Source organism: Vitis riparia, chromosome 11 (assembly GCF_004353265.1).
Source record: "Vitis riparia cultivar Riparia Gloire de Montpellier isolate 1030 chromosome 11, EGFV_Vit.rip_1.0, whole genome shotgun sequence".
NCBI classification, from domain to species: domain Eukaryota; kingdom Viridiplantae; phylum Streptophyta; class Magnoliopsida; order Vitales; family Vitaceae; genus Vitis; species Vitis riparia.
In genome coordinates, this window is record NC_048441.1 from 2,023,694 (window position 1) to 2,147,181 (window position 123,488).

The 123,488-nt window shown below is 31.9% G+C and overlaps 8 protein-coding genes across 12 annotated transcripts; 4 read left to right on the top strand and 4 right to left on the bottom strand.

Annotated features, from left to right (window-relative positions):
• Positions 1-1,285: 1,285 nt before the first annotated feature.
• Positions 1,286-5,211, top strand: LOC117925463 (2-alkenal reductase (NADP(+)-dependent)-like). Its single transcript, XM_034844474.1, has 5 exons — positions 1,286-1,583; positions 2,605-2,782; positions 2,910-3,076; positions 3,154-3,236; positions 4,552-5,211. Exons 1-5 carry the CDS (start codon positions 1,347-1,349, stop codon positions 4,928-4,930), a joined length of 1,044 nt encoding a protein of 347 aa, XP_034700365.1. The 5' UTR covers positions 1,286-1,346; the 3' UTR covers positions 4,931-5,211.
• Positions 5,212-15,508: 10,297 nt separating this feature from the next.
• On the top strand, positions 15,509-19,199 carry LOC117925624 (2-alkenal reductase (NADP(+)-dependent)-like). The gene is made up of 5 exons (XM_034844690.1): positions 15,509-15,753; positions 16,804-16,981; positions 17,765-17,931; positions 18,009-18,091; positions 18,749-19,199. Exons 1-5 carry the CDS (start codon positions 15,517-15,519, stop codon positions 19,125-19,127), a joined length of 1,044 nt encoding a protein of 347 aa, XP_034700581.1. The 5' UTR covers positions 15,509-15,516; the 3' UTR covers positions 19,128-19,199.
• A 4,014-nt stretch (positions 19,200-23,213) lies between these two features.
• Positions 23,214-23,953, top strand: LOC117925273 (oligosaccharyltransferase complex subunit ostc). Its single transcript, XM_034844244.1, has one exon. It carries the CDS (start codon positions 23,251-23,253, stop codon positions 23,761-23,763), a length of 513 nt encoding a protein of 170 aa, XP_034700135.1. The 5' UTR covers positions 23,214-23,250; the 3' UTR covers positions 23,764-23,953.
• Positions 23,954-32,838: 8,885 nt separating this feature from the next.
• LOC117924874 (plant intracellular Ras-group-related LRR protein 6-like) lies at positions 32,839-36,273 on the bottom strand. Its single transcript, XM_034843603.1, has 3 exons — positions 35,812-36,273; positions 35,031-35,200; positions 32,839-33,662 (listed from the first exon to the last, which is right to left on the bottom strand). Exons 1-3 carry the CDS (start codon positions 36,013-36,015, stop codon positions 32,987-32,989), a joined length of 1,050 nt encoding a protein of 349 aa, XP_034699494.1. The 5' UTR covers positions 36,016-36,273; the 3' UTR covers positions 32,839-32,986.
• Positions 36,274-42,467: 6,194 nt separating this feature from the next.
• Positions 42,468-69,749, bottom strand: LOC117925595 (protein MANNAN SYNTHESIS-RELATED 2-like). 3 transcript variants are annotated; one of them, XM_034844656.1, is made up of 13 exons: positions 69,185-69,748; positions 67,868-68,254; positions 67,340-67,426; positions 66,634-67,276; positions 65,465-65,656; positions 55,504-56,028; positions 54,251-54,395; positions 54,070-54,140; positions 53,315-53,400; positions 52,582-53,158; positions 51,436-51,627; positions 42,750-42,825; positions 42,468-42,571 (listed from the first exon to the last, which is right to left on the bottom strand). In XM_034844656.1, exons 6-12 carry the CDS (start codon positions 55,603-55,605, stop codon positions 42,814-42,816), a joined length of 1,185 nt encoding a protein of 394 aa, XP_034700547.1. In that variant the 5' UTR covers positions 55,606-56,028; positions 65,465-65,656; positions 66,634-67,276; positions 67,340-67,426; positions 67,868-68,254; positions 69,185-69,748; the 3' UTR covers positions 42,468-42,571; positions 42,750-42,813. The 3 variants fall into 3 exon arrangements, with proteins under 3 accessions (XP_034700547.1, XP_034700546.1, XP_034700545.1); XM_034844655.1 differs by lacking the exons at positions 42,468-42,571; positions 42,750-42,825; positions 65,465-65,656; positions 66,634-67,276; positions 67,340-67,426 and having other exon boundaries at positions 49,936-51,627; positions 55,504-55,937; positions 69,185-69,749; XM_034844654.1 differs by lacking the exons at positions 42,468-42,571; positions 42,750-42,825; positions 65,465-65,656; ... (2 more) ...; positions 67,868-68,254; positions 69,185-69,748 and having other exon boundaries at positions 49,936-51,627; positions 55,504-56,242.
• A 33,987-nt stretch (positions 69,750-103,736) lies between these two features.
• On the top strand, positions 103,737-108,677 carry LOC117924556 (probable LRR receptor-like serine/threonine-protein kinase At3g47570). Of its 3 annotated transcripts, XM_034843206.1 has the most exons (3): positions 103,740-106,451; positions 106,599-106,940; positions 107,330-108,677. In XM_034843206.1, exons 1-2 carry the CDS (start codon positions 104,006-104,008, stop codon positions 106,937-106,939), a joined length of 2,787 nt encoding a protein of 928 aa, XP_034699097.1. In that variant the 5' UTR covers positions 103,740-104,005; the 3' UTR covers position 106,940; positions 107,330-108,677. The 3 variants fall into 3 exon arrangements, with proteins under 3 accessions (XP_034699099.1, XP_034699097.1, XP_034699096.1); XM_034843208.1 differs by lacking the exon at positions 107,330-108,677 and having other exon boundaries at positions 103,737-106,451; positions 106,582-106,652; XM_034843205.1 differs by lacking the exon at positions 107,330-108,677 and having other exon boundaries at positions 106,599-107,057.
• On the bottom strand, positions 107,317-108,299 carry LOC117925354 (probable E3 ubiquitin-protein ligase ZFP1). The gene is made up of 2 exons (XM_034844353.1): positions 107,865-108,299; positions 107,317-107,787 (listed from the first exon to the last, which is right to left on the bottom strand). The coding sequence occupies exons 1-2, from the start codon at positions 108,297-108,299 to the stop codon at positions 107,317-107,319; spliced, it is 906 nt and encodes a 301-aa protein (XP_034700244.1).
• On the bottom strand, positions 108,299-115,326 carry LOC117925355 (probable LRR receptor-like serine/threonine-protein kinase At3g47570). The gene is made up of 7 exons (XM_034844354.1): positions 115,114-115,326; positions 114,319-114,431; positions 110,645-113,202; positions 110,441-110,473; positions 110,146-110,365; positions 108,770-108,814; positions 108,299-108,647 (listed from the first exon to the last, which is right to left on the bottom strand). The coding sequence occupies exons 1-7, from the start codon at positions 115,324-115,326 to the stop codon at positions 108,299-108,301; spliced, it is 3,531 nt and encodes a 1,176-aa protein (XP_034700245.1).
• Positions 115,327-123,488: the final 8,162 nt, after the last annotated feature.

The following is a 123,488-nucleotide window of genomic DNA, read 5'->3' on the forward strand; positions in this document are numbered from 1 at the left end:
AAAATTTGTCAAACACTTAATTTTTTTTTTTAAAATATTTTTTAAATTAAAAATACTTTCTAGAATCATTGTTAAATTACCTCTTGACCCAACATGTTTAAGACTAAATTAACTTATTTATTTAAAATTAAATTTTAAATAAATCATATGTATGTTAAATATGTTATAAGTTAGCTTTAGGTTAACCAACATGATTACTTAAATTGGTTAATTAGGAAAATGTAAGTAGACTAAAAAACAACATGTTTATTAAACAAGTCATCCAAATTGATACAAATTTGACTCAAATATCAATATATTTAATCTAACTCTACAAAAATTGTGTTAGAATTGAGTTTTGTTGACAAATCACGTCAAACTTTACCACCTTGCTCTTACATAAAAAAGAATACTTCTCAAATTATAATCAATGTATTTTTACTTTTTCAAATAATTAAAAGAAAATTAATATTTATTCATAATTTTCATTATATAAATATTTCTCCTTCCTTTTTTTATTTATTTATGAAAATAATACTAATTATCGCGACGGGGATACCGCCAATCAACGCTCCACATTGATGGAGTCAAAGCTCAATAATGGGTTATCCATTTACCATTAGCCAATATATATATATATATATAAGTTTTCATATAAACAAAATATTAAAACAATTCTTTAAACAACAAATTAATTATAATTATTTTATAAATAAATAAAAATTTTCATTTAATTAAGTAGCAAAATTTTTTATTATCATTAATATATTAATTAAATATTAAAAAATTATACATTTATTATCATTTAATACAATTAAATTAAATATATTATAATTTTAATATTAAATATATTTTAAAATTAAACATATTATAATCAAATATCACAATATTATTATTGAATAATATTTTATGTAATTTAATAATCAATGTACACTTATATATATATATATATATTAATTTCTTCAACAAAATAAATTTAAAATGTCTATTATACTTCTAATTTCATTTATAATAATTTTGTTTTATATTTTCATAAGTTTTGATCAATTTTAGGTCAATTGATATTTTGTGTCAAAATATCGATATATTTCCGATATATTCAATATATTCGTAAAATCGAAATACCGATATATCCATGATTATTAATATTTTTATCTTTGATTAAGACTACCAATTTTGCTTACTAAGGACGTCATTAGTGATGACCACAGAAAATATATGGACCAAAAGAGATCTAAAATTATCATTCGTTCAAAATATCCAAACATGCAAATACACTTCATCAGTCTCAAATCTCAATCATTCTGCCCTATCCTCTTCTTTCATCGAGTGAGCTTCCGTCAACAAACCAGAAAGGGTAGACAACAATGGAGGTCACCAATAAATATGTAACAGTGAAGACCCACATCGATGGATCATCGCCTCAGGAATCCGACTTTGAGCTCAAGACTGCGGCTTTAAATCTATCTGTGGAGCCGGGTTCGAAAGATGTGATAGTGAAAAATCTCTATGTTTCCATCGATCCGTACCAGATCAATCGAATGAAGAGAGTTTGCTCTTCTCAGAAACTTGTTAGTACTGCAGATGGCATAACTCCTGGTCAGGTGAGCTCGTCACGGTGTAAATCTTTTTTAGATTTTTCTTTGGGATTTGGTTTCACATGGTTGACTAATTATTTCAGATCAAGGTTAGACAAAATTAGTCTATGATTTTATTCTTTGAATATTTCATACTATTTTAGTATAAAGGCAAAGAAGACAAACTTTTATTTTTCTATGATGTAGAAGAGTTTGGATATCACTTTATAGGTAAAATCATCTTAAAAAATTTTAAAAATAAACTAAAAAAATAAATTTTTGATGAACTTTCACTTGCGTCTCAATTTATCTTTCAAATAATATTTCAAACAATATTAATCCTCAAATTATGCTTAAGTATCAAATAAGTCATTGGAATAAGAATTTTCATAAAAAAAAATGGATGAAAAATTCTGTGTTAAACACCGAAATAAATTGAATATATTCAAATATATAGTATAAAACTTCTTGTAATCATATACGTGTTCTTCACATTAGGATTTGTTTGGCAACTATTTTAAAAAAGACAAAAAATCTACTTGAAGACCTGAAATGTTTTTAACATATTTTTAATATTTTAGAAATAAATTTTATGAATGGTGTTTTATTTTTAATCAGCATTTGTATAATTACTTTTTAAAACAGTTCTCACAAAACAACTGAAATGAAAAGATATTTTCTATAAATATCCTATTTTTTATTCTTAAAAATAGAAAATAGAAAACAAAAAATAATTTTTGGTCGTTAAATGTATTTTCCTTATTTTTTGTTTTGAAAAACAGAAAACTGTTCACGAAAATAGTTATCAAACGAATGTTTAATTTTTTATTTTTTTTTGCAAAAATAATTTTTGTTTAAAAAGGTTTTAGGAACTAAATTGAAACACCCTCCGTCTTGAAAAAATGGGTAGAGCTTTACATAAAATTTATAAATATAAAAGATATGTATTTTCTTGAAGTCTCTAAAAATCCCAACAATTGTGGAGTTCCTGCTTGATGTTCTTCAGTTGGCCAACATAGTCTAAGAAGTAACTAATAAAAATGTACAGGCCATTAGTGCTCATGGTCTTGGGAGAGTTGTGGCTTCTGGAAACCCTGAGTTTGAGAAGGATGATTTAGTTGTGGGGCTTATCAATTGGGAAGAGTATACCATCGTCAAAGGAGGTAACATCTTGAGGAAGTTGGACCCCATGGGATTTCCTCTCTCTTACCACCTTGGAGTTCTCGGTGAGTTTGCTTTTTTATTCTTGCAAAAATTTATCATGGCATCATTCTTAGGCAAGTGTTTGAATGGTTTGGACAATCATTTTAAATTTTCGAACTTAGTGGAATTGAAAACTAGTGTTGATTGCAGGACTTAGTGGGCTATCAGCGTATGCCGGTTTCGTCGAAGTATGTAAACCTAAGAAGGGGGAGAAAGTGTTTGTATCAGCTGCTTGTGGATCGGTTGGAAATTTGGTGGGACAATATGCCAAGCTCTTCGGCTGTCATGTTGTGGGCTGTGCTGGAACAAAACAAAAGGCTAGCTTCTTCCACTTCTCCTTTACTATATATCAAACCATATTCTTATACAATTTTGTCAAAAAATTGAATTATAGGTTGAGTTGCTAAAAGGGAAGCTTGGTTTTGATGACGCATTCAACTACAAGGAGGAAACCGATCTAAAGTCTACTCTCAAAAGGTAATTATAGTAACATTGTTAGGTTGTAATAATCATGCTCTTAAATTTGAGGATGGGTCATCCAAATGATAGTTATTAAAACAAGTTTAGAAGGTATGATATTATTTCGGGATTTATCGGTATTTTTACCATTATACCAAGTTTACTTTTGTAAATAAGTGTTCACACTAAATATGTTAAAACTTCATTATTAAAAAATAAAAGAATAATTAATTCTAATTATTTTATTTTAAATTATATTTAATTGATTAATAAAAGTATAAAAACCAAAATTATAATTTTCTTAACAAGACTTTTTATATCATTTATAGGATAATTAAATATAAAAATATGAATATTAAAATATCATAAGCATCATTATTTATTTTACATTATTGAATGCATTTAAATTAAATAAATTATAGTTTTAATATTAAATATATCATTATTTATCTCATTAATCCTATTTTTAAAAATTACTATCACTTTACTTTTAAATTTTTTATATTTATCCTTCTAATTTTGAATGTTTTTATTTTAAAATATTAAAAATATAAATTTATTCAAAAAAAATTAAAATATATAAAAAATAATAATGAAGTTCTAATATTTTATAAATTCAAATTAATTTGATAAAATAAATAATAAATTATATATTAAGACTGATATATCTTTACTTACCTATATTTTTTCTCCTTAACCATACTTATGTCAATTACACTTATAAAATAATTTTAATATATGCATTCTTACTTATTTTATTATTTTTTGGAGTTTTTCCAAATATTTTGCATGAATTTTGAATAATTTTCTTCTTATAGATATTTTTGTCAAAATATCCACCGATATTTCCAATATATCCATAAAATCTAAATACTGATATATCTATATTTATCAATATTTCAAATCTTGGCTATGTGGATAGGTCACCAAATATTATCTCTTAAAATGGGTTAGCAAAGTCTAATATTAAATGTCATAAAATGTTTGAATGCCAATTGATTTTCAAATAAGATATCAAGTTTCATAAAAGGTTCGACTTACTCTCATTGAATATTAATTGGTTTTCAGATGAGATAGTCAAAACCCAATCCAAAAATTGGTACTAGAGTAAGAGTCATGAGTTCAAGTAACTAGAGTGTCATATTAGGCCTCTCTTGAACTAAACTACCGGTCACTAAATGTCATCTCTTAGGATAGACTTACGGTGTATATATGATATCATTGATTTTCAAATAAAATGGTTAAAACCTTATAAATGAAACCATGTGTTCAAAAACTTCATCATAGGAATGGTCATTTGGAAGGTGATTCATTGGTTAATTTGTTCCTATAGGTACTTCCCTGATGGGATGGATATATATTTTGATAACGTGGGAGGCAAGATGTTGGAAGCATCGGTGGCTAACATGAATCCCTTTGGTAGAATTGCTGTTTGTGGAATAATCTCGGAATATACAGGGATTGGAGAGCGAGCTGCACCAGATATGATTGATATTGTGTACAAGAGACTCAAGATCCAAGGGTTCTTGGTGATTGATTACTTGAAGGGGATGGATGATTTCATTTCAACAATGTCGAACCACCTCAGCACTGGCAAAATTCATGTACTTGAAGATATCTCCCAGGGTGTGGAGAGTATTTCATCTGCTTTCGTAGGACTCTTTCAGGGAAATAATGTTGGGAAAAAGGTGGTGAAAGTTGCTGATGAATGAATGCCGACAGAAGACTATTGGATTTTGCTTAAAAAAGGTAAAAAAGTTAAGACAATATATATTCCTACTTTAATTTTCTTTTCTCAACTTTTTCATAGATAAACCAAATAAAAGGATCGACACACTTTTGATTCTCATATTCACACAAACTTTGCCTTAATCCACTTTGTAAAATAATTAGTTGCTACCAAGAGAAAATATTTTTGGCCTAGGGCTTGAGGCAATGGCCATATTATGTTGATTGCCCATCAGGCAAAAGGCCAGGGGCTAGTTATTCGGCATTGATAGTAGTGTACATCTTTGATAGGAGACACAACTCTTAACAAACTAGTGTGTCTCTTGCTACATATGCATACAAAAGTAACCTTTTAATAATTGTTTTATGTGCTAGTGTAATAACTCATATCCAACTATATAGATATTGCTTGCTTTGGGTCCAAAGACACCATCATGGCTTCAAAACACATTTATATGGTTAAAAGGAAATTATACTTATATAACTCCAAGAACTTTCTCCTTCATCCAATGTGAAATATCATAATCAACCTCCTTCTCTTCCATGTAAATACAACGTCTTCGTTGTGTTCTATAGGATTAACGGGCAAAATAAATTCTCCAATCGATATACTTTTTGTTTTTTGTTTTTAAAATAGAAATTTTTATATAAGAAGTAACAACTTTTATGCAAAAAAGTTTTGACTTACCTTATCTATTCTTGAAAATTACTTTCAAAAATTTTAAAATTTGAGATAGTAAAATTTTTTTAACACCTCAATATTTTTTTATTTAGCTTTTAAAAACTACTAAATTTTCACTATGAACTTCCAAAAGTTTTTATATTAAAAGTTACTACTATTTTTTGTTTTAAAAAATAGAAAATTGGAACTACATCCAAATAGACACTAAATTAAATAATTTTATGCCTTCAATATTAAATAAAAGAAAAATATACACTTTATCAAATCATTCAATTAAGACATGAAAACTTAAGTAAAAAAGGTTCAAAATTTTATAAAAACATTTAAAAAAAATTAAAGGAATTAGAAAAAGAATTAGAAAAACAACAAGAATTTTCTTTGAAAAATTTCAAGAATTTCCATAAATTTTATAGAAAAAAATCTTGAATTTCCTCAAACAATTAAATAATTATTTTAATATTTTTCTTTAAATAATAATATAAATAAATTAAGAGTGATGAAATTTTTTTTGGAAGAATTATCTATAACATGGTAATTAAGTGTCATTGTAGATTCACTTTTATTTAATTAAATATCAAATCCAAAATGTTTAAACATCTAAAAATTGATGAGAAACCATCATTTAAAAAAAATTATTTAATAGAACATCAAACACAAATTTGTTTTTTGTTTTTAAAATAGAAATTTTTATATAAGGATGAGGATCCCAAACAACAATGATAATGATGAGTGATGAGTGATTATATTTAGAACTCCCATGGAGTCCAACTTCCTCAACATGTTACCTCCTTTTACTGAACCATACTCTTCCCAATGACCAAGTCATCTTTTCTCCAACAGAAACGACAATTCTCGAAATACCAAGAGCATACCAATGGCTTTACAAGTCCATATAAATTTGTTCAACTACCAATTTCCCTAAAATTTTGAACTCACAGGATTTGAACTCAGCACCTTTTGAGATTTTGAAAAACACAATATGATAAAAGTTGTAAGTTGTGTTCGAGAGAGAGTTATTGTCTATTGTTAGACTCTATGGTAGAATTAGGGGGCCTAGGAAGTGGTGGTTTACCCTATGGTAAATGTTTCCAACTCATGGACTTAGTTGATATAAAGTTACATGATAATACCCAATTTTTCTAATTCAATTGTTCGATCCATGATTTATCATTTATGGACGTTGTTAAAATCCTTTCATTTAGCAGTACCTTAGGATGATATAACCTTAAATTAAAGTTAGGCAAGGTTTAAACGAGGTGTAGTAAGAAACAAAATGCTTAGGGAGTTGAAAATAAGTATAGAGACAAAGACAAACAAGAAGTGGATTGAAAGACCTTCCATCAAATCAGGTTTTGATACCATATTGAATTACTAATTTTCCTAAAAGTTTACACTAACTGGATTTGAGCTTATATATACATATCATGCTCCTCAACAAAATTAACTTCAATATTGTAGACCATCAAGAAAACCTATATAAAATGTGCTTCCCTTTCAAGCATCGGAGATATAAGCCTAAAAAGGAATGGTGATAGAATGCATCTTATATTAAAGCATATTAGATATACTTTATCTTTAGTTTTTGTGCCACTAACTTGTTAGAGGGAGAGTACCATCTTTTAAAATATAGATTATAGGTATACTCCTCCCATTGAAGTCACTTGTTACATATGCTTCTACCAACATTGTTTCATTATCAAACTTATAACTCGATCAAGTAATGTAAGGTAGTGAAAGATGATGTATACATCAAGTTATGACAAAAGCAAACTAAGCTAGTGAATTGACATCTTGGTTATTTTCTTGGGGCATTGTTGTATTTCTATCTTGAAAATTTTCTACATGATTTCCTTTGGCTTCCATTGGTACTTCAATATCCTAGAATCTTTGACTTCAAATTAGTTTTACACCTACTCAATGACAAGCTTAAAGTCACTCTAAATCTCAATGTTTTTTACTTGCAACTTGAGAGTCATTTGTCATTCCATGATAAATGATTTATACCTTACTTCATCAAACTCTATTTTCAGTGTTCATTCTAGAATTATCTTATTGGGAATCATTAAAACAATCACCATGCCTAATCTTTTATGCAAAGTGGATCCATTATTCGGGAGGTTCCAAAATCACTCACCAATTTAGAGTCCACCCACTTCAATTTTCACCTATCTCCAATGTAAAGTTAATCAACACCTAACTTTTTATTGCACATTTATGCTTATAGAGAACCTCGAATTCTCCAAGCTCAATTAACCACCTTATCCATTTTCTTAACATGTTAAGATTCTATAGTACTATTCTGAATGGATATTCCATTAAGATTGCCATTGTATAAGTTTGGAAATAAGGATGTAGTTTTCTTACATGAGCAAATGTTTATTTTCTCCAAGGGTGAGTACATTGTCTTTACATCACTAAGAACCTTGTTCATATGATAAATTGACAAATGTAACTGGTTATCTTTCCTAGTAAGAACAATGGTTGTGCTAGATGCCACCAAGTATAAAGGGAGCTTCTCCTCAACCATAGGAAAGGAATAAATTAACAACGTTATGACGATGTCTTTAGTTGTTAAGAGGTTTCATCATATCCAAGCATCCACTCCAGACTCCACTTCTTACTAATCAACTTTGTAGAATGAAGAACAACTATATGAACACTTTGAGATAAATTTGCTCAAGGTTGTTATTCGATCAATTAAGCATTAAAAGCCCTTGACTTTCATGGGAAAGGACTACATTAATCCCTCTTTAGCTTACTATGTAACAAAAATTTTTTGACTCTCAGACCCTAAGAATGTAGTTACTAAGGTTGAGTTTCACTTAAAATTTCATCATAATGTTAAAACTTGCCTTTTAAGTCCTACTAATGAGGCCCACTCCTAATATGTTTATTTATTTCTATGTTAATATTAAGGATTTTTATGAGAGTCTAAGTGAAAACTAAAAAACTAATAAAAATCGATTGAAGCTAACAAAAAACATAAAAACAATTTGATTTTCAACAATCATGAAGCTCAATTCAGTTTAGGAGCCGTGAAAACTGACTTGGTTAATTTGATTTTCAACAATTATAAAGCTTGGGCAATTTTAGCATTATTGAAACTGATTTGGTTGATTTGTTTAAAAGTTTGATTAACCAACACAATTGAATTAAAATGATATTTTAAAACTTACATTTTTATGATTTATAATTACTTAATGATTTATTTAAATACGTTGATCATATTTTGGACTCAATATTTTAAATATGTTTCAGACTTAAAATCCAGATGAATTTTAAATAACCTTTAAAAATCAATTGGGTTGAAGACTTAAATTTGACTTGTATTTGATGGACCGTGTAAATTAATCTTAATTTGATTTAAATTTAAGTTTTAAATTAATCTAAATTTGATGGACCGTGTAAATACTTTTTCCACTGATGTTTTTGTCATTTCTTATTCAAAATTTCAGCAAAAAATTTTTAAGCAGAAAGTTAAATTGCTTTATTTTCATGTTTTTGGCTTCATTATCATTTTCAATGGACACTCAATATTCCCTCTTCAATACAAGCCTTCATCATAATCAATTTCTCACCCTTCAATTGTTTTAGCTCATTGTTTGACCCTTTGATTCACTTTCTTGCAAAACCACTATTTCCTTTACGATTAGATTCAAAATGGTGCTCTTTGTGTTGTTCATGTGTCGTTAAAAGATTAACTAATGGATGCTTTGCCAAAACCATTACATTGTAGTCGTTTTTTTTTTCTCTCAAGACTAAGATTGGAATCTCCAATCGAAACTCCACCTTTAGGGGGCATGTTAGAAAAAGTTAATGTTTATTCTTAATTTAAATATTAATATTTATCTATTATTAGTTTAAATTATAGTAGAAGATAGAGTTTGAACTAAAATAGAAGATAAACTCAAACAGTTTTAAATTAGAATAAATGATAGAGTTTGAATCAGTATAAAAAATATACTCAAATTATTTGTATATAAATATCCATCCTTCATAAGGGTATACTATAATTTCTCAATCTTCTTCTTTCACTATATGAAGATGGCACTATTCTTGATGAGGTGACTCCATCTAGCTTATGTGTTGAAGATAACTATTTTCATGGTTTTTATATAGGTTTTCTTGATGGTCTACAATATTGAAGTTAATTTTGTTAAGGAGCATGATATGTATATATAAGCTCAAATCTAGTTAGTGTAAATTTTTAGGAAAATTAGTAATTCAATATGGTATCAAAACTTGATTTGATGGAAGGTATTTCAATCCTCTTCTTGTTTGTCTTTGTCTCTATACTTATTTTCCACTCCCTGAAGCATTTTGTTGCTTACTACACCTCATTTAAACCTTGCCTAACTTTAATTTAAGGTTATATCATCCTAAGGTACTGCTAAATGAAAGGATTTTATCAACGTCCATAAATGATAAATCGTGGATCGAACAGTTGAATTAGAAAAATTGGGTACTATCATATAACTTTATATCAACTAAGTTCATAAGTTGGAAACATTTACCATAGGGTAAACCACCGCTTCTTAGGCCCCCTGATTCTACCATAGAGTCTAACAATAGATAATAACTTTCTCTCGAACACAAATTACAACTTTTATCATATTGTGTTTTTCAAAATCTCAAAAGGTGCTGAGTTCAAATCTTGTGAGTTCAAACTTTTAGGGAAATTGGTAGTTGAACAAACTTATATGGACTTGTAAAGCCATTGATATGCTCTTGGTATTTCGAGAATTGTCGTTTATGTTGGAGAAAAGATGACTTGGTCATCAAGAAGAGTATGGTTCAATAAAAGGAGGTAACATGTTGAAGAAGTTGGACTCCATGGGAGTTCTAAATATAATAACTCATCACTCATCATTACCATTGTTGTTTGGGATCCTCATTCTTATATAAAAATTTCTATTTTAAAAACAAAAAACAAATTTGTGTTTGATGTTCTATTAAATAATTTTTTTAAATGATGGTTTCTCATCAATTTTTAGATGTTTAAACATTTTGGATTTGATATTTAATTAAATAAAAGTGAATCTACAATGACACTTAAGTTGTAGATAATTCTTCCAAAAAAAATGTCATCACTCTTAATTTATTTATATTAGTTATTTAAAGAAAAATATTAAAAGAATTATTTAATTGTTTGAGGAAATTCAAGATTTTTTTCTATAAAATTTATGGAAATTCTTGTTGTTTTCCAAAGAAAATTCTTGTTGTTTTTCTAATTCTTTTTCTAATTCCTTTAATTTTTTTTAAATGTTTTTATAAAATTTTGAACCTTTTTTACTTATGTTTTCATGTCTTAATTGAATGATTTGATAAAGTGTATATTTTTCTTTTATTTAATATTGAAGGCATAAAATTATTTAATTTAGTGTCTATTTGGATGTAGTTCCTATTTTCTATTTTTTAAAAAATAAAAAATAGTAATAACTTTTAATATAAAAACTTTTGGAAGTTCATAGTGAAAATTCAGTAGTTTTTAAAAGCTGAATAAAAAATATTGAGGTATTAAAAAAAATTTTACTATCTCAAATTTTAAAATTTTGAAAGTAATTTTCAAGAATAGATAAGGTAAGTCAAAACTTTTTTGCATAAAAGTTTTTACTTCTTGTATAAAAATTTCTATTTTAAAAAACAAAAAACAAAAAGTATATCTGAATGAAGTCTTAACTATTTTTATAACTTTGGTTATTGTAGAACGGTGAGCACCCCGAGGTTTGGGTCCTCACAGAGAGGACTAAAGGCTTAATCATGGAAGGTTGCTCGGCTACCAAAACCCATTTATATTATTATTATTGTCTAAAAAATAAATCCTAAAAATAAGGAAACAAAAAAATCACATTGTGATGCATTCAACATTTTTCACTTTCAAATAGAAAGGCATATTTATTCCCTTTTTTTTTTCCCACTATTTTTACTTTTTCTATAAGTTTGAAATGTGTTCACATCTCATAGTGGGAATAAAAGCATTGTTCTTTCTATAAAAATAAATTAGACATACATGGATGGTCAGGAGGAAATTAGAAACAAGCATTTTTTATCGAGCTATTACTTCCACATAGGCATTCTATTTATTTTATTTTTGTTTTAGTATTGAGTCTTTAGGAAACATCACATCTACTAAAAACTCATTTAACAGTAATTTTAGGAAGTATTTTTAATTTTTTTAACATTTAAAATTTTTTATGATTCAAATGTTAAAAAGATTAAAAATGTTCTAATTTTCCAAAAGTCAAATACAACTATATCCTTTTCAAATATTTTCGGGTTTATTGATGTCTCTAACACCTTCCCACTAAGTAAATCCCATCTCGGAATCCATTATTATTTTATGAACTTTATTTTTCTATTTTTTAGAATAAATGAATAAATAAAATAAGAAACAATTTTAAATAAAATAATCAATAAAAAAGAATTTTCAAAAAATAAACCACTAAACTGGTTTGCAAACCAAAAGGATTCAGTCCATAAAATGATGACTCCACAAATTGTGAGTCAATAAATCAGTTCATCAATGGCTATTCTCACTTCTGTAATTTCATCATTGAAGGACAAGATGTACATAAAAAGTGTTTGATTTTTATTTTTTTCTAAATAATGAAAATATTAAAAAATAATCCACTCAACAAAATTCTTCAAAAATGGTATGGTTGGTCATCACTATGGTATGGGATACCATTTAAGTATTTGAATGGGATGATTCATGCATGTAATTTTTAATCTCAACCAATTTGAAATTTACCCAAATAACTTTCCAATTTGCAGCTCATTTTCAATTTTGTATGCATATCCAAATTGGTGATGTATCCTCTACAAGAAAAACATTATGTCACCACTCTAATTCCTCAAATAGTGTGCTTCATAGAATCTTGATTAATTGCATGGTACCTAGTTGATGCTTACTCCCCAACTACCATTAAATTTTGGCTTTGTGAAAACCATACCAAATTGAGAATTTTCCTTCACTTCTACTCCTTTTATTCTGTTTTTTGATAATGCAACTAATGATCAATTCTTAAACCAAACTAGCTCAAGCTTGTACATAAGATTCCACCATAAGTGGCGAAAAAAAGGGTCCATTTACGTGGAATGTGTAGATTAGAAAAGGTTTGATTTTAACTTGAAACAAGTATTTTTCACTTTTCTTGTATGTTATTCTTTCTTACATTTTTTCTCAAAATTTCTGGAACCAAACATAGTCATAAGAAATTTTTTTGGATTAATTGTATTAATTGATTTGTTAGTTAGCAAAAAAAAACAATAGCAACATTAATTAACATATGATTCATGATCTAGGATTGTTTCTGTTCCAAGTATAGTGACTAGTGCAGGTAAAATTATGCAAGTTTTTTTCCAAATATATGCAAGAAAGCAACAGAAAAAGAAATAGAGTGAAGATTAGGAAAGTAAGAAAAATCAATCAAATTTTTTAAAAAAATTTATTGGTCATATTTTATCCTCTATATAAAATGACCAATATTTTCAAAACCGACTAGTCATTATTAAATCCAAACAGTTGTCAATTCACAGTTCAATTGTCATAACAATCAACCACGGTCCAACTAATAAGGTTATAAATATATAATTTATGTATTATTAAAATTAAAATTACTTATAAAAATTTAAGTATATAATATAAAAAAATAAAAATCAATAATATTTAGTTTTTTATTTTTTAATATTATCAAATAAATATATACATATATTAATATTTTAACATTTTATTAAATAAAACATATATAATATTTAAATGTGAAGATATTTATTAAAATTTAATTAATTTTACCTACATATTAAAATTTATATGGCTATTATTTTATTATTTTAAAAAATATTATATTATTTTACTTCTATTATTTACACTTTCATTGTTATAAATATTTTGAAAAGAATTATGTTGTATTATTTTTTGGTTTGCAATACTAAATACAAGTTAAAAAGTAGCCCAGTGGAATTGCAAACATTGCAAGAAGCATGAGGTCCAACAGATAGTTGGGCTTCTAAGATTGAGGCCCATTAAGCTGGGCCCGTTTTGACAAAAATTAAAGGGGATCCAAGGTAGAACCAGCAAACTAGTTCATCGGGTCAACGGTTCAACCACTGGTTTGTCAATTCAATGATGGTTTGATAACTATCCTGGCTTAGATGGTGACCCGGATCGGACTCTACCTATCTATGAAAGAAAATGGTGAAAATTGCAGATGGATGAATATTAAGGATATCGATTCCTCTTCAATAAGAATTTTGAGTAGTAGCACTAAGACTATGTGGTGTAGTTGGTTTATTTATTTATTTTATTTTTTTGTTGTGATTGAAATTTTTAAAATTTGATTGTTGTTGTGAGTGTTTTACATATGTTGGTAATTTAGGGTCAAAAATTCCCAAGTGTACATTTAGCTCGGGTCTTTCGAATCCTCTTTTGGATTACTTGTATAATGAAGTACGATGTGTTGAAAATGTTTAAGAGACTAGGGTATGTAGTTGAGGTGATGGGTAAAGAGATGAAATTTAATCAATATAAAATTTTCAAAATAAGGATTATCTTGATAAAGTTTTTAAAGAATTTTTGGAAGTCTTGGGCAACTTGTTTTTAGCTAAGTATTTTTAATGCTCTATTTCAAGATTGATCCAACTTTTAGAGAGTTGAGAGAAACTTTCATCAATTGGATTGAGGTTTTCATTGGAAGTATTTGATAGTGTTGTTATTCGAAGTGTTTTCTTTAAAAACGTTTTTAGAAAAATCATTTATGAAGTGTTTCTCTAAAAAATATTATAAATGATTTTTCAATACTACAAATGATTTTTCATATTTGTGAAAGTATTTCTTAAAATTTGTCAAATACCTAATTTTTTTTCAAAAACACTTTTTAAGCTAACAACGTTTTACGTAAATCAATGTCAAATGAATTCTTAATTATATTAGGTCATTCATCAACACCTATCAATTAAGGATTGGATAAGAATAGACTAATGTTAATTTACCTTCTTCCAGTTATGAAGTATAATGATCTTATCGGATTATGGATGGCAAAAAAAGTCTTATCAAGTAACAAGACTTTTAAGATAGAAGTGAAAATTCACGTCCTCAATTAAATAACTTCATTTAAATACAATAAGATTTATAATTTAGTTAAAAGAAGTATTAAAACATGACCTAATTATTGAACATATATTCATATATTTATTTAATAATCAAGTCAAGTTCACTCTCGTTTGAATCAACATGAATTACCTTTCGACGTAATATGTTCATGACTCAATTAACTTATTTATTTAAAATTAAATTTAAAATAGATCAAATGTAGGTTAAATATGTTATAAGTTAGATTTAGGCTAACCAATAAATTTATTTAAACTAGATAATTCAGGAAATGTAAGTAGATTGAAAAATAACGTGTTTATTAAATAGATCATATAAGTCGGTACTTAACTTAAATTTATAAAAATTGTGTTAGACTCGAATTTTATTGATGGGGTGTGGAAAACTTCTCAAATTATAAGTAAAACTTGTTCAACGACAATGATGACTTCCTGGTAATATACATGAAATATATGCTTGCAAGACGTTGTTAGAGATTAATAATTGTATTTTTTTCTTTTTCAAATAATTTAAAAAAAATTAATATTTTTCATAATTTTCATTATATAAATGTTTCTTCATTTTTTAATTGAAAATAATACTTATTCAGACTACCCATTTTGGCCCGGCATACCAAGGACAACCACAGAAAATATATGGACCACAGAGATCTAAAATGGTCTTACATTCAAAATATCCAAACATACAAGGACACTTCATCAGTCTCAATCATTCTGCCCTACGCTTCTTTCATCGAGTGAGCGAGCTTCTGTCTAACAAACCTGAAAGGCTAGACAACAATGGAGGTCACCAACAAATATGTAACAGTTAAGACCCACATTGATGGATCAGCACCTCAGGAATCCGACTTTGAGCTCAAGACTGCGGCTTTAAATCTATCAGTGGAGCCGGGTTCGAAAGATGTGATAGTGAAAAATCTCTATGTTTCCATCGATCCGTACCAGATCAATCGAATGAAGAGAGTTTGCTCTTCGCAGAAACTTGTTAGTATTGCAGATGGCATAACTCCTGGCCAGGTGAGCTCGTCAGGGTGTAAATCTTTTTTAGATTTTTCTTTGGGATTTGGTCTCACATGGTTGACTAATTATTTCAGATCAAGGTTAGACTAAAATAGTCTATGATTTTATTCTTTGAACATTTCATACTATTTTAGTATAAAGGCAAAGAAGACAAAACTTTTATTTTCTATGATGTAGAAGAGTTTGGATATATGCTCACACTTTATAGGTAAAATCATCTTAAATTTTTTTTAAAATAAACTACAAAAATAAATTTTTTATGAACTTTGACTAGCGGCTCAATTTACTTTCAAATAATATTTCAAACAATATTAATCCTCAATTATGCTTAAGTATCAAATAAGTCATTAGAATAAGATTTTAGTAAAAAAATGGATGAAAAAATCTATGTGATAAACACGAAAATAAATTGAATATATTCAAATATGTGGTATAAAACTTCTAAACATGTATGTGCTTGTAACATTAGGGTCTGTTTGGTGTTTTTGAAAATTGTTTTATGATATTTTATAAAATAAAAATTTGTTTGAAACTTGAAATGTTTTTAATATTTTAAAAATAAATTTTATATATTATATTTTATTTTTAATCATTCTAACTTTCTGTATAATTATTTTTTAAAATAACTCTCACAGAATAAGTGAAATGAAATGAAAATAGTTAAAAAATATTCAACTATTAATTAACACCATATTTTATATTCTTAAGAAAAAAAATAGAAAGCAATTTTTGGTTGTTTAACATGTTTTTCTTGTTTTTTTGTTGTTTTTTTTTTTTTTTTTTTGTTTTTTTGTTTTAAATAATAGAAAATTGTTCTCGAAAATTATCTTAAACATATCCTTAGTTTTTTTTTTTTTCCTACCAAAATATGTCTATTCTTAAAAAAGTTTTAGGAACTAAATTGAATGCTCTCACCTTGAAAAAACGGGTAGACCTTTACATAATTTGATGCTTGAAGTCTCCAAACATTCCAACATTGTGGAGTTCCTGTTTGATGTTCTTCAATTGGCTAGCATAGTCTAAGAGGCAACTAATAAAAATGTGCAGGCCATTAGTGCTAATGGTATTGGGAGAGTTATGGCTTCTGGAAACCCTGAGTTTGAGAAGGATGATTTAGTTGTGGGGCTTATCAATTGGGAAGAGTATACCATCGTCAAAGGAGGTAACACCTTCAGGAAGTTGGATCCCATGGGATTTCCTCTCTCTTACCACCTTGGAGTTCTCGGTATGTTTGCTCCTCTATTCTTGCAAAAATCTCTCATCACATCATTCTTAGGCAAAGAGTTTGAATGGTTTGTGATGAACCTCGTAGCAATCTCAAAACTAATTACCAAACTACATCAGAACATCAAATGTGTTGTTATCGCTTAACTAACATACTTATAAACTGTTAATTATCTTTTCTTCAAAAAATATATAAATAGGTTGTAATAGTGTAGAAAGATATAGAATAATGAAAAGAAAGCTTACTGCAAATCCAATTTCTTATAGTTTGGACAATCATTTTAAATATTCGGGTTCAACTGGGTCAGGAATTTAGGTACTTTCAACTTAGCCCGAGTCTAATTTAATACTTTTTAAAAATACTTATTATAATCTATAGCAATATTCATTTTATATGTGCCTTTTTAGTTAATTTAAAAAAAATATTAAATTAATTTAATTATATAAAACACTATCTCATTTTCTTGTTAAAAAAATCATTACTAAGAGTTTCAATTCAACCAAATTCGAAGACTGACTATGAAAATTCAATAAATTTAAAAAAATTCTAGACTAATTTGATTAATACAATAAATTTGAGTCTTAACTCAAGTGGTCAATTGAGTTTAGTTCAAATTTGACGTGAAGTTAACTTGATTAAGTACCATTCATTAGAGATCGGGTTCAATTCAAATTAAACTTGAGTTAGTCACAAATCCAATATGATTTAGACAACTTACAACCCTAATTATTATTCTTATCCTTCGTATTTTCAAGTAGAATTGAAAACTAGTGTTGATTGCAGGGCTTAGTGGGCTAACAGCGTATGGCGGTTTCTTCGAAGTATGTAAACCTAAGAAGGGGGAGAAAGTATTTGTATCAGCTGCTTGTGGATCAGTTGGAAATTTGGTGGGACAATATGCCAAGCTCTTCGGCTGCCATGTTGTGGGCTGTGCTGGAACAAAACAAAAGGCTAGCTTCTTCCACTCCTCCTTCACTATATATCAAACCATATTCTTAAACAATTCTGTCAAAAAATTGAATTATAGGTTGAGTTGCTAAAAGGGAAGCTCGGTTTTGATGACGCATTCAACTACAAGGAGGAAGCCGATCTGAAGTCCACTCTCAAAAGGTAATTACAGTAACATTATTATGGTATAATAATGATGCTCTTAAATTCGAGGATCATCCAAATGATAGCTATTAGAACAAGTTTAGAAGGTGTGATATCGAATTTCATTAAATGTTTTATTTACCCTTATCGGATACGGTTTTCAGATGAGATGGTGAAAGTTTGATAAAAAAAATTCGATAATAGAGTTAGGATCATGGGTTCAAGTCATTGGAGTTTCATCTTGGGTCGCTCTTAAGTTTTGGGATAGGTCACCAAATATTATTTTTTTAAACAAGTTTGCAAAGTCTAATATTGAATGTCATAAAATGTCTGAATACCAATTGATTTTCAAATAAGATATCAAATTTCATAAAAGGTTCGACCTATTCTCATTGAATATTAATTGGTTTTCAGATGAGATAGTCAAAACTCAATCCAAAAATTGGTACTAGAGTAATAGTCATGAGTTCAAGTAACAAAAGTGTCATATTAGGCCTCTCTTGAACTAGACGACCGGTTACTAAATGTCATCTTTTAGGATAGACTTATGGTGTATGATATCATTGATTTTCAAATGAAATGGTTAAAACCTTATAAAAGAAACCATGTGTTCAAAAACTTCATCATAGGAATGGTCATTTGGAAGGTGATTCATTGGTTAATTTGTTCCTATAGGTACTTCCCTGATGGGATTGATATATATTTTGATAACGTGGGAGGCAAGATATTGGAAGCATCGGTGGCTAACATGAATCCCTTTGGTAGAATTGCTGTTTGTGGAATAATCTCGGAATATACAGGGATTGGAGAGCGAGCTGCACCAGATATGATTGATATTGTGTACAAGAGACTCAAGGTCCAAGGGTTCTTGGTGATTGATTACTTGAAAGAGATGGATGATTTCATTTCAACAACGTCGAATCACCTCAACACTAACAAAATTCATGTACTTGAAGATATCTCCCAAGGTGTGGAGAGTATTCCATCTGCTTTCATAGGACTCTTTCGTGGAGATAACGTTGGGAAAAAGGTGGTGAAAGTTGCTGATGAATGAATGCCGAGAGAAGACTATTGGATTTTGCTTAAGAATTTCGAATGTAGTGCTATGTTTCGTCTTTGAATCTTGTGTTTGGTATCAGGAAAATAAAAAAGAAATGAAAGATAATAATTTTTTTTGAATATTTAAAGTAGAATACAAAAATAATTTATTGATTTAAAATATTTTTTTTTTCTTTTACTTTTTCTCCCTTATAATTTTTGTTAAGAAATTAAACATGACCTAAAAAATATATTAAGAAAAACTCATTTTCTTATATTTAGATAATATAAAAAAATTTTAAAAAATGTTAAGAAAAATAAGATGATCCATAGGAGTTTGGAACATAAGACTATGTTTGGTCTTTTAAAAAAGATGTTAACAAAAATCATTTTCTCATATATGATTGGATACTATAGAAAAAGATAAAAACCAAAATGTTAATGAAAAGATGGTGAATGATATTAAAAGGTTTTCTTCCTTCTTTTCATAAAGAAAGGTAGAAAAGTTTGGATAAGATATATTCCTACTTCAATTTTTTTTTTTCTCAACTTTTTCATAGATAAACCAAATAAAAGTATTTTTGACCTAGGGCTTGAGGCAATGACCATATTATGTTGATTACCCATCGGGCAAAAGGCCAAGGGCTAGTTATTTGACCATTGATGTATTAGTAGTGTATATCTTTGATAGGAGACACAACTCTTTAACAAACTAGTGTGTCTCACACTGCATATGCATCCAAAAGTAACCTTTTAATAATTGCTTTATGTGCCAGTGTAATGAATCGCATCCAATTGTATAGGTATTATTTGCTCTTAACTCAAATGCATCATCACAACTTCAAAACGCATCTATATGGTTAAGAGAGCTTATACTTATATAACCCCAAGAATTTTCTCCTTCATCCAATGTGAAATATCACAATCAACCTCATCCACTCTTCATACAAACACAACGTCCTCGTTGTGTCTCATAGGATTGTTAGGCCAAACAAACTCTCACACCGGGGTCGTGAATAAGTTTTGATACTATTTGTATTGACCCACATCCAATCATGTAGATATTATCTGCTCTGAGCCCAAAAGGGGCCCTCATGGCTTTAAAATATGCTCATATGATTAAGAGAAACTCATATTTATATAATCTTAAGAACTTTCTTTTCTATCCAATATGAAATTACAGATAGCTAGACATTGCCTTTTAGTACTAGCAAAGCCAAAAATTGTCAAGTAGGGTGAGGGGTTAATTAGGAATAATTGTATCCTTGAAAATTATTTCAATTTTTTTTTAAATATGAGATAGTAAAATTTTTTTAATACTTCAACATTTTTTAATTAATTTTTAAAAACTATTAAATTCTCAATATGAACCTCCAAAAGTCTTATATTAGAAGTTATTGCTATTTTTTGTTTTAAAAAATAGAAAATAAGAACTACATCCGAACATACACTAAATTAAATAATTCGATGTCTTCGATATTAAATAAAAGAAAAATATGCATTATATCAAATCATTCAATTAAGACATGAAAACATAAATAAATAAAAAGTTCAAAATTTTATAAAAACATTTAAAACTTTTGAAGGAATTAGAAAAACAACAAGAATTTTCATCATAAAATTTTCAAGAATTTTCGTAAATTTTATAGGAAAAAATCTTGAATTTTCTTAATCAATTAAATGATTCCTTTAAATAACTAATATAAATCAATTAAGAGTGATGAAATTTTTGTTGAAAAATTATCTATAATATGGTAATTAAGTGTCATTGTAGATTAACTGTTATTGAATTAAATATTAAATCCAAAATGTTTAAACATCTCAAAATTGATGAGAAACCATCATTTAAAAAAACAAATTATTTAATAGAACATCCAACACAAATTTTAAAAAATTACAGAAAATAAAAAAATTAAATAAATAAATAATAAAAAATTAAATTAAATTTATCAAAAAAATGAAAAATAAATTAGGATGTGAGAGAGGAAGAGAGAGAGAGAGAGAGAGAGAGAGAGAGAGAGAGAGAAGGGGGTATTGGCTATGTGTCGCCAACATGGGTCTTGTAAACACTTGAATTTATCTTAACATAACATATGCTTTTCTCTCAAACATTGGAGATACGAGCCTAAAAAGGAACGGTGATACAATGTATTTTATATTAAAGCATATCAGATATACTTTATCTTTAGTTTATGTGCTTTTAATTTGTTAGGGGGAGTACCATCTTTTAAAATATAGATTATAGGTATACACTTCTCATTCAAGTCATTTGTCACATATGCTTCTACTAATATTGTTTCATTATCAAACTTATAACTTGATCAACTGATGTAAGGTAGTGGAAGATGATGTGTACATCAATCTTGGTTATCTTCTAAGGGCATTGTTGTATTTCTATCTTGAAAAATTTCTACATGACTTCCTTTGGTTTCCATTGGTACTTCAATATCCTAGAATCTTTAACTTAAAATTAGTTTAACACCTGCTCAATGACAAGCTTTAAAGTCACTCTAAACCTTAATGTTTTTTTGCTTGCAACTTGAGTGTCATTTGTTATTCCATGATAAATGATTTATACTTTACTTCATCAAACTTTATTTTCAATGTTCATTCTAGAATTATCTTATTGGGACTCATTAAAACAATCACCATGCCTAATCTTTTATGCAAAGTGGATTCATCATTTAGGAGGTTCCAAAATCACTCACCGATTTAGAGTCCACCCATTTCAGTCTTCACCTATCTCTACCGCAAAATCAATCAACACCTAACTCTTTATTGCACATTTATGCTTATAGAGAACCTCGAATTCTCCAAGCTCAATTAACCACCTTATTCGTTTGCTTAACATGTCAAGATTCTATAGTACTATTCTCAATGGATGCTCCATTAAGATTGTCATTGTATAAGTTTGGAAATAAGGACGTAGTTTTCTTACATGGGCAAATGTTTATTTTCTCCAAGGGTGAGTACATTGTCTCTACATCACTCAGAACCTTGCTCATATGATAAATTGGCAAATGTAACTAGTTATCTTCCTTAGTAAGAACAATGGTTGTGCTAGATGCCACCAAGTATAAAGAGAGCTTCTCTCCAACCATAGAAAATGACAAAATTAACAATGTTATGATGATGTCTTTAGTTGTTAAGAGGCTTTGTCACATCCAAACGTCCATTCTAGACTACACTTCTTACTAAGCAATTTTGTAGAATGGAGAACAACTATATGAGCACTTTGAGATAAATTTGCTAAAGGTTGTTATTCGATCAATTAAGCATTAAAGGCCCTTGACTTTCATGGGAAAGGACATTCCTAATATTATTTGTATTTGCTCTAGATTTACATTAATCCCCTTTAGCTTACTATGTAACAAAAAAATTTTGACTCTCGACCCTAAAAATGTAGTTACCAGTTTAGTTTCACTCCAAATTTCATCATAATGTTAAAACTTGCCTTTCAAGTCCTACTAATGAGGCCCGGTCCTAATATGTTTATTAAATGTTATTTCTATGTTAATATTAAGAATTTTTATGAGTGTAAGTGAAAACTAAAAAATTAGTAAAAATCGATAGAAGTTAACAAGAAACATAAAAACAATTCTATTTTCAACAATCATAAAGGTCGGTTCAATTTGGGAACCATGAAAACTGACTTGGTTAATTTGATTTTCAACAATTATAAAGCTTGGACAATTTTAACATTATTGAAACCGATTTGGTTAGTCTATTTAAAAATTTCATTAACCAACACAATTGAACTAAATCGATATTTTAAAACTTATATTTTTATGACTTATAATTATTTAATGATTTATTTAAATAGGTTGATCCTATTTTGGACTAAATATTTTAAATATATTCCAGACTTAAAAATCTGGATGAGTTTTAAATAACTTCTAAAAATCAATTAGGTTGAAGACTTAAATTTGACTTGTATTCGGTGTACCGTGTAAATTAATCTTAATTTGATTTAAATTTAAGTTTTAATTAATTATCCTGGAAAATGATATTTTATTGTAATTTTCGTCTTTTTTTTTTTTTTTTTTTTGTTTATTTGTTTATTTTTTTTTATTTTTAATGTCATCTTCTGTAAAAGACCACGAAGGAGAGAGAGATCCATTTTCTAACACAGAGCGCCAATGGCTCCCAAATCAGAAACCCTAGCAGCCGACTCCACCACCGTTGCTACATCCATGGATCCAATCTTCCACATCCTCAAGGTCCTCCCATTCAGCTTCCTCCACCCGCCGCGGCTCCGCCTGAAGCTGCCGTCGCTCTCCCTCCCCTCCCCCATGACCGTCTACGCCCTCCTCCTCCTCACTTACTTCATGGTGGTCTCCGGAATCGTCTACGACGTCATCGTCGAGCCTCCCGGCATCGGCTCATCCCAGGACCGCCACACCGGTGCCGTCCGTCCCGTCGTCTTCCTTCCCGGCCGTGTCAACGGCCAGTACATCATCGAGGGCCTCTCCTCCGGCTTCATGTTCGTCCTCGGTGGCATTGGCATCGTCCTGATGGACCTCGCTCTGGATCGAAACAGGGCGAAGAGCGTGAAGGTGTCGTTCGCCTCCGCCGGCGTGGCGTCGGTGGTGATCGCGTATGTTATGAGTATGCTCTTCATTCGCATTAAGATCCCAGCTTATCTTCATTGATTTGGTTGGTGATTGTGGGTTTAATCTTATGATTAGATTTGTGAAATCAGGAGTTTTTTTTTTATATGTTATTGGATGTTTTCCGATTTAGTAGCAGTTACAGTGAGATTGTGGATTTTGTGATTTGGATCTTCGTATGAGTATATATAAATAGGAAAACGCCATATGGTTGCTGATTAACTGATGGAAAGTAAAATGAATTAACAATTGAAATGTGGGTGAATCTTCTCAGAACACCAAACAGTGGCTAAGTGGTTTTTAATGAGAATTTTGATAGTGATCACTGATAGACATGCATTAAAACATGTAGTCATTCATTATGTTCTTCATTGGCATTAAGATCGCTGCCTATTTCATTGATGATTCTTTTGTTGTTAGGATTGAATTTAGGGAATTATGGGCTTTGACTTTTGTCTGGAATGTGACCTTTTTCTATATATAAATTTAGTAGAACACCGAATGGTTGGTGGGAACCTCTGGAAAGTAAGACAGAGTTAACAAATGAAATGTGGGTGGAATTTAGTTGACACATTTTTAGTTTTATTTTAGTTTTTGGATTTTTAATCTTATGAAAGAATTTCTAGAATGAGATTTTTATTTTTATTTTTTATGAAATTGAATATGAGGTGATGGATTTTGTGATTGTGAGATCTGCTTATGGGTACTGGACATTAGAGTATGTGATGCAAGAAGCATGAACTCACTGCCTTAGATTTTGTTACATAGGAAATGCTCCTATTCTTCTGCTTGCGGGGGTTTTCCTTCCTCTGTTTTGAGAGCTCAATCTCTGTTTGGATTTTTGAGTTGGGCCTCTTTGGCAGCTTTTGGGGTGTTGGTGGGATCCTAGTTTTGTTGGATAGAAGAGGTCTGTAGAATTTGGAAGGGGATACTGTGGCTTATTTGATGTCTTGCACATTTAAAAATGTAGAGACTAGTTTTATTTGGGTTTTGTGGACCTTGATAGGGAAGGGATGGGGGTTCTGAGACAAACTGGAAGCCATTAGAGGCGTTTGGGAGACCCTTGGTTTCAGGGAAGGGAGGACAACATCACATGAGAAGAGAAATTGTTCTTGCATTTCTCCATCTAAGAGAATATTTTCAGGTTTCATTTGTTTCTTTGGTTTGCTGGATTTGCCATCAGTTTGAGGGAGCTCTACAGGGTCAACCCATCTAGATCTACCTTGAATGTTCCAAATTGATCAATGTAATTTTTTATTTTATTTTAATCTATTGAGAAGGATCACTTCTGTATGTTAGTCAGTGTATATTGCCTAGGCCAGTTTCAGATCATGTATTTTCCCTCCTTGGTAGTGATGGTTTAAGATGAGGCAAAAGATTCCATTTAAATTGAAAAGGTGTAGGTGAAAGTAGAGGATGGAAAATGTGGAGCGGTTCTGCAAGGAAAGAGAGCATATAGGGAAGAGGAAGATAGAGTAATTTGGACATAGTCAAAGAGTGACAGGTTTTGGGGAGTTCGTTATCTTTCTTGGTGGGCATTATATGGAACTCATGGGTGCCGCCAAAAGTGGGTTTTGTTGCTTGGGAGGCCATGTGAGGGAAGATATTGATCAATTACAAAGGAGGGAGTTGAATTAGGTGCTATGGACTTCTTTGTTAGCAGCCTTTGGCTTGAATTGGGTGTTCTAGTTTCAATTAGAAATCTCCCTCTTAAATGGAAATTTGAGAGGCTAGATAAGAAGAGCAAAGCAGTTTGGCATATGGCTTTGATTTGCTTATTTTCATGTATTTAGAAAGAGCACAATCGAAGGACTTTCAATGATGAAGAGCTTTCAAATAAAAGATCGAAGGATTTCTTTATTAAATCACTATTTGAATGGTCTCATGCTTCATTGGAAATGGAGAAACCCTCTGTTTTGGATTTCTTAGATGCTCTTCCTTGTGGTTAGCTTGCCTTGTTTTTGTAGGCTAACTTTGTATATGTTTGGGATGTTTTGTGCATACTTCTTGTATACATAAGGTGCACCCTCTGTATTTGGCGTTTCTTAATATATGTTTTTGTTAAAAAAAAAGAGGAGACAGTTTTTGACAAATGGATGTTTCCTTTGTTATAACAAGGAAAAATCCATTAATCATATCCTTATTCACTGTGTCAAGATGAGGGTTTTATGGCAGATGCTGTTTTCTCTTTTCGATGTGTCATGGGTGCTATTCTCATTAGTTAAAGAGATCCTCTTAGGATGACATGACCCTTTCATGGGTTAAAAAAAAAAAAGGACACGTCAAGCAGCTCCCATATGCTTTTTTTTTTTTTGGACAGTTTGGAAGAGGAACTAAAGATTGTTTGAATTCAAGCAGCAATCTAACCAAAGGCTGAAAGCATTCTTTGTAATTTTTGGTTATGGACTAAGATGTTTATGAATGATGGTCCTTTGTCTTTGATTAACTTTGTCGATTGGTTGGATTCTTATTGAGGGTGGGGATGGTTTTTTGTAACCCCTCTATTCTTTTGGTTGTGCCTTTAGGTGATCATTGTATACTTCCTATGTTTCTTTGGAGTGCCTTGACGGCTTTTCTATTTTATAATACTCTCCTACTTTACCTATCCAAAGAAAAGCATAGGGATTTGAAGAAAGAGTGAACTAGTATTGGGGAGCCATGAGGTGCAATGATCCTAGTTTCTGGATTGCTTGAAAGTTAAAAAGTCTTTGAAGAAGGATCTGAACAAGTGGAATAAGGTAGACTCCAGAAAAGTTTCTGTTCAAAAATCTTGAGTGCTTGAGAATATCAGGCAATGGGATTAAATGATTGAGAGTTGAGTCTTTCTGAGGTTGATCTGGGATGCAAGTTGCTGGAAAAAGATGAACCTAGGAAGTCAGAGTCGGAAGAGATTAGTTGGCATTAGAAGCCTAGAGCCCTTTGGTTTAGAGACAAAGATTGAAAATACCAGATTCCTTCATGGGCTAGCTAAGGGCATAGAAGATTTAATTGTATTTGAAATAATCATTTCCAATGAGGATGAGATTGATTTAGAGATCCCTCAGCATTTTTCGAGGCTCTTTAAGGGGGGCAGGGATGGAGACTGAGGTTTGATGGGTTAAGCTTCAGATTCACTGTCAGAGGTAGACTTCATAAAGGACGAGCTAGTGGCAGTCCTTAGTGAGTTGAATGGAGATTGGGCTCCCAATCCAAACACTTTAATTATTGCCTTTGGCAGCATATTTGGGAAGCTCTGAAGGGGGATTTGATGGCAGTGTTCTATGTTTCAGAGAGGTTTCACAGCTGTAAGTGGTTATGGCAAGGGATCGACTTTCTGCTTGCTTGTTCCTTTTTGTGATGGAAGCTCTCAGCAGACTGGTTGAGAGGGCTGTGGGAGGTCATTTGTTCCAAGTGTTTCAGTGGGGGCTGAGGAAGGCTTACCATTTCTCACCTGTTATTTAGGCTAATGACTCCTTCCATTTTTGTGAATCAGACTTAGGCCAACTGGGATACCATAGATGTGGATTACTTTGTTTTGAGACTCTTTCTGAACCGAAGGTTAATGAAGATAAGACTGAGCTTACTCTTGTGGGTCATGGCAAATGTAGACCCTATGGCTGTAACCTTGGAATTGCAGGTTTGTAGGTGTCTACTTCTTACCTTATCCTTTCTGTGGGAGCTTCGTTCAGGGCCATGTTGGTGTGATATACCCATGTAGAGAGACTCAAGCAAAGATTAGCCATGTGGCAGTATTCCTTCTCTAAAGGAGGTAAATTACTTTGATTCAAAGAATGTTTTATAGCTTACCAATGTACTTCTTGTCTACTCTCATCATGCCAACTTTGGTGTCATCATTTGGAGAAACTTCAAGATGTTCGCACACTTTCTTTTGAACAGACAAAAGTTGAATTTTGGTATGACCTGTGGTATGGCAACTTTCTGCTTAAAGTGAGGTTTCCAGAGTTGTTTTCTATTCCTGGATATAATGAGGCCTCAATAGCTACTTTTCATGGTCACCCAAAGGTCGTTATGTTTGGGACCATTGTGAGGGATTTTTTAGGATCGAGGAGCACATAATTCTAATCACCATTTTAGGGTGAGAGGTTGCAGGCTTGCAGCATACCTGCTAGGTCTTGCTTGTGCAATAGGAAGGCGGAATCAGTTGATCATTTATTCATTGCCTAGTTTCCTGGAGGCTTTAGACCATGGTGTTTGCTGTATTTCAGATTGATTGGGTTCTCACTGGTTGGAATGAAGAATACCTGTTAGAAGAGGAAAGCATGAGAAAGGTGTGAAGGACTGTTCCTCCAAGTTTGGATATTTTAAAGGAAGTAATAGAAGGACCTTTGAGGGGATGGAATGCACAGTTTACAAATTAAAGAACCAATTGCTGTTCTTTCTACTGGCTTAGAGAGAGGGTGGTTCTACTTGAAGGAGATGATCACTCATGGATTTCATTAGTAGCTTTGGGTAGCATTAATGGATAAGGACATCTATCATCTCTTCTTTTTTTCCTTGAATGTTTTGTCTGATTAGGTGCCATCCAAGTATATTTCATGTGTACCTAGGTTACTCCCTGTCATTATTTAATCTAATTCCATTGTCCATAAAAGAAAGACTAACAGGCAGTTTTCTGTGGTTTTTGGGTTTATGTGTCTCTTGGGCCACTTCATTTTTCTTGTGTCCTTGAATTTGAAGCTTATTATGTGGATGGTAAACTGATATTATGAGAATGGAAGGAATTGAAGACTTTGAAGGCTGTCTTGGATTGCACATACTCAAAAAAGCCTTTGTGCCAACTATTTGCTGTCAGTTGCGCACCATTTCTTGTCTTTCCACACTTTGTAGGACCATTCTTTTTGTTAAATCGTCCAAGTGCCCACATTTTTCTTTTAAAATTACATATGACAAGTGCCAAATGCTGCTTATTCTGTGTTATTCTTGTCAATTTAAGAGGAAAATGTGCTCCCATGGTCTTTGTCTAGTAGAATTTGTGCTTAGGCACGTGTTGGTCTGTGGACTGAGTTGAAATCTACATTATGGAATGAAACAATTTCCTTTCTTTATTTGCTTCTTTTGGCCAAGGTACATGCTTCTTATTTGTCAATGGCAGGTAGCATTTTGTATGAGAAACTGCATCTATTTTTGGCATATGATGCATTTTTCATTCTCCATGATTCTTTTGTTTTTAATTGTGTTGGAAAAATCCAGAGAATAAAATGGTCTCAAGTGCTGTGTTTTGTGGTCCAGAATCTGAATCTTTATCCGGGAGAGATTTGGATTCCTGTGCACAGGATGCCTGGGCAAAGGCAGGTAAAGTTGAATTTGACCAGGGGTTCTAATATAATTTTGCAATTTCAGACTTCATTTCAGAGTCTGAATACATGCGTTCACATGGAACATGAATTAACCCTATTTATTGCCGTTTGTTGGTCAAATTTCTGATCATTTATAGTGGTAATCTGCATATAGGATCCCAAACAACAGATCTAGCTGTGTCTGCATTGGGTTCTGATTTAGAGTTGTGTGGCTTTTGATTGTGAGTAACTTTGTTTTCTTGTATAGAGATTTATAAAAGTAAAATATAACATCCATGCTGTCCAACAAAGAGAAATTTACTGTTCATGGTTTAAATATGAACCATGGTTATGGTTTACTTATTGCTTCCCAAATTTTTTTAATGTCTTTATTGATAGACATTAACTCAGGCCCTTAGCTAGGGATGGATCTCGTCATTGTTGATCTGTTAAATTCATGGTTCCTTTAGATATAAGGATAGAAGAACCAACTTTGGCAGATAAATTTGGCAGGCTTCTTAATCTGGTTGTGAACACCTTGAATATAGATTAGAGGTCGTTTGTGATATGGTTTAGTGTCAGAATGTGCCCTAGTCTTGTTGATAGCTAAGTCCAATTCCCTTATGTGCAGTTTTTCTTCAAAAATTGCCACCACTCTTTGCTCCCCAGTCAGGATAATTTCAAAGCCCAAATTTCTCCTTGGTTGTTGGGTTGCCCAGAAAAAGGTTGACACTTATGATATGCTTAGATAGAAGGCCTTAAAAGGGCTTGAGAGCAGACCAGTCTTCAATATACGTAAGGCTGTGCAGAGTCTAGGGAAAAAACATTCATACTAAAGGTATAAGGAATAAGGATTATTCTCCTAAGTGTTGAGTGGGTTGTTTTGTTCTAGAGGATATTGAATTCTATTATGCATGTTTCCCATTGCCATTTTGGAGCATCAAGTGAGTCTCTTTCAAAATTTGTAGCATCTTTCTTTCTTTCGTTTTAGCATATATGTGAATATGAAGAACAATCTCTGATTATTATTGTAATTGACCCAAATCAATATTATACCATACGAGAATGGTTGAGAGTAATTTGATACTTGGAAGCGTTTTTTTTTCCAAATGTTGAGTGTTTGGTAAAATTTTAGAAGTCATTTTTTTTAAAAAATTATTGGATGATTATGTAGTGATTTTGGATTAGTATTTGGTGGGTTTTGTTTTCCAATATTATTTTGTTGATATATGCTGCATTAATTGAAAAGATTTATGCATACAACTGATTTAGAAAGAAAAGAAGATTTTTTTTTTAAAAAAAAAAAAGAAAAGAAAAAGGGGAAACAATTATACTGAGTTCTTACATGGGATATTATAACATTGCAAGCTTCAACGAGTGGGTGTCTTTTTCTTGTAGATTTTTATAATGAGCATTGCTACTCAAGTGGATGAAGCTTCTTAAATTGCTTTGTTTGAATGCACACTTAATATAAATGTCGTTGCTTTTTATAATATTTGGAAATATATATATTTTTTAAATTAAGGATTTGTTTGGTAATTGTTTTTTAAAACAACTTTGAAAAATAGTTTTTAAAAACAATTTTTAAAAATTGTTATTTGATTTTTGAAAAACAAAAGTTTATTTGAAATTCTAAAATATTTTTAATTTATTTTTAATATTTTAAAATGTGTTAAAAATAATCGTTATGTTTAATGTTTTATTTTTAATCATTTTATGTGTTTGTATAATTATTTTTTAAAATAGCTCTTAGAAAATTAGTGGAAACAACATAAAATAATTAAATAATGTTATGTAAAAACACTTTATTTTTTAATATTAAAAATAAAAAATAGTTTTTCGTTGTTAAACATGTTTTTTATGTTTTGTATTCTAGAGAATTTAAAATTATTTTTAAAAAAAGTTCCTAAACAAGTCTTTAAGTATTTGATGAAATTTTAAAAATCATGAAATGATTTTTGAATTTGCGCATGATGAGAGTTTCTTCCTAAATTTTTGGTTATGTATTCTATTATAAAAGAGCAACTTAAAAATAACTTTTTTTTTCCTTTTTTTTTTTTTGCTTACATCCATACTTAAAATAATTATTAATAAAAAAAGTGTTAAGAGTAGAAGTGTTATCAATCAAAATATTATAAGCTAAAACCATATTTATAATAATAACACTCACATGATCTATATATTCAATCTTAATTGTGACACCTCATATCGATAAGAAAAAACATAGGTCGTTGAATCTATAACGAAGAATATCTACATGATCGGGAATGAGTTATCATGAATAATATTAGAGTTAGTTGAACATGGGTTTCGCAAACGGTTATCTTAGGTGATAATTAGATTTAATGCAAGATAATGCAAACCAACTATTACATTTAATAAGGTAATTATTTTACTTTTTTCACATCCAAATGATCTTGTTATAGCTAGTTTTAAAGATGAAATAAGCAAAATTTAATTTGTATTCTAGATAATAATTACTTTAATAATACTCATGAGTCATCTAATGCTTAGCGGGCATATGTGGCTCCCTTGAAATTTGTGAAAAAAACTTGCGGGATATAAACCTCTTCCTTCAATTTATAACGTAACCTCACCCACAAGACGTATGTAATTATTTTTTGCTTTCTTTTTGTCCCATTTGAAAATAAATTATTGTTCTCGACTCTCTTCAACTTATTTTCTTACTCCGCCATTAATAATACTCTTATGCCATTTTAAAAAAGATAATTGAAACTCACTTTTAAACTTTGATTTTCTCCTTTTGGACCGTCTTTATTTTTCTCCTCGCCTTTTTCAAATGGAGAAAAAAAAAATTCTTTTAACATTATATATATGATAGGTTTTTCTTAATTACATAAATGAATTTTAAAGCTTCAAAGCTTTATTAAACCTAAAACAAATAAAATTATTATATAAAAAAAAAAACCATATACCGTCTAGGAAACAGTTCCATGTGATTCGTCCATTCTTGATTATCAGTGTCGGATTAATAAGTCTAAGGTGAGTTAGGTGACCATGGAACAATTTCATGTGATTCCCTCCTCTTTTCTTTTCCCCTTTTTTGGTCAATTAGCTTGGGTTATTGATCAGCCCTTCTAGAAGAAAATTGGCTCTTTCTTCTTAAATTTTCTTTTTAATTTCAGCTAGACGTCATTTCAAACCAAATAGTCCTGTGACGAAATATTCTCTTTTTTTTAAGCTAAGCACCACAGGATAAATCTTAATTAAATTAAAATATTTTAATACTTTTATACTTTTTTAAAGCTAAATCTAATTATTTTTGCCCTAACCTTCAAATAAATTTGACAAATTTAGATTTATTTAAACAAACCACCTTTGTCTTGACCTTGTGATAGGATTAATAATTGCTTGACGAATGAGATTCATTTCCCAAAATCATCATTTAGAGAACAAAGAAATCAATCTTATTTACACATTCATCAGTAATATTCCACTTCCAAAAGGTCAGAAAGAGTGTCCAAGAAAAGGAGATTATCTCTTAAAGTAACCAAATCTTACAATTATCCTACAATATTCATTAATTATATATATGCAACCATGTAGGCATGCATGCATATATCTACTTACAATAAAAATACAACACAAATTGCTACATATATTTGCCCTAGAACATCTTCATGCAAGTAGATCAATCACACTCGTCACCATTTCTTGATGATAGACCTGATATTTCATGTAATGGTATTTGTTTTTTGGTTTTTTTCTATTCAACTAAAAGTTATACGTTGATATCAATTAATCATCGCAACTAAATTGAACTTATTGATAACAAGTTCATTGTAGTTATATTGGTTAATATTAGTAAGTTACTTTTCAGTGAAGAGAAAAGATAAAATATTTTGACTTTTATTATTCAGCACAAAAAACAAAGACCAGTACCATTAAAGAACACCCCAAACATATATTATATATATATCATAATCCCACAATCTACTTGAAGAAGAGCTATGATGATGTATAGATGATCATTTTGAGAAGTAGTTTCTTGGTGAGAAGAGGCGTCTTGGTGAAAACATCCCAATGGATCTAGGAGTAGCAAGGCCTTCAATGGACCGATAATCGGACCTGAGGAAGCCTTCCCTCTCCTCTCGGCTAGCGTTATTTGTCCCATTGAATGTGCCATATCTCACCAGCTTCCCAATCCATGATTTCTTCTTTGGTGAGCATCTATGCGCCGCCGTCATCTTCTCGCTTAAGTACTCCTTCACTGCCTGCATGCCCTGCTCAACCACCTCCATTGGAGGCGAAACGAGGGGGTTTCCTTCTACACAGAGCTTCTGCAGTTTCTTGAGGCATCCCATTGAATCGGGCAACGTAGTTATCCTGTTGTAGCTCGCGTCGAGTTCCACCAGGGACATGAGGAGGCCTATGGAGTATGGGAGGGTTTCAAGGTATTGGAAGTTTTGGCTGACATTGAGGACTTGTAGGTTGATGAGGTTCTCCAGGTCTTCCGGGAGGGCCCTCAGGCAGTTGAGCCGGGCATCGAGAACCTGGAGAGAGGTCAAGTGGGAAGTGGAGGAAGGAAGGAGCATGAGCTTGTTGGAGTTCACTGAGAGCTTTTTGATGTTCAATAGCTCAAATCCTATGGTGTCTGGTAGCATGGTCAGCTGGTTGAAGTTGGCATTCAGTTCCTCCAATGACCTGTGTGAGAACCACAAATATTTGATGGAATTTTAATCACTTGTACTAATAATCACATTTAATCCACCAAATGAGAGCAATAACATTTGATCTTAAAGCAATTTTTTTCAATCTAATCTTCGGGTTTGAGAATCATACGATAGACAATCATTCTTTATTATATTAAATCATCACTTGAAAAAATCTTAGGCTATGTTTGGTTCATAGAAATTTTAAGAAAAGATGTAAAGAAAAAAAAAAAGAAAGCAAAAGTAAAATAAAAGAAAAAGTGAAGGAAAATAAAAAACATATTTAAAATCAATTAATTATTTTCATGTACCCCTTCAAACTCATTTTACTTTAAAAATGTAAAAATACATAAATTTCTAAATAATTTAATTATATTTTACTTTTATTTTTATTTTTTATAATATAATCAAATATAAGAATTTTTTTTTAACATTTTTTTCTTTTTAGGAATAAACATAACCTTTATGTTTAAAATAGGAAAGAGTTATATAGCTCATATATCTTGGATTTCTTGGGAATAAGCTTCAAAGGAGGGTTGATATCTAGCCTTTGATTCCATGCATAAGAAACATGTTAAAGAGCCACAACCATGTGAATCCACTCCAATTTGACTCTATTTTCTGCCCTAGAAATGAGGCAAAAACTATTTTATTGCTTGCACAGCAAATCCAACCATCTCAGCATTCGTGTAGTAATTTAGACTCTTTCCACAAGGGTTTGAACCTTGATTGTTTATATTATCCTCAATTGCCCATATTTTATTAGTGAGTAATGGAGTTAATGGACAGCTGGGGCTGCTCAAAGGTGGCCTAGAACTATTTTTAATGAGCACTTAGGACTTCTGATACAGTTCTCCTTCAGTCTCTGACTATAGAGGGTCCAAAATCTCAGTCAACCCTTTAATCAAAATAGTATGGTGAAAAGGTATTTCATTGTGGTGTTTGTTTTTTTACTGAATAAAAAAAATCAAAATATGATTAAAAATAACGTATGATATCAACCAATATAATTAAATTAAATATATTAATAACAAATTTATTTTAATTATATTAGTTGATATCTAATAAATTATTTTTAACTTAATAGAAAAAGTTAAATATTTTATTTTTTTCTATTCAACCAAAAAAACAAACACTACACCTCCGAATCAACGCAGTGGTTGCAACCTCATATGAAAACTAATAGTTTGGTACTATGTATATTAACTATATATTTATGTTGATAAGACTTTGTTGAACTTCATCAATCAAATTTGAATTCTCCTTGTGAAAATTCATAAGAATGTCTCTCATGGTGGAACTAAGAAGATCAAATGTTGATGCCTATAGAAAGGAGATGCACAAGGAGGAGAAAACAAACCTGCAATTTTCAATGGTTTTGGGGAGGTTTTGAATGAGGTTCCCAGAGATGTTCAAAACCTTGAGCTTTGAAAGACACCCAATTGAGTTTGGGAGGGATTTAAGCTGATTTGAGTGCACATCCAATATCACCACATTTAGTAGTCTTGCTGTTAAGGATTCTGGTATATTCTGTCCAATTTGAATAAACTTTGATTAGTACAATAACACATATAAAAGGATTTGAATATAAATGCATAGCTATATAAATATTAAGTGACATGTGAAGACTTTGCAAAGGCATAGGTGATGGTGTGACAATTGATAGGTTTATGTCACTTTTGGGAGATATTTGGCTAATTAGCTTCCAAATGCAAATTCCTTAATTTCTCACACACCTATAAAAGATAAAATTGATTAATTAAGCAAAATTTAATTATCTTGATTTAATGATAAAAATTATCAAATAGTCAAAACTTGTTCCATGAATATGACTTCTTATAGCCTCTATACCAATCAAAAGTTTCAAAAGATTCATGAGATGAAAAGGAAAAATACATGCATGATACAACCATAAGACTTTTTTTTTTCTTCCAAAAAGGTGGAAAATGAGAAAAACCCATTTCATTTGAGTTCCCACTTGAAGAATGGTAAACCCCAAATGGGTTTTCATCCATTGGAGTCTCAATGAATTGATTAACCTTCCATCGATCAAACACATGAAATCATTACATAGACACCCTAAACCAAGCCAAACAAGAAGAACCCAAAAGCCAAAAATATAAACATGAACATGGATATACCTGAAGATTGTTGTTGCAGAGGTCTAGCTTGCAGATGGCAGCCAAGTTAAGAGAAGGATTAGGGAGAGCGTCAAGGGACATGCCACTCAAATCAACAATCTCAAGCCTCTCTTCCTCAATTGATCTCTCCTTCTCCCTCTCCCTCTCCCTCTCCCTCTTCCTCAAATCCATCCTCATCACCTGCTGTTGTTGTTCATACATCATCCTTCTCCTTTTTCTTTTTCTTCTCCCTATAATCAATATATTTTCCTTCCTTACAAATCACAAACCACAACCCACAACCTATATGATCTATCCCCACAAAAAGGAGAAACTGCACAAAGGTGTTGAGGTGTTGTTATTCTAGCTTCTAACTAATGGGGTTGTTCGTATGAACAAGGAGAGAAAGAAGACCATATATATGATATTCACTCACACATAGATGTCAAATTCGTAAATTAAATACTATTGAAAAAGATGTGTTGAGATATATGAAGGACGTACGGAGGAGGAAGAGGTGATGAATAGGATAGGAGAAAACAGGTGGGGGTGACGCAGTTGGAAGTACTGAGCCGTATACAAAGGCCTGCAATGACACGTTTCCCTCTTGATCAAGTCAACCCCCCTACCCTTTCCACGGCTCCCCTCTATTCTCGCCCTATCTTTTCCTTCTATTCTCTGTTGGACCAAATCCCATTTTTGTCTATTTATTGTTATATTTCCTTTTTTATTTTCTTTTTCTTTTTAAATTTCCCACTATCCGTTACATTTCCCAATATAAACCTTCCAATATTTAAAATCAATTTTAATAAATATTTTTTCCCATTTTGATAATATTTTGAAATGCTTCTCTCCATGCTTGATCGATCTTTATTTTGTAAAAGCTCTAAAAATCGAAGTAGAGAATCTATTTAATTTAATTCAAAATCTATTTTCAAATTATCAATAAATGCATATATTTTACATATTATGTAACATTTATATTGATGGTTATGTCATGTCATATTCTATTATATAGATCAAGTTAAATCCAAATAATAATCATCTAAAAAACATAAATTCAAATATTATTTCATTATTAAATATATAACACATAGTGAAACTCATTTGACTCATTTAATAATTAGTTTGAGTTAGGTTTTGTATATATCTATATAATTAATATTTTAACCTATGTTTATGAGTCAATTGACCTATTTATTTTTAAAAAAAAATAAAATGACTTAGATTAAATGGTTTTAAAATATAATTAAATTAATAATAAGATTATAAGGTGAATTAATTAGGTTAAATTCATGTTATACAACTTGATCAAAAAATTACTTATTTATTAAACGAATTATACATATTATCCACACAAATTTGACCAAACTCATTAATACTCAATCAAAATCCGCAAAAAACGTGTGTCGAACTTTGTTACCCCTAGTTATGGTACATAATTTTCTTGTGCATGCTCAAAGAAAATTTTAGAGAAATTTACCAATACCCAAGTAAAAATAATTATTTTCTCGAATAATTTTTTCCATGTAAAACATCTCATAACCCTTTTATAATTTAAGAATGCTTGGATCCTTTCACAAAAAGCATTGATATTCATGTAATTAATTAGGCGTTACACCTGCCATCCATGATATTCACAAAAAGTAGTGTTGTTGTTCCCTTTTTCTTTTGGATTTTTTTTTTTTTGGTAATAAGGACTCCTTCCATCTAGATCTAATAAAACAGGCAGCTTATTAAACTTTGGAAATAAAATAAGGAAACCCCAATTAATAAATTGATAAAAAAAAAGGATTATTGTATAATTTGTATTTTTTTTTTTTTATGTAATCTATATGCTGGTCCAACATGTTATGTTGAGCATATATTTTCAAAGTCTCTAAAGTTTACTATTAGGGCATCATCACCAACCCACCTCTATATTTTATGTGGCTGTTGATAGAAAAAAAAATGTACAATATAAATTAATTAACTTCTATATGAAGGACAAAAAAAATAGTGGGTGGTTATGGGTGGATCCAGTGTACCCTTCCCAATACAGTCAAGTGATCATTCATACAATTATTTATGGGTCTTAATAATTGAATATTGAGGTTTGCTTTTGTGGAATTTTGATCTGATAACGATGTTTTGGAACCTTTATAATATAGTCAAATGACTGAAAGTTTTGTTATGTCACCATTTAGTGAAAAAAAATCAACTATACACACCATTTGATGGATGATGGTTACCTATATTTGACTAAACCAAGATTTTCTGATATATTTTGGGCATATTTTAAATATGAAAAAGAGTGATAATTCAAGGTTTTTTTTAAAAAAAAAAGAAAATTCTAGTTACTTGATTATATTTGTCAACTTGCTCCTTTTTTTTTTTTTTTCTTTTTTTAACATTCTAGATGTATGTAAATTTTCAAATTATTATAATTTATTATTAATATAAGTTTTTATTATAAAGTTTTACTAATATTATGCTCACATGTGTATTCAAGTTGACATTTACCTCCTCTTGAATTATTTTGATGGAATTTTTGCATGATTTGTGAGTGGGATATGCATTAAATGTTTTATGCAAAATAATCCAAGAGTAAGGCAAAAATAATTCTCATACTAAAGAACTAAGCACTATTGATTACTCAAAATAATGCTTATTTATAGAAAATAAGAGAAAAACCAAAAGATTTAGGTCTTGTTTGGTAACGGTTTTTGAAAACAATTTTTGAAAACTATTTTATGATGTTTTATAATATAAAAGTATGTTTAAAAATCTGAAATATTTTTAATATTTTTTAAATATGTTTTAAAAATATTTTATATATCTATTACTGTAGTTTTAATCATTCTATATGTTTGTACAATTATTTTTTAAAACAATTAAAAGATATTTTTTAAAAATACTCTATTTTTGTTTTTAAAAATAAAAAAAAAAAAAAAAAAATACTTTTTTCAATACCAAACGTGTTTTTCTAATTTTTTTTATAAAGATAGAAATTTTTTCTAAAAGCCTATAGTTTTCAACTCAATAGACCTTTGATACAACTCATGCTTGATAGTAGTACCCTGATAGCAACTTATACTTAATAATAAAACCTTGATGACAAGTCACATCTAATAGTGTTTTACCATCTTTATTTTTATTTTTCACTTAAAAATTTGTATACAATATTCAAAATTTTCTAATTGGACATAATAATAATAATAATAATAATAATAATAATAAAATAAGAAACTCTAAACGAATTATTTGCACCCTTGTGCCATGGACCAAGTCCACATGAGACAATCATAGTCTATCCTAGAAGCTTTTGGTTAATATTTAAACATAAGATGCCTTGGAATATTACAATATAAAAATTTTGTCAAATTTTATATTCTATTGATTTATCCCTAATCTTCCGTACTTATCATTTGTCCTTGCAATCAACATTTATTTTAATAAATTTATTTTTATATAAATTTCTTTGCCACCCCTCTTGAAAAGAGGGAATCAAGTCAGAGAAGAAGGAGAAAGCTTGTTATGTAAGTAAGGTATTTTGAAGATGAAACCCTTCCTTTGGTGGAAGGAGTTTGTAGTTTGTTGACTATCACACAATGGCCAAAAGATTGTTGAAAATAAATCACAAGCAAAGGATCTCAAAAAAATCAACATGTGTTTTCTACTAGTCCAAATATAAATAAATGAAGTTATGTACAATGAAACATTAGGAAATCTACATATTGGTTGGAGCGTCGCTTTCGTATCGAGTCTGGTCTTTAAATTATCTCTCTTACATGTTCATTGAATCAAATAATACAGTACTAAGGAAAAAAAATAGTATAGGTAAACTCATTTTCACATGTTTGGTTTTATAATAAAAAAATGCTAAAAAATAAAATAGATTTAAAATTAATTTAAATTTTATATATATTTAAATTATTTAATATTTATATAGAAGAGAAAAAAATAATTAAAATGAATTTAAAATATCAAAAAAATAATTTATTGACTTTAAATCCACTTTTTATTTCCTATTTTTCCTCTCAAAATTTTTAAAAACTAAACATAGTTTAAAAAGATAAATCAAATTAATGTAATTCAAGAAATTTCTTTTAGTCTATGATGATTATATATTTGATTTGATTTATCATTTATCATAAATTACAAGGCATCAACAATGATATTTGAAAAAGTCAATGATTTTTTATTTGATTTTTATTTTATTTTATTTATTTTTTGAGAATAAAGAGTTCATAGCATTTTAGTGTAGATGACTTTATTGACTTTATAATGTTGGAATACATTGAAAATTAAGAAATAATGTCGCTTTCAATTCTAACAATATATCATGCATATATGAAAATAAGAATTATAATTGGTGGACATAAAGTCACCATAAAAAAATTTGAATCATGATGTCGAAAGTTTTAAGTGGTATGAAAGACAAAGCAACAATTAAACGAGGATCGCATTAAATATTCCTTTAGTGATCACTAAATGCTCATCCACCACTAAAAGATGTTTTCCTTTTAGTATATTTTTGACATTAAATAGTTTTTTTAGCAATGACTTAAATTTTAGTCATATTTTCCTTTTGATATTTTTTTTTCAAATGATACGACAATGTTATTCTCGAAAGGACCTTTAATAGCAATCACATCACTAAAAACTTCATTAAGGGTTTTGGCTATCATCCAAAATTCCTTTTCTCTTATGCTCGATTATAGATTGACAACTAAATATGACCGATTGAAAAAAGTATCAAGTATAATAAAAATAAGAGTAAAAATACAAAACATGTTTAAACCATGAAAACATTACTTTGAAGATAATAAATTAAAAAATAATTTATAGTCAAAGTTGTGTAAATTTCCTATTCTCAAAACCATCAATAAAGACCTTGGTGGCATCCATTATCAACCATATATAGTGGCTATGTACCTTTTTCTGGATAAGATTAGGAAGCCTAATCCTAAGTGAGGGTCATATTGCTTATAGCCCTTTGAAACTAAATGGGTCTTTTTCTTTTTTATTTCACTATCAATTCTATGTTTTGATCCTTTGGGGTAATGTTATTTTCTTTAAAATGTTTGTAAATTGTTTTGTCTAAAATATAAAATATGTAAAAGATCATAAATTAATTCAATTTTTTTTTTTTTGAGAAAATCCAATTAAAAAAATAAATAATTCTGAAATTGAAAAAATAATTCTCATTTTTCAAGAACAGTGGATTATAACCTTTCTCAGACAAAAAAGAGTAAGAGCTATTTTTCTGAAATAAGGATAATTATGTCATTTTGACTTAATATTATAAAATAAATTTATCATATTCTCATTATAGTAATAGAGAAAGGTTGTCTTACACATCAAATATAATTCAAAGTATGCATAAAATTTTTAAAATAAAATAAAATATTGTGAAAATCCTTATATTCAAATCCTAGCTAGCATAGATGGCTAGATTCCATTATCAAAATAATGCAATTGAACAAGGCAAGCATTCAATAATTTATTCTCTAGAGGTCATCCTCATCGAAACAAAATCAAATAAATAAATAAATAAACTAAATAAAAATAAATATTAAAAAAAAAACAACCAATTTTAAATTCTGTGCTTTGTTGGTAATGGAATCAATGCTTATACAACAATCCAACAATAGAGTTGACATTGACCTAATTCTAGGGAAAAAAAAAAGAAGAAAATTTCCCCCTTTATACTACTTTTAGTTTCATCTATTTTTTATGATTGTTTGTTTCCCAAGAATATATATATATATATATATATGTTAAATGGGTAATAGCTCAATGATCGAATAGAGGAAAATTGACTCATAAAATGTTAGTTGGGATATATGTGAAAATTAATTAACCTAATTCTAGGCTTTTTTTTTTTTTTTTTAACCTTTTTCCCCTTTATATTACTTTTAGTTTTCATGTATTTTTTTTTATGATTGTTTGTTTCCCAAGAAAAAAATATATCTGTGAAATGGGTCATAGCTCAATGATCAAATAGAAGAAAATTGACTCAAAAAATGTTAGTTGGGATTTTCTTTTAAGGCTAGTTGGTGATCAAGTGGAAGAAGGAATAAAGTCAATGCTATGTTGATTGGAAATTGGGTAATTAAATTGTTAGTGAAATGGTGAGAATGTGCACTTCTTGATGTTGAAGCCTCCACACAACCCATTAAATATAAAAATTAAAGAAAGTATAGTTTATTAAAAAGGATATGTAACCACTAAGCAGCCATATAATCATTTGACTTAAGGGACATGTTGAAGATTTTGTCGCAGGCAAAAAAAAAAAAAAAAGAAATTATATACAATCTCACCCATGGAAGCTCATAAGAAACCTATATGATCTGCTCTAAAGGTCCAACCATGGGAACACTTGTGCCCATTGGTTTCCAAAGTCAACAGCCACATTTTCACCAAAAAGAAAAGGTTATTAAGTATTTACATAGCCAATAGAAGCCTCCATTTGTTTCATTCAAATCATTTGGGATGAGCTAGCTTAGCTCACTGTCTTCATGGCAGCAATCTGGTGAGCTCTGTTCTTCAACACTTGTTTTCAAGGACTAAATGGGACTGAATGGAAATCTCTTCTGAAGCTCAAACACTCCCATGAAACTCTGAGGATAAACCGAATCCATGGGCAAGACAATGATATGAACCCTTCTTTCCTTTTTTTTCAGCCTATTTAAAAGCATTTGGACATTTGGTGAGGCACAGAACAAAGGAATGGATAAGCAAAGAGGCTCCAATCTAAGACCTCTTGGAACTAGAGCTCAAATATCATGCTAAAATCCTGAAAGTTTAAACTGTTAGAAAATGGACTAGCAATGTATAACATGCTACTAATAGCTTACACCATCAAGGTAGATGTTTCCCAGACATGAAAAAAAAAAATACCAATATATATAGATATATCAAACGCTAAGTAAAGGTCTTTAGACCTAGCAAGAAAGGAAAGAAACATGTACTACCTGCATTAGAGGATAGAAAAATATACCAAGAGCTTTTGTTTTCAAGATTACTTTGCAACCTCATTCAGCATTTGCCCTGTGGAAATTCAAGAAAGATGGATAAGCAAAGTAGTTATTTTTAGACATCTAAGGGTAGATAACATTGGGGGCAAAGCTGATTTTATTCACTTTATCAACTGTAAGATGAAATGAGTAAAATCAGTTTCTACCTCCAGTTATATCCCTCGCATGTCTAAAAAATTTCTGCAGGGAAGATTCTGAACAAAGCTATAAAGTAGTTCTATTAACAAACACTTTCGTTTGTCTATCTTTCAATACAACTTGTTAGATCAAAACAGTAATATCTCGCATTAGATATATATTAGATGTTTGAATCCCAAGTTTCTCATCCCAAAATATTTTCTTCATGTCTATAACCTTCTTGAATTTCAAACAGCTGATGTACAGTACTTGTCAGTTGAAAAAAAATCACATAGAATTAATTGAAGAAAGACTGCATACCAAGTCATAAACTACTTATACAAAGGATATTAATCCAGAATTGAATTTGGAAGCAACTTCCATAATGCTTTCATTTTGATCTTGAAAAGAATGTTAATACATATAAACCCTAGTCATACTGAAGTCATCTTTGACCTTTTCACAGCAGAAGATATTCCTAGAAGAACCACATTTGGAGATAATAGAAAGGACAAATTAGAGACAGACTTTCAGTTGAAGTTGGGTGCTTATGCACCGTATTTTCAACACAGCGGCAAAGCCACCTGAGTCCCAAGGGGGTCAAATATTCTTAAATGTTGGTCCCCTCCAAATTAATTTCATGGCTCAACCACTGATCCATCCTCATATTCCACAATGGGCAAGATAAATTAAAGAGTAACACAGGAAAAAAGAACAAAAAAAAAAAAAAAAAAAAGACAGACTAGAAATGCCTACTTTTGTATATTTTTCGGAGGAAGATCTCTCATAATGCATCAACACTGCTGTGCCATGTCAACCTAGGCAAACAAATGGTTGTATATGCTAAAATCAATCCTTTTTGTAAATGCACCATTCTCCTATGTGTTGCAACAACTTTTCCTTGGATCATCTTTTCTTGACATTCCTTCTACACCAATTAATTGATTATTTTATTTGCAAACTCCTTTTCAAAATATTTAGTTCTGCAAATCAAATGATGAATAAATTGAAATCGGATGCACAAAATCATCAATTAAAGTGAATTTTTTATATTTATTTTTATGAGATTTATAAATTAATCTCCTAATATTAATGAGCTACCATCAAGTATGATTCATATTCCAATAAAATCCCGCTTCATTGGCATAAAATAGAAATGTAACTAGTCATAAGTTTAAAAAAGGTGACAATAGTTGATGACTGTCATAACTTCTAACATCACCGACCATCATTGACACTTATAGCTAAAGACAACATATTAATTGCTTTAACAAGAAAAAATTGCAGAGAAAGTGAAAAGATGACAAATAATAAGAACAACAAAAATTTTGGACAATTTTGATAATTGCATCTTGTTTGGATCAAAATCCACATAGCGAAGGAGAAAAATCAGTTTGGTTTTTTAATTGGAATCACCAACCTTTAGAACCATTTTTAATCAAAAAGTAGATGTCTTTAACAAAATTAGACCTAAATCTTTAAGCAAGGCTAAAAATCATCTACAATAATGAGCATCATCCCTCATAAATTATCTTGACCCATTAATTTGGAAAGTAGCATGACTTCTTGGGAGCAATTATGAGACATTGCTATAATACATTAAATAACATAATGACACTTGCATTGTAAAATCATGACATTCATCATGTGAGAGCTTATTAACCGACGGTTTGTCATCGTGTAGGTTTCAATTTCCAATACTACATTTCCCTACATAGCTAACATGTTATCCAACAATCAAGAAATTGATCTCCTCCATTAGAAACTTGTTATATTAATATGAATTGTATGATTTCTTGATTATGGTGCTTGATTTGATATTGAAGGTTTTATATTCTCATGGAGGATGTAATCTTTGGTAAGATGGAGTGTTACAACGTCATTGGAACCAATGAATCATCATCTACTAAAGTAATTGGGTTGTCTTGTAGTAATGCCTAGGCCAAAATTCTTCATTACAATTGAAAAACAATCCTTTATCATGTCATGTTTGCATCTTGGTAATTGATATTTATCATAAAAGGGGATATTGGAAACATGGGTATTAAGGGTTGAGGATTTGGTAATGGTTGTGTATGGGTTAATGATGGACTAAAAAGTAACCATTAATGCAATTTTGATTTGAGGAGGTCGACTTTATCATTATAAATATGTGATAAGGCATTGACTTATGGCAAGGTTTTTATTTTTTATTTTTTTATTAGGTAAATTCTTATCCCTATTAGGACTTGAACCTAGAGCCTCCCACAAATCCTCCCCAATCCTTTACCATTTGAATCAAGCCATAAGGACAAGGTGGCTAGCTTAAATTTAAATGATCTAAACTTCATCACATCTCCCGTTTTAGCTCTTGTCTAACGACTTAAGCTTCAATTTAGGTTAATTGTAACAAGGTAACAGAGCCTTGGTTCTTTAAGGTCTTGAGTTGAATCTTCCATTATCAATTCAGTCTCTATCATCATAAAATCATCACATAAAGCTTTACTTGGTGTTTTATTTTGTTGAGAATCACCCCTTAATAAAGTAAAAGTTTGATGTTGAATCTATCCTTGAATCTTTGTAGGATATCATTTGACCAAAAGGTTATCATGTTTATTACGTGACCCTTAAAGTCCATTTGCACTTCATTCAATGTGCTTTTATACTCACTTCATCTTTTAATTCTTGCGTTCTATCCTTACTCTTGTTCTAGGGCAACTACACTACCTCTTTTTATTACCATATCTCCTACATTCCCATTGCTTTTGTCTTAAAATCCCAAGTATAGTTATGAAAGGTGCAAGGTACAAAGGTCTCTTAGAGTTCGAGCACAAGGTGCAACTCAAGGTGTGTGGCTAAGTGAAGTGAGATCTAACCTAATTTACATGTGCAAACAACATATGGAAAATTTTCATATACCATCAAAAACTCTAATTTTAATACGTTATTTTCAATTTTCCAACATTAACCACTAAAACAATTTCAAGAAAAAAATTATAAGAAAACAAAAAAATATTTCACTATTTGGGTGTTTATCATCACAAGTATTTTTCAAAAGGTTTATTCCTCATTAAAAAAAAAAAAAATCAAATTAGGAGCATTAAAGATACATGGTTTTCTTCTCATTATTCTGAATCTACACTACAAAAGTTCTTAAGGAGACATAGGGGTAGGGGGTTTCTACCCTAAAATAGATGAAAAAATGGGGCTTACCCTAAAGAAAATGCATGGATTAGAAAAGCCTTAAAAAAAATGATAAAACCATGACAAGATTTTGTAGAATGACAATTGTTTTTCATCTTCCCTATTAGGATCTTTGTAAACCTAGAGATATTTTTGTCTAAAATTACGTCTGTCTAAAATTGTCTTGGATTTGTCTAAAATTGTTAAAATTGTTTGGATCGTCTTCTTTAAGATTTTGCAAAGTGATGATTGCTTTTTCATATTCCCTATTAGGATCTTTGTTGATCTAAAGCTATTTTTGTCTAAAATTATGTCTGTCTAAAATTGGGTCTTGGATTTGTTTAAAATTGTTTGAATCATCATCTTCTTCTTCTTCTTCCTTATTTGGATCTTTGCAAACGTAGAGTCTTCTTCTTTTTCTTCTTCTTCTCTATTTGGATCTTTGCAAACATGGAATCTTCTTTTTCTTCCCTCTTTGGATCTTTGCAACGTGGAGTTGTTTGCATCATATGTCTTGTGCCTTGTACCTTGCGTCATTACCGCTATGTAGGGATTGGTTGGGTTAGGGTTTCTTCATTTTTTTCTTTTTTCCTTTTTTATTAAAAAGTAAGGAAGCAACATGTTTTGGAAGAAGCAACGACAAGAAGAAGAAGAAGAAGAAGAAGAAGAAAGTGACTAATGCAAAACATGTTGCAAAGAAAAAAAAAAAAGTCATTTTCTTTTTCTTCTTCCTTACTTGGATCTTTGCAAACATGGAGTTGCTTGCATCATATGTCTTGTGCCTTGTACCTTGCATCATTGTCACTGAGACCTATTTCTTCTTCTTCTTCCCTATTTGGATCTTTGCAAACGTGGTGTTGTTTGCATCATGTCTTATGTCTTGTACTTTGCATCGTTGTCACTAAGACCTATTTCTTCTTCTTCTTCTTCTTCCCTATTTGGATCTTTGCAAACGTGGAGTTGTTTGCATCATATGTCTTGTGCCTTGTACTTTGCATCGTTGTCACTGAGACCTATTTCTTCTTCTTCTTCCCTATTTGGATCTTTGCAAACGTGGAGTTGTTTGCATCATGTCTTATGTCTTGTACTTTGCATTGTTGTTGCTGAGACCTATTTCTTCTTCTTCTTCTTCCCTATTAGGATCTTTGCAAACGTGGAGCTGTTTGCATCATATGTCTTGCCTTGTACCTTGCATAGTTGTCACTAAGACCTATTTCTTCTTCTTCTCCTTCTTTCCTATTTGGATCTTTTCAAACATGAAGTTGTTTGCATCATATGTCTTGTGCCTTGTACCTTGCATCGTTGTCACTGAGACCTATTTCTGCTTCTTCTTCTTCCTTATTTGGATCTTTGCAAACGTGAAGTTGTTTGCATCATATGTCTAGTGCCTTGTACCTTGCATCGTTGTCGTTGAGACCTATTTGAGCCTTATGTTTTGTCCCTTGCATCATCTTCTCCTAGCGATATTAGATCATCACAAGGATGTTCCCTTTGTTCATGTAGCATTGTTTAAATGTAGAGATTGGTTGGGTTTCGGTTTCTTCCTTTTTCCTTTTTATTAAAAGGAAGCAACATGTTTTACATTAGTCACTTTAAAATAAATGAGCAAAAACAATGTCATTTTTCCTTTTAAAAAATTTAAATAATTTGAAGTCCAAAACAAAGAATATCATTTTTTAACCTAGAATATAATAAATTAAAAGCAAAATCTCACATCTTTGCACATGGATCCAAGTACACCATTGAGCGCCTAAAGTGACGACTCATTGAATGCATTGTGCCCTGTTCCAAGTGGGTCGCAACAATAAGTGTGTCTCGTCACCTGGCATCTTGGCTTGCCTTTAAAATTATAGTCCTAAGTCTAACATTATCTCTCACTATATCCCTTACTTTGTCTCCTTCCACCATTTGCACAATTGGTCCTCAATTCAACCATGGGCTTGACAAGTTACCTTCAAATTTAATCAGTACTCTTTTAGTTGTGAAGGTTCAAAAAAGCATGGATGAAAATTTACAGAAGTCATGAACAATTAAGCCAAAGTGAGCCATGACAACTTCTCCATGAAGACAAGCTAAGAGAATACCCAATATTTTGACTTGCATAAATCAAACCAAGGCAAGACATCCCATTCCAAAAGTAAGGATGTAATGTCCACAATTTGATTTTTTTTGGGGTTTATTAGCAAAAGAAATGTTTGATGCAGAATATCTAATATTATATAGTTTCCTTATTATTGGAACACAGGCTTCATTAAACATGGGCTTGCATGGGTAGCATATTGGTACTTAAGTCATTAGCTCATCCTCCACATCAATTATGAGCATAGACTTCAAATGCTATCCTCATTTAGCAAGAGTTCAATCCAAAAGTGTACTTTGGAAGTTATTTTGACCTAATTTTAATGGTTAATATAGCTAAAATGAAAATAACTCCCTTTTTAGTGAGAATATATGAGCAAATGCCTAACCCAAAAGATGTTATTGCTATGGGATCACAAGAGAGATTTTCACGGACTAATGGCTTCCAAGGACATTCATAGATGATTGTGCAATTAGTATGTCGTTTCCTCATGCATATGTAGGCGGAACTCAACATAGGACAGTTCTTGTGCTTTAATTCAATATGTTGAGTGAATCGCTTTCCATATGGACAAAAACGAGACTGATATTCTAATCAGGATTCATCCAACTTAAGAATCACTTTAAATATTAAAAAACCATATGCTTTATGATGAAGTTGGATATGTGATTTAAATAATGCTAAAGATAATCTAAGATTATGAGAATCATCCCTTACAAATAATTTTATACTTGTTTGGAAAGTAGATTCTCAAGGTTAATCTTAGGCTTATTCTTTAAATCAATCTCAAGTCCTAAGATACTATCATACAACATTAGGTGCTAAATTAATGGCTTTGGACAAGGTGGCCAATCAAAATGACCTAGTGCTATATCTCCTCCTTTAACCCATCAATGAAGTACCCACACCATCGGTTCTCAATTCAATTATGGGCTCGACAAGCCAAATTTTCAAACTTTAGTTTGATATGCTTTAATTGAGGAGGCTTGATGAAGTTTGGATGGGAATCCATGGAAGTCATCATAGAGAGTTGAGAGTCAAAGTGGGCCATGATGGCTTCCACAAAGTCAGGTAAAGAGAAGACCTGATAGTTGGACTGATAGCAATCAAACTAAGCCATGACATCTTCTTCAAAGTAAAAGGATGCAATGTCTTTTCAACTTTTAGTGGTTTGATAATATCAAAGAAAATGTTTTGCATAAGATAATTGGTCTAATTGAATATCCCATTAAATTTTTGTAATTCAAGCTTCAATGAATTGGCTTGCATGGGCAATATGCATTGGTACCAAAATCATTGATTCACCCTCCATATTATGGACATGACCTAGGGATGGTAATAAGTAATTTTTATTTTTATTTTTTTAGTTTTGGATAACCTTTCTTTCCCACCCCTAATGAGTCGAGCATAGGAGAGGTGACATGGGGGATGAGCCGAGTTTGGTAATTTTTGAAGAACTCAAATCAAGCTCAAGGTAGGACACCATATTATACCACCCAAACACGTGTTGCGCTGGTTATAATTAGTTTTTGTACTGATTATCCTCAATGTTTAACATATTTACAGAAGTGCCATTATATATATATATATATTCTCACTTTTCCCCATTACGCTTCTTTTCAATTTCTCTCATGTATTCTTCATTTTTTGTTCTATTGGCATTCAATGTTTTTTCACACACGTAATATTGGAATCTCACCATATTCTCACAAACTAGTCCATTGACTTTGGAATTCCTTTTTTTAATATATATATATAGATAGATAGATAGATAGGTATCCAAATATTTTTTTCTTTTATTTTTTCCATTTTCCCTTTCTTTTTTTTGGTTGCTCAACAAACTTTTTCTATCTCTATAGCTTTTAATAAGGTAGTGGGTTAGAGTTGGGGTTTTTTCTCCTCTCCTATGTCAGGTTTGGAAATACAACTCTCATCCCACCTTGGGTATGGAACAAGGACAGGATTAAGAATTTCTTAGCAGAATAGAGTAGGAGATAAGAAGACCCATCCCAAACCCACCTCCTTGGCATCCCTAGCATGGCTTTTAGGTTTCTCTTTAATTTGGCAAAGTTCATCCAAAATGGATCTTTCAAAGTTATTATTTTGATGGAACATAGCTTCCATTAACACCCCCATACCTTATAATTGGAATGTTATTTCTTCCTCACACATTTAGTAAATTTAATTCAACAAAAGGAAAGTTCTTATTCCCTATTCTTCCATTTGTTTGGTGAGATTCTAATGCTAAATGTTAAGATTGAAGTCCACAAAAAGAGAGAAGGAAGGCAATTTTGATGTCTTAAATAGGGAACACCCACCCTAGAAATAACTTTGCTTCGCACCCTCTAATGAATCATCCCTCCAATGTTATGTTTGACCCACTAATTTGGAAAGTAGATTTCAAGATCTTAAGCTTGTCTAAATCGATTTTATAATCCTAAGATATGATCACATAATGTTGAATAAAATCACAAAATAAACTGTGTAAGATTGTGGCATGTATCATATATAGGAAAGGGAATCTTTTAGTCCTAGTTTATGAAATTGTTTTCTTGACATTTGATGAAGGCGTTGAATATCCAAGGAAGGCCTTTAGACCACCTTAGCTCATTTATGTTTTACAATTAAATGAAAAGATAATTTTGACATTTAAAAAAAATAATAATAATAAAATAAAAATCCACTTCGTCACATTTGAGGAAAAGCATGGGCCTCCTGCTTCTTTAAAACGTGGATAAATCACATTAAAAGTGTACACGTGGTTGAGAGTTCTATCCACACACTCCTAAAGGTTTCATTTGACCTTCAAACACTGCTATTAGTGTTTAAGAAGCTCTCCAAAACTGGGCTTAACAGTTTGCACCACTAACATCGATGTTGTCATAAGCACTAGTTAATAGTCAATCATGTCAGCAGTAGCAATAACACCACGAAGAAATTCTAAAAGAGAAAACTAAGTATTGGAACATCACAAATGTCTACACTTATAGAAAGACAATTATAACTTACACAGGTTTACATTGCACTCATGCAGCTACTCTCTATGAGTTACTGATCAAATTTAACATTTTGGCAATTGCGTAATATTTTTAATTTGAGACATGTAAACTAAGCAAAAGATATACTACTTTTCAGGGGCTTGTTCACAACTTCATTCAGGATTTACTTTGTCTAAACTCAACAAAAACATGAATATGCAAAATGGTTTCTTTTAGATATATAACGAGAAATGTAACTAGAGACTGGAGTAGAAGAAACTGTTACTTGTGCTGGAACAAGTATCTGGCTCTTGCCGGAAGCAATTCTTTTCCCGACCACATTGGCGTAGAACAGTCCGGAAATGGAAGGTACAAAGACATCGCTTTCAGAACATATGTAGAAATCAATAGCCTTTTCAAATTCAGAACTCTCTGAACTGAGGAACTTGGCCTTTTTTTCTGCTGGCATGATACCTTCCTGCATAGTTTCAGAAACGCACACACATTCTCCATGTTGAGCAGGGACCTAAGCAGCACTAATTGAAGACAAATGACAGATGATGTTTCCAACTATTCATGTAAGGGTGATGTGCATTTGGAAGCAACTTCCAAGAAGAACCACTTCTAATCTAACTTTGAAGAAAACCTTAATAGGTATCTTTAGTCATTTCACTGCTTACTTAATTCCAAAATAAGTACCAGCCATCCACACTGGAAGATAATAGAATGGTTTTAAAGTGCTTGTCAGTCTAAGTTTCATGCCCAAGTGATGTATTTTCAACATCACTTCAAAGTAACTCCTAAAAGGAGTCACTTTAGTTCCACTAAAAGTCAATCGACTCAGAACTCCTTTGACGGATGTCATGGGTCCTTAATAGGCCAAGACTTGAGTCAAACTAGTGTTTTATGAGTAAGGTGATCTAGATGCAGATGTATGCAGTTATCAGCTGAAAGAAACCACTGGATTGGTCTCATGTTCTGAATTATGATCTGCTTTTACCTCTCATCAACTGATATACTTTAGTGTGGTAAAAAAAATATGGTAGCTAATATAAGGGGAATGGATGGCAATCAAGTCATCTATGTGGAAGTATTAGATGATGATCAAACACTAATAACTTGCAATGCTTTCAACCTAAAGTAGAGGTCTTCAACAGCATTCAAAAATGTTTATATGGAACTCCTAAGAATTTCCAGAAATTTGAGATTTGTTTTTATTTTAACAGTACCAAAATTCATGTTAAAACCAAAATTTTAAAGCTTGAGGGTTCAGAGGCACTAACTTTGCAACTTTGTGCAGACTCGAAAGGTTTAAAATCCTTAGATATTGTTCTATACACCATGATCAAACCTACTACCATGATCCATGTAAATGTTTAAAAAATGAACAAAGATAAACTAATGGGGTAATAAGAAAAATAGAGGACCTTACCTTTGTAAATGTTTTTGGGAAGATCTCTCTCAGTGCATCAAGACTGTGATGCCATTTAGACTGAGTCACATAGATTGCAGTGTCTCTGTCAAAACCGATCTTCTTTAGGAAAACCCCAATCTCCTCCGCATTATAACAATTTTTCTTTCCTTTAGCCTCTCTTCTCCGGCACTTTCGTTCCAACACTTTAAACCTCAAGTCCACTGCAACAAACTGGCCATTGGACTTCCAACTCGAGTTTCTTAGCCTTCCAACCATAGAGTCAACCACTTCCTGCAGCTCCGGTTGCAACTGTAGAGTCCCAAACATGGCCAAGCATGCAAATGAATCCAAATATTTAGTCTCTTCAGCTCTCCTCATATCCAAGGATGGGAAGTAAGTTGAAAGACTTAAGTTTCCTTTTGTTCTAAATACTGGTTCAATCTTTGCAGCAATATATTCTTCAGAAACCCTGTTTGGGACCCGAACAACCGTGAGCTTTCCTGTTGATGCTTCAGAAGGCTGAGCCAGAGCTACTCTAACCACACTACCCAGGTTTTTCACACATTTCTTTGCATCGTAAATTTCTTCAAACTTCCTGAAAGGGTTTCATTTATACTGAAGTATAAGTTGCAATTGTTTTTCATAGTTAATAAACCCATTTTTCCTGTATATGTCCAGCCCATGTAACTTAGAAAATCAAGGTCAAAAAATTGAAGGAAAAGAAATTTATAGCATTGAATTGAACACTAACCTCTTTTGCCCTCTTTCACTTTTCCTGATGTCAGGAAGCACAAGAGTTGCTCCTAGATATCTCGCTATTACCACGGCATTAGCAAGCTGAGGAAATCAACAAAAACACATTTTAATGCTAGAGTATAATCTCTTTAAAGAGTTAGCATAATAGAAAAAGGAAAGCTGATAACTTATATGAACCCCTAAATTATGAGAGTAACACTAACAGACTGATAAATTTTGAATAAATAAAAACCAAAAGCAGCTGCTTGTAACAAGGTTTGCAAAGCAATTTGGGTTCATGTTGAACAGTAATAAATGACTTCAAACACAAGCCATATGCAAAATACCATCTGTCCCAAAAGATGAAAAGTGTGGGGATAGAAAAGAATGCAAGCTACACCAAACATCTCATAGGTAAAAACTGAAGTACATTATATATCATGTTCAACTGCCTACAGATGACAAACACATGGAATGAGAAGTTATATTTAAAAAAAAATATATGTAACTACTAATTTAGCAAATTTCATTTGGAAATGATGTGATGAATCTAGTGCTCAAAGAAATAGAATCTAATTGCATTTTAATGGAGAACTCAACAGGAACTACTAGGGGTATTTCAATATGCACAAATAAAAACATTTTATATTCTCTAAATTCTGAAGAATCAGATATTATACTGGGAATCTATGATCTAAAACATATACAACTGAATAAATTATTAAAACAAAAATTAAAGGCACAGGTGCCAGCTGGAAGTGATAAATTTACCTGTGATACATGATACTCAGGGCCATTTGAGAATGAAAATGTAATGAAACCTGTTGACTGCTCTCTCTCTTCTGTACATTGAAAAAAGTAAGAAAGGTTTAACGAGAAGGCTAAACAACTGTCTAATGAAAAATGCCTCACAAAGATAATTGATAAATATCCAAAACAGATGAGAACATACCGAGTGCTGGCTTGTTCCAGCAAGGTTTCAGTGCCTCACTATCATTTTTCCATGGCCCTCTGCGGATGGTTGGAAGGTCAATGATATTTTTTTCAGCAATTTTTATGGTATCATATTGAACATGTGACGTTGCTGGAAATTTCATCTTCAAAGCAAAATGGCAGACTAAGTTAGTTGATTCCCATAAAAGATAAATAAATAAATAAATAAAAATCAGTAGTTCAAAATTATTTTTAGAAAATACATAAAAAAAGAATACTTGTTATATCTTTTCTTTGATTCCGATACCATTTGAACTTGACGTAGCACCCTCATAGCATAGAAAAATGACATATGTAGATCAAACCAGTGTGTAATTTTGAAAAAAGTCTGATTGAAATGCATAAGTGAAAAGTTGTAAAAAGACAATTAGAAATAAGCAAATCTGGGAGAAATCGGGTGTAGTGCTACTTGGGGACAGGTTGAGGAACATGGTTCAGAATAAACTTGTTGCTAGGACCATAAAGAGCACATGGCTAAGGTACTTGAAAAAGACGTGTTGGTACTGAAATAAAGTGGCCCTAGGCACACCAAAATGGTCAACCAAGATTAGCATAGCCAGTCCCATGGCTAGAAACAAAGGCCTTTTCAAGATGGTTGGAATTGACTTAATAAATTTACAGAGTTGATTTGTGTTCTGAAAGAAAATAACATCGTTTAAATTTGACATTCAAAGGAAATACCTCGGCTCTTTTTTTCTTGGTTGTTTATGCCAGAGGACAAAAGAATTAGTTGAAAAAAGATCCAGGAAGCCCATGGTTTTATTTTCAAAATTCTCTAAATCCAGAAGAAACTATGAAATTTTTAATAAAACTCAAAAATTCAAGCCACATAATTAAAAACAAAAAATAGAAAAGAAAAGAAAAGAAAAGTTTCACGATGCCAATTGGCTAAAAATCAAGCAAAAATATTCAGTTAGAAATTCAAAAGGTAAACATTTGAGACAAATAATATAAGGAAACTTAACTAAAAACATGCAGATGCAAAACAATTCATTCAGAACTGCAGAGATCAAATGGCATCACAGCTCACAAAGATAAAGCAACAGACTTTTCATCACAAATTTTACAATCATCTAATGTTCTGTTTGGTAGCTGAGAAATGCCAGAAAGCAACGATTAACTATTACAGGACCTCAGAAAACAAAAAAAAAATAGAAAGCCTAGAATTTCCTCAGTTTTCTTGGGAAACCGAGGGACAAAGAGTAAACTTACTTGAAACGTATCAAAATGATCTTTCTTGATCATGTTTCCAAGCATGGCAAACATTGACAGAGTCAGAATAGCTGCAATCACCTGCCTCGCATCCATTGCCATTTTCTCTTTCTCCTTCTCTAAATTCACTCTTTCTCTCGTTCCCAATACTCACACAAGAGACACTCTGAAAACCTCTAGCACTGCTGAGAGCACAATAAATGCTTGAAAGACCGACCCGGATGAGGAAAAATACAAAAATGCTTCAATGAGATGAAGACAACAGTTACAGCTCATAGTGAAGAAAATCCAGCACCGAAACTCTCACTTTTGGCATATGCTCCTTTCCTTTCTCCTTTTCTATTTACTGAGAAGAGCTTTGGTTCATCTGCAACATGTGAAAGGTAGTGGATGGATACCATAGATGGTTGACGCCTGTTTCTTCTCTCTGCTTGCTGGACACCTCAAAGATAGAAAATGATGGATTGCTTACTTTTAAGGTGTCAAAGCTGTGAAAAATAACAGGTGTATAAAGAAAACTTAGCCCTGCAATACCAGCAGGTTGGTCAGGTTATAAGTCAATCCAAGTCCACCCACAGTCAATTTAGTCCAGTTATGACAGATTTTTAGGTAACTTGGTTGAACAAATGATTAATTTTGTAAAAAGTATATATCTCTTATATTTATTACTACATGACTTCCATAATAAATCCAAGTATATTTAAACAAACAAATCACATAAAAAATAATGCAACTATAGAAATATTTTAAAATATTTTATAGAACAAAGTAAAAAACTTGAAATAAATATGAAATTAACATAATTTTAGTTTTATATAATGGAAAAAAAAATTGAAAATAATATAAATTAAGGTTCACTTTATGCACCTTTCTTTCAATTCATATGTTAAAATGTGACAAAATTGAAGGTAATATAGATCTATGTGTTCCCTCAATAAAATAACTTAACGAGGCTAAATTTGACATGTGATTCGATTGTTGATACGTGTGGGCATGCTACAGCACTGATACTTAATTCCATTCATTAACTTCACTGTTCATAGGTTGATTTCAGCCTTGATCAATTGGAATCAATCAAAGCTCATGGTTGTGGTTGAAGAAGGGCCCAACAGATATATTAGGCAGCAGAATGTGCAGGTCAGGGACCTTATATCTGTATAGAGATCTTCAAAATCCCAAAAAAAACAACAAGAAATGATGAAGAATGATAAAAGGGACTGAAATGAAGTGGGGAGAAACACAATGTGCAAGAAATTTAAATCTACTAGATTTCAAAATTAATTGACTGTGTGGAGTAGGCTCCTTGAGTCCTTAAATGAATTGATATTTACAGGCTTTCAATTATAAACAAGGATCCACTTCCCATGTTCCCTTGTTAGCAAACACCATTAAATATCTTGACATTTTTAAAGTACTTTGTTTCCTTTCTTAAAAATCTGTACTTTCCCTGGAATTCTCCTATAAGCAAATCATCTATTATTTCTATCTATTTCTTGGTAGATTTCTTTTCCTACTAAACTGTCTTTATATTTGGAATCCTCCCCCTTTCTTACGCCTGCACTGGTCAACTGTCAACATATGTTATTTTCTTCACTTGGCCTGCCACATCACCTTTTACCATGCTAACAACCACGTGTCCCATTCTTGCCTTGTCATCCACCATGCCAGCACTTTGTGACACATCACCAAATTCCAAACATGACTGAACCATTGCCTTTGAATGTTCCACATTGAGAAAGAAATGAGAAACTTGGTTTTACCATTACAAATTTAAATTCCCTTAGTTTTATTCTTATTCCCATTATAATTGATGCCATGTGTTGACTCCCTAGGGCCCATCAATCAGCCTCATGCACATCTCTTGAGGGATCATTTCCGAAACTCAAGTTTGGTTATCCCATTTTCATCTTGGTCATCCATCTTTTTCTTTGTTAAAAAGGATGTTCCTGACTATGTTTGGAAAACTAGATATTCCAAGTTTTCATTGTGATGTGTGTGAATTCGCTAAACACCATCATGTGTCATTCCCTTCAAGGAATAATATATGTTTTATTCCATGTACCCTAAGCCACACTAATGTTTGGGGGCCTACTCAAATTCAAAGTATTGTTGGGATAAAATGGTTTGTATCTTTTATTGATGATTCCACAAGGGTTACATAAGTATTTCTTATGAAACACAAATCTGATGTTAGCACTATTTTTCCTGTTTTCATAAAATGGTAAAAACCCAATTTGATGCCAAAATCCAAAAGTGGGATCCGATAATGGAAGAGAGTACTTCAACCAATGTCTATCATCATATTTTGAAAAAGAAGGAATTGTTCATCAATCCTCTTGTATGGATACACCACAACAAAATTGGGTACCTGAATGGAAAAATAGACATTTGTTAGAGGTAACTAGAGCCTTGATTTTTCAAATGAATATTCCAAAGGCATATTGGGGGAGGCTATTTTAACTGCTGCTCATCTTATCAATGGATCACCTTCTAAGGTGCTTGATTTCAAAGAACCCATAAATCTTCTCACTCAATTCTACCCACACTTTGATGGTTTTAGTCGAATAGCCCCAAAAATATTCAGGGGTGTGGTGTTTGTTCACATTCAGGCATATCATAAAACTAAATTGGATCCCCAAGCTCTTAAATGTATATTCATTGGTTATTCTCTAACAAAAAAGGGATACAAGTGTTATCATCCGAATTCCCAAAGGTTTTTTGAAACTATGGATGTCACCTTTAACAAACAACAACCTTTCTTCTCCCAATCTTATCTTCAAGGGAAGCCCTAATCTTATCTTCAAAGGGAGCCCTTTGTAGAAGATAAGGAATTTTTTCCTGATCTAACTCTTCCACATTCTAAAACCAATTCTTCACTTGAATCTTCACCCCACAATACTCTAGAATTTGTTCCTCCTGAGTACATAGAGAAGCTTGAGTCTATCATTCAAAGGAAAGAAGGGGAGAATCATTCAACGCCACTTGAAGTCTATTCAAGGAGGATGCAGCCAGCTCTAGAATCTCTACATGCCCCAACCATTCACCCTGATAAAGGTATTGAAAATCAAACTATCTCTACCCCTAATGACATTAGTAACCTTGATTTGCCTATTGTCCTTAGAAAAGAAAAAAGACAATGCACCCAACATCCACTTAGCAACTTTGTTTCTTTTGAAAACTTGTCATCCTCATATCGAGCATTTGTTTCCAGACTAAGCTCTATAAAAATACCTAAAAGTGTTCAAGAGGCACTTAGTGATGAGAATTGGAAGAAAGCTATGTTGGAAGAAATGAATGCATTGAAGAAAAATAATACTTGGGAACTTGTTAATCTTCCCAAGGGCAAGAGAAAGGTGGGGTGTAAATGGGTGTTCACTACGAAGCATAGAACAAATAGGACATTAGAGATATAAGGCAAGATTGGTAGCTAAGGGTTATACACAGACTTATGGGATAGATTACCAATAAACTTTTGCCCTGGTGGTAAAGATGAATATTTTTCGTATTTTGTTATCTCTACCTACTAATTTTGATTGGCCCTTGCAGCAATTCGATGTAAAGAATGCTTTCTGGCATGGAGATTTGGAGGAAGAGGTCTATATGGAACTACCACCAAGATTTATGAAAGACTATGAGAAATAAAGTTTGCAAACTGAACAAAGCTCTTTATGATCTCAAACAATCGCCTAGGGCTTGGTTTGGGAGATTTGCCAAAGCAATGAAAAACATAGGTTATTGTCAAAGCCAAGGGGATCACACTCTCTTCATTAGACATTCAGAGAAAGGAAGGATAATAGCTCTCATAGTATATGTTGATGACATCGTGGTAACAGGAGATGATCGGGAGGAAATGGAGAAACTAAAGAAAAAACTTGCAAATGAATTTAAAATTAAGGACCTTGGAAGGTTAAAATATTTCCTAGGAATTAAGGTTGTACTCAAAGGAAGGAATGGTTATTTCACAGTAGAAGTATACACTTGACCTTCTCAAAGAAACAAGAATGTTGGGATGTAGACCAACAGACATGCCAATTGAGCCAAATCACAAACTTAATGGAGATAAAGAAAATTTGTCGGTAGATCAAGAGAAATATCAATGACTAGTGGGAAAGTTGATCTACTTATCACATACTAGACCAGACATAGCTTATGCGGTGAGTGTAGTGAGTCAGTTCATGCAGAATCCCAAAGAGATACATATAGAAGCAGTATTCAAAATTCTTCATTATTTAAAATCAACACCAAGGAAAGGCATTCAATTTCAAAAAGCAAGAGAAACTAGACTTGAAGCATATACAGATGTCGATTGGGTTGGATCAGTTATAGATCGAAGATCAACCTCTAGTTATTGCACTTTCTTAGGAGGTAACTTGGTAACTTGGAGGAGTAAAAAACAATTAGTGGTAGCAAAATCAAGTGTAGCAGCAAAATTTCGATCCATGGCACATGGAATATATGAACTTTGGCTGAAAATCATACTCACCGACTTTAGGGTTAGGTGGGAGGGGTCAATGAGACTTTACTGTGATAAAAAGTCAACCATTAGCATATCTCACAATCCAATTCAGCATGACCGCACTAAACATGTAGAGGTGGATCAACATTTCATCAAAGAAAAATTGGATAGTAGGCTAGTTTGCATCCCTTACATTTCCACAAAAAACCAATTGGTTGATATATTGATTAAGGGACTTACAACACGTTTATGTTGTAACATCACAAGCAAGTCGAGGATGAAAAACATTTATTCACCAACTTGAGAGGGAGTATTGGAAAATATAGACAGCTTGTACGAAGACTTTCCAACTAGGAATTTTTTTTTAATTTAGTTTTTCCTTATTAGTTTAGTTGACTAATTCTTTTTTGTAAATAGAGATATCCTAGGCTAGAAATAAGGTCCTTCCTTTTTTTTCCATTTTTAACCTCTTACAATTTGTATATATTTGGTGTAATTCTATTGAAATAATTCAAAAGAGAAATTCTCAAAAATCCCAAAGTCAACAGTATTCATATTGGTTTTTGAATACCAAGTTTTCTACTACGATAGATTTAAAGAACCTAAGATACATTTTCATGCACCCTAACGATCAAAGGCTTGGAAATAGAGCAATCCAGGATTTCCCAACACTCTTGGCATTTTTGGAGGGGAAACTCTGTCAATGTTTAGAGATGGAAAGAGAAGGAAGAGAGAGCTAAGAATAAGGTTTTGCTTGGAAGAGAATTTGGATTGTTAAAAGGCAAGTGTTCACTTGTGTGCAAAATCCTTGGTAAGCTCACTTAGATTTCGTTTTCCCCTTATCATTCTTGGTTCATTTCCGTTTTCTTTTGATTCTTGGGTTGGTTCATATATTTGGTGTGGATATTGGAGGCTACACACTTGATTGTTGGTTATTTGGTTCATTATTCATCATTCTTCTTCTTTTCTTCATTTTATTCATCTTGATTGCTTGAGGGATTGTCTAATCTTTGATTAGATTTGTTGCACAGTGGTTTAGAGACTTTGATTAACTTGATTTTGGTCTCTTTTGGGTATTTTTACCCATCTTCAAGCCCATTGATCAATTCAAGAAATGAGGCTTTGTTTGGATTTGAAATCCTTGTTTTCCTTTTGATTTCTCTTTTGGGGATTTCGTTTTTCCCCTCCATTTTAATGATTTTGGAAGCCTTTTTGACTAATTTTAAAATAAATTTTGAGAGTCACAAAGTGTTTGTTTATTTACCAAAAAGATTTTCCATAGAAAAGGTCTTTTGAAGCCTATTTTTGTCCTTTTGGGTTTTCTTTGCAAATTTGGTTGTAAAATCCATTTTCAAACCCTCCTTGGCTAAGATTTCAAGCATCTTTCAATGGCCAATTTTGTGGCCTAAGGTCAAGCCTTCTTTCATGGGCTTTGGTTTTATCATCATGCTTGAGAAAATGGTAATTGCTCTCATGGTTTTTGTGATTTTTGGAAAACTTTATCAAACTGATTTTTAATGAACCATTCTTAGCCCTTTTGAATCCCTTTTCATGGTCAATAGCGGTTTGAGATTATGGTCATTTTGTGGTTATTAATAGTTGTCATGTTCATTGGTACATAGTACATGATTTCACATGAGAACATCCTTATCTATGGGTGTTTCTTTGTGAATTCTAGTCCTCTTTTTCATGTGTGAGTATTAATTTAGTCCTACATGCCTCTTACGAGCTTAAATCCACACTCATTTGAGGGTTGAAAAGCCATGTGGTTAATCCATGGCTCACTCCTTTGGTCTACATCACTCATTTTTCTAAATTATGATTTTCAGATTTTTATTTTTTTAATTTTTAGAACATGGACTAATCATGCAAATCTTAGTTCAATGAGATTATTTCCAACCCTCATGAGCTTCTTCCCATGATAATTGGAGGGTTGGGATGTGGATTAGATCATGGAAATTAATTTAGGCTTATGCAAAGCTCACATTCATTGATTTCCAAAATTCACTCATTTGCTACCCTGTTTTTGACCCATTAAGTGTTTTTTCAAATCTGGATTTTTTTTACTTGTCCTAAAATATTTTTTAGGTTTGGAATGTGTTTTAGACCTCTTAATGCATCAAAGAATTTTTGTTTTGTTGAAAAATCTTTCTCCAAACTTGTTAAATAAATTGGTTTTTCCAAGTATCCAGATTCTGCCCTGTTTTTAACATTCGAAATGTTTTTGTAAATCAGTCCTAGCTCATGAGTTTTTAATTGTATTTTATATTTTCGTTGTATTCTAGACTTCTTGAATAATCTTGTGGGTTTTGGTTTCACTTAAAAATCATTTTCCAAACTTGTAAATTAATCCCATCTTTCAATGCTTGTGGTGTTGACCTAAATCTAGAGTTGCAATTTGTTATTTGAAATCTGGGATGATTGGTGCATGTTTGAGCCTCATAGAAATTTTTAATGTATTCTAGACACTTTGAATATGTTGTGTAATTTTTGTTTTAATTTTATCTCACCCCTATGCTTGTCAAATAATTTCGTTTTTGCATGACTTGTTATTCTACCCTGTCTTTGAGCAATAAGATGTTCTTTGAAATCTATGATTAGGCTTTTGGATTGTATTTTAAACACCTTGAATGTGTTGTAGAATTGTGTTTTGATTTTATCTCATGTCTAACTATTTTATTTGGATTTATTTTGTAAGTATTTGCTTCCCATCTAGCTTCTGTATATCTTGTATAAACTTGCTAATTCAGCCCCTCTTGGCATGCTTTTAACTTCCTTTGACCCTTGATTTGCATTATAGAAATCTTATACATGTTAGACGTGCCTTTCTTTGTACCGTGTCTCCCCTTTAGTTATTTTATTTAGATTTATTATGTGATTGCATGCCTTATTTTGGGCATTAATGAGATACACTTCCTTCCATCATTGTTTGATTGCTTTGATATGCATGCTATGCTTTGAGTGTTCTTTATCTTTGTTTTACATTACTATTGCCTTGTTGTATATTCATGTTGTTGTCTCTTGGTATCCATTAGTCAATTAGTCAATTGTCTTAGTTCCTTCCACTTGTTTAGTAAAGACCTTTTTACGCTTAAAGGGGTGCTACCTTATTGCACCTTCCCAATAAGTAACTTGACCCCTGGATCTAAACTTAGTTTTCACAAACTTTGTCTTTCCTTCAAAAATGAGTCACTTAAGGTTTTATTTCTTATTTTGTTTTCCCTTTAAAAATAAATAAAAATAAGTGACGACTTCAACTTTAAAAAAAAAAAAAAATCAAATTTTCACTAAAAAACAAGTTTCGTCGTCAAGTAGGGACGCACATGAAAAATGTGGGTCTACATATACACACCAACAACCCTTATTTTAATTAAAAGATAATTTGATCAAGGCATTGCACTATGCAAGGAAGGCATCAATTCTCATAAGTAGTATTCATAACATGACTTCATCGTTTTCATGGAATTTTATGGAGGCATTGAATATCCAAGGGGGACCTTTACACCACCTTAGCTCATTTATGTTTGACTATGTCTATCGTAGTTCTAAATAGAATTGCCTCTAAGTCTAAACACTCCCTGGAACTTAGCATAAACCAAATTTATCCATGAAATAATGATATCAAAATAATTTGCCTTTTCCCTAACTTTTTCAAAAGCATGCAACAATTTGGAGCAAATAAACTCTAGACCCCCTGGAATCATAAGTCTGATACCATACTAGTTAAACAAAAGCTTAAGCTAATAAGGACTCAATCAACAATGTTTATCAAACTAGAGGATAAATCTCAATAATGGATTACGCTAAGAAGGAAGGTGAATAGGTGTTTTTAAACAAATTGAAGAAGTCTCCCAACATATATTATCTTTTCTTAGTATTTCTCATAACCTTCTCTTCCAACTACTTTTCAAAAAAAAAAAAAATCACATACAAGTACAAATGTAACAACACTCTCTTAACAATTTATAAATGCAATTCACATGCAAATATGCAAATGTATTAACACTCTCCAACCTAAATTTAAGAATAATTAACTCATCAACACAATTCTAATTAGTACTTGATGTCATAATCAAATTGAACAAAAAATTATTCAAGATTTCCAAAGGATAATCGAACTCATTTTATCTCAATTTTTACCCATCCAACATATATGTCCAAATATGAAATTTAGATCAATAAATGGAGATGAACAAAAAAGAAGAATAAGAGAAAGAGAGACAATAATGCCAAATTTTAACATGGAAAATCTCCTAACGATTAAAAGCTTCCACTATGAACAATAACCAACTGAGTACAAAGTTTTACCTAGCTCAAGTCTATCTATCCTTCCCAAACTACTTAACTAGCACCTTTCAACTTCAGCATCACACCTTCTTTCAGAGCACACTTGGAATTCACACTAAACTCAATCTCGACCTCTTCTTCAATCCGCACAAGAAGAAAATGAGTTTAAATAAATGAGAAAATGAAAGATGAATGAATGCTATGAACCAACCCATTTTGAAGAAAATCCAATTGAAAAAATGATTAGGAAATCAAGGTAAGGAGGATTTTCTTGCAAAACCAAACATTTCCAATTTGGATTGAAGAAGGAAGTGAAAGACAGTTGTTGTTGTTCCCCGTCCTAAACTGGAAACATTTGAGTTAAATATGAAAAGGAACCCTTGATCCAATGGCTGAAAAGAAGATCCAACAAAAAATGGATCGATCTTACTTAAATCTGGATCAACCTTGGAGCAAGGCACAAAAACACTTAGTCAAAAAAACTGGTGCCCTAGCCTCCTCAACTCTTTTAAAAAAATAGTTCCAGAAAAAAAAAGTAATTTAAAAACTCGATTAATTCACATTCACCTACACCCTTAACTACATACCTTGGCCTCTAAGCATTTTCAACATCTTGATCTTAATTAGGCAAGTAGTACGAAGAAGGATTTAGAAAATTTGAGTTAGGAAATACTTAAGAATTTTTGTCAAAATTGTCAACCTAGCCAAACACTCACAAAACTACTAGTGTGCACCATTAATCTAAATGTTTTAGATGTAAGCATTGGTAAACAATCAACGACCACGAGATTTTAAAAGAGAACAAATGCAAAAACCACTGCTCCAAGAGCCATATTAGAAAAGTATGCAAAGCAACAGCAAGTGTAGAGAAGCAAAATATTGGAACCTCACAAATACATACACGTATAGAAGGATTACTAAAAGTTTAACACTCCTACATTGCACTCATGCAGCTATACTCTACAAGTAATAGAACAAATTTAGCCTTATGACTATTGTATGATACATTTAACTATAGACATCTAACCAAAGTGAAAGATGTACAACTTGCAGAGAAAGATGGAAAAACTAAGAGAAGTGCCTATTTGCAGGATTTTTCACAGCTATATTCAGAATATACCTTATGTAAACTCAACAAAAACAGGAATAAGCAAAATGGTTTTTTCTAGATCTGTAAGGAGAAATAAAACTGAAGTTAAGAGCAGAAGAAACTGTTACTTGTGCAGGAACAAGTATCTGGCTCTTTCCAGAAGCAATTCTCTTCCCAACGGCATTAGCATAGAACAGTCCAGAGACAGAAGGTACAAAGACATCACTTTGGGAACATATATAGAAGTCTATCACCTTTTCAAATTCATAATTCTCTGAACTGAGGAACTTGGCCTTTTTATCTGCTGGCATCACTCCTTCCTGTCATGGTTTCATAAAAGCACACATATTCCTCATTGTTAAGTAGGAAATTAAGCAGCAGTGATCGAAGACAAACTACATATGAAGTTGTCAACTATTCATGCAAGGACAAGGTGCATTTGGAAGAAACTTTCAGGAAGAACCTTCCAATTTAACTTTGAAGAAAAACCTTAATAATATCTTTAGCCATTTCACTGCTGAAGCAATTCCTAAAAGTGCATGCCATCCACATTGGAAGATAATAAAAAGGGCCCATCTAGGCAGATTGTTGGCCTAAGTTGCAAGCCTAAGCAATGTATTCTCAACATCACTTGGAAGTAATTCCCAAAAGAAGTCACTCTAGTGCCCTCAGATATAAACAAAACTCCTTACACAGACATCCTTAGGTACCTGATAGGCTAGGGCCCATATAAAATTAGCCTGTTATGATTAGGGTGATCAAGACAGCAGTATGCAGTTATCAGGTGAAAGAAACCATGTCTCACACTGGTTTGCCTCTCCACTAATAGCATACTCTAGTTTGGTATAGAAAATATGGAAACAGTGAGAAATATTTTACCAGATCGATGGTAATCAAGTCATCTATTTGTGAAATATTACATTGCTATGCTAAAAGTTTAAATTTGCAAAAATGTTGAAAAATTTTGGCTTGTCTCTTGTATTATGACTCTTTACAAAGTCTAACCAATTTCAACCTGTCTCTACATGAATCACTAGAAATTCCACAAATTGGAGTATTTTAACACATCACCAAAATTCATGTCAAAACCAAATTCTAAGTCTTGCTGATTGAGCAGGCACCGAATCCACAACTTTTTGCAGGCTAATCCACAACTTTTTGCTGGGAAGGTTTTATCTCCCATGATACCATTCTGGACAGGATAGACAAACCAAGCCTACTACTGTAATCCATGAAAGGGTTTTCAACAATGAACAAGATAAACTAATGAGGAGAAAAGAAAAATAGAAGCCTCTACCTTTGTATACGTTTTTGGGAAGATTTCTCTCAGTGCATCAAGACTAAGGTGCAATTGAAACTGAGTCAAATAGATGGTAGTGTCTTCGTTAGAAACACACCAATTTCCTCTGGATTATAACAATTTTTTCTGTCCAGTAGCCTCTCTTCCCTGACACTCCTGTTCCAACACTTCCAGCTTCAAGTCCACTGCGATGAACAGGCCATCAGACTTTGGGCTCAAGGCTCTTAGCCTCCCAACTATAGAGTGAACCATTTCCTGCAGTTCTGGTTGCAACACGAGAGTTCCAAAACAATACCAATCAGGCAAGTAAATCTGAGTACCTAGAATCTTCTGCTCTCCTCATAGTTATAGATGGTAAGTAAGTTGCAAGCCTTAACTTCCTCTTTGTTCTGAATACTGGTTCAATCTTTGCAGCCATATAGTCTTCAGAAGCTCTGTTTAGAACCCAAACAGCCTTGAGCTCTCCAGTTGATACTTCAGCAGGCAAATCCTTAGCTACTCTGACAACTACACCCAGGCTTCTAATAAATTTCTCGAAGTCATAAATTTCTTCAAAGTTCAAGTATGTTAAAGTGCAAGTTTCACCTGTTTTTCATGGTTAATTAACCAGTTTATCCTGTGTATATCAAGCTCATGTAACCTAGAAAATCAAGGTTAGAAAATTGTGGGAAACGATATTGATAGTGTTAGGCTGAACACTAACCTCTTGTTTCCCTGTTTGCCCTCCCTGATGTCAGGAAGCACAAGGAGTCACTCCTAGATATCTAGCTAAAACCACAGCATTAATGACCTGATGAAACCAACAAAAGCACACTTAAGAGGTAAAAACCTTTACACTAGCTAATCACAAAATACCATCTGCCAAAAAAGCAAAATGCAGAGAGAAAAAGAACATGAGCTACACCAAATATCAAAGAGGTAAAAGGTAAAGTGATTGCCTACAGACTACAAACAAGCAGAATGAGAAGTTTAATCCAATAAAAAAATCATACTGCTAATTCAGAAGATTTTATTTGAAAACAATGTGATGAATCAAGTGCTCATAATAATCCAATCAAATTGCATCTTAACAACAGAAAACTCCAGAGGGAACTAGAGGGTGTATTCTAATATGCACAACAAGCAACATTCTATACCCTCTAAATCCGAAAAATTAGTTTTCAACTGGCAACCAAGGAATTAAACCATATACAAGGGAATAATTATATAAAGCTGGAAGTGATACACATACCTGTGAGACGTGATATTCAGGGCCATCAGTCAATGGGAATGTAACAAATCCTTTTGATGACTCTCTCTCTCTTCTATATATTGAAATGAGTAAGAAAGGGCTAAAGAGAAGGCTAAACAATGAAGAGTAATAAAAATCATTAAGGTCATTGATAAGACTGGAAATCTTCTTTAGGTCCCGCAAGGGATTTGGAACAAATGAGAACTTAGTCAGTGCTGGCTTGTTCCAGAAAGGCTTTAGAGCTTCGGTGTTGTTCTCCCATGGCCCACTGAAGTGCAGAAGGTTAATCTCACTTTTCTTAGTAACCATGATAGCATCATATGTAATATTTGATGTTGCAGGAAATTTCATCTTCAAAGTAAAATGGTAGACCAAGTTAGTTTATTCCTGTAAAGAGAAAATCATCCCCATAAAATTATTTGAAAAAGCATAAAAACAAAATTAGTTCATGCCAGCTCTACTTGAACATGAAGTGACGCCTTAATGGCACTAAAAATTGATATGAAGATCAAATCAGTATACAGTTTTGGAAAAGGTTTTGGCATACATATATAACGCATAAGTGGCAAGATGAGGAAGGATGGGATTGGAAATGAGCAAATTCATGAGAAATTGGGTGTGATGCCAATTGAGGACAAGATGAGGGGCATGGTTCAAATTAAACATATTGCTAGGACCATAAAGAACACCTGGCTAAGGTATCGATAAAAGACATGTTGATACTGGAGTAGCATAGCACCAAAATGGAACTAAGATTAACGCTGCTGGTCCCAAATGGCTAGCACAACTGCTTCTTTGAGGTGGATGGAATTGACTTACATAGTTTTGCATATGTGATTTGTATTCTACAAGCAAATGGCGTCATTTTAAATTTGGCATGATTCAGGCTGTTCAAATTGGGATCGGTACAGAGTGTCAAACTGAGGTCCATTCAGTGGAAAAACTGTTTTCATTTATGCAGAGTAAAAAGGCATTAGGTCAAAAAATATCCCAGAAAAGTTATGCCCTTACTTTTTTATTTTTTTTATTTTCAAAGTTTCTCTAAATCCAGAAGAAACTCTGAAAATTTCAAGCTGTCAATTTGGTTGAGCTTCTAGCAAAAAAATATTCAACTAGTGGGAAATAACAGAAAATAAACCTATATAATCATCACGAACTATATATTCATCTAATGCTTCGTTTGGTAGCTTAAAGAAAGATTAACTATCACAGAACCCCAGAAAACAAAAGCAACGGAAACCCACTTCCGGTGGAACCCAACACAACAATTCCTCAATTTTCTCGGGAAACAAACAGGGGGACAAGGAGTGAACTTACTTGAAACGTATCAAAGTGGTCTTTTCTTGATCATGTTTCCAAGCATGGCAAACATTGACAGAGTCAGAATAGCGGTAATCACCTGCCTCCGATCCAATGTCATTTTCACTCAACTCTCGCTTTCTCTCTTTCCAAACAGTCAAACAGAAACTCACCCTGAAAACCTCTGGCACTGCTCAGAGCAAAATAAATGCTTGAAAACACCGACCCAGATGAGGAAAAAAACCAGAAAGGCTCTGATGAATGAAGACAACAGTTACAGCTCATAGTGTTGAAGAAAATCCAACACCGAAACTCTCTCCTTTGGAACATGCTTCTTTTCCTTTTCCTTGTGCTTTTCTTTTTACTGAGCAGAGCTTTGGTGCAATTGAAACGGTAGTAATGTGAAGTGGGGTGGAGTGGATGGATGGATTGTGTAGATGGCTGACGCCCATTTCTTCTTTCTGGTTGATGTACAAACAAATGTTTGTTTGGAAAAAAAAAAATTAGCGGGAGGATAGAACATTAAATCAAATTTAAGGTGGATGCGGTTTCAATTTAGGTGATCAGCTGGACAGAAGTTGAGTCTTTTAAGTCTAATTGATTTTTAAAACACTTTAATTAGTGTTTTCAAAACCAAACGACCTGTCCAACCGCTGGCCGATCACCAATCCAGTCCGCTTCGACCATTTGAGCCGGACAGCCTTTGAACCGGCATCAAACCGGTGAATCAACTGACCCGATCGATTTCGGGTGAACCGCATAGTTTAAAAACTCCCCCTCTCCTCCCCCATTCTAGCTCCCGCCTCAACCACCTTATTTTTTATTTTAAATTAAAATTCTGATTTTAATTTAAATTTCTAATTTAAAATTAATTTTTTGATTTTCAAATGATTTTATGATTTTTAAATAAAATTTAAAATTTTTAACAATATACAAATTATTATTTTTATTTTTATAATTATTTTTATTTTTAATGAGGTATAAATCATATATTTATAGCGTCACCAGTTCAACAACCAGGTCGACTAATGAATCTTAAACCGATAACTTTTCTAATTCAATGATCGGTCTGGTCTTGAAAACATTGCTTTGATTATGAAATATATTTAAAAATTTTACTCCAAAATATAATAAATGTATTTTAAAACTTATTTCATCATAACCTATTGACAATAAATTACTTCCAAATATACATAGTAAAATATTAAAAAAAAAATCATCCAACATCCAATAATTATAAATTATATACGAGATAAAATGAGTAGAATGTTAATTTTGTTCATTTATATTGAAGTGATAAGAAAACTTATAATAAAATTGATTGAAAGTTCAAAATACTCTCAAAGTTAAAAGTTTATACAGTATAATAGTTTAATAAATCATGACAACTAATAGTTTTACATCATAATTCATTATAAGTTTTATCCAGTGTGCATCACATATACTCGTGTATTCACCATAGGAAATTATCCTAACAGCCAAAACAAATCATATTTTCAATTAAGAGATAGTGCACGGTAACATCTAATGGATTGTCCAAATTTATAAACTAACTATGAACAACTTATCCATATACAAGAAAATTATGACTTGCATCTATGTAACTTCTAATGTATCAAAGTCATATACAATGTAAGAGATATGGGTTGAATACTCAAATCAATGTTAAAACATCTAAAAAATATAACAAGGTGACAATCAAGTCTTACTTTGTTATATCATATCTTGTTTTTAAAAATTCAATCGCAACACAAATTAACATACCCTAACTCACAAAGTGCATATATCAAATTCCACTAAAGGAATTACTATGATAAAAAATTTAATGATCACAAGTCCTTACGTTACCATCATCAATTTCTAAGATGCAAACATCACATGATAAAGGATTGTATTTCAATTATGATGATCAAGTATTTTGTTCCAAACAGTGCTCTACCAAAGAGATCCTAATCATTGCTATGATTGTTTATTGTGCTATAGCACACCCCTATCTTAAGCAAAGGCCACAATCAACCATTCACACAATTTGTAATTTGATAGAATAGGCTTCTAGCGGAGAAGGCCAATTTCCTAATTCTCAGCTTGAGGACATGGTAATTACTATAAAGATGGAATGATGGAAATTGCAACCTATCTTGGTATGTTGTGCATGCATGTTCTCATGACCGACCATGATTTAATAAACTCTTTCTTATGTGATGCATGTCATCATGATTCTACACAACAATCATCATGATGTTATTTAATATTATGTTATAATATCTTGGAATTGCTTATATTGATTTTGGAGAGTAGGCTTAAAAATGCTAACATAGTGGTTAGATTGTCTTCTTAGGCACTACAAGAAAATTGACTTTCAATGATAAAATATTTTGTCACTAAAAGTCTAAATTTCGTCTGCAAAAATATTTCCCAACGAAAAATGTTTCGTGTCACATTCGTCGCCCTAGACCCGTCGCTAAAAGTATCCCAAAAAAATCCTATTTCGTCGCCCAATGTTTTCCTTGATGAAATAAAAATTTTGTTACTAAATATTTTTCCCAACGAAATTTTTCATTAACAAAAGTAAGAAATTTTGCCACTAAAAAATATAAATTTTTGTCCTCAAAGTCGTCAATACTTAGTGCTGACGAATTTATTTTGCTGCCAAAATTTTTTTTGTAACAATTTAATTTCGTCTCCCTATGCTTTGCAATCCCAACGAAAGTTCCATTTTGTCACTAAAAGTTTTTCTTGATGAAATAGATATTTCATTGCTAAAGGATTTTTTCAACTAAAATATTTATCATTAATACTGACAAATTCATTTCGTTGCTAAATCCTTTTATTTACAAAATGATTTCGTCCCTAAAACGTATGCCAGTGAATTATAAATTAGTTGTGGATGATACAACAATCTTCAGCAACAAAAATATTTCATCAGGAAGTATCTTTAGTAATTTTTTTTTTGTCAGGAAATGTATTTACATTTTTTATTTTTCATATTACAAATGTATGGTATTTGGTATTTAAAACATTAATTATAATAGAAAAGTTAATTTTGAAACCTGCTTACAAAAATCAAAATATATATCACATAACTTCATTGGTAATTAATATATGTAACCATAACATGTGATCATAGTAGTATAATATCTATGCTAATATAACTACATAACAAAATATAGTATTAGTTTAACAAAGTGTCTATCACGAAACAAATATTAGCATAGGCAAAAAAAAGAAATGAACGTCCATCATATGCACATCATAAAAAAAGGGATCATGAGGACCCTTGGCTTGATAGTAAATGACGTAATATTTCTTCAAATTGTTGATGTTGTTGATTTTATTTTTGTACCAAGGCCTCCAATTGGTCAATTCGATCTTGTTGAGTCTCAAGTTGTTGTTGTTGAGTCTCAGCAAGTCTATGCTCCAACTCAATTTCACGCTCAGAAGATGATGGTCTAGATTTAGAAAATGAAATTGGTTTAGGGCCAAAACCAAGGCCCTTGACATATCCTAATTTTTGTCCCAAAACTTTCTCACAAATTTCTGCCTCAGTCATAGCCACAACTCCTTCTGCAATAGGCTGGCGTTGGAGCTCCAACATATTCTCCTATATATGCAAAATAAAAAAAAAAACAAAAAAAAAAAAACCAAAACATAATTAATAAGTTAGTAAATTAAAATTTCCATTAAATTTGGGCATGATCTCCCATATTTAGTAGATATTTTTTAAATTATACCTACTATATATAATAAATATAAGCATTGGAATTTCAAATTAGTTAATAATCAAATTGATTTTTAGCACAACAAAACATCCAAGTGCCTTAATTTGTTATTATATGGTAAATAATAGTAGATTTCAAACAAGAATATAGTATTTTTATACAAACATTGTAACATCCCATAAGCACACATAATCCTAAACTTAATTTTAAGCTAAGAAATGCCTAAAAAAGTGTTTATAAACACGTTATCACATAAACAAGAATAATATATACATACTAAAATGGTGAAAATTCAAAAGTAGTTAGAATCTTAACTTAATTTTAAGGAAAGAAAATTATAACAAGAAGTTAGTAAGTTAAAAATCCTATTTAAATTTCAGCATAGTCCCTTAATATTATATTTCAAACAAGAATATGGTATTTTTATACAAACATTGTAACACCCCATAAACACACATAATCCTAAACTTAATTTTAAGCAAAGAAATGCCTAAAAAATTATCTAAACTTGTTATCGCATAAACAAGATTCCTATATACATACTAAAATGGTAAAAATTGAAAATTAGTTAGAATCTCAACTTTATTATAAGTAAAGAAAATTATAACAAGTAGTTATAAAGTTAAAAATCCTATTTAAATTTTGGCATAGTCTCTTAATATTATATTTCAAATAAGAATATGGTATTTTTATACAAACATTGTAACACCCTACAAGCACACATAATCCTAAACTTAATTTTAAGCAAAGAAATGCCTAAAAAAGTATCTAAACTTGTTATCACATAAACAAGATTCTTATATACATACTAAAATGATAAAAATTGAAAAGTAGTTAGAATCTCAACTTAATTATAAGTAAAGAAAATTATAACAAGAAGTTGACAAGTTAAAAATCCTAATTAAATTTTTGGAATAGTCCCTTAATATTAGATTTCAAATAAGGATATGATATTTTTATACAAATATTATAACACCCCACAAACACATATAATCCTAAACTTCATTTTAAGCAAAGAAATGCCTAAAAAAGTATATAAACTTGTTATCACATAAACAAGATTCTTATATACATAATAAAATGGTAAAAATTGAAAAGTACTTAGAATCTCAACTTAATTTTAAGCAAAGAAAATTATAACAAGAAGTTAACAAGTTAAAAATCCTATTTAAATTTTGGCATATTCTCTTATAGTTCTTAGTTTTTTTCCAAAATTTGACCTATTATATATTCAAGTTAATAATATACTAATCCCTCTTTAATTCTTTACTATTTCCACAAATTTTTACCAACCACATAATCAAATATTTAACAATAAAGATTTATGATTAGTTAATCCCCAAACAAAAGTTTACTTCAAGGATTCTACCTAAGAAGAACCTAATTAGCTTGTAATCACACACTAAATAATATAAAAATTGAAATAAGAATCTAGTATACAAGTTGATATAATAATACTTTACAAGTACTAATAATCTTAAATGTAATTTTGAGTAAGAAAAGTTATAATAATAAGTTGGTAAGATAAAATTTCAATAGAAATTTTGGCATAGTTTCCCCTAATTTTTAGACTTTGCCAAATTTTCCCTGCTATTAATCAATTTAACAACATTGAACACCCAAGCAATCAATAACCAAATCAAAATTTAAAGATTTATGAAAACTACCAAGGAAGTGCCTTATTTATCATCACATGGTAAATAAACTATCACGATGACACTTCCACAAAGATTCATAATCCCAAACATGATTTAAACATAGAAAGCTATCAAAATAATCTTACATAATAATCTCTAGCCTCTTGATTTATCCATCCATCTTGACTTTTCCAATGAACTAGTTTGAATAGTTCAATTTGGCCAACCATCTCTCCATTCTCTATTGACTGTCAAGTATTATGCATTAATATTAAGAATTATAAGTTATATGAATAACTAAAGAACCTTAGTTTTATATTTTACCACTTGTAGACCATGTTGGATAAATGAACGAGAGTCTCCTCGATGATGAAAAGACATCTTTGATCTATTTACTTAATTGATTGTTGAACGACGTTGTAATAATAGTTATTATTGAAAATAATATAAATATAGTTAGTAGAATATTCAATAAGAAATAGGTTTGAATGATTATTCATTGAAAACTTTACCTTAAATTCTTCACTTGAAAATCTATCACAAAGATAGTCCCAATCTTCCTGATTTGACACAGATTCATGAGGATTTCGCTTAGCCTCCACCACAGTTGGGAACTTTTTGAAGTGCTTGTGCAAATCACATTTCCAATTTCCAAAGCGGTTAGATAATTGTTTTTCTAAACTTTTCTTCACATGCTCTTGTGTCAAATCTAGGGCAAACTTTTCCTTCATAGTCAAACAAAGAAAGAACTAATATGAGATAAAGTAAGCTTAGAGATAACCAACAATTAGTTATAATTACAAGATATATATATATATATATATATATTTCAAACAACTTTACCTTGATTCGATCAAGCATTGTATTGATCTCAGCTCGGGGCATTTGCTTCCATTTTTCCACTCTAACAGGTGCATGTTGTCTCACTGTTAACCCAATCTCATTTGACAATTTCTCACAATATTTTCCTGTTCGCTTCCCATTTGATGGCTTGATTGTGATCGGAAGAGGTTTGCCCCCATTAGCTTCAATAAGTTTGTCAAGAATGACACCTCTAGTTTTGCCTCTTACATTTCTTTTATTAGGTGCTACCATGAAATTATTGATTAAACTTTAACAATTAATAAGAGTTAATAAAAAGACTAAAAATAAATTACATCTCATTACAATTTAAAAATAAAAAATAAGAATAAAATATCTTACAAAATTATAATAAGTAAAATATATAAATGTAAGAAGTTTCTTACAACTACTAGTGCCCTCATTGGATGTGTGCATTGGAACATCGACATAAAAAGGAGTCATAGGTGTTGTTGTGGGTGGTTGAGTTAACTCAGAAGGTGACCGCTTTCGTCCAGGAGCCATCTATAATAAAATAACAATAAAGACAAATAAATAATAATATAAAAGGAATATCACAACACATAACATAAATTTAAAGAACTAGACCTAGATTACATTATGTTATTTAACATATAATAAAGTAAATAAAATGCAGCTTACCAGTCTCTTTAATCACTTTCACTATCACTATCACTTGAAAGCCACATTTCATTCTCATTAGCATAATCATCTAGTGTTTCATGTTCTTCCTCAATGTCATCACATATGAAGTTATCATCATTGTCATTCATGTTCTCTAAAATCAAAACATTATCATTGACAACTTCTGGATCAATGTTTAAGCGGTCAGATCGTTGAAATTCAAATCCATTATCTTGCTCTACAAACCAGTTAAGCTCATGAGATTCATTATCTTGGTAAGCTTCTTCATCACTTCTCTCACACACTTCTTCATCGATTTCTATATTAGTATCCCTTTTCGGTACATCCCACATGTGTCTATGATTCACTTTTTGTACTACTTTCCAATTATGACCATTTTTGTAGTCATCTAGGTAGAAAACTTGTTGTGCTTGTGTAGCAAGTATAAAAGGATCATTGTCATACCAGGTGGAGGTAACTTGGATTGTGGTAAAATTATAGTCATGTTTTATTCTCTTCTTCTTTTGGTTTGTGTCGAACCATGTGCACTTGAAAAGAATAACCTTATACCCCAAGACATAGTTCAAAACAACCACATTTGATAAAACACCATAGAAATCAACCTTCTCACCATCATGCTCCCCAGAAACACATATCCCACTATTTTGGGTGATACGCCGATCATCACGATCTTTTGTATGGAAGCGAACTCCATTAACAATACAACCCATGTATGTGTGGACTCGATTATCTGGTCCACATGCTAATGAGTATAGTTCATCAATTGCTTCTGGTGATTGTTTAACACGCAAAACTTTCATCTACAATATAGATATACATAATTATTTATAGTTTAATATCAAATCTTATTAAAATTATATTAGTTCATTACAACAATATTGTAGCAAGCAAATTACACAAATAAAACCTACACGATCTGTAAGCCACTTAGGAAACTCTTGTTCTTGTCGTTTCTCTAAGTTATGTGAACTTGTCCTCTCCAATTCTTTTGTATGTTCACTACATCATTAAATAGATATTAAGTAACGAGGTACTAAAGAAATATCTTTAATGTTGATTCTAAAACTTACTCTAAGTATGGTCTCAACTCTAGGCAATTATTCATGATATACCAATGTGCCTTAGTTAACTCTTCATTCGAAAATTGAAGATGTTGTCGACTGCCTAATGGTTGAGCTTGCTGTGAAAATATGGAAAGACATCATTGTACTCGATGTTCAAATCGATCTTCATTCTTTTCACTTCGATTAAAACGTGTTTCAATTCCAGTAAGATACATTGAACAAAACATTAAAGCTTCATTCACGATGTATGCCTTTGCAATTGAACCTTCTGGTCGAGCTTTATTTCTCACATATCTTCTCAATGTTCCTATGTTCCTAAATAGAAATAGTGTAAATAAATAAGCCTTAACACATGTATTGTGTAACATAGTTAGATGAGAATATTAATAAACAAAAAAAGGTAAAAATTACCTCTCAAATGGATACATCCATCGATAGCTAACTGGTCAAGCAAGTTTGGCCTCACATGGTAAATGTACCATCAAGTGAACCATGACATCAAAGAAAGCCGGTGGGAATATCCTCTCAAGCTTACATAGTATTAAGACAATTCCTTCTAATTTTTCCAAATCATTCACGTACAAGGTCTTTGCACATAACTTTTGGAAAAAACTACACAACTTAACCAGTGTTGTACACAAATCGTTATTAAAATATGGACGAATAGCGATAGGGAGTAATTTTTGCAGCAAAACATGACAATCATGACTCTTTAACCCTGAGATCTTCTCATCATTGATGCTAACATTTCTAGATAAATTTGCAGCATAACCATCTGGAAATTTAACAGGCTTTAGAAACTTACAGAACCTTTTCTTTTCCTCTACAGTCAATGTGTAGCATGCATGGGGTTTTACCAATTTTTTCCCTTGTATTTGCAAATGCAATTCTTTCCTTATATTCATATCAACCAAATCTAAGTGAGCTTTGTTTGTATCTTTTGTTTTTCCTACAATATTTAACAAAGTTCCCACAACACTATCACATACATTCTTTTCAACATGCATAACATCAATACTATGTCTCAACTTCAACTTTGACCAGTACTCCAACTCAAAGAAAATACTCTTTTTTGTCCAATTTAATTCTTCAGCCACCCGCTTTCGCTTTCTATCAATGTTGTTTGAATTCTTACCAGGCTTCTGATGTTTAAGATAACACAATTGTTGCAATATTTCATCACTAGAGAACATTCTTGGGGGTGGTCGAAACTCCGGCTTACCATCGTGTTGTCTACTCCTTCGCCATCCATGATCAAGAGGTAAAAAACGTCGATGACCCATGTAACATATTTTACTTCTAATACTTAGTGACGATGTGTCTTCATTACAAACTGGACATGCTTTATATCCTTTTGTGCTCCACCCAGCCAAGTTCCCATAAGTAGGAAAATCATTTATTGTCCATAAAACACATGCATGCATGTGAAAGTTTTCTCTTGTTGACACGTCAAATGTTTGAACACCTTCATGCCATAACTCTTTTAATTATTCTATCAAAGGATGTAGGTATACATCAGTATCTCTCCCTAGGGCTTGTGGGCCTAGAATTAGTAATGATAACATGAAAAACATCTCTTTCATACATCTCCATGGTGCCATATTATATGGCACAAGAACAATTGGCCACATGCTATAACTATTACTCATGCTCTCAAATGGATTGAAACCATCTGTTGCAAGCCCTAATTGAACATATCAAGGTTCTTGCGAAAACCAAGGGAATTGGGTGTCCATATCCTTCCAAGCTTCAGAATCTGTTGGATACCTTAGGACTCCCTCCTCACTGATTCGTTTTTCTTTATGCCACCTCATATCTGATGTTGTATGCCTTGACATGAATAATCTTTGTAGCCTTGATTTTAGTGGAAAATGACGCAAGACTTTTTGAGGAATTTTTTTACCTTTTCCATTACAGAACTTATATCGTGGCACATCACACACTGGACATTTATCAAGAGTCTCATTCTCCTTCCAAAACAATGCACAATCATACTTGCATGCATGGATTGAATCATATCCTAAGCCCAAATCTCTTAACATCTTCTTAGCATCAAAGCAGAAAACTTTTTATAACCCGGATACAATTCTTTATTAGCTTCACCAAGTAAGTAATCAAAATTTCCATGAGTAGTGGATTCCTCTAAGTTAATATCATTGTCTATGTGTCCACATGCATCATTTAATGCATCCACAACTTCATTAAGGATATCAACATCAGTAGCGTCAACAATTTCTGTATCAACACCAATATCATTTTGCTCATTAGGTTGAGATTCATGTTCTTCCCCATGAAAAATCCATTTTTGATAACTTCTAGAAAACCCAAACCTAATCAAATGACGTTCAATTGTCAACAAATCATTGAATCGTGCATTTTGACAATCTCGACATGGACAACGTGTCTTGTTATCCCATCGTAAGTGTTCTTTTGCAACTTGAATGAATGACTTGACCCTTTCAACATAATCTCTAGATAACCTATTTGGCAACCACATCCAATCCCTATCCATTCTTATTATCCTGTAAATTAAAAATGAATCTCATATTCAATAAAGATAAAATATTGATTTCTATTTCTCAATCTTACATTGTTTTTCTCATATTATTTCATATGCCTAATATTGAATTCCATGAAATGTCATTTTCCCTAATATTGCACTAAAATTCAATTACCCAACTCATTGGCTTGTTTTGAATAAGATGGAAACTTGGGCTTAACCAACATAAAACTCTAACTCACCTTACATATTTTGCTATATACATGTAAATGTTAAAATCTAATGCATGAGTTGTACTTCCTACATAAATTAGGTTGTGGTTCCTGTCCCATTTAGGATTGCATAATATCTAAGAGTCAATCACCAAGTTGCTTAGAACCATTTTGAGAAAAAATCTGCAGCATTTCCCCATAGTTCTCCAAGTACACGACTTGGCCAAGGCACAAACAAACTTTTAGTTAGCTTAATTAAGCAACTAACAATATGTCACCTTGTCCAAATATGCACCCAAAGAACAATAGGAATAACTGTCATAATCTTTCAATATGGACAAAGCACCAATAAGTGATTGAATAAATATTATGCATTCCTAAACTATCCAAACGGACAATTCAAGCATCATTTGAAGACAAATCACTAATCATATGCTAGACATATAAGTTGTCAACTTGAATTTGGCTCAAAGGGAGTCATTTTCATAATTTTACAACTTATTTGTCTTTAAGTATATGATAAGATACACTTGTCCTACACTAATACTTGAACGAGATATCTAAGGTTTCATGCATGTAGTTTCATTATTAATAAAAAGATGTTTGTTGTTTTTCCTAAACTTATTTTATCAAGTTTAGTTCTTCTAACTTATATTGTCTTAATATGAAAAAAAAAATTATAATTACAAGATAAAAATAATGGTATAATTAACATTCCAAGATATATTACATAATAAATAAAATAATTAAAAACGATTTTTTTAAATTAAAAATTATAAAGGGAATTATGCAATGTACCATTTTAACATAAGTTGTTGAAACTCTAAATAATTCATTTTGTGATAATAAAAATGTAAATGAAAAGCACTACATTTTTACCTAATCCTTGAAGCAAATCTAGGCAACAATGTGGTAAAACACAAATAAATAAAATTATATAAACATGTTATTTATAAATTTAATTGATAGAACATATAGATGATATATAATATTAATCCATTATATAATATCTAATATATTGAAATGGATAGGTCAAAGGTAACAAATCAGATTTTATTCATTAGCTTAAAATTCTATTTTCTTATCAAAATGTATTTTCCTTAATTAAATTAACTTTAAAAAAATAACAATTTTATTTTAAATATTATTCTTTTGATTGAAATTACTTAATCCATGCAAAAATTACTCCTCCCTAATAACTACTTTATTATTTCGTATTATTTTACTAATAAAGTGAAATTAAATAAATTAATTAAAATGATGACTTTTATTTATTAATATAATGTTTGGATTAACTCACAAAAATTATTTCATTTTTTTAATATTCTTCTTTTCATTGAAATTACTTAATCCATGCAAAAATTACCCTTCCCTAATAACTACTTATTATTTTTTATTATTTTACTAATAAAGTGAAACTAAATAAATTAATTCAAATGATGACTATTTATTTATTAATATAATGTTTGGATTAACTCACAAAATTATTTCATTTTTTAAAACTACCATAAAATAGCATTATTTTAACTAATTTTCTATAAACTAATTTTTAATAACCTAATTTACATTCTCTCACATCTAGATTTTTCTATATAATTTGCTTGTTTCCACTAGTCAAAAATTTTATTCTACTCTAAAAACCTGAATTTTAACTAAAATTATTTTTACATTAGTTTATATTTTCAATTTCAAATTATTTTTAGCTCAACTCAAACCAAATTATTAGAAATTTTTTTTAAGAAATTAAGTCCATTGGAGAGAAAGAAAAATAAATACTTATTAAATTTAAACACAAATTATTTCAACATTTTAAGTGAAATAAAGAGAATAATCAAGTATTAACAAACATGTAAACAAATAAAAAAACCAATAAAAATTATAAGGGAACATACCGGTGGTAGATTTTTGTAGTATAACAGACCTATGAAAATGACAGATAAGAAGCTTTGTGGGCTCAGTAAACTTTGGTGGAGAATGGTGGATATGGCTTGCAAGTGGGAAACGATTTTTTAAAAAGGTAGATGAGATGGTGAAAATGGTGGAAGGTTCAGGAGGTTATGGTAGATGTTAGAGAAGTGGTGGGAAGTGATGCTCTTTTTCATTTTCAAAGTTACAGGCAAATGATGGAGAGTTGGTGAGAAAGTCTTCTCACTTTTCAAAGTCCAGTGCTACGTGGGTGCTTGGGAGATTTGTTTTTTCTTGTTTATTTCACTTTCTTTTCATTTCATTTCCCAACCAATACTCCACACCATCCATTGTGCCGTCTCTACAACCAAATCTCAGTAGCATGCTGCTACAACTCGGCGCATTTAATGCATTTCATGATGTTATATGTTTTATATTATTTAAAATTTAGAATTAAAAAATTAAAAAATTAAAAATATAAATTAAAAATAAAATTGAACTTTATTATTTGCCTATTATTGGGATTATTTATTATTTAAAATTTAGAAAATAAAAAATAAAAAAATTAGAATTTATAAATCACAAATTTGACTAAAAATAAAATGTAAGATTTATGAGTTTTGTATTATTTAAAATTTAGAAATTAAAAATTAAAAATTTTAAAATCAGAATTTATATATTAGAAATTAGAGTAAAATAAAAATTGAAATTTAAAGTAAGGAATAAAAATCATAGATTAAATATTTTATTAAAAAACATATAAAAGTGTAAAACAATCCTTAACAAATTAGTAGCTATAATAGTTGCTACTTTTGTGGCATAATTTATTATCTTATTTTAGTAGTTAAGCTAAAGATCATTAATAAATCATAAAATTATTTAAAAATTAAACTAATCAATTGTTAATCAAGAAGTGGTTAGATACCTTACAATTTTTTTTATGTATATAATATATTACTAATATATAATGCATTTTTTATTTTCTAAAATAATAATATAGTAGTTATGCATATGGTACAATGTATTGTGTCATATGATATTTAACTTACAATCATATATTCATTAATGATATATGATATCTTTATAAACATAAACCATATTTGGAATTTACGTCAATAGAATATATTGACAAAAATTAGGTTATTATTTGATAATTTCTAATATTAACAATTATTTAAAAACTAAACAATAATTAAAAAATATTTTTATTAGGTTAGTCTAGGTAATTAAATATTAATATAAATTTACTTTCAAAGTGAATAAGCCTAAGTGTAACAATTCGTGTCAACAAGTCATCTTTATCTTTTTTCATTTTCTTTCTCTTATATTTCAAACAAAAATATCAAATGCAATAAAACACTATAAATATAAATGATATACTATTTTATGATATGTTACAATTATTTTTATAACTATATTTGTTTTACATGTTTTATTAAAAAAATTGTATACAAATATAAAAACTTCTTTACAAGTTAGTAAACAACATTTACTATTTTGTGATATAATTTATGATTTTATTTTTAATAAGTAATCATTTATGATAAATTAATATTTAACAATTAAAAATAAAAATTTATAATGAGATCAATAAAGTATTCAGACTTCCCAAGCTTACGAAGTTAACTATACACCACTAGGATAGTCATTCATTTGAGTTATTAAGGTGTCTACATTATATATAATTATGTTTACACCTAAATTTTATATACATTTTAAATATTAAAATATTAAGATAAAGTTTTAATAAATCTATTAATTTTAAATGTTTAATTTTATTTTCCATTTAATTTATTATTGAAAGCACAAAAATCATGAATGAAATAAAAATATAATAATTATTCACATATTATAAAGTAGATAAATTATCATTTTAACATTAAATATGCTTTCAAATACTGTTGATTATTATAAAATGTTACAATTTATATCATTCATATATTAATTTCTTCATATACCCATTATACTATGTGTATATATATGACACATTTTTTATTTTGTTATTAATATTATAGTAGTTAGGCATATAATGTCATATATCATATCATATCATATAATATTTAATTGCAATCATATATGTATTGATAATATATAATATTTTTTATACACACAAGTATTATTTAAAATTCTATGCAAATATAATGTCTTTATAGACATTAGGTAATTTATTTGATAATTTCAATTATGAACAACTATTTAAAAACCAAGTAATAATTATAAAAATCTATTAATTTAAACTAGGTAGTTAAATATTAGTATAAATTTACTTCAGACGACATGATTTTGAATGAGAACAAATTAGATGATCATTACTTATTCATAACTAATTTAAGTTCAATACTACTATATTAAACTTGCAAAAATAATTTTTACATTGTATAATAAAAAAGATTTAAAATTATTTATGTTTGGTTAACATCATATAATAATATTGAAATTTAAATAAATTTATATTATATCTTGGATTATTTGTTATTATCAATATAAAAAAAATATAACATATATATTACACTATAAAAATTAATTGCTTAAATAATTTACCTTTTTATTATTTCATAACAATACTATTATTACATAACAAAACATTTAAATTTCTATAAATCTATATTCTAGTATTTAATTTTATGAATCTTTAATTAGTATTATTATTATATATATAAATAAAATATTAAAATTTAAATATCAAGTCTCAAAAAATAGGTATTATATTATTTTATAGCATAAACCTTTTATCTATTTGTCAATATGACTTATTACTATTACAATTTAGCAACACTATTCAGTGACAAAATTACTCATTTTGTCATAAAATAATATATTTACTGATGAAACCATTTTGTAAGCAAATATGGATAAAAATTTGTAACTTTTAGTAAGGAAATTATTTTCGTCACAAAAAATTCTATTTAGTAACAAATATTTTCGTTGGCAAATAGTCTTTTTTTCATCACAATAGCGTTTGCGCCAAATTTTCCCGCCATGTCTTTTGGCGACGAAAAATTCAAATTCGTTACAAAAAGTTTTCAGAAATTTGACATTAGCAATGATATCTAAAATTTCATCGGTAAAAGTTATTTTTAGCGACAAAATTACAATTCGCCCCTAAATTTTTGTCAGGAAAAATAAGTTTTCTTGTAGTGAGGGAATACCAAACATATCAATAAGTATCCATAACTTGACTTTATCTTCTATCAAAATCATTCCATTAGTTTGAATTATGATAGAATTCAAATGTATTTATGTGTAAATATCCATCATCATCAATGAGAATATGTATAAGATCATAATCACTTCATAACAAATAAGGTTCCCCACAAGAATCTAGGTAGTGCCCACGTGAGAGTCACAAAACCAATGCTAGAAATACATGTCAATCACGATGGCAGAGGTGTTGACTAGGAGTGATACGGGTGGAGAGTTTGGGCCATGAGGAATTCGTCGTCGACCAAGAGTGATATAGGTGGAGAGTTTGTGCTCAAGATGGACCCAAGCAACCGCATAAGTACGCATGGATACCATGGAATATTAGAAATAGCATTAATACAACATGAAATATTACATGTCCTAAAATAATAAAAAGTTTCTATAATTTGATTCATACTATGGAAGAGATATATTAGTTGTTTTCTCTTATCTTATCTAATTGATTTTCTCGTTATCAATCTCAAAAACCATATATGTCTTTAATTTATCAAATAATTTCATTGAAGAAAATGTTAAATAAGGACTTTTTCTATATCTTAAAATATATTCTTTAAAAAGTTAGATTCTTGGAGCCCACTTCCATATTTTATAAATTATACACATGACTAAATAAATTGTGTTGCATCAACTGTCAACCCTTGCTTTTCATCCATAAATCTCAAAATCCATGGAGCAGTTCCTAGCTTCTCAACCCATTCCACAACCACCATCACCCCTTCCCCCTCCTCTTTCTCCTCCTCCTCATCCTCCTACTGATGTTGGATTAATTTTCGGGGTCCTGGTGATGACCTTATTCTTTAGCACTTACCCGATTTTCTTAAGATTAAATGATGGTGATCGTCAAAATCCAGAGACGGATATTGAAATTGGAGACATGAATCTTAATCATGATGATCATCACCCACATTCTCATGATTCCACTCCAACAACAAATGATATTTCGCAAAGATCCATAGAGCAGAAGTTGATGGAAATGGCACCGAGCTTTGTATATGGGGGTGAAGGTGGAGGAGTAAAGTGCAGTACTAGTGAATGTGTGATTTGTTGGGAAGATTTTGAAGATGGAGAGATATGTAGGGTTCTTCCTGCATGCAACCATGTCTTCCATAAAGCTTGTGTGGGCTTATGGTTAATGGAAAAAAGGGTTTGCCCCCTTTGCCGTGTTTGTGTTGACATTTAAAGCTCATTTAGAATTTTCTTGATTTTTAATTTTAAATTTTAGGACCATGTAGAGGGCCTTATTGTAACTAACCCTACTAAATAGGATTGAAAATACTATTTTTTTTTATAATTATTTTGTAATTAAAGTTAATATTTAAAGAGATTTGAATGCATACATGTCATAGTTTTAATTCTTCAAAATGTTATTAATTTTTTAAGACAATATTTGATTGATGATACCCTATTGGTTGTTGCACGGCAAACATTCAACACCTCGAAGTTTGGATCCCCCTGCGAAGAGCTCTAAGGGGGTTCTTCGATCTTATCCCATGTTTGATTGATGATAAGATAGAATAAGTTATCTTATCGATATTATGTGTTCAACCAAATATAGAATGAGATAATATGGAATGGGATTAATGATGGATGATATGGAATAAGATAAGCAGTGATTTATATTATATATATATCCTTTTCATAGAAGATAATTTAATCATAAGCTAAGATGCAACATATACATATCTCATGTATTATAAATTTATTTTTAAATTTTTTTATACTACTTATGTTGCAAAATAAATTTTTTATTATAAAATTAAATTTATGGTTAAAAAATAATTATAAAATATTTATAAAATCTATTATAAAATAATATTAATATATGTATTATTTAATTACATATAAATTATTTTTATACATTGAAAAACATACTATAAAAAAAATTATTTATAAAGTTTAAACATTTTGATCATTAATCTATATTACTTATAAAAGTACGAGTTGTTTTTCATTTTTTTTATTTCCTGAAATACCCTTATCAATACTAATAATCTTTTCAAAATAATTTAATATTTTCATTTTATTACGATTTTAATTATTTGAGGTAACACAAACCATCCTTAAAATTACCATCACAAACCTAAAAGGTAATTCAAAATTTAATATTTTTCATACTCATAATCAACTTAAATGAGAATTTAATCTTTTCATTTTCTTAGGATTAACAAAAATCATTCCTAAAATTGGAATCACAAATCTAAAAGGTAATGGAAATTTTAATCTTTTCATTTGCCTCTAATTTCTATTCCATCAACTGTTTTAATAGTGATTTAATTTAAGGTTTTAATTATTTGACACAACGGTTCATAACTTCATTTTAATTTTTAATCAAACTCAATCCTAAAAACTATTCTCAGGAAACTATAAAAGAAAAGATTAATTTTTGTGGGAAACCTCTCAAACTAGACATTCATCTTTATCATCGATAGAATGTTTATTAGTCTCAACAATTGATTCTGGTTTATTTATAATATGTATGTAAAAGTCTAGTTATAGTAGGAAATTATCGCAAAGTGTTTTTCAATTTTGAATTTAGATTTGAAATGAAAGATAGTTAAGGTTTGCTTGGAACTCTCTCATAAATCATGTTTTCTATTTTTTATTTTCTTAATAACAAATTTGAAGTATTTCAAATCATATTTGAGTGTGTTTTGGAAAAATAAATCAAATGTATTTAATACTTATATATATTATTAATTTTCTCTGCTTATCCTAACTTACTTTTCATTTCTTCAACGAAATAAATTAATTTTTTTTTAAAAAAAAATATACATGAAACTTTTACTTTTTATAACTGTAATAGTGATTTCCATTCATTTTGAAATATTTAAATATTTTAAACTTTTATATTTAATTAAATAATAGTGAATTAATAATAACACTTATTATATTATACAGGATTATTGAATAAAAAGTTTCATCACTCATTTACATTATTTATTTAGACAAATTTAAATTTATTAAGAAAATTTCTTCATTGTTTTAAAAAGATGAAGATTTTGATATAAAATTTACCAAAATGATGACAAATTTTCTATTGAGATTTTAATTCTTTTGATTTTTTAAAATATTTTTAAAACAAAACTTATTTTTCTTTTATATATTTTTCATTTGATTGAATAATTTGATATATTATATATTTTTCTTTGATATGAAATTATTTAATTTTATTTGGATTCTATTTTCTGATATGAAATTATTTAATTTAATATGGTTTTATTTTCTATCTTTACAAACAAAAAATAATAATAAGTTTTACAAAATATATAATGGTTTTTAAAAACAAATTAAAAATATAATTTTTAACAACATAATATAAGTCAATGATTTTTTCACAAGGGTTTTTTAATTTTACATAAATTTTTTATTTTATTTTCTTTAAAAGAAAGTGTATCGAAAACCAATCATTAATTTTTTATTTACTTTTCACTTTTTTCATTCAAAAAATGTCTTAAAAATTATGAATTTCATTATCTTTAAAACCACACTATTAATATAATTAATGTTATAAAAATTTATCATTAAAAAATTTCTTGTAACCATTTCATTTTTCATCTTTAATTTTTTTTCTCTCTTTTGTCATTCTCTATTCTTTTCAAATTTTTGTCTTCAACTTTTTCCAGTATGTTATCCGTTGTTCATTTTTTTTAAGATTTTTTTATTGTTTAATCCACAAATTTCTTGCTCAAATTAAGTCATTTTTGTTCTAATTTTTTTTATTAAAAAACTCTGGTATAAAAGGAAAAAAGTATTTAAACTATATATAAAATAATTAACTCAAAAAAATTTACAAATTTAGTCTAAAAGAAATAAATGATGGTGTGGATCCTGTATTTCGCTCGATGCGTTCCCACTCGATGACAAAACTCGTTTTTTTATTGATTTGGTGAAAATATGATTTTTAGAAAAAGACTTGGAGTCACCACTTATTTTTATTTTTATTTTTAAATGGTAAACAAAATAAGAAAGAAAACCCTAAGTGTGACTCCTTATTTGGAAAATGCGGTCCGTGAAAAAACCAAATATGGGCTTGGGAGTTAGGTAATTACTTATCGAGAAGGTACGGTAAGGACCGCAACACCCCTCTAAGTCCCTAAAAACGATCTCTACTAATAAGATGAAACAAGTATGACAATTGATAAGGAAATCAATGGATACTAATGAAATGATAAAGTAATAAAACTAATCACGTGTAAGAGTAAACAAAATGAGAGTGATAGCGTACATTGACAACAAGTAATAACGCGCTATCATGGAAATAGGGTTAGCTCAAGTATAAAATCATCACATGCATATCAAATAGCAAAACTAAGATCAAACAACATTCATTAAGTATACAAGGTGACAATCAGAAGAGAAAACTCATATGTAGGGCCCCTACCAAAGCCAAATTTATCTTGCATGAATTAGTCTCACAAATTCCATTATTTTGGAATTATGAAAAATTCATTATTGCTTATTTAAAATCAAGAGAAACAGAAAATTATTTGAAAATCGATGAAAATTTGTGCAAGTGCTTACCAAAATGAGAATGACAACAACTTTATTTAAAAACGAGATTTTTAGCAACCTAAAACCCTAATAAAAGATGAAAAGATGTAGAATTGAAAAAATATTTGACAAAATGAGTGAAATTAAAACTATTCAGAAGAAAACTAGAGTTTTGAAATTTATTTGAAGATTGAAGTCTCGAAAATTATTTGAAAATTGAAGTTTTGAAAATTAAATTTAAGAATTGGATTTTGGGAAATTAAATTTGAAGATGGATTTTAAAAAAATGAATAAATAAATAAATAAAATAATGATAACAAAAATAATAACGACTAAATAAATAAATGTGAAAATTGGAATTTTGGAAATTGGGAATTAAATTTGGAAATCGGAATTTTGAAGAATTATTTAAAGATGGAATTTTAAAAATAAATAAATAAATAGAATAATAATAATAATAACGAACTTAACAATGATTAAATAAATGAATGTGAAAATTGGAATTTTGGAAATTGGGAATTAAGTTGGAAATCGGAATTTTGAAGAATTATTTAAGGATGTAATTTTAAAAATAAATAAGTAGAATAATAATTATAACGAAAATAATAATGATTAAATAAATAAATGTGAAAATTGGAATTTTGGAAATTAGGAATTAAATTTGGAAATTGGAATTTTGAAAAATTATTTAAATATGGGATTTTAAAAATAAATAAATAAATAAATAGAATAATAATAATAACGAAAATAATAATGATTAAATAAATAAATGTGAAAATTGGAATTTTGGAAATTGGCAATTAAATTTGGAAATTGAAATTTTGAAGAGTTATTTAAAGATAGAATTTTAAAAATAAATAAATAAATATAATAATAATAATAATAATAACAAAAATAATAATGATTAAATAAACAAATATGAAAATTGGAATTTTGGAAATTGAGAATCAAATTTGGAAATCGGAATTTTGAAGAGTTATTTAAAGATGAAAATTTAAAAATAAATAATAATAATAACGATAATAACAATGATTAAATAAATAAATGTAAAAATTGGAATTTTGGAAATTGATAATTAAATTTGAAAATCGGGATTTTGAAGAATTACTTGATAATGGAATTTAAAAATAAATAAATAAACAAATGAATAATAATGATAATAATAATAATAATAATAATAATAATAATAAAGTAAATGTGAAAACAACAATAATAATAATACTAATAAAAATAATAAAATAAATAAATATGAAAATTGGAATTTTGTAAATTGGAAATTAAATTTGGAAATTGAGATTTTGAAGAATTACTTGATAATGAAATTTAAAAATAAATAATAATGATAATGATAATAATAATGATAATGATAATAATAATAATAATAATAATAATAATAATAATAATAATAATAATAATAATAATAAAATAAATAAATATAAAAATTGGAATTTTGTAAATTGGAAATTAAATTTGGAATTTGGGATTTTGAAGAATTACTGGATAATGGAATTTAAAAATAAATAAATAAATAATAATGATAATAATAATAATAATAACAATTAAGTAAATGTGAAAACAATAATAATAATAATAATAATAATAAATAAATAAATGTGAAAATTGGAATTTTGAATTTGACATAAAATAATTCTCCTTATTTTCATATTAACGTCTTTTTAATTGAAATTATTTTTATTAAATTGGATTTACTTAATAAAATTTTATTAAAAGCAAGATTTTAATCTTATAGATAATTATTTTATTTATTTATTTTTTTCTATAGGCAAGTTTATTTCGAACTTTAACGATAAAATGACAACAAAGCAAAAGAAACGTGGGTGCTAATTATGGTAAAAGCTTGGGGCGTTTACTTGAATGGGTTTCTGCAACTACAAGTAAAAAACACCAAACTTTATTTGGCAAAGGCACTTCCACTCTCTCCCTTACTATGCTTCACGTGCCATCACACACTCCACCAAAATGACACCGCATCAAAACTCCAAATGCATCCCCATTCTTCATTATCGATTTCTTCTTCTTCTTTTTCCCACCAAGCGCCATGAACTGCAACCCCGCTGTAAGTGTAAGCTGCCCATTTCCACTTCCTTTCTCGGATTCTCCATTCCCAAGCTGAGAAAACCACAATGTATTATGTGGGCAAAGCCACCAAGATCTTCATCTTCATCGTCACCGTCCTCGCTGTCACCGGACTAGTCATCGATTTCGGTCTCTTCCGCCACAACATCTAGAAGACCCACAAATGCTTCGGCGAAATGGGTTGCCGATTTTCGACGAATAGAGTGTGATTTATGGCGATTTATGGAAGCAATCTGTAGTAGCGATTTATGGCAAAATGGATCTCATCGACACTTGGACGGAAAATGGATGACTGGTGGAGAAAATGACAACTAGGAGCGGCTGGGGTGATTGGGGAATGGGTAGAGGATAAGCTGAAGGTGGTTTGATATGGTAATGGATTCGGTGAGTGAAGGAAATGGGTTAAGAATCAAGCATAAAATGCATCCCGAAAAACTCATATTCCATAAATAAATAAAAAAATACCAAAAACTTCTAATGCTCACATTCAGACATCAAAATAGAGTACCGGTATACGTAGAAAATTAATCCAACCATGTGAAAAAAAAGAACGGGCAGGTTGGCAGGTTATCGAAAACATACCTGTGTTGCTACTCCCCTTTCGGTCTTCTCTCATCCGAAACTGAAAATCCCTCTCCCACTTTCTCCCGTTTTTCTCTCAAGATATCTTTTTTTTTTTTTTTTTTTTTTTTTTTTTACTATCACCCCGCCAAAAAACCCTCATAAGCAATCTTTTTTCTTCATTTTTCGTTCACCCGAAAACCCAAAAACAGCTCACCTATCAGTCTTAAGGCCGCCTAAAATGGCTCACTTATCCACCGTTTTTCCTTAACCTCCAATCATTTTTGGCTACCCAAGAACGACTCATTCTCTAGGTGGCAAAAATAAATAAATAAATAAATAAAATAAAATCCACCTATCCGAGGGGTCTACAGATGGGTTTAAATTAAGATTAATAAATATTTTGGCCAATGACCAAGGTGGAATTTATTTTTTTAATATAAGAAAATTGGTTAAAAATAATAATTTTATTATCATAAAATTTGGTGCCAAAAAGTGTGATCTTATTTATATCTTATCTTTTTTTTTTTTTTTTAAATTTGGTTTCATGTTTAATTTAATTATTTGATTTTTAATCTATACTTGATTTCTATATAAGTCTTGAAATAATAAGTTCACATACTAATTTTTTTGTTGGACTTTTTTCATATTCCCTCGAGTGTTTTGGCACGTGTACACTTACTAGTATTGTTAAACATATGAGAAATTTCATATTTATTTTTAAATAAAAAAATATTGAAACACAATATAATATTTATTTTAAGCATTGAAAAATAATTTATACTTTATTTTATTTTATTTTTATTTTATAAACTAACTATAAGTATAACATAACATATCTTATATATTTTAAGATATTATATCCAATAGATTTAATATATAAAAATATCATATTTCATTAGAAATCATATCTTAAGATATGCATTTTCTATTTAATAAGATATGATATCCTAAAATATACATATCATCTCCTATCTTATCCCGTTAGTTTAATGTAGTTTAAATATTATACTTAAAAAAACTATATCAATTTATTTTTTGACAAGACTCAACAAATTTTTTTTTTCAATTATAACTTTTAATTGGTTAAAATTAAAATTAAACAACATATGATTTTTTTTATTAGTCCATAATTCATTTAATTTGAGTGTATGATAAACGGTAAAGGGTTAAATTTTTTCCTTTCTATATATATCATATACCAAAGAATGAAATAAACTTGTATTATTCAAGTTTATTTGTATCTCACGAACGGTATATTTTATTATTTTATGAGTTTTGGTTATAAATGAATTCTCATGCTATATGTTTTGCATAAGCCATCAATATAAGAAATTAAAAATTTTGGCCACCTTTGGTTTTTTTAACAAGGCCTAATTTGGTTGAGAATTAAGTTTTAAGTTAGAGCTAATGATTTATTTTGATTTCATAAAAATATTTTAAATTTAATTTATATAATATTAATGAAATATAATTCAAGTCTTCTTAAAAATGAAATTAGTTTTGTAACTATAAATAAATTAAAAAATAAATAGTTTTTAGTAAAACGTGACTAGTATATATCATAATAAAATCATAAATTATACATTATTTTATAAAAAACAATATTTTAGTATATGTTAAAGGAAAATATAGATGTTAACACCTCATAAAAGCAAAATCAATTTCCATTTTTTTGTTAAAAATAAATAATAATAATAATAATAATAATAATAATTTAAAAATAATAAATATTAATAATATTGTTTTAAAAATAAATAATCGAAGAAAGTTTAATATTTTTTAGCATATAAATGAGCCAAAATTTTCATTATATACTAAGAAATTGAATGATAAACTAGGAGCTATGAAAAACTAAAACTGGCTAAGAAATATTTTCTTCTAATTGGTTACTACAATGGTTCACGGCCTAGATATTTCTTAGTCCCCATGGTATTTGTTTTTTTGGTTGAATAGAAAAAATCAAAATATTTGACTTTTTCTATTAAACTAAAATAACTTGTTGATATCAATTAATATAATTAAAGTGAACTTATTATTAATAAGTTCAATTTAATTATGTTGATTGATATCAACAAATTACTTTTAACTGAATAAAAAAGACAAAATATTTTTACTTTTTCTACTTAATCAAAAAACAAATACCACACACCCATTGTTTTCGTATTTAGGTCTAAGCAAACAAACATGAAGTTAGCTAATCATTCACTCTCCAAACATCCACAAACCAAGTGCTAATAAATAAGAAAGTTAAATAACATTGGAAAATGCCGTATAATATCACCTTATTAGGATGAAGGACAATGGTATCTTAATTTGCAAATTTGATGGTGTCAACTAGTTTTGTAGAAATCATATTGGAGTATTTGATATCATCATAGAGTAGATTTGAGTAATTAATAATTGCTTTTGATAAATTTACCTTGCAGTATAATAACAGGGGATAAATTTCACAATAAAATTGTAGGGATCAGTAAAAGAATTTAATTGACATGGAAAGCTTTAAAATAGGAGAAAAAAAACATGTTTATATTTCAGAACCTATTTAAAAGTGATTCTAGAAAGTGTTTCTAATATTTCTAAAGCTTAATTTTTTTTTTATTATTCAAGTATTAAAAATGCTAAAAACATTTTCTAAAATCACTGTTAAACACACTTTTAGTCATTTTTCTCCCAATTGTCTCAGAGTTTTTAATTTCTTTAGATATTGTTTTTAAAAACCTTGCAAATGGATAAGTTGTTCAATTGTGGTAAATCTTCAAATGTATAATAGATTTAGATGAAATTAATTACAATATGGATCGCGTTTATATTATTTTCCATGTTCGTTACGTGATTAGTAAAAAAATGTTAGGTGCTTTACAAAATTTTATTTGTCCAAATTATAAGAATAGGTTTTGTAAATTATATTTTGGAAATATTATATGTTAGATTCTAGAACTATTAATTAATTTATAACGTTTAAATTGTGGGAAAATTTAATTTTTAAAAAGGGAGCAACTAAAATAAAATTTAAGATACAACTATTGTAAGGCAAAATCAACATTTAATGAACACATTAAAGTTAGTATAACAAGTAGACTTGATAGGAAAAAGGTTGACATACCAACATAATTAAAGCCAAAAGATAAATCAATGATTATTAACCTTCTAACTTATTGAAGCTCTTTCATCTATTCCTTCACCTGAACTGGCATTAAGGTTGTACCTGCAATGTGTTGAGACATGATTTGTCAGAACAATCCAAACCCGTTCGATAAGGAAGAGGTTAATCCATTCTCAGGTTTATTAAGTTTTCTGAAATTGTGAAGGAAAAAAAAAAGAGTCAAGGAAAATGGAAGAGAAAAATTTGAAAATCTGAGGGTTTCTATCAATACAAGAGTCGAGCAGTCAAAATTATGAAAGAAGACCTCAGAGGTGGAAGAAGATGGTTTGCTATGGAGTCCAAATCTTTTGAGATTTTAATTGACAACGTAGGAGGAAAGCTGAGATGGTGCATTTGGGAGAGATACAGAGGAATAACTTCCTAGATCAGATTTGTTGATGCAAGTCTTAGTAGTTTGTTGGCTGAAGTTGAGACTTGTTGTAGAGAGAGTGATGATAGAAGTTGGTCCCTCGTTTGGGAGGAGGGAGAGATGAAGTATAGGCTGGAGTGTCGTTCAAATGAGGTGGAAGTTTTCTCTTTTGCTCAGTTCGTGATCTAGAGACAAAACGATTTTGCCTAATTTTTCCAGAAGATAAGGAGTTGATTGGTGGATGGAATAATTTGGCAGAGAAGTTGAGAGAGATTGGGGTAGTTCCCTCTAGAGGTTTAAAAGATTCTCTATTCATAGAGGAACTTAGGAAGGAAAAGGAGCTAAAACCAAGGACTTTTGCAGATGTTGCAAAATCGAAAATGGGTAGGTTAGGAGACGAAGTCTGGTTGGAGTTGGGAAGGAGAGAGATGCATGGAAGACTGGAGCAGTTGGATCGCTGTTTAGTGGGTAGGTGGGAAAATGTTTCGACCCATTTCCCAAAGTTGGATTTTTTGAAGAACTGGGTTTATCACAGTTGGCTCCTCAAAGGAAGGTTGAACATAGTTGTGTTGGGAAGAGGACTCATGCTTTTTGAATTCGAGGTGTTAAGTGAGGCCGAGCGTGTTCTAGCCAAAGGCAAGAGAAGGGTTAAAGATAACGTCTTATTTTTGGAAAAATGGTACCCAGAGGTGAGGTGCTTTTGTAATGGAGCCAACATTAACAAGGCTTGGGTGAGAATGGTGGGTCTTCCTCTTCACCTTTGGAGTCGCGAGGTGTTTAAATTGATAGGTGGTAGTTGTGGAGGTTTCATTGTAGTGGACGAAAATACGGATTCTATGGCAGAGTTACAATGGGCTAGAATTTTGGTGAATGTGGTTGTTAGGGGACTTACCTACCTCTATTTAGATTGTGGCTGGGTCAGGGTATTTCTCAATCCATCTATGGTGGGAAACCCCGCCTTGCTATTCTCAGGTGGTGTCGACGGGAAGTCTTCTCGGGGAAGGGGTTACAATGGACGAAGATGAAGCAGGGGGAAGACCACGCGCCGCGTGTAGTGGAAATGTGTTGGAAAAGGAGTTTCAATCCAAGGAGCAGACTGGAGTAAAAGATGTATCGCCCTTTGGAAGTTCTTCAAAAAGTGCTTCCTCTGATTCCTATGCAGGGGGAATTGGTCCTGAGGCGATTGTTGGAGAAGAAAGCCTAAGGAATAAGGATCAAGGTGTAGGGGGTGTAGTCAGAGTGGGTGGCCAATGTTTTAGGGCTGAAGAGCTTAAAATTGGGCATGTTCTTTAGGAGGCCCATAACAGAAGTGGGCCTAGGAAGGATAGTCACGAGATTGCTCTTACGGAGACCTAACTTCAAGGGGTGGAAAGTGAGCCAAGGCCCTTCATTTTAAAAGGTTGTGTTGGTGGGTTGTTCGGAGTGGGATTTGGGCTTGGAGTAATGGGATTAAAAGGAGAAAAGAATTTTTACCATTTAACGATCGCTAAGACAAAAGCTAGGGCATCAAATGAGGGTTTGCAAGCTCAAGATAGAGAACATAAGGGGCTCGTTTGCTTTCTCGGATGGGCTACAAGGGATTCAAAATCATTCACGGCGAATGTTAAAGCGGAGATCACTGATGAAGCGTTGGCATCCGAGGCATCCAGGTATAATTTCTTTCCTTTTGTCTTTGGGGGGAATCGGGATATCTTCTCTTCTATTCCTTCTTATGGGTATGATCGAGCTTTGGTGGTGGGGGAATTTTCTGGCTTGGGAGGGGTGGACGCCGTCGAAGGAGTCGGTTTTCAGGCTAAGTTGAGTGTTGTTTTGACTGATGGTAGTTCGTGGGTGATGGAGACAGGGGGAGAAAAGTCTTTGGTTGAGATCAGAGTAAGAGAAGAAGTTGATAAGCCCGAGTTTGATGAGACATTGCAGGAAAATGAGGTTTTTGGCAGTAGTTGGGATGATAGCTATCTGGCAAAGTTCAACAAATCTTTGGGATTTACGATAGAAGGTGTTGAAGGGGAAATCCTAAAATGGCTTCTAAGATTGAAAAACAGAAAAGACTAAGGCAAGAATAAGGGAATTTTAGGGATGACTAGGTTTGAATGGGAAGTAAAAAAGTTAGAATGTTCAATTAATTATGATGGAGTGAGCAGGAAAAATGGTTCGGACAGAAAAAGAAGGGGTAGAGTTCTGTGTTTTAAATGAAGATTAAGATCTTATCTTGGAATGTTCAAGGGGTCAATGACAGAAATAAGAGGAAAATAATCAAAGCCTTAATAAGTTCTTAAAAATTGGTTTGGTCTATCTGCAGGAGACTAAAATGTCAGACATGTCTCTAGGGGTGGTGCAAGGCCTAGGAGTGGGGAGCCTTGAATGTTAGGGGTGTAGCTGGAGGGGTGGTAGTTTTTTTGGGATAACAGAGTGTTGGAGTTGGTAAGGATGAAGGTGGGTATTTTTTCCATTTTCTGTCAGTTCAAAAATTGTGAAGATGGTTTCGTTTGGATTTTTTCAAGAGTGTATGGTCCTACTATGAAAAGATACAGAGAATTATTTTGGGGCCATTCGTGGGCTTTGGAACGGCCCATGGTGCATTGAAAGAGATTTTAATATGATTAGATTTCCAAATGAGCGTAAAAAATGAGGAAGGGTGTCTTATTCAATGAGAAGATTCTCAGAGGTGATCGATGATCTAGATTTGAGGGATCTCCCTCTTCAGGGGGGCCCCTTTACCTAGAGTGGCGGGTTGAACAACCAAGCCATGTCAAAATTGGATTGGTTTTTGGTCTTGGAGGACTGGGATAGCCATTTCAATGGGGTGATGTAGTGTATTCTTCTCAGGCCAGTGTCTAATCACTTTCCCATTCTATTGGATGGGGATGGGGAAAGGGTAAAGAGGGGGCCAACCCTTTTTCGGTTCGAAAACATGTGGTTGAAGGAGGAGAGTTTTAAAGATCTATTGAAGGGGTGGTGGCAAGGTTTAAGTTTTAGCGGATCCTTTAGCTTCATCCTTGTAGAAAAATTAAAGGCTTTGAAGGCTATTTTAAAATTTTAGAACAATGATGTTTTTGGGAAGGTGGAGGTGAATAAGAGATTGGCTTTGGAGAAAGTGGCTTTCTGGGACTCTCAGGAGAAGTTGCGTTCTTTATCAATGGAAGAACTGGAAGCTAGAAAGGAAGCAAAAGGGGATTATAAGAAATGGACTCTTATGGAGGAGATTTCTTGGAGACAAAAATCAAGAGAAGTGTGGTTGAGGGAGGGTGACAGAAATACGGGCTTCTTTCATAGGATGGCTAATTCCCATAGAGGAAGAAATTGTTTATCTAAGATCAAAATAAATGGAATTTGGTTAACAGAAGAGTAGGAAATTAAGGGGGGCATGGTTAGTGCATTCCAGAACCTTCTAGAATATCTTGGTGATTGGCACCCATCTCTGTATGGATTGGACTTTGATATAATTGACGTTGAGGAAGCAGCTAGATTGGAAGAGGTTTTTTTCGCTCTCTTTAATTTGAACGAGGATAAGGCTTCTAGTCCAAATGGCTTCTCTCTAAGTTTCTGGCATTTCTGCTGGGATTTTGTGAAAGATGAGGTTATGGGTTTTATGAAAGAGTTCCATGAGTAGGGAAGATTTGTAAGGAGTTTGAATTCCACTTTCTTGGTTTTCATCTCCAAAAAAGCTGGCGCGAAGGACCTTAGAGATTTCAGACTGATTAGTTTGGGAGAGACTTGTACAAAATGTTGGCAAAGGTGTTAGCTAATAGGCTTAAGAAGGTAGTAGGAAAGGTGGTGTCTTCAGCTCAAAACGCTTTTGTTGAAAGAAGACAAATTCTTGATGCTGTCCTAATTACCAATAAGGCAATAGACTTTTTGCTGAAACGAAATGAGAGTGTGGTGTTGTGCAAGTTGGATATAGAGAAGACATATGATCACTTAAATTGGAATTTTTTGTTGTTTGTGATGCAAAGAATGGGTTTTGGGGAAAAGTGGACTGGTTGAATTTCCTGGTGCATTTCCACTTAGTAGGCTCATCTTTAGAATAGTGAGGAGGGTATCTTTCAGGCTGCAGGATAAAGGGAATAAGTGGAGATGGGGTTTTGGTCTCTCATTTGCTATTCGCTGACGATACTCTAGTCTTTAGTGAAGGTTCCCAAGATCAGATGACTTATTTAAGTTGGTTGTTGATGTGGTTTAGAGCCATCTCAAGTTTGAGAATCAATTTGGATAAGAGTGAAATTTTACCGATAGGGAAAGTAGAGAATTTGGAGGATTTGGCTCTTGAGTTTGGTTGTAAAGTGGGAAGGCCTCCAATTTCTTACTTGGGGCTACCTTTGGGTGCGCATCACAAGTCCATGGCTGTTTGGGATGAGGTGGAAAAGAGATTTCGGAAAAGGCTTGCCATGTGGAAAATGCAATTTATCTCTAAAGGAGGGAGAATCACTCCAATTCAAAGCACTTTGTCAAGTATGCCCATCTATTTGATGTCTTTATTGCGTATTCCAAGAGTCGTTGGTTTAAGATTGGAAAAAATTCAAAGAGATTTTTTGTGGGGAGAGAGAGCTTTGGAGAGGAAGCCTCATCTAGTAAAGTGGGATATTGTATGTTTGGACAAAAGATAGGGTGGTTTGGCAGTTAGACGTTTTTCTACTCTCAATAGAGCCCTTTTATGTAAGTGGAACTAGTGCTTTGCGAATGAAAGAGAGACTCTTTGGAGACATGTTATTAGTAGGAAGTTTGGGGAGGAAGAAGAGGGTTGGTATACTAGGGAAGTGAGGGAGGGTTTTGGAGTAGGTTTTTAGAAGGAAATGGAAGAGTCTCTTCTGCAAAACAAAGTTGTATTTTCTGTGGGGGATGGTAGAAAAGTGAAATTTTGGAAAGATAAATGGTGTGGGAACTTTGCTCTTTGTAATTCTTTTCCCTCTTTGTATGCCTTTGCGGCTTTTAAAGAGGCTTGGTTAGTAGAGTTGTGGAACTTTTCGGGAGAGGAAGGGGTTTGGAGCCCTAGGTTCTCTAGGCCCTTCAATGACTGGGAGGTGGAGGAGGTGGAGAGATTACTTTTGACAATCCGAGGAAGGAGGCTTAATCCTAATTTGGAAGATAGAGTGTTGTGGAAAGAGACTAAGGACGAAATTTTCTCAATTAAATCTCTTTATAATGCTCTAGTTTCAAGAAGTGTTGTTCAGTTTCCTAATAGCATCATTTGGAGCCCCTGTATTCTTACTAAAGTGGTTTTTTTTTTTTTTTGCTTAGGAAGCCTCTTGGGGTAAGGTGTTAACTTTAGATCAACTTAAAAAGAGGGGGTGAACTTTAGCTAATAGATGCTTCCTTTGTTGTGTGGAAGAAGAGTCTATTGATCATATTCTAATTCATTGCACCAAGTCAAAAGTTTTATGGGAGTTATTATTTGCTCTTTTTGGCATAATTTGGGTCCTTCCTTATTCGGTTAGAGATACCCTTCTTAGTTGGCGTGGTATTAACATGGGCAAGAAGCATAGTAAGGTGTGCAAGACAGCTCCTTTGTGTCTTTTTTGGGCAGTTTGGAAGGAAAGAAATAGGATTGCATTTGAAAATGAGGAGCTTTCGATTCATAAGTTGAAGAATTCTTTTGTATGTAATCTTTGATTTTGGACTAATTTGGTTGTAAATGAAGGACCTCTCATTTAATAAGTTTTTTTTATTGGTTGGGTTTTAGTTGAGGACTGATGATTTTTTGTATCCCCTCTTTTTTTTGTTCTTGCTTTTTGGTGCCTCTTGTAGACCCCCTGTTTGCTTTTAGGTTAGCCTTAAGGTGCCATTTTTTCTAATATATATTTTCTTTGTGTGTTTGCTTATAAAAATAAAAAATAAAAAAAATAAAAAAAATAAAAATAAAAACCTTCTCACTTACTCTAAAGGATGTAATTCTCCTTAGCTATAGAATGTATATTATCACATATTTAAGTGTTTCTTAACTTTACGTGTGACACTTAAACAATTTAGACCTCTTGAAGTTGCTAAGTTAACTTTTCTACAATCTTAGCTTACGATGCTAAGCAAAGTTATGTTACTTGAAAGTTAAATGCACCAGGAAGCAATATGATAGAAGAATGAAACTTGTATTGCACAAGAACACTTTATATTGCTTGGAATACTCTCCAATAATAGGTGCCTTGGCACAATGGGGTAATCACATACACATTTAAACATATGAGAAATGCATGTGTTAGAAATTGTGTTTAACTCGTCTTCAAACAACTACTATATGATTTGCTATCTATAAATTATTAATTAAGTTTATGTATAGTTTGTGAAAAGCATTAAGGAAATAAAAAATAATAATTAGGGAAAATGATTTTCTAATGATTGTTTTTATCATGAAAAATTTAATTAAAATTTTATATATTTTTAAATTATTTAATTTTTATCTAAAAAAGGAAAAATAAATGAAATGAGTTTGAAACTAGATCTTTTTTAAGGAAGAAAGAAGGTCAACCTCACCTTAGTAATCACACCTTTGTTCCTCAACTATGATTATAGTCTCATTCATTCGTTGAACTTTGAGGATAACAATTAGCATGAAGGTCAATTACATCAAATTAAGAAGGAATCGATTTCTTTTGTGATTTCTTCTTTTTGCTCTTTGCTTAGCTACATCGGCTAATAAATGAAATGAATTTTATGGCCGTTACTTTTGGAGTCAAATTTTAGTTTGAATAGTGAAATTCAGAGGTGAATGATATAAGCACATCCAAAAGAATTTCATTCCTATGGAATCCTTTGATCATAGAAAACGATTGATTACATGCACATTTAAACATTTGAGAAATGAATGTGCCAGAAATTTTATGGCCAGCTCATCTTTAAACAACTAATATATGGTTTTGCTATCTACAAATTGTTACTTAAAGCTATGGCTGGTTCCTAAAAAATATTAATGAAAAAGATATTAGAGAAAATGTTTTTTTTCATATTTGATTTTATTGTAAAAAAAAAAAAATCAAATATAATTAAAATTAGTTAAAATTTTATTAATTTTAAAATCATTTAATCTTTATATAAAAGAGGAAAAATAAGGAAAATAATTTTAGAGCAGCGTATAAAAATAATTTCTTATCTTAATTTTTTTTAATTATTTATTTTCTTTTATTTTTTTCTTTCTTTCAAATTTTCCTTCACATTTTCTTTTCATTGCATTTTTTCTTTTTTTTTTTTTTTTTTTTGAAAACCAAACATAGTCTAAATTTGTAAATCCTCCAATCACTTTATTGTTGGTTCTTATCATGATGACACTATAGCAATTGCTAGGAAACTCAACATTAAATGCCTTTACCTCTTTCACAATCTATGAATATCTGAAAAGCATAGACTTGGTCTCACTTTTACAAGACTTCAGTCAACCTTGCATCCTAGACAGGTTGTATAGTGGGGTGGGTGGCCTTCATATTCTAAGGAGAGATGAGAAGTTTTGGGCATAGGATTGTGAGAGATACATCGCATCAATTAGTTTCAATGATAAGATTAGGCCAACTTTTTCTTTACAACGTATTTGACACACACCGGCTCCTTTCATCATTCCAATCAAGTGTCACATCCTTTTTCTCTTCCCATGTGGAAAATTTTCTCACATCAATTTTTTCTTCCATTTTTATGTTGACTTTCAAGAATTTCTTGAGTGAAATCATTAAAACATACATTGACTAAAAAATGAGCATTTGAGAGAGATATTTTCATTTTGGAACCACTTGACAAAATTCTTCCATCCTTCATAAATTTCAAGCTTACATATGCTTTGTTAGAGGAAGAAAAATGATTTTTTTTTTTTAACCTTAAATTTAAATACACCATAATTTAACTTGAATCTTGATAAAACCTTAATCTTAGATTGCGTTTGGAAGTGATTTTAGAAAGCGTTTTTACCATTTCTTATACTTGAATGATAAAAATTTTGAAGTATTAGAAATATTAAAAACATTTTCTAAAATCACTACCAAACGGGTTCTTAACTTCATGTCATTTAAGTGTTAAGTTGTTTAGTTTTTAGTATTAATAAATAAGTAGAAAAAGAACAAGAAAAAAGCTAATTTTTTTGTTTACTTTTTGGTAAAAAACGAACTTTTTGTTTACTTTTTCCTTTAAGATCACATTTTATTGGTTGTAATTACTCATCTTCTTTCATTTCGAGAAGTATCTTCAATTGAAATCTTTGGTTCTTCATTTCCAAACTCTTCATAGCTAAAATTTTGTGGATAGCTCTGAAAAGCCTGATCAGTCATGCACTTGAAAGGCTTGGAGAGGCCCAATTTGGGGACTTGGAAGAAGACTTGCTTTATGCAAATTAAGTATGAAAAAGACCCCATCAGGAAGCAAACTATGATCGTTCGTTCCTTGCATATATAGTGTGATTGTGGTAACACTAACTTGCAGAAACTCTTTCTATTCTCCCTCCCAGCCTCAGCTCATCTTGATGGGGAGTTTTTACGTGGTATTCCTTGTAGGATTGCTGTTATTGCAGTCATGTGTGGTCAATTTGGCCATTTCTCCCTCAAACTTCACTGATCTGTCAGCTCTCCTTGCCTTCAAGTCTGAGATCAAACTGGATCCCAACAATGTTTTGGGGAGTAACTGGACCAAAACAGAGAACTTCTGCAACTGGGTTGGTGTCTCTTGTAGCCGTCGAAGACAGCGAGTGGTGGTTCTGAGCCTTGGAGACATGGGTCTCCAAGGCACCATTTCTCCTCATGTTGGTAACCTTTCCTTCCTTGTTGGGCTTGTTCTCTCTAACAACAGTTTTCATGGCCATCTGGTACCTGAAATAGGGCGTCTGCATCGCTTGAGAGCACTTATAGTAGAACGCAACAAACTCGAAGGAGAGATCCCTGCAAGTATACAGCACTGCCAAAAGCTTAAAATCATCTCTCTCAATTCCAATGAGTTTACAGGGGTCATACCAGCATGGTTAAGCAACTTTTCCTCACTTGGTACCCTATTCCTTGGAGAGAACAATTTTACAGGTACTATTCCAGCTTCTTTGGGTAATATTTCCAAGTTAGAATGGCTTGGTCTAGGTGAAAACAACCTCCATGGAATCATTCCGGATGAGATAGGGAATCTGAATTTGCAGGCAATTGCCTTGAACCAAAATCACCTTACTGGATCAATACCCCCCTCCATTTTCAATATCTCCTCCTTGACACAAATTGTCTTTTCATACAATTCCCTTTCCGGAACTCTTCCATCAAGTCTTGGTCTTTGGCTTCCAAATCTTCAGCAACTTCTCATAGAAGCAAATCAGCTTCATGGAAATATCCCTCTGTATCTATCAAATTGCTCTCAGCTCACAGAGTTGATATTAACATCAAACCAATTTACTGGACCAGTCCCCACAAGTCTAGGCCGTCTAGAACACCTCCAAACGCTTATTCTGGCAGGAAATCATCTAACAGGTCCAATTCCAAAGGAAATTGGTTCCCTGCGGAATTTGAATCTGCTTTACTTGGCAGACAACAATCTGATCGGAAGCATTCCATCAACAATTAAGGGAATGAAAAGCCTGCAGAGGTTGTTTCTTGGTGGTAACCAACTTGAACAAATTATTCCTAGTGAGATTTGCCTCTTGAGTAACTTGGGCGAAATGGACCTCGGTTATAATAATCTGTCTGGATCAATTCCAAGTTGCATAGGAAATCTTCGTTATTTACAAAGTATGATCCTAAGTTCCAATTCACTATCCTCCTCAATTCCATCAAGCTTGTGGAGCCTTCAAAATCTCTTGTTCTTGGATTTCTCCTTTAATTCACTGAGTGGAAGCCTTGATGCAAACATGAGAGCATTGAAGATGCTGGAAACCATGGACTTATCTTGGAACAAAATTTCAGGTAACATTCCAACCATTTTTGGGGGCTTCCAAAGCTTGCGTTCTCTTAATCTATCAAGGAACTCATTCTGGGGACCTATTCCTGAATCACTTGGTGAAATGATAACACTGGATTACATGGACCTTTCCCACAACAATCTATCCGGCCTGATACCAAAGTCTCTTGTGGCACTTTCAAATCTTCACTACTTGAATTTGTCTTTCAATAAGCTGTCAGGGGAAATTCCAAGTGAAGGGCCCTTTGGAAACTTTACAGCAACATCTTTCATGGAGAATGAAGCACTTTGTGGGCAGAAAATCTTTCAAGTCCCACCTTGCAGAAGTCACGACACCCAAAAATCCAAAACTATGTTTCTTTTGAAAGTTATTCTTCCCGTCATTGCATCAGTGTCAATCCTTATTGCTCTCATTCTCATTGTGATAAAATATCGAAAGAGGAATGTGACAGCACTGAATTCAATTGATGTATTACCTTCTGTGGAGCATAGAATGATTTCATATCACGAGCTTCGTCGTGCAACAAATGATTTCTCTGAAGCCAACATCCTCGGAGTGGGAAGCTTTGGTTCTGTGTTCAAAGGAGTACTTTTTGATGGGACAAATGTTGCTGTTAAAGTTCTAAATTTGCAAATTGAGGGTGCTTTCAAAAGCTTTGATGCAGAATGTGAAGTGCTTGTAAGGGTTCGACACAGGAATCTCGTTAAAGTCATAAGTTCATGCTCCAACCCTGACCTAAGAGCTCTAGTTTTGCAGTACATGCCCAATGGAAGCCTTGAGAAGTGGTTGTATTCTCACAACTACTGCTTAAATCTCTTTCAAAGAGTGAGCATCATGGTGGATGTTGCATTAGCTTTGGAATATCTCCATCATGGTCAATCAGAACCTGTGGTGCACTGTGATTTGAAGCCTAGCAATGTCCTCTTGGATGGTGAGATGATAGCTCATGTCGGTGACTTCGGCATTGCGAAGATTTTGGTAGAGAACAAGACTGCAACACAAACCAAGACTCTAGGTACTCTTGGCTACATCGCACCAGGTAAATATTTGCACCTTAGATTATTTTCCCAAGATTATTATCATATATTTTATAGCATATAAGCCATGTATGAGTCATAACACAAAAAAAAATGATAGAAATTTCATTATTCTTTCTTCCTCAAAATTAGATTTGAATTCTTGACAGAGTATGGCTCGGAAGGAAGGGTGTCCACAAGAGGTGACATTTACAGCTATGGAGTAATGTTGTTGGAAATGTTTACAAGAAAGAAACCCACTGATGTTATGTTTGTTGGAGAATTGAGCTTGAGGCAATGGGTTATGACTTCAATTCCGGACAAAATAATGGAAGTCATAGATGCCAATTTACTAAGTATCGAAGATGGAAGAGATGTGATTGCAGCACAAGGTGACCTTTTTGCAATAATGGAACTAGGCTTGGAGTGTAGCAGAGAATTCCCTGAGGAGAGGGTTGACATAAAAGAAGTTGTGGTCAAGCTTAACAAGATCAAATTAAAACTATTTTGAAGTAGGCATCCATCTGTGTTTCAATTTGTTACTTGAGTTCTTTTGAAGTGGTACCATTTAGATTTCTATTTCTTACATTCCTCATTGAAAATCAAGAGAATATGAAATTTCCTTGTCATCTTTTTATCTTTTTCCTTTCCTTAAGTATGTCTGGGATCCGGATTAGAGCTCAATCTCTTCGTCATAACTCGAATTTGCAAAATTTTCAACCTAATTTTGATTGGACATTTCCAAGAAAACTCATAAGTTGTCCACTTAATCCATAGTCAAGATATGTAAAAGTCCTAAGACAACACCAAAAAATTTCCACAAAAGAATAGAAAATGTCCATAAAACCAACACTTGATTCATTGATGGTACATTTTTCACAACTTATGCTACTTGGGACAGACATTCTTTGGGGTCATTTCTGGGGCTTTGCAGATGGGGCAGACATTCTTCACCAGCAGCCACTTCTTCAAGCAATCTGCATGGTACTCATGCCCACAATCAAGAAATACAATCTTCTCATGATTCTGATACTCCTCCCGGCATATAATGCAGGAATCATTTTCCTGATCCATACTTGCAGCTTCTTTCAGATTGAGACAAGTTAAAGATATATAAGTTCTAGTTTTTAGACAATTTGTGATGGATTTCTCTGACAACCCAGTGCTTACTTCCCCTACTTCATAAAATGCTGAAAGATCTAGTATGGCAACTTCTTCTGCTGGGAGCATTCTCAAGTAAGGAAGATTACCATGTCTCGATGTTGCCTCAGGTACGACTCCCCCTCGATGAGATGGGTATGTTCTAATCCCAGTAGGTGGAACAGGACCTGGATGCCTGGGCCCTGCCTCTACACCAACCTGAGGAGGCAGAGGACCACGTGAACTAATTGTGGCAAGTCTATACGAAGATGCCACTACTTGAGGGTGGAAATGGCTTCTTGCTCCTTGCAGCAGTGGTGGTGGTGGTGGTGGTGGATAATGAAGATTATGGTGCCAGTGAAGGACAGAAGGTTGAAGGTAATTGGTGGAACTTCTGCCACTAGATGTATCATGATATCCCTGTATACCCACATTCCAAGCCTCTCTAGAACCTCTACTGATATTGCTCCCATGCAAATAAGGTAAAGCAGTCCATGATTCCAGGCCAAAGTTCCCCCATCACTACCATTATTGCCTGATCGTTGGTCAACCCAGGGATTGCCAGAAGGCTGAAAAGGATGGCCAATATGGATTCCTTGAACCATATGATTATGATTATGTTCCAGAACAGAATCCAGCCCAACAGCACCTGATCTGTTCCTCACACTTCTGTGAGATCCTACTTCCATGATTGCTCTGAACTGTGGCTGGGCAAAAGATGCAGAATCCATCATGGAAACCTCGGATGATGCCTTGTATTGAAAGGGGGAACTGAAGAACTAGAGCTTGCTTTGCCATTAATATACTGAAAATTCCCCAGGATGCCTTGAGTATTCTTTCGTTCTGTAGAAACTCCAATGACGCCTTGATTGCTGGAAGATGACAGCTGATCAGATGGTTCGTGATTTATAGAAACAGGAGCAACTATAAATGTTGGACTTGGGACTGGATGATGATGCCCACCACCATTGTAGTGCCCAATCCCATAGAACATGGCAGAGCCATCATAATGCTCAGGTAAATGACGCACATCAAAATTACTTGAATTCCCTGGAGCTGATAACAGTGTGCGTATTAGGCTGTGGAAAATTTGTTATACCGATGACATGATGTCCTTGGTTCCGTTCATCCATTTGTAAATCAATCATCTTATCAGTGCACGGCATATTTCTTTGCCCCATGTTATTGAATAATTCATTACCGTGAGTCATCCCTCAACAAACATAGAGCTTCACCAATTACGTCTCTGGAAACCAAAACCCAAATGTATACCGAAAATCCGAATCAGAGGATGCTCGAGAGCAGGAAATCAAGAGATTCGTACTCACAGAGAATCCAATTCTACCACTCCTTAATTCAAACATTACATAATCTCCTATTTATAACTACTTACATGTAACAAAATAGAAACTACTAATTCTAACATATAGAAACTTCCAAGACCCCGACAACTCAAAACTAGAAACTAGAATAATTATTCAAAAATAAAATATTCTTCTTAACTTTTTAGAGCTACATGTACTTAGAAATGCCATGCCATACTTTGAATAAAGTAAGCCTTCTTCAAAGGCAGACTAGTAGAACACCCAACTGCCCACATTCTTAGTGGATAATGTACCACCAATCAAGTGAGCAGCCTATGACAAATGATTCAAAATTTTGTAAATTCTAAAAGTTTCTGCAAGTTGAGCTATGAGTATCAATGAATGAGTGTGGCCAGCTGATGATTATGAAGGTAGATATAGAGGTACATTTGAAATACCAGTAAGACGTTCCTCTCAATCGCTTGAAATTTCAACTTGGTATTGATTGCAGTGCAGTAATTGTTGTACTCTCCATGATTACCCAAAACAGAAACTTGATAAATAGAAAACATTCTTTTATTAACAAATTGGGAACAAACCTGAGTTCATTGTCTTTGTTGAATAAGGTATGGATCTTCTAAGGTTATAGAGGGGAAACCACCCTTTTTGCATCTCTCTGGCGATGAAAAGCGGGAGAGAACATGTTTTGTCTGTTCAAGAATTATTCATCAACAGACACCAACCCTTATGAATCCCTTATATATATGAATTCTTTATATCCTCTATGCCTTAGGGACCATTCCCTTTGAATATTGGGCTATATGTGTCTAATGCCCATCATCTGAGACATATATGGTATTGGGCTCTACACATGAGGTGGCCCATACTTTAGAACAAACTGAAAAATGAGATATGTATATCCGAATAGCTTAATCATCAACTATGCTCCATATGTGAGTCCATAGTTATTTTAACAGTAATATAAGGAGAAATCAAAACACTTTCAAGGAAATTCATAGCCTTACCTTCCTCACCAACCATGATATTCAACAAAATTTTGTTGAATGAAATGAAGAAACTCATAATGAATCTGAGTGCAACCAAATAACAAAGATGGCTGCTTGAGTTCAACCAAATCATACACACTGGTTATGCGCACAAACAAGAACATGATAATGGACTAGAAATCTAAAAGTTACAGCTTCAAAGGAGGAACTCGAACAACAAATTAAAGTGCATATATGTCTATTCCAAATGAGTTGCAATGATTTGCACTTTGATCTTGTTAAGCTTCACCACAACATCTTTTATGTCAATCCGTTCTTCTGGAAATTCTTTGCTACACTCCAAGCCAAGTTCCATTATCTCCAAAAGATGATCTTGTGCTGCAACCACATCTCTTCCATCTTCAATTCTCAGTAGATTGACATCTATGACTTCCATTATTTTGTCCGGAATTTTAGCCTTAACCCATTCCCTCAAACTCAATTCTCCTACAAACATATCATCAGTGGGTTTCTTTCTTGTAAGCATTTCCAACAACATTATCCCATAGCTGTAAATGTCACCTCTTGTGGACACTCTTCCTTCCAAGCCATACTCTGTCAAGAATCCAAAGTCTTAAGGAAGCATAATGAAATATCTACAATTTTCTGTCATAAGAGTTTAAGCATATATAATGAGATTTTTATGGATTCTTATATGATATATATGATATAAAAGCTGTGATAATAATCTTGAAAAAATAATCTTTCTAAGGTCCAAATGTTTACCTGGTGCGATGTAGCCAAGAGTACCTAGAGTCTTGGTTTGTGTTGTTGACTTTTTCTCTACCAAAATCTTTGCAATGCCAAAGTCACCCACATGAGCAACCATATCATCATCCAAGAGGACATTGCTAGGCTTCAAATCACAGTGCACCACAGGCTCTGATTGACCATGATGGAGATATTCCAAAGCTAATGCAACATCCACCATGATGCTCACTCTTTGAAAGAGATTTAAGCAGTAGTTGTGAGAATACAACCACTTCTCAAGGCTTCCATTGGGCATGTACTGCAAAACTAGAGCTCTTAGCTCAGGGTTGGAGCATGAACTTATGACTTTAATAAGATTCCTGTGTCGAACCCTTACAAGCACTTCACATTCTGCATCAAAACTTTTGAAAGCACCCTCAATTTGCAAATTTAGAACTTTAACAGCAACATTTGTCCCATCAAAAAGTACTCCTTTGAAGACAGAGCCAAAGCTTCCTACTCCGAGGATGTTGTCTTCGGAGAAATCATTTGTCGCATGGCGAAGTTCTTGATATGAAATCATTCTATGCTCCACAGAAGGTAATACATTAATAGTATTCGGTGTTTCCACGTTACTCTTTTGATACTTTATCAGGATGATGACAATGACAGCAATGGCAATGGATATTAATGCAATGCCCGGAAGGATAAATTTCAATATAAATTTAGCCTTTGATTCCTGGTTACTATGACTTCCACAAGGTGGGACTTGAAAAATCGGCAGTCCGCAAAGTGCTTCATTCTCCACAAAGGATGCTGCTGTGAAGTTTGCAAAAGGCCCTCCACTTGGAATTTCCCCTGACAGCTTATTGAAAGATAAGTTCAAATATTGGAGATGTGAAAGCGCCACCATAGATTTGGGAATTGGTCCGGATATATTGTTGTGGGAGAGATCCATGTAATCCAATGTTATCAATTCTCTAAAGGATTCAGGAATAGGCCCCCAGAATGAGTTATGTGACAAGTTGAGAGAACTTAAGCTTTGAAAGCCCCCAAGAATAGTTGGAAGGTTACCTGAGAATTTGTTCCGAGATAAGTCGATACTTTGCAGCATTTTCAAAACTCTCATGTTGCCATGGAGGCTTCCGCCCAGTGAATTAGATGATAAATTCAAGGACAAGAGATTTTCAAGGTTCCATAAGCTTGGTGGAATCGATAAGGAAAGTGAATTGGAATTCAAGAGCAGGATCAGTAAATGACTAAGATTTCCTATGCAACTTGGAATTGATCCAGACAGCTCGTTGCTTTGGAGCTCCATTTCTCCCAAGTTTGAGAGGACGCAAATCTCTCTCGGAATGCTTTGTTCAAGTTGGTTGCCATGAAGATATAACCTCTGCAGGCTTTTCATTCCCTTGATTGTTGATGGAATGCTTCCAGTCATGTTGTTGTCACTCAAATCAAGCTGATTCAAATTTGTTAAGGACCCAATCTCCTTTGGGATTGGACCCTTTATTTGGCATGAATATGCAACGAAGTCTTGAAGGGAACTTGAGAGGTTTCCAATAGAAACTGGTAGGAGGCCATTCAATGGATTCCCACTTATATACAACTTTTCCAATGACCTACATCTTGTCAAGGAAGTAAGGAAACTGAGTTCAAGACTGTCTGATTGACTTGTTAGCTGATTTATTTCCAGATCAAGTTCTTGTAGGTGTTCTAGCTGGCCTAGACTTGTGGGGATTGGTCCACTAAACTGGTTCAAAGGTAACTGTATATATTTGAGCTGAGAACAATTTGATATATACAATGGGATGTTTCCACTGAAATAATTTATTCCTAGGTAGAGTTGCTCAAGATTTGGCAGCCAAAGACCAAAACTTGATGGAAGAGTTCCTGAAAGGTGATTTTGAGATAAAGAAAGAATTTGCAGAGATGAGATATTGAATATTGCAAGGGGTATCAACGCAGTGAGATTATTAGCATGTAAGTCAATTCCCTTCAAATTCTGAAGATTCTCTATCTCATTTGGAATGCTTCCATGAAGGTTGTTTCTTTCTAAGCCAAGCCATTGTAACTTTGAATTGTTACCCAAGGAAGCAGGAATGGTACCTGTAAAATTATTCCGTCCAAGGAATAGGGTATGAAGTGAGGGTAAGCTGCTTAACCAGTTTGGTATGACCCCTGTAAATTTATTGGTTGAAAGAGAAATGACTTCAAGCTTTTGGCACCGGTGTAAGCTTGTAGGGATGGCTCCTTCCATCAAGTTCCGGTGCATATTTAGGACTATCAGGCGACGTAGATGGCCTATTTCAGGTATCACATGGCCATGAAAGCTATTGTTATAGAGATCAAACTTGACAAGGAAGGAAAGGTTACCAACATAAGGAGAAATGGTGCCTTGAAGACCCATGTTTCTAAGGCTCAAAGCTGTTACTCGCTGTCTGCGACGGCTACAAGAGACACCAACCCAGTTGCAGAAGTTCTCAGTTTCAGTCCAGTTGCTCCCCAAAATGTTGTTGGGGTCAATCTTGATCTCAGACTTGAAGGCAAGCAGAGCAGATAAATCAGTGAAGTTTGAGGAAGAAAGGGCTAAACTGACCATACATGAATGCAGTAATAGCACTCCTATGAGGGAGACCGTGAAAAGCCTTCCCATTAGCATGCTTTTTGAGAAAAAACAAAGAGAGTTTCTGCAAGTCTGTTACCACTATCGATGAAGAATGAATATGGCGGATAGTTATGGAGGTAGATTTAGAGCTATACTTAAAATATCATGCCATACTTTGAATAAAGTAAGCCTTCTTCAAAGTCAGACTAGTAGATTTACACCGAACTGCCCGCATTCTTAGCGGATAATGTACTGCCAATCAAGTGCTGGTTCCATGGAAAATCTTTTCATTACTTTGGGATTGTGCTATATGTCTTGATTTGCTGATGGGTGAACAACCTATGAGTATGCTTGGAAGTGTTTGTAATGAAATTTAGATAGAAAATTTTGTAAATTCTAGAAGCTTCTGCAAGTTGAGTTATGAGTATCAATGAATGAGTGTGGCCAGCTCATGATTATGAAGGTAGATTTAGAGGTACACTTGAAATACCTTATATATTATTCTTTGGATAAAGAAGGCTTCTTCAAAGTCTAATTAGTAGAATCTTGAACTGCCCACATGGTTAATGGATAATGTACCACCAATCAAGTTCTGGTTCTATGGAAAATCTTTTCATGGCCTGGATCTTGTTATATGTCTTGACTTTGCTGGTAAGTGGGCAGCCTATGAGTTTTCTTGGAAAGTGTTTGTAATAAATTTTGTTTGAAGATTTTGAAAATTCAATTTATGACCAAGAGAATCAATTGCAAATGGTAAAATTAATGGACGGCTACATATTAGCTATGTAAAATGTACCAGCAATGAAGTGTTTGATTTTATGTACTGCTAATTGGTATTGCACTCCCCTCCGGCTAAGCTCAAGGCTGGTCCATCATCATCAAGAATCAGTGCATAGAGATTTCAAAGTTCAAACCTGTGCATTTCTTTGTTTGATTGGCTGGAATTGGAGATGAAAGATCTTAGAATTATGAGCAGATTGTTTTCATCTTACCAAACAAAGGCCACAAGGAAACAGGAATTTTAGTAAAACCCCAAAGATGAAAATTGGTGCTGACCTCTTGTGAAAACAGGACCCATGTCTCTAAGGCTCACAGTCGTTACCTGATGTCTTCAATAGCTACAACAGACCCAACCCAGTTGCAGAAGGTTTCAGTTTCAGCCCAGTTACTCCCCAAAACATTGTCCTGGTCAAGTTTGATCTCAGACTTGAAGACCTGTAGAGCATATCAAACAGGAGCAGATCAATCAGTGAAGTTTGAGGGGAAATTTTCCAAACTGACCATGGATGACTGCATTAATGTCATTCAAAGGAAAACCATGTCAAAATTAAGATCAGCTGACAAAGGCTCAGACAGAGACAGAAAGGAAGAGTTTGTGCTAATTGTATTACCACTATCCTAATATTATATGTGCTGCCCCAGCAGTAATGGTGTTTGCCTGGCCTCCATTAAATGCATATAATTATGAATGATAGATTAAGAGGTCCATGTGATAATTACACGAATGTGTCCCCAGTATTTTAGTTTCAAATTAACTTCCTCAACTAGCTAGCTGTTAAGAATATGGAAATGAAAAAAATCCAAAACTGACCTAATGATAGATTTCAGCTGAAAATTTTATCAAATTTCAAATATATGCTTCTGGAAAGAAGAAAAAGTTTTTTATGAACTACATGGTGAAACTTTTCTGCTGCTGGTGCAGCACATATATTGTGATAGTGGTAAGAAAATTTAGCATAAACTCTTCCTTTTTCTATCTCTCAGCCTCTCTCAGCTGATGTTGATGGGGAGTTTTAACATGTTTTTCCTTCTATGTATGGTCAGTTCGGCCATTTTTCTTCTAACTTCACTGATTTATCAGCTCTGCTTGTCTTCAAGTCTGAGATGAAGACTGAACCAGACAATGCTTTGGGGGTAACTGAACTACTGAAACTGAGTTGGGGTCTCTTGTAGCAATGAAAGATAGAGAGTACTGGTTTTGCACCTTGGAGACATGAGGCTCAAAGACATCATTATTTCTCTTTATGTTGGTAATCTTTCCTTCCTTGTTAGGATTGATCTTGAAAACAGTTTTCATGGTCATCTGCTTCCAGAAATAGGCCACCTGCATTGCTTGAGAGTACTCATATTACACTAAAACTTGCTGGAAGGAGTGATCCTTGTAAGTATACACCATTTTCTTAATGTATCAGGAAACTCAATCTTGAGGGCCTATTCCTAATGGATAACATTGGGTTATATGGACCTCTTGAAAACAATCTATAATATATTTAGAGAAATATGTCACAAACCTGTTCAAATGACCCTTCCTCGAGTTTTTAAAGAAAAGTAAGAAGCTTTTGGAACTTTTTGGAGTAATCTACACTTAGCTATTAGTGGAGAAGCGTGGAAGGTTTTAGAGAAACCTAAAGATGTCCATGCATTTTTACACAAGAATGAAAGACAAATTAAGTATGTGGGGCATTCTAAAGAGTTCCAAAGTAGTCTTATACATACTTTGTGCATAATCTTGTATGGAGTATTTTAGAGAATTCTAGGGTAGAGTGGAACTTTTGTGGGTTCCAAAGAGTTCTTTAGGTGCCTATAAATTGAAGGTGGCCAAGATACCAAGTAAGTTTAGAGCTTCCTAGCATTGTAAAGCTTTTTTGTGTAATACAAAACCTTCCTTTCTTAAGTGTTACCTTCGTTGTGCATCATAGTTATCAAGTCGCATAGCGTTGGTTAGCATAGCAAGCTGAAATCGAGGAAAGGTTGACTTAGTGATATCAAGTAGCTTGAGTTGTTTAAGTGTCACACATGAAATTAGGAAAAGCCCAACTCCATGATAAATGGCCAAATTCTAGATGACTTTTTCTCACCTCTAATAGTTGAATTTGTCCCATAATAAGTTGTGTAAGGGGAAATTCCAAAGCTAACAACCTTTTACAAACTTCCCAGCAGAATCTTTTATGGAAATGAAGTACTTTGTTGGTAGCAAATTTTTTAAGCCTCACCTTGCTGAAGTCCCTAAGAATCTAAAGCTAAAAGGCATGTTTGATAGTATTTTTTAAAATAATTCTCAAAAAATAATTTTAGAGAACAATTTTCAAAAATAGTTTGTAATTGTCTTTTAAGATCAAAATCTTAATTCAGAACTTGAATATGAAAAATAGCTTCTAATACTTATTCTTGGTGTGCAAAAATTGTCAAAACATCTTTATATTTTCAATTATTTGTTGAATACTGTTGGAAATGTGCCTGAAGTTGCTAGGCAAACAAAAAGTTGCTGAATAATTGGTCAATAGACCAAGTCTTTAGGAAATATTTTCTGCATATATATATTTTGTTTTGGCTTGATATTAGGAATTGGTTAGACATGGCTAGAAATTAGCAAATTCTCTTGACTTTCTGTTATGTTTCAGCTCTATATAAAGAGCAATGCAATGAATAAAAATATACTTCCAGATACTAAGTTTTTCTTTACAGAAAAAAATTTGTTTTTCCTTTGCTGTCATAAATTTCTGCCCTGTTCTTGTGCCATATATCATCAATCTGGTATCAAAGCTCTTCTTCTTGAGGGATCTGTGAGTTGAGTGAATCCAAAAATGGAAACTGAAACAACTTTCTCCTATGTTGCACCACCGATTTTTGATGGTGATAACTATCAAGCCTGGGCTGTTAGAATGACAGTCCATCTTGAAGCATTAGATATTTGGGAAGCTATAGAGGAAGACTATGATGTTCCCACATTGCCGGCGAACCTTACGATGACTTAGCTTAAGACCCACAAAGAGAGGAAGACCAGGAAGTCCAAAGCTAAAGCCTACTTATTCTCTGCTGTTTCAAGCACTATATTTACAAGAATCATGAACCTGGAGTAAGCAAAAGATATTTGGGACTACCTCAAAAAGGAATACTAGGGCAATGAAAGAACCAAAAATATGAAAGTACTCAACTTGATCAGGGAGTTTGAAATGATGAAAATGAAGGAGACAGAAACCATCAAAGACTACTCTGACAAGTTGCTAGGCATAGTAAACCAGGTGAGGTTGCTTGGTAAGGACTTCTCTGATGAACGAATTGTGCAAAAAATTCTTGTAACTCTGCCTGAAAAGTATGAGTCTAAAATTTCTTCATTAGAAGAATCTAAGGATTTGTCAAGCATATCCTTGGCAGAATTGGTGAATGCATTGTAGGCACAAGAGCAAAGGAGAATGATAAGAAAAGAAGAATCGATGGAGGGTGCGCTAATTGGAGCCAAAATATGTGCTCTAATGGCACATATTCGATATGATTTGTGCTCCAAAGGACATTCAAATCACCCAACTTGACCTAAATCAATGCTAAGGCCCTAGCCATGAGTTTAATCTATACTTTGGAGATTTATCTTAGGTTCAAGGGAAGAAAATTGTGCAAATTGAATGACTTTAGATTTTGAAAGATCAAGAAAGAGCTAAATGAGGAAATAAGTGAGTCAAGACTCATTGAACGTAAGGAAAGGCAAAACAAGGATATCATGAGGTTGGAAGATGATAAATGACCATTATGGATCAGAAAGAAGGCAAGAAAGCATGGGAAATGAGGCATGAAGCAAGATTTAGCTGCATGGAAATTTAGAACTCAAAAATTTGATGACCTTATATACTCTGATTTTGAGGACAAATTTGGAGCACTTTCTGGAGTCCATTATATACATACTATATATCGTTTCGAAGCTCGGGAAGTCAGAAGTCCAATGCTTTAAACAGTTTGCAAATCGAAGCTACAATGAAGAAGTTATGGCCATTTGAAGACAACTGCACCAAGCTGAAGGGTCATTTCGAAATGATTTTGAAATTCAACTTATGAATTCGAAATCCACTTCGAAATGACACCAATTTTGAATTCACCCACTGCCACTTTGATGTTCCGCCTCCTCTATCCCGGGAATTGCATCTATTCAACTTATAAATTCGAAATCCACTTCGAAATGACACCAATTTCGAATTCACCCACTGCCACTTTGATGTTCCGCCTCCTCTACCTCGGGAATTGCATCTAAAGCACTCCATCCGCCCTAGGTGGACCCCACACGACTAGAAATCACCATTTTATTATTTTTTAATCATTTTTAGGAAATTATTTTCTAATAAGTGACCAATGAGAGTGTGCCACATGTTAGAAAATTGAGGATATTATATAAACTCTCTCAATTCTAGGTTTGAGGGATCTTTGATTTTTTTCTAGAGAGTTTGACATTGAAGGTGGAAGAAGATAAGAACTTTGGTTTGTTTTCTTTTTCTTCTCTATTGAATATATTGTTTTTAGTTTCTTTTGATTCAAATTATGGATTTTTACCCTATTATGGATTGTGAATGTGACATCACCCCCATGAGAGGCTAAGAGCCAACTTGGGGCTTGAAGCATGAAAACCTAAGGGTTAGGAAACCTATAGGGACAATGGGTAAATTATTATAACAATGAGATTAATTATTGGTTGGGTGACAATTTATCATTTTTTTTATCCTATCCTTGTGAGTTCGTTTAGGGAATGATACGGTAGGTTATTACTTGATACTAGTGATTCTTGGTAATTCTTGATCATTAGTTATCCTCGCCTTACCTACCGTTATTTGCCCCTAAACAAAGCTATAAGGAGTAGGAATGATTAAAAAGCCAAATTTTAAATTGATAATCAATCTCATTCATTTGATGGTTTTAGGAATCTGTTTGAAAAAGGAAAAATTAGGTTTCGGATGCAATTTTGAGTTATAGAACCCAACTTGATCGCGAGTGGCCAAGGATCCCAAAACCCTAAGATCATATTACTTAAAATACCCTTGTTTTATATAATTTCTATACTCTAGGTTGGATTGTGGGAAACCCCAAACTTGAATCAATTGAATTTAAAATCAATATTCATTTTCTCTTATTAATTTAATTTCTTCTACTTAGTTTTACATTATTCACATATTGTTTTTCACTTAAGGATTTAAACAAAAACAATTCATTTATTCTAGTATTGACAATTTTCATAAGTCAGTCCTTGAGAACGATACCCGGAATACTACAAAAGTCGTAGTGACTCTTTCTCTAGTTTTTCTTGACCAGAGTTACTATGTAAAAAGGCTAAGTATTTTGATACAATAGAGAAATTTCGGTCATGCGCTTCAAGCAAAGGCAGAAAATTCAAGAAGAGGCAAAGACAAGAAAAACAACAATAAGAAGAACAAGAACAAGACTGACAACAACAACAACAAAAACAAGGATGGAACCTATCCACCTTGCCCACACTGCAAAAAGACAAATCACCCACAAAGGAAGTGTTGGTGGAGGCCTGATGTCAAGTGCAGTAAATGTGGTCAGATTGGACACATGGAGCAGATTTGCAAGTCACAACAACATGAAGAGGCAAAAGCTTCTACTGAACAACATCAAGAAGAGCAACTTTTTGTTGCAACATGCTTCACAATAAGTAACAGCTCTAGCGATTCCTGGTTGATTGATAGTGGCTGCACAAACCACATGACCAATGACCAAGAGCTCTTTAAGGAGCTTGATAAAACTATCATCTCCAAAGTGAAAATTGGAAATGGTGAATTTATTTCAGTTAAGAGTAAAGGAACTGTGGCTATAGAAAGCTTAACAGGTTTGAAGTATATTACTGATGTTCTATATGTACCTGACATTGATCAAAACTTGCTTAGTGTTGGGCAGTTGATTAAAAAAGGTTTCAAAGTCATATTTGAAGACAAATGGTGCATGATCAAAGACGCGAAAGGTAGAGATGTATTCAAAGTGAAAATGAGAGCAAAAAGCTTTGCTCTAAATCTAATGGAGGATGAGCAAATAGCATTTTCAAGCACTGTAAGCAATGCAGAATTATGGCACAGAAGGCTCGGGCATTTCCACCATGTTGGACTTCTATATATGCAGAAACAGAATTTGGTGAAAGGTGTGCCATTGTTGGAAGACAAGCTAGTTGATTGTGTGGCTTGTCAATTTGGCAAGCAAACTAGAAGACCCTTCCCTCAAACAACATGGAGAGCAATGCACAAGCTGCAACTAGTACACACAGATGTTGGAGGACCTCAGAAAACACCATCTTTAAATGGTAGTAAGTACTACATTGCATTTATTGATGATTATGCCAGATTTTGTTAGATTTATTTCCTCAAATCCAAATCTGAGGTTGCTAATGTATTTTGGAAATATAAAGTATGGGTGGAGAATCAAAGCAGTTGCAGGATGCAGAATATAGAGCTGATAATGGGAAAGAATACACAAATGAAATTTTTGATAAGTTCTGTGAAGAAGTTGGTATTGAGCACCAACTCACAACACCTTACACTCCACAATAGAATAGAGTAAGTGAGAGAAAAAATCGAAGTATTATGGAGATGACAAGGTGTATGCTACATGAGAAGGAGTTGCCAAAGAAATTGTAGGCAGAGGCTGCAAACACTGCAGTTTTTTTGTTGAATAGGCTACCAACTAGAGTTTTGCAGAAAAAAACTCCATTTGAAGCCTGGTTTGGTTATAAACCAGATTTGAAGAATCTAAGAACTTTTGGTTGTCTCTGTTTTTCTTATGTGCCATAGGTGAAAAGAGACAAACTTGATAAGAAGGCAGAACCAGGAGTTTTCATTGGATATAGCAACTCTTCTAAGGCTTACAAAATTTTCCAACCACAAAATGGAAAAATTCTTGTAAGTAGAGATGTCAAGTTCATGGAGGATAGACAATGGAACTGGGAGGAGTCAATAAAGATGCAACTGCCAAAGGTTCCACAATACTTTGATGAAGACATAGATGATGTCCCAGTTAGAGGTATAAGGTCCTTATCTGAAGTTTATGAAAGAAACAATGTTACTGTTTTTGAGCCTGTAGAATTTGAAGAGGTAGAGAAGGATGACAAGTGGATTGAAGCAATGAAAGAGGAGCTTAGAATGATTGAAAAGAATGACACCTGGGAGTTGGTGGACAGACCTCAACATAGAAAGGTTGTTGGAGTCAAATGGGTTTATAGAACCAAACTTAATGTAGATGGTTCTGTAAATAAATACAAAGCCAGATTAGTTGTGAAGGGGTATAGTCAAGTGTTTGGAGTGGATTTCTTAGAAACTTTTGCTCCAGTAGCACGTTTAGATACAATCAGAATGTTGCTTGCTTTGACAGCACAAAAAAGATGGAAAACTTACCAGTTGGATGTAAAATCTGCTTTTTTAAATGGTTATCTTCAAGAGGAAATTTATGTAGAGCAGCCCGAGGGATTCCAAGTCAAGGGACAGGAGGAGAAGGTCTACTTGTTGAAGAAGGCCTTATATGGTCTTAAACGGGCTCCCAGGGCCTAGTACAGTAGGATTGATGAACATCTTCAAAGTCTTGGATTTGTTAAAAGTCCAAGTGAAGCTACATTATATGTAAAAGGAACAGATGCTAACTTAATTGTAGTTTCTGTTTATGTTGATGATCTGCTTGTAACGGGTAGCAATGAGAAATTGGTAAAAGAGTTTAAAGCTGAAATGCTCAAAGTATTTGAGATGACAGACCTTGGCTTGATGTCCAACTTTCTGGGTATGGAGGTGAAGTAAGATCATGATGGAGTCTTCATAAGCCAAAAGAAGTATGCAAAGGAAATTCTTAACAAATTTCACATGGAAGATTGCAAAAGGACCAACACACCAATGAACTAGAAGGAGAAATTTAGCAAAGATGATGGAACAGAAAAAGTGGATGAAAGCCAATATAGGAGTCTGATTGGTTGCTTGATGTATCTTACAGCCACCAGACCAGACATAATGTTTTCAGTAAGCTTGCTTTCAAGATTCATGCATTATGCCAGTGAAGTGCATTTTCAAGCTGCCAAAAGGATTGTAAGATATATCAAGGGCACAACAAATTATGGCATTAAATATTCTTACTGTCAGAATTTTAAACTTCATGGTTATTCTGATAGTGATTGGGCAGGTTCTATTGATGACATGAGAAGTACAACAGGATTTTGTTTCAGCTTTGGATCCGGAATTTTTTCATGGTCCTCAAAGAAGCAAGATGTGATAGCTCAAAGTATAGCAGGGACAGAATATGTAGCAACCAATGCTACTGTAAATCAAGCAATTTGGATCAGAAAAATACTTGCAGATCTACACATGAAGCAAAATGAGCCAACACGGATTCATGTAGATAACCAAGCTGCAATTGCAATTTCAAATGATTCTGTTTTTCATGGCAAGACTAAACATTTCAAGATCAAGTTGTATCACTTAAGAGAAGAACAAAAGGATGGTGAAGTTAAACTGCTTTATTGCAAGACTAAGGATCAAATTGCAGATGTGTTAACCAAGGCTCTACCAAAAGCTAGATTTGAAACCTTAAGAAGCAAAATAGGCCTCTGCTACTACTAAGGCAAGGAGGAGTGTTGGAAACGTGCCTTAAGTTGCTACAATTATGGGCAAACAAAAAGTTGCTGAATAATTGGTCAATAGACCAAGTCTTTAGGAAATATTTTCTATATATATATATATATTGTTTTGGCTTGATATTAGGAATTGGTTAGACATGGCTAGAAATTAGCAAATTTTCTTGACTTTCTGTTATGTTTCAGCTCTATATAAAGAGCAATGCAATGAATAAAAATATACTTCCAGATACCAAGTTTTTCTTTACAAAAAAAAATTTGTTTTTCCTTTGCTGTCATAAATTTCTGCCTTGTTCTTGTGCCATATATCGTCAAATACTCACAAAAAATTAACTAAAGACAACTCAATTTTATTACAAAAAAAAAAAAAAAATTGTTTTCATAACGAACACAAAAAAGAAAATGGTTTCAATCAAAACATTTGTTTGACATATTTTTATGTTAAAAAATGTTTTTTTTTCTAAAGAATAGTAAATTGTTCTTTAATAAAGAACAATTTACATGCACTCAATTTTTATTGAAACTTATTCTTCCAATCACTGCATCCGTATAAATCCTATTAGTCATCATTGCCTATAATCTCTTCATAGTAAAAATCAAAAGAGTAATTGAAGAAACAATGAATACAATTCATGTGTTAGAACTTAGAAAGATTTCATATAAAAAGCTTCGTCATGCTACAAATGATTTGTCTAAAGTCACATCCTAGGAGTTGAAAATTTGTAACATGATTATACTTTCAAAAGTTTATCACATGGATGTGCTTGGCATTTCAAAGGTTTTAGCCCAAATCAAGAATGCAATACAAACCAAGAGCACTCTTGAGTACATGCTTTAGGCTCAATCATATTAGGTAAATCTTTTGACAAGACGCAAGAATACATACTCTCCTA

Excerpts from the sequence above, each read along its gene's own strand:
- LOC117925463 (XM_034844474.1), top strand. The coding sequence starts at position 1,347 with ATGGAGGTCACCAATAAATATGTAACAGTGAAGACCCACATCGATGGA. Across the intron at positions 1,584-2,604 it reads ATGGCATAACTCCTGGTCAG|GCCATTAGTGCTCATGGTCT; the intron begins GTGAGCTCGTCA and ends AAAAATGTACAG. Across the intron at positions 3,237-4,551 it reads CTAAAGTCTACTCTCAAAAG|GTACTTCCCTGATGGGATGG; the intron begins GTAATTATAGTA and ends TTGTTCCTATAG.
- LOC117925273 (XM_034844244.1), top strand. The coding sequence starts at position 23,251 with ATGGCTCCCAAATCAGAAACCCTAGCAGCCGACTCCACCACCGTTGCT.
- LOC117925595 (XM_034844655.1), bottom strand. The coding sequence starts at position 55,605 with ATGGCAATGGATGCGAGGCAGGTGATTGCAGCTATTCTGACTCTGTCA. Across the intron at positions 53,401-54,069 it reads CTGAGTATCATGTATCACAG|CTTGCTAATGCCGTGGTAAT; the intron begins GTAAATTTATCA and ends TGATTTCCTCAG. Across the intron at positions 51,628-52,581 it reads TCCCAAAAACATTTACAAAG|GAAGGTATCATGCCAGCAGA; the intron begins GTAAGGTCCTCT and ends GAAACTATGCAG.
- LOC117924874 (XM_034843603.1), bottom strand. The coding sequence starts at position 36,015 with ATGATGTATGAACAACAACAGCAGGTGATGAGGATGGATTTGAGGAAG. Across the intron at positions 35,201-35,811 it reads TCTGCAACAACAATCTTCAG|AATATACCAGAATCCTTAAC; the intron begins GTATATCCATGT and ends CAAATTGGACAG. Across the intron at positions 33,663-35,030 it reads AAAACCATTGAAAATTGCAG|GTCATTGGAGGAACTGAATG; the intron begins GTTTGTTTTCTC and ends GTTCTCACACAG.
- LOC117925354 (XM_034844353.1), bottom strand. The coding sequence starts at position 108,299 with ATGGATTCTGCATCTTTTGCCCAGCCACAGTTCAGAGCAATCATGGAA. Across the intron at positions 107,788-107,864 it reads ACTGCTGCAAGGAGCAAGAA|GTTGGTGTAGAGGCAGGGCC; the intron begins GCCATTTCCACC and ends CTGCCTCCTCAG.
- LOC117925355 (XM_034844354.1), bottom strand. The coding sequence starts at position 115,326 with ATGCAGGTGGCCTATTTCTGGAAGCAGATGACCATGAAAACTGTTTTC. Across the intron at positions 113,203-114,318 it reads GTAGCTATTGAAGACATCAG|TTTAGCCCTTTCTTCCTCAA; the intron begins GTAACGACTGTG and ends ATGTATGGTCAG. Across the intron at positions 108,815-110,145 it reads AAGCTTAACAAGATCAAAGT|AGACGTAATTGGTGAAGCTC; the intron begins GCAAATCATTGC and ends TTTGGTTTCCAG.
- LOC117925624 (XM_034844690.1), top strand. The coding sequence starts at position 15,517 with ATGGAGGTCACCAACAAATATGTAACAGTTAAGACCCACATTGATGGA. Across the intron at positions 17,932-18,008 it reads GTGCTGGAACAAAACAAAAG|GTTGAGTTGCTAAAAGGGAA; the intron begins GCTAGCTTCTTC and ends ATTGAATTATAG. Across the intron at positions 18,092-18,748 it reads CTGAAGTCCACTCTCAAAAG|GTACTTCCCTGATGGGATTG; the intron begins GTAATTACAGTA and ends TTGTTCCTATAG.
- LOC117924556 (XM_034843206.1), top strand. The coding sequence starts at position 104,006 with ATGGGGAGTTTTTACGTGGTATTCCTTGTAGGATTGCTGTTATTGCAG. Across the intron at positions 106,452-106,598 it reads TCTTGGCTACATCGCACCAG|AGTATGGCTCGGAAGGAAGG; the intron begins GTAAATATTTGC and ends AATTCTTGACAG.